Below are 101,508 nucleotides of genomic sequence, written 5' to 3' on the forward strand. Positions count from 1 at the left end.
TTCTGGATATTAAACGAGAAGGTGGTGAAACCTTGCGCTCCTTGGAGAAGTGGTAGGCTAGAAATGCAATAAAATACATAACATTTAAGGCAATGATAGTAACTAACATTCCTGATCATTTAGTCATGCACAGCTTTCACTTGCACTGTTCAGCCATGCCCCTAGCATTACACTATTGCCAGAAATTGAGATTTTTTTACAAATGAATTGTTAACACCCACAGCCAGGGAGTAGCATATTGAACTGTACAAGACTAAGGTTACCCGATAGCTGAGTTATGGAAAGCAATAAGCTCCTGGCATTCACCAGACTTAACCAATCCTGCTAATTTAACAAAACGTCTCAGAGAAACGCAAAAGCAGATTGCTGTAATTTTGAGTGCCGAGTTACATAGTGTACCAATTAACTTCCTCCAGTTACCAGAATTAGGTAGCTTGCTGTATTTTTACACATAAGCATAGACCTTGGGATCGCAGGCCATTATGACACCACCAGAATGAAATGTAGGAGAGGGAGGTAATATTTTTTTCTTACTATGAAAACAGAAATGGCCAAACAAGCAGCTTTCAGTACTTTGATTTCTCCAGCAGCTAGCTCTCACCTACTTCACCCTGTAGTCATAAACATGAATGTACTAACTAACCACATGCACATACTGTCCACAGATTTAATTACATTGTATGGGAACGTGGCTTATTTTCCAAATCCGCTTCTTACATTCAGACCTTTAAAATAATATTTTATTGAAGCACAAGTGTACATATTGCAACATGACAAAACAAAGGTGGGTTAGCACATAACACATACAAATGACTGCAGCCACAAGTATTTCTAGACTAGAATGCAACATAATTACATTATAATCTTTCCAAAAGAATAAATACGATGATGGAAAAAGAATCCCTGGCACATATTTATTGACTTGAGAGATGAAAAGAAACCATGTTTTGAAGGAATCTCTTTAACTGCCCTCTCCTGCTGGTCTATTTTGATACATTAACATTTTCAGTTCTATGGATTCAGTTCTGGATTGAACATCTAGAGAAGCTTTTCCAGTATCTAGGAGCCTTCATTCTAGTCATGTAAACAGAATAGGATGATCTCCTTGTAGAGAAGCTGCTGCTAATCCTCTCAATATAATACAGGAAGAACTACTAACTTTTGAGTCAATCAGGGTTATCTATATGTACAATGTGCAATGTATAATCCCCAAAACCTCTTTGCAGAATGTTTTAACAGCTTTACGTGTCTACATGTTTATTGGAGAATTTCTTTCCTTGCATCACTCTTTATTAATGGATGGAGATGGATGGGGGTAAGACAACAACTCTATTCAGCTCGTTAACAAAGGGCTGTGGAATCACACCTTTAGCCCGGCCCCCTTGTTGTACTTGTTCCTTCTGGCTTCGCACATGATCATAGCAAATGTGGTGGCGCAGGCTGTACTTATGCAGGCTGAAGGCAGGGCCACACAGGCGCTTTGTACTTGAATAACAACTGAACAGGGCTCTATATATGAGCTTCAATAAAGCTGAGCTGGACCTGAGCAGCTGCTTGGTCCCTCCAGAAGACCAATGATGTTCCGCCTTTTCAAATCCAATTGCTGTCTGCCATTGGGCTGGTTTGTTTTTTTAAAAAAAATACACTCTATATAAACAAACATAGATTAAACAATAGACAATATATTTTGCTACCAAAAAAGCAAGAGCCATCCATGCATTTTTCCTCTTGTAACCTAAAAGCCATTCCTGCCAGTGTCATATAGTTCCTGAATTCTTAGCTATGTAGAAAATGAAATAGTGCCAAGCATCTCAAAAGTCATTGTTTAGCCCCTGGCCTCTCTGATTTGCTTCATTCTTTTTCTTTTCTTTTCTTTTTTGGCAATGCCTGCTTGCCAAATATAACCATACCATTTATTCAGGTGAAAATCCTCACTGGTTTTCCATGGACATCCAACAGCTTACCTGTCTGCCATCATAAAAAAACAAACAAACACAGTAATTTGCTTTGTTGTTAATTTTTTTTGCTAAGGTTGATCTAGTTGAGGCAACATGTTCCTCAGCCACCCCTGTACTACATATTTGTATCTAAGTAAGTAGAGGTGCCTGCTTAACACAAACAGGAGTCAATGCAGGAGGCTTTTTAATCTTGCTTCCCCCACCTCCCTCAAATATTATATCCAGGTCATACTAATAAGGCTTGTTGGTGGCATGAGCCATTAAACGAAAGCCAGAGCAAACAGGGTACAGTGGACACTCGGGTTGCGAACGTTATCCGTGCGGGAGGCACATTTGCAACCTGCAGCGCTGCATTTGTGCACGCACGGGTCACAATTTGGCATTTCTGCACATGCGCAAAGTGCGATTTAGTGCTTCTGCGCATGCGCGAGCACCGAAACCTGGAAGTAACCTGTTCTGGTACTTCCGGGTTCGGCGCGGTGTGCAACCCAAAAACACGCAACCTGAAGCGCTTGTAACTTGAGGTATGACTGTATTTAAAAGCAGAACAAAACACAAGACCAGGCATTTCACAAATAAATAAAATATAGCAGGCTCCCACCCCCAGCTACTGCTACAGAAGCTAAAAGTCAATAATCTGATTACAGTTTTATTCTAGCTGTAGCAAGAGCTTGGAAAGATGCATTCGAGCACACGTGCCAAGTTAATGTGACTTTTAAAACAATGCACGCAATTTATCGCATTTGGATTAGTGGCACAAATACATACATATATATATATATATTGGTCAAGAAACTCTGACTTCACAGCAGCTTCTCAGTTTGTGTACACACATCCCTCAGTCCCCACCCTAAATCCCACTTGTGCCATCACTAACGTTTTAAAAGTATTTGTGTTAGAAAAGGGAATCTGATCCCAGGAGGTTAAAAACAGGCTATATATCCTATAACATTTGGAAAACGCAGGTGCTAGAGGAACTTGGTTTTTTCCTTTTCACAGACAGAAAGCAATAACTGCAGAAGAAGGAAAGGGCTCAGACAGGTGTATATTAGGAAAAAGGACCTTTTTTATTGATTTCAGGAAGCAGAAAACTTTCGCAGGGTGATGACGATCAGGGCCACAATCACAGATGTGCCCAGCAGAGCAGCGATCACTATGGCACCAATGGCTCCAGGACCCAGAGACCCTGCAGGTGACAAAGAGGAGGGGAGGGGAGGGGAAGCAGACAGGTTGAAGAGAACAGAAAAGTGCCTCTGAAAAACATGGGCAGGAAATACACAGTCTTTCCCACCACACACCTTTGCTAACAAGTACAGCACCAGGAAAACAACACTGGATTGTACTGGATCATTCTCTTAAGTAATGCCGTGTATAAAGCCCATGTGCTAGATCCCCTAAGCCAGTGGTTAGCGGGTGGGCCAATCTAGGTCAGAGGATAAGGGGCCATATACGGCTCTTCCCCCTTCTTGACGCATTTGCTGACATCATGCATACTCTCAGTTGCTGGTTGACGGAGAAAGTCTGAGACTAGAATGCTGCACTGACATTCCTTGGGGAACAGCTGCACAGGGAAGGTAAAGAAATGGCTCTGTTGTGTCATTCTTTACATCTACAGAAGAAACAGATTTGATTTTGGTTGCAAGCAGGAGTGAACAATGATCTCTAATTATACCAGGAGTTTTAAGAATTTAAGGCAGATATGCAGCAGATCACTGGGGTTGTATGTGTTTTGTTCTCTCTATTTATCAAGGATCTTACATGATTTATTCAGAAAAATCCAAAATCCTAAGTCAGGTGGGTGGGTGGGGGGTTATTGCTTTCTTTTGTCAATGTTCTGGCTTTTATCGTGCATTTTTTGGTTTTATCTTGTAATTTTTCTGCTGTGAATCGCCCCGAGATCTTTGGATGAAGGGCAATATACAGATTTAATAAATAATAATAAATAAAAGTAGTGTCAACTTTAGATTGCTTGTTTCCTTAGGCTATAGTTAAAACGAACCAGTTTGGCTGGGTTTAGATATAGTGAATAACTGTGGGTCATTTAAAGTGGCTGACCCAGAGGAAGTGAAGGAAGAACACGAGACTGAGATTTTTGCACATGAAGGATAAATTATGATCTGGCATTAAGAGTGAATGCAGCCATTATCTGACACCGGGAGTGCCAACTTGGCACCCCATGTTCTTAGGATGTCTCTTGGGCTTGCCAGTCAGAAGGTCGGCAATTCGAATCTGCGCAACAGGATGTCAGAAAAGTTCCTTCACTGACTCGGAGTGAGCTCCTGTTGCTCTGTTCCAGCTTCTGACCACCTAGTAGTTCAAAAGAATGCCAGTGCAAGTAGATAAATAGGTATTGCTGCAGCGGGAAAGTAAGCAGTGTTTTCATGCACTCTGGCACTCGTCACAGTCCTCCATGTGCCAGTAGTGGTTCAGTCACGCTGGCCACATGACTGGGCGTTTGTCTGTGGTCATGCCAAGGGAGCTGGCATTTGTCTGTGGACAAACAATGGTCTGGCTTCCTTGGTCTGAAAAGCGAGATGAATGCTACACCCCATAGTCACCTTTGACTGGACATAACTGCCCGGGGTCCTTTACCTTTTTATCTTTGGAGCAGAAAGTGAGCTTCTTAAATTCCAAAGGAAATGGAAATCTGTTTCTTTTGTATTTCTGCTTTACAGAGCAATGCAAAACTGCTAGTGGTTGTTGTTTTAGTCATCCACTGCAGTATTTCATGAGACATTTTGCTACTCTTCCAAAATCATGTTAAAATTTGTTGCATTAGAAGGAAATGGTGGTTTCCAGTACAGCCATCCCAACATAGCAAATTTTTGTGACCTCACACAGCACCCCCCCCCCCACGCGCCCAAAGCCGTGTTGTTTAGCACCCCATCTCCAATAACATGTACCGTTCCCATTATCCAGTTGGTGCAGATGGGTTGTGTCCTCTGGTTCATAATCAGAAGTGTAAGGTGGGAATCCTGGAGAGTCGGAGAAGCGGGCTGTGGTGGTGGTCTCTGAGGGCCCTCCACCCGATGGCAGCTCTGGTGGATCATTCCATAGCGTTGGGAGCGGCCCTTGGGGGTATTCTGCTAGAGCAACACACACAAAAGCCCAGTTAATCTTTTCAGACTATCTGGACCACAGCCTCTTAAATTCTGGCACTAGAGATTCAACAGGAACCCTGTTTCAAATTTTTTATTCCATTAGACTTATGCAGGCTTTATCTTTCCATAATAGTCAATTTCTGATTTTAACTATTTAATATGGATTTATGCACAATTAGTGTAAAAGAAAAAAACACCCACCAAAAAACCCTTTGATTTTTTTAAATGAATAGTGGTATATAATTAGGTTTGTAAAATAAATTAATTAATTAACACTGGGATGCTGAAAGGCTCATTAAGGCTTCCTCCTTCCCTAGGCAATAACAAGTACATCTTAATAAGTGGTAGCAAAAGAATGGGTTGCATTGCCCTCTGCTGGATAAAATCATCAGAGCTGTTCAGTTCTTCCTTGGTTCTGAGCCTTCAACCTCCAGCCACACCTAATGGTGCTTTGAAATATTCCTTCTAAACTTTACATCATCTCTGCCCAGCTTCTTTCTGTTTGCTCTGTTGACAGTTTGACCAAAATTGGCCCCAGAAGGCTTGCCATTTGAGCACAGTCAGTTACGGCAGTTCATGTGGTTTCATGCTCTACCTTTCAATTACAAAAATACGTATTAGCATGATAATCTTACCCATACATGTTGTGGGGGGAACCTTGTTGTACTTGTGTTTGCTTTTTGCTTAGGTGGAAAAATGGAGAAATAAGCATGGCAAAGCTGAAGAGGGGAGTACACAGTATTCATATACTTTAAAAATTCGAACCATCTTTTTAAGGGATAAAGGGAACCCCAAGTGGTCCATATAATGGTCGCTAGAAACCCTTAAGAACCATAAACCTAAAACGTCTTCTATCATGACATATCATGCTTTGCCCACAAACAGTTTTTAAAAGCTAGGAAAAATAAGGCTGCAATAAACAGGAAATAAGGAAATATTATTGGATAGAAGAGGGTACAGCTTCAGATAGTTGTGTTGTGTTGTTTAGGCTCAACTGTTCAATGTCTTGCATGAGTCCTTGGAAATCTACATGGAACTGGAGGGTTTGAAATACACCTTTGATTAGTGACAAATGTGTATTTCCACAGCGAGGGAGTATATTTGTCACAACTTTTTTCACTGCAAATGACTTGAGAAACTGGGCCCAGTCTTTCCATGCAAGGCCTATTTGCAATCTAGAGCCTGCTCTGATCACCTTAGCTTCTCAAGTTTAGACGATACAATACAACCAATTCTTCTTTTGGTTTTTGCTCTTGGAGGCTTCTGCCTGCTGAAGAATTTACAGATTGAAAAAAACTTGCAAATATTTTAAACATCTGGTGAGTCCAGGGAGAGGCCAAGCACTGAGCACAGTTGCAGGATTAATGGAGCCTTTGCGTTGTTGGCAATCTTCTCCCTGCCCACAATGTTAGCTTCTCACTCCCCCGGCAGTCTTTCCCTGCCAGGACTTTCACAGGCAGGACACACAGCCCTGGAACTAGGATAGACAGGAACCCAGACCCTCCCCTGACGGTGCCCCTCAGATGGCTTCTCAGGTGAGATTCCAAGAAAACTACATTTTCTTTGATGTTGCCATTCATGTCCTGTTTTTTCCCCCCTAAGCGGGCTCTGGAGGAACTCAAAAGGCCCTTTCTGTTTATATGTGGCTGGACCCAGAAGGCAGCAATCAATGCTCATTTTGTCTGAGCAGACCGAGGCAGAGGCCCCAGCAAGAACTGGAGACATTCTGCAGGGCTCTGTCAAAACCACTGGAAATGTCACACCAAACTGAAAATGTGGAGCAAAACATTCAAAGCTATCTAATCATATAAGATGATCCCCAGGCCTGAGGGGAAATATAGCTGAGGGCCAAAGGTTGCAGTAGCTTGCTTGCCAGTAGACAAAGAATATACAGAAGTTTTGTTTTTTAAAAATGAGAAAAAAATGCACAACGCTGTATAAGAAAAGTGGGATCAGGGTAAATTTCACTTCAGGCTAGTGGATAAAAAGACTTATCAGTGGTAGGACCAGTGCTATTTTTCTAGAAAAAGAGGTGCCAAAGCTCACCATTAACTTGTCCTTTGTTCTCTTAGAATGACAATGGCGCCCACCTGAGCTCCGGTTGAAAAAATAGCCCTGGGTAGGACAGTCAGTCTTCACGTGTGGAAAAGCTTCAGTCCACAGCTTTGCTTCTTGAAGACTCTCAAGTAGAGGGCTAACCGGTCAGGGTTGATAGCATAGGCTTGCATGAATTGCTGCCTTAGTGATCCTCATAAAGGGGTCATTTAGTCTGCCAACAGGACAGTCCGATTTGGTGCACCACATAGTCAATAAGTGTGAATTATACCAGTGGCATTTGGATCGTGCTGAAATTCCATCTCTAACCTACCTTGATTAGTAGGGAAAAACCTGCACACCACCGAGTATAAATAAAGCTGTGGTCTGCAACTGGCCAAACTGACAGCTACGAGTTGGCCTGCAAACTAATGCTGGCCCCTTCTAGATTGTGCCTCACACCTTAATGAAGAAACTACTGTGCACAGAGGAGACAAAAATCACAACACATGTTGTCTCGTGGATAAAGTTTCTTCACAGTTCCCCTCACAAACAAATATTAAGGTTACTGAAGCCATGTGTTGTGCAGCATCTGTAATAACGCTAGACTGAGGTGAGGAAACTGTGGTCCAAGGAGCGCATGCAGCTCTCGGTCTCATTTTGTGCGTCCCTCAGCCTAGTTCCAAAGCTCCACCCACTGCACAAGCCCCACCCACTTTGGCTCGGCCCACATCACCTATGACAGTGGTGGCGAACCTTTTAGAGACTGAGTGCCCAAACTGCAAACCAAAACCGACTTATTTATTGCAAAGTGCCCTACATTTTTGAGGGGAAACACTGCGATTCTCGCCATCTTTAAAGCCCTATATGGCCCAGGACCCTCCAACCTATGGGACCGCCTCTCCTGCTATGTCCCACGGAGGACCTTACGGTCTTCAAACAAAAACATCTTGGAGGTCCTGGGCCACAGAGAGGTTAGGCTGGCCTCAACTAGAGCCAGGGCTTTTTCGGCCGTGGCCCCGATCTGGTGGGACGCTCTGTCACAAGAGACTAGGGCTCTGCGGGACTTGACATCTTTCCGCAGGGCCAGCAAGACAGAGCTGTTCCACCAGACCTTTGGTCAGGGCGCAGTCTGACTCCCTCCTTCTGTAATCCTCATAGAGCTCTAGCCCAATGGTTGCCATTAATTTGACTCTGAATTGATTTTAGAATGAATTGGTTTCAGAATGTATTTCAATTAATTGATTGTGATTTTATGTAAACTGTGTTATTTTTACTATTGTTATTTTGTGTTATTTTTACTCAGCCACTCTGAGTCTGGCTTCAGCAGGGGAGGGCGGGATATAAATAAATTATTATTATTATTATTATTATTATTATTATTATCTCCCTCCCTCTTCCCACCTCCCGCCGGGCGCTCCCTGGCTAGCTGGCTGACTCACTCACTCACTCTTGGGCTGCTGCGAGGAGGACGGAGCAGCCCTGAGGCCAGGTGAGCAGCAGTGGCCAGGTGGAGAGGGAGAGCCCCCACCCCAGCCAGCCAGCCTAACAGCCGCGGCTGCCTGCCTATATACCTGCTCCCCGCCGGCGATCCCAGCGTGGTCTTCCCCATCTTCCTCCCTCTCTCCGGCAATGTCACCACGGCAAAGCGGTGAGGCTGGGTTGTGCCAGGCACACAGGGAGGCGGTGGGCGCAAGTGCCCTCCTAGCCCAGGCAGGTCGGGCCCACAGCAGGCAAAGGGCCTGCAGAGGATTGGAGCAGGGGGGGTTACGGCGGAAAGGAATGGGCGAGGCCTGGCTTGGAGGGGGGAGCTGGGAACTACCACGCAGTGGTGAAAAAAGTGCAGAAAAAAAATCACGAGGGTCAAATAATGATAGCTGTTATGCCCAATCAGAAACAGCCACTGCCGCAGCCAATTGAAAAACAGACTAATCATTTGTATCATATGTGATGGGAATGTAGAGAAGTTAAAAAAAATTGGGAGATGATATATAACGAATTGAAAAAAATGTTTAAAATGACATTTGTAAAGAAGCCAGAAGTGTTTTTGTTAGGGATTTTAGGACGAGACCTGCCAAGAAAAACAAAAAAAAATATTTATGTATGCAACAACAGCGGCAAGAGTCTTGTTAGCACAAGGATGGAAGAATGAAGAAATCCCAGCGAAAGAAAGAACAATGGCAAGAAAAACTGAAGAGTTATGCGGAGTTGGCAAAGTTGACATATAAATTACATGAGAAGGACAATTGTGACTTTAAGGAAGAATGGCAACTTTTTGCAAACTATCTAAAAAAACAACAAAATGATTGGACTCCTTGGCAGGTTTTGAATAAACATCCACAAATTTATTAGTAGAATATATGATAGATAAGGCAATGATATGTACAATTTTTAACATGCAGAGAATAATATGTACAGACAAATCATAGAGAGGAGCTGAGGGAAGTCCTTAGGGGGTGGGAGAGGGAGGGAAGGGGGGGAATAAAAAAAGGGGGGGAGAGAAATGTAATTGGTTATTGTGACTGATAATTTGTTTGGCTAAAATTGTTTAATAAAAATATATTTTTAAAAAAAGAAAGAAAAAAAGACCAATTGCCGAACACAATCACTGGCCAGCAGAAAAAATAAAAAAAAGTTCTGGGTTTAAGCAGTGGATGCACGCAGTAGCGTGGGGAGGACCGGGAGCACAAATGGAAAACAACAACAAAATAACAGTGCAGATGGGCCGATGGTGTGCGTGCCAGCAGTGAGGGCTCCGCGTGCCCACTCTGGCACACATGCCATAGGTTCGCCACCGCTGACCTATGACTTCAAGCATTTTGACACTGCCAAGCGGTCTAAATCTGATTACCTCAAGGATGCAGCCCTCGGGGGAGGGGAGGTGCCCTTCCCTGTGCCTTAGGCAATAATCCTCCAGCTAGTTAACAAAATTAAATCCTACCACAAATGATGTAAAATGCCTGTTAACATGGTTCTTAAAGTGAGCAATATACAGTACTCACATTTGGAAAGGTGCCATTTTTGACAACCTTGTGAAGGATCGCTTTACCTCACATGTGTCCGATTGACTGCTTTGATCTGTGGAACTGCCACTTTTGCCAGTGCCACATAATGTTTGTTCTGCACTTGCAAGGAATTAGGCCTTCAGTGTGGCAGCCCCTGCACTCTGAAACTCATGATCTGTTAATATTAGGCAGGTGTCTTCACTGTAACGCTTTCAGCGCCTGCTAAAAACCTTTTTGTTCAAGCAAACCTACCCAGGTGGCATTTTACCTTATAATGCTTTTTTTTAAAATGCTGATTTTATGTTTTGAAAATTCTTAGATAAATTTGTTTTAAACATCTGATTTTATCAGTATTTTTAATGTGTATTTTATATTGTTTTATGTAACCTGCTTAAAGGTTTTGATGATTAAATCCTGATAACACCTATGTTTTTCAAATTCTGCCATAGGTTGGGGATGAGTTCTCATTGCCAAGGAAAGACATCCAAGCTAGGTTTTCCTTAAGTAGGGTATTTGCTTGAAATATTTTCTCTGCATTATTAGAAAACTTTTGTGAAAAAACATCTGACATAGCTTCTCTCTATGTTGTATATGATCTCTCTGTGCTGTATAGAACATAACATTCACTTTAAGGATGTTCCTAGCAATATGTTTCCTTCAATCCCAGTCATATGACATGATTTGCCTTAGGATATTTACTTGCCCTGTGACTAATATATTGGCATAATTTTTGGTCATGAAGATTCATATTCTTTAATACACAACATCAACGGTCTACTTAAGCAATCAAACAGCTTTTTCTTCAAGGCTCCTGCTATCAGTTTCATTCAAGATAAACTTTAACTCACTCAGAAACAACAGGTTGGAGCTGAAGCCTCAAGTGCCTTGGCTAAAAAATCTTCACCCAAAGCAAGCAACAGCTGGTTTCAGGCAAACCAGTAGCATAAAGATGCTTGCCAGGCCACTGTTGCAGTTACCCTGAGGTACCTCAGCCTAAATTTCCCGCCTTTCCTTCCAAAGGAGCCCATGGAGGCAAAAAAGAACTGATAAAACCATTGCAGTGCAGATGTAGACTGTGCTATTGAAGAGACGGTACCTTTCTAATATTTAAGGAGAAGGAAGGAAGGATTGGAGACATAATAGAAAGATTTTAATAATCAGAAATGAGCTTTGAAAGTGGGTAAGGATTTGCTGTATCTGTTTGAGTAAAGAGGAACACAAAAAAGGGAGGCGGGAAGAAGTCAGGAAAGAAAGTTTTGCAAATATCAATTTAAAAGCTGGAATTTCTATTTTTATTTCTATTTTTTGTTGTTTTTTTCTTGATGTTTTTTATCTTCTGTAAAATATATTTTTTAAAAAAAAGGAATTCCAAAAGGTAGGTGCCACAACACTTAAGGCCTGATTCTTTACATTGTGTGGGGCAGATCTCCTGCTAAGATGCTATCTGCAGGAGGCCCTCACTTGCAGAATTCAGTGTTTGATTGGGTATGTAAGAAGTGAAATGATCTTTCATTAACCCTAGTCCCAAGCTTCATACAACAAAACCAGAACCTTGAACTTAGCCTGGTTGGCAGCCAAAGGCCAATGAAGAACCTGAGCTAAAACCTATTACTGACAAAATGTCCTTCCCTTGAGAATAAACAGCCATAGACTGAGGTTGGGGGCTTGAGATATTCATAATCCTCTCCAGAATTGTCAGCGTGTTTCATTAAATAACAATTATACCCACTTGCACAGGAAGTAGCAATCTGACTCCTCCCTTTGAGTGATTTGCCCAGTTTGCCAAAGTACTGATATCCTGCTTGCATGCTCTAATGACCAAAGGAGGGGAAAGCAGCTGGAATTATAGCAATAGTTTGCTCAAATTTGTAATGGTTGTACATTGATTTTCCTGGCTTGAAAACAAATTGGTCAGCAAATTGATTGTTAGGAGACATTTACACCCCTCAGAGCTACAATTCCCAGTGTTCCCTGGGAAGAGAGGTTATTGTTAAATCACTCTGCAAATTGTAACACTGTGAAGGAAAGAGCTGCCTCCTAACAACATTCAGCACCTTTTAAAAGCTACAGCTCCCAGAATCCTTTGGGGGAAGCCACTGTTTAAAGTGGTATCATAGTGCTTTAAATGTATGCTGTGAATGTGGCCTTTAATTTGTAGGCTTTCAAATGTAACAATGCTGTGAAATCACAGTGCTGTGAAAAGTTTTGACTTGTGATTTCTCCTATAGATCAAGCAGCTGCTGTTCAAAGCCCAAGGCCAGGCCTGTTTCCCATCTTCATCAGTTAACAACCTTTTCCAATTTGAATGCTGTGAATATAATTTTCCTTCAGCCAAAGTGCTACTAACAAGAGACAACTGCAACAAGGGACGGTCTACTTGGAGTTTAGGCAGCATGTTAACATCAGCTCTCTGATCTTAAACAACTAATCTCTTCTCTCCACCACCCCTCGCCTCACCCTGCGCTATGTGAAGTGTTGTTATTGGCATTTATAAGCACAGGATAGGAACATTGACTTTGTGCCTAAAGTCTGAAAAAATACATTTTTGTTAAAAATGGCCAAAGCCCACCAAAATATGACATTTCCAACTCAAATTGCACCCAGGAAGAAATTATTTCCCACATAATTTAAAAGTAACAGAGTGGTTGGGATAAGCAAGAACCCACACTCTTTCAAAGACTTCCTGATAAACAGGGATTGGTGTTTAATTAGAGTTGTTATAATCTCCCTTTAATTTGAAACTTGTCACAGGCCTAGAACACTGATCTAAGTTAATGTAGCTTGTCAAAGAAACTTAAACTGGGATGACAATTTAATAATGCTGGCAAAGAGATCGTGCTTGGAACAAAGTGCTAAAAGGTCCAGGTTATGCAATACATCCTCTGCTGAGAAAACACCACAGTAGTCCCCATAGTATCAGTTTCAAACCAACCATGGTACAAGTAGTCTCTGAAAATAAGGATGCCTCTGAACAAACTGACATATTTTAGTCAAAAATGGGGGCGCTGCAACATGCCAATGAATCATTTATTCCATCTTGACACATGAACAAAGGCTAAAATAAAACGTTTGAGAACACATGCTTAGAGAACCACTGTGGCTCAGAGATAGTTTATTTTCACCTCACTTCTTTCTCTGGATTAGTTATAGGCTACTTTTTAAAAATGAGGATCACTTTGCAGCAGCTCCTCTGGAGGAATCAACTCCTCTTCCAAAGCACATCCTATCTCCATAGCCACTAGTCCATCATCCATTTGTACTGGGATGAGTGAAAAAGGCAGCATGATTATTTTAACTGGGGCATTAGCAGACGCTATGACAGTGCAGAGTTGTCTCAGGCCATCTTGTCCCTGCTCTTACAAACATTAACATCCCGGAAAGCTTGAAACTAATCTCCACTGCTGTTTTGCAAGTGGCCTGATTTAAACATGACCCATACGCAGATTTCAAATCATCAGTGTTAGCCTTGGAGCGTCTCCACCCCCATCGTTCTGCCCGGACACTGAGGTCCAGAGCCGAGGGCCTTCTGGCAGTTCCCTCACTGTGAGAAGCCAAGTTACAGGGAACTAGGCAGAGGGCCTTCTCGGTAGTGGCACCCGCCCTGTGGAACTCCCTCCCACCAGATGTCAACTACCAGACATCTGAAGGCAGCCCTGTTTAGGGTACTGTATTTTAATATCTTGTTGGAAGCCGCCCAGAGTGGCTGGGGAATAAATAATAAATTATCATCATCATCATCATCATCATCATCATTATTGGTTCAAATCAAGAGATGGAAGCCTCCATCTGCAGCCGAAAAACTGGTTGATTCTATGCCGTGCATATATGAAGAAACATCTGCATGGCCTCCTGATTCCATCACTTTCATGTAGGTTTGCAGGAAAATTGAGGGGTTTTGACTGTTCTTTCCACATGGATAGTTGTGAGGGGAAGGTGGTCAGGGACTAATCCCTTGGGTTGGTTCTCAGCTACTAAAGATTTAAAACTTCAGTAGTACTTGGGGGCTGAGATCAGTATCTCCCTGCTCACTTTGGAGGTTTCTGTTGTGGAAAGCCAGAGGCGCCGGCACAGAAAAGCAGGGACCCAGAAGTGCTCTCAGAGACCAAGAGTGGGCTGTACGGACTCAGGTAGCCCCAGTGGGCATGTGGCCAGTGTGTGGATGAAAGAAGCCCTTCTTCAGAGGCACAAAGGGAAGTCTGTGATGGTACAAGCTCAAGCATGGGTCTACACAAAGCACCATGGTTGCTCTGGATGTTAAATAAACTTGTTTACAAAAAAAGGCCGGGGCTATGTATATAGCTAAGCACACAAGGGGACTGGCTGTACGCCTTTCATCATTTTGTTGGGACACATGGCAAGGAGTTTTCTTCCTGACTCGTACGTTGAAAGGCAAATTTAAAAACAACCTCCAAAAGGCACAATGGGAATAAAAATGAATCCTCTTTCCCAGGGTGTGATATCCAACACTTATGTCACTTTTAGAAAAGTTACAACCATATTATAGTATGTTCATTCACTGCCATTTTCATAAACTGAACTGGGCCGGGCTCCTCCTCCTTCAGAGGCCATCGGAACCAACCGCCTTGTGAAAGAGAAAACGTTGGGTTGGAAAGCTGTTTCTTTGTAGGTCCACAAAGACCTGTTGCAGAACTGTGAGCAGCCAACAGCAGCAAGCCTGTATGTTCTTGCCTTGTAACCGAGATCTAGTGCCCAGGTTTGCTTCTCTCTCCCCAATCCTTTTTCCTTTTGTGTCACATATTTTTAAATTGCAAGCCTTGGGGCAGAGACTGGCTCTTTTTTAGTACCCTAAAAAGAATGAGGTAAAAATGCTTTACAATTATAAGTAATAAATATTATGTTGACCTTCTAAGTCACCCTGAAAGTTGTTTAGCTTTTTAAGGACAGGATAAAAATGATTAACGTAAATTATCAAAGTAAATAAATAATGGAATTTTATCTGGGTTTCACCCATTACCTTTTTAAATGCTATTTATGTTCTAAGGCAGTTCTAAGGTAATAGGGAAATCTAAACAGTCCAATGCATTAACTGCCCTGAGATCTTTTGATGAAAGGTGGTTTGTTTGTTTGTTTGTTTGTTTGTTTGTTTGTTTGTTTGGCAAACTTATAAGGCAGAACTTTCATCCTGGATAAAAGAAAAAAGGGGCAAGTTCCTAAATGCCTGCTCATTACATCACAAATGCAATATTCAAATGATGAATGACTGAGCAATCACAGATAAAATACAACAGAGAAATTCATTATCTCCTCCAGCACAAAGCACTTCCAACGGTCAGCTCATACATACAGCTGTGAGTCAAGTGTTGAAAAATGCGGGATATCTCATTGCTGTATCTCATTGCTGGATACAGAGCTAAACCAAGAAATAAATTGCACTTTAAAGCAAAATGAAAATGCTAAAATCAATAGCAAGTCCCTTGGTCAATACTCCCAAATATTATCAGTACTGTGGAGACAAAGAAATGCAATGTTGTTGCAACCATTCTATATTTTATTGTATGAAGGGATACAGATGATGTTCCTAAAGAGGCAATGTTGTTTGTGCCAAGTCAAAGATGGGGATATCATCTCATCTTCCCTGCTGTTAATTAGCAAAATATATGTTGACTCCTTTGATGCAACCTACCAAAGACAAAGCATTGTCACAAATGCTCATGGTCAGGAATTAAGCAGCTTCGAAGCTCCAGTACTGTCAATCCAAATGCAACAAAGATAGGGTCAACATATTGATAATGGCTTTTCATTATGGCTTTGGAAACTCCATTACCATTTATATCTCCAAGTGAAACACCACAAACTTCTAACAAGCCCTGTGTAGCTTTTGTATGGCTTGTGTGTTCCATGTCTGTCTAAAATGTACTGTGAAGATCAAGTACATTCAAAGTTTGTAATGAGCAAGCTGATGGTGGAATGCTAGGCATACATGTCTACTCAGAAGTAAGTCCTATTCAATGGAACTTCCTTCCAGGTAAGGGATATAGGATTGTAGCCCATGAGCCTTGCAACATTAGAAATCCAGTTAAAGGATCTCAGGTACATTATTCTCCCACATACGGCTCTGTTTTGCCCCAGGGGTAACCAATCTGGAGACTTCCAGATATTGTTGTACTACGGCTCCCATCACCCGCAGCCAGCAAGGACAATGGTCAGATAAGACAGGAATTGTAATCAAAACCATCTTTAGGGCCACAAGTTAGCCACCGCTGTTTTATTCAGTTGTCACACGAACAGACTGCCCAGTCCAAGAGTGTTTTTTTAAAGGGATTGGGGAATTGCAGTTAGGTTACTTTTAAGCTTACAGTTTTAAAATTGTATTTTGCATAAATGTTTTTCTGACACTGAATTCCATTGGTGTTCTCAGCATTGAACAAATAGGCACACGTGGATCTTTCCAAAGGGAACACACTGATTAGGACTTGTGTACACACACTCTCTCTCAGTGTGTGTTTAATAATTAGAATTTTGTACTGATGACTCAAATTCAGCACTAAGAAAAATGATGCCCTACAGTTTATGTATGATGCAAGTGGTGTGTGATGCATCTTGTATATATGCATTTTGTAATGTTTGCCTGCTTCACGTAATTTCTTCTATGAAGCAAGGATAGGGATATACACTTGGAAAAGACACTAAAACCTGTCTTCTGGGCCACTAAATCTCTTATTCTGCCACTTGTCTACAGATTTCACCACTGCAGTATTCCTATACATTTATCTTCACAGATGGGACTAAAAACTTCCTTTTTTAAAAATCATAATTCTCATGGTGCTGAATTATATATACAATACCAAATTCCACATTTGTATGGTGCCAACACAAGAGACACAGTCCTTAAAATGATAATTTAAGCCTAAGTTTGCTGCTGACAACTCTTCAAGGTTTTAGGGCACCAATGTTTTTCCAGGTGCACACAAACTCACTGAAACCTGCTCCTCAGTCCATAAAATGCTACCCATAGCTTCTCTGTTTTGCCTAGATTTTAGATACTTCTCTTACTCAGCACTAGCAATCAATACTCTGATTGAATTCCACTTTGACTGGAGAAGGAACACAAGATGCTTGGGGGATTTGAGGGAACAAGTAAAGAGGTCAGGGCTGCAATGGTAGTTTGGAAAGAAATCCAACTTACCTGTTTCCACAAAAGGGACCAGAACTCCAGACAGTGTCAGCAGGATGAGACGAAGGACCTTGGTGTGGGGCATTGCCTCCTTCGGGAAGTGATATGCCTTTGGGAATGCTCAGACTCTCTGAAGCCTTTAATGAGGAAGCAACCTTTCCTGGAGCTAATGAAAACTTTGTCCAATTAGCTCTCAAGCCTTTTCACATGTGTATACGACACAGAGAGAATTGCAAATACTCTGCAGAGGCTCAGCTCATTCACACACACAGATTCAGACAGACCTACCTCTTCATGCCAGAAGGCAGCTCCACCCATGTTGTCTTCCACCCCCACCCCAAATTCTACCGTTGGTCCTTGGAAACCAACCCTCCCCACCAGAGCAAAGCCCACACCCTCTGGCAGTTAGCTGCAAAACCCAAAAGGCGCCAAGGACTGCACCGGGTTTCTAACAACTGGTGTACACATCTAACATCACCATATGTTAAGGACAGTGGTGAATAACAGCATTCATTAAAAATTCTAAACCCGAAGTAGACACATATTTGGATAAGCTGTAGCATACATCCTGCAAGTATTCAGTCCAACATTTAACTGGGGAATAATGATGACCACAAAACCTTCTGGGTTATCGGAAGTGTCCAACTGAACACTAACACACACTCAAGGCAAACTGAGGTGAAAACTACTGATATTTGCTGCATTTTATGAAATCCCAATTGATTTAACTCTCCTCTGATGCAGGTTTCTGTAAAGGTTTCTTCTTCGTTCAAACAACTGAACAGTTTCTTCTGCCAGAGACATGGAAAGATTTGAACAAAGACTTGAACATTTCAGAGATCACTCACTGTTGCTTTGAGATACTGATAGGCTAATGATTGCACACATTCACTTTGAAGTGAAGCACCACTGATTAAGTATTTCTTATTGAATGAACACTTAAAATATAGAGACCGGGGGGCGGGGGGACATTTCCAGAGACAAACCACTTCAGGTTGAATAGCTACAGTGCCCAGTTTACATGTGATCTCAAAGCATCCAATAGTAGTTGGGCACTTTGAAATCCTTAGCAGCAACGAACAAGTTTGTCCTAAAGTTTACATTCAAACTGCAACATAAACATCTTTGCTCAGAGCATTTTACTGGAAAAACAAGCCAACGATTCAAATGGTTTTCTTTCCCGGGGCAACTGTAGTCCCTTTTCATTTTTGAAAAAAGGGGATGGGGAAAGAGAGAGAAATCAAGAACCAATCTGCAACCACATTATAACTTTATCTGCTATAGTTGTGAAAACAATTGGTTCTAAACTGTTGTTTAGAGGTATCTTTGTAGATGGGAAACTACATCTGGCAGCTTTTAGAAAAGTCAGTATTTACTTCATTATTTATATTTACTACAAACTCATTGATATATAGAGTTCCAGCTTGTTCTTTAAAAGGCTGCCAGCCCCTTTTGAAGCAACAGTGCTATTATATTAAACCCAAATTGTGTAGTTTGTTTCATGATCAAGTATTGGATTATAATAAAAGTTGCGCACTGCAGTACAATGAAGAAGTAGTGTGACTGGGAGAATTTTTGGAAGGTGACAGATGTCTACTGTTCTTTCCATCAATCAAAACTTATTTTCTGACAGGATAATTATGTGCACTGAGCCTGTCAATCAGAATACTTTGCACTGTGTCACATATGAACTTTTGGGATGGCTTTTCTGAGCTATGCTACAAAATAGAATTTTGCAGAGACTGTGAAAACGTTTTCCATTACATCTGCATGCCAAATTAACAGGAATGTGGTTTTCCTAAATCCTGAGATTAAATAGTATCTAGTGCACCTCATTTTACTCTTATGTATTTCACAGGAATACCATTATACCTTTCCAGTGCACACAACAGTATGAAAGTACAGTGGGAACAAATAGAGCTATTAATGTAAACACAGATGGTCATTCACCAAATTATAACTTTCCATTTTGTGTATGGAGCCACTTTGGCAAGCCCGTGTTGTATTTGGTAGTCTGTATTTCCTTGTCAAATGGTCACATCTGCACTTACCATGGTATTTTAAACAAACAATTTGAAGTGATTTTTTTATCTTACCCTTTGGACATAACCACGTGGTAAGCCAGCCAACAATGCCCTGCAAAGTAGTGATGATAATCTTGCATTTCTGAACCTAATCTGAAATTCAAGGCAGCAGGGGAGTGGTAAGATTTTCCTTACCACTTGGCAGCACAGTAAGAATGCCTTGATTTATGAAGCTGTTCCCATGCACAACACTGTTGCATTAAGTTACCATTAAGCAAATCTTTAACACAGGCAGTACACTATAGATGGGCGTGCACAGACAACCATTTGCCTAGATTGTGCATATGACCAACAGTAAGCTGCACTGTCCTCTCAAATAGTAAGGAGAAACTTGTCATTCCCATTTCCACGGATTTCAGGGGCAGAAATACAGTACAATTCCAACCAACGCCATCATTGGACAAGACAATACAAAGTGTTCCAAGTGGCTACATGTACACTGGGGTTTTATATAATCTATACCCCAATTTTCTACATTAATGTGTACTCAAAGCAGCTTTTACAAGTTTTGCTTGAGAAAATGTTAAGTGACAAAACAATGCACTTAAAAAAGCCTCGTTATGCTTAAATTATTGAAAGGCAAATGGTAATCTGAAACCATTATACCTTGCCTCCCAAGTGATTTTATTCCCATTGTGGTAAATTACCACTGATTGACTCCAGACCAACGTACACCATCAGCAAACAAAATCACCACATACCCATCCTTTCTAAAATGTCAATGAATGTGACACAGACCATTCTTTTCTTCTTTTTACAGCAAAGTGATACTTCTGAAAAAGCTATTAATATATTGTGATACCATTCCATCATGTCAGAGGCTGTGCATGTGTGTGAGCAATAGCAATCCTACAAAATTGAGAGTTCAATTCCTCAATGTTGGAGACCTAGGAGGGAATCGCCTGCAATACAACTATGTGTAAAGCTCAGCTCAGCATGTTAAGGCACTTACATAAGCAGCTGACCATATTTGGTTGGTTTTAACCATGTCACTGTAGATACCCTGAAAGGAAGGGTTGCTCTGGGTGTTTAAAATCTGCTCAAATCCCATGAGAAGCTGCTCACACAAGCAACTTACAACATGTCCATGCATTTACATTACAGGATGCTTTATGTACGAAAAAGGTCTTGAAATAAGGCACATTTGTGTTCTTACCTACAATCTCCCACCCTGCTGCGAAGTTTTACTAGAATAAATTTGATTTAGCATGAATTTTAAATTCTTCTACAGCCCAAAATTATTCCTATCCAAGTAAACAAAATGTGGCTATTAGAGCAGGGCCTTGTTCTTAGGTATGGTACAAAATAAGCTACACTTCAATGGTTTTCTAAGAAATAGATGACCAAGACAGATGTTCAGTTGTAAACTTATAAATACTGGAGGGGAAGAGAAGAAAAATATACAGGTGAGATATCTAAAATGTTTTATAGGAAGCCTGACACTTAGGGGTTGATCAATTTCATTTGGTTTGGGTCACTGATCATTTCCTTCACCCCATCATCATATTTCAGTGTAATTATTTTGAAAACACAAAAGAAGCAATGAAAACTATTCTTGGAAAAATGGGAAACAAGCTGCCTATGTCTATATTTAAGAACCACACAAAATCCCCTCTGTCCCTAAAGGCCAGTGTATTCTCGGCTTGGGTTACAGAACTATTGCTTTGGTTTGCAAAAAAAAATAAAAAATGTTGGGGTTGGTATAGCACTTGCTGTTTTGTTCACAGTGGGCTTATTAATGTTTTTTTTTTTTTTACATGTTTACAGCTTAAAAAAGAACTAGCCAGGCTTAGTCCTCTTGCATAAACAACACAAGAACATGAATGGGTATGTGTCCGCAGATGAAAGAAGGGAAGAGTGAAGATTTGTCGAACATTTCCAATCTCAACTTAACTGATGTTTATTTTCACCTCTAAAATTATCAAGTAGCAAAACCACCAACATTCCTCCAAGGGTATGAAATAAAGCAGCTGCTGTCCCTCCATGTCCTGTGTACTTGATTGTTACTTGATGGAATAGGCACTGGTAGAGTTCCAGGTCAAGTTTAGCACCGGAAAGGATTGCCAAAGCTGGCTTTGACAAAAGCAAACAATGTGTGCTCAGGTATTAATACAACCAGGTTTTATTTAAGTTCTCTCTTCTTTTTTATTACCCCCATACTAGCAAGAGTTCCGAGGGAATTTAAAGTTCTGTAAACATTAACTACCCCCTTCCCCCCTTTGTAAGTTTACAAAGCAAAGGAGATCAGGAGACCAGATCTGTGACAGCACCTAGCCTCACTGAGCTACCAGATCCAAAAACTATATACAAATCTGCAGCTGTCTCTGTAAGAGTTACTGTACACGTTGGGGGTGGGGGAGAGGGGTAAGAGAGAAGAAAATCAAAAGAAATAAAATCTAAATTAATCTGATCTGGAGCAACTTCAGTTGTCTTCTTCAGGCGATGATGGCAGACCAAGGTCTTCATACAGCAGCACAACTTCCGTGGGCACATTGCAGCCCTGTGCAAGTGGGAGCGTGGAGGGTGGGGGTTTAGAACTAAGTGCAATGGCCACTTCAGACTTTTTAACATTCTGGGGTAAGGAATGGAGAAGGTGGATTACATAAATATATAAGCACAATGGATTGGAAGTAATGGGAGAGTGTACTATATAGTAAAAACCAGCACACCTCGCTTTATCCCCCTCCATGTGATATTTATAAAGAGACTCTGCCAATGCTCAGATTCCTTGCCTCATTTATTTCACTTTCAAGACGACAGCTCCCTGTTCCTTGGCGTTAATGCTGCTGCAGAACTTACAAAACTCTGAACCACCATCCCGTGTGACCAGATGAAATCTGGCTCGATTTCAGGTTCCAAAGGTAGTGTCAACTCCCACAAAAAAACCAACTGGTGAAGATACATATGGTAAAGATCCTATGCGTCTCTGAAACGAGACAAATTCACAGCAGAAGGGTCCAAAATAACTGGCCCAATCACTTTGGAGGAAGTATAATTAAAGGAGAAAATCAGCCTGAAGGAAAAGATGTGTGCCTCCTCCCACAATTTGAGTCCCCAATTGTTCAGGAAGGCTGGAGTGTGCTGAAGCATGAACTCCAGCATCTTTGACATCACTACCCAATGAAGACAGACTTGAACTCCTCCAAATTCAATGTGCTGAAGAAGGCCTGGCAGGGATGTGCATTGCCAAACCAATCCAAGCTGAATGCTGCCCACCACCACCATTCCCTGCTGTTGCCAGTTCTAGTTATGAATGCACTTCCTGGTTCGGAAGGCATCTTTTGCCCTGATGGAGCATGGAAGTCAGTATCTGCGTGGCATTTTGGTTCTGAATTACATCTGTTAACCATGAGCTCTCCACTATGATTGCACCAGTTAAATGTGACGAGAATGACAAGAGAAGGAAAGGAAGCTACCATATGTAGACCTCCAAATGGCTTTACAAATAGCTTGGGAGAAGAAATCACAGCACCGTGATTTGCACTCGGCCTCATATATGAATCTTCTTTCCCACCTATCCAGAAGAGAGAACCAGAGGCTGATAAAAATGAAGGTGGTTGTGCAATCCTGGGCAGAAAAGGGCTTGGTTGAGGCTAGAAATAGCAGCCTGAGATGATTTGATTCTGTGATCCATTTGCAAGGCAAAGATGACTGCTGCAGCAGATAGAAAAGACTCTGTCCAGCAGTGGAGAATGCATGGTTAACAGGACACAGGAAAAGCCAGGCGAGTTGCATATACTCAGTAGTCATCCAAAGTCTCTATTTCTCCCATGTTGAGCCGCTCTGAAGAGGCATTGACAGAGAAACCTGCAAAACAAGACAGACAGATTTCTTAGTGCACAGATGTGTACAGCTTATTCCCAGATCTTACATGTCTTCATAAAGTAATCCATATATATTAAAGACAATATTGAAGGCAGCACCTGCCATCAATCCAGCTATTTTTTCTAGTGCTTTCAGCTCCTGCTTTAAGGATATTTACACAATAAAAGCATGAGTGAGTAATCTTCCCAATAAACCCCCAAGTTATACACAAATATTGAAGAAATTTTCATCTTTTATAAATCTGCTAATCATTTCCTAGCAATTTGAGAAACAAGAGCAAAACGAGCAAAGGGGAGGGCTAGTAATCAAGACTAAAATAGACTGACAGGCATGCGCAAAACCTTCAACGCTTATTAGCCTGTCTTCCCCCCACATATCTGAGTGTGAATGGAACTAACTAATGATGGGGCAAGCAGAGGTAAGAGCTGGAGTGGTGATGTCCAGGCAACACCTAAATCTGGCTACAGCTAAGAGGGGAAGAAAGCACCCAGCAGCCATCCCTGATTCTGGAATCTTAGCTTTTATTTTCCCCTTCTGACTCTTGCCCCATTTATTTAATGTACCACAAAACTTGCCTAACAAGCTGGGATCTGCTCGAACCATTTTTTGTTTCTTCTTCTTTTTACCACTCTGCACTGCCTCAAAGTTGGATTGCTGGTTGTTGCTCTGATTAGTCTGAAAGACCGAATGCAGTGAACTGTGGTTCATCCCCCACACAGAATCCTGGAACACAAATAAATAACGTATTACAAGCTGGAATCATGCCTTGTGCACTCAGTAAGAGTAGAAAAATAACAATGATCCACTGTCCCAATCATAGGCAGTAGACCAGTAACATTTCTGTTTAGCACACTTGCTGATATCTCTGTTAATTACCTGAACACACCCTCACTCTCATACCCCTATTCTTACAGAAGATTTTAAGGTCAGCTGCAAATACAACACAATAGCTGTCTAATAAGCAAGGGGTGAGAAATCTTCTCTCTATGAAGAGCCTTGTCACAAGCCCCTTGGAGATGTCTTAGAGGGAGTGGTCTGATGGGGAATGGAAAGAGATTGGGAATTTGGTGCAGTATGACTCTGGGGGTGGACCCAGTGGATTGAGAAGTGGTGATGAGGACCCAGGAGATCCAAGTGGGTTGGCAGAAGAACGCCCCACTTCAGTGCCACTGGACACCCCAATGTAGAGTCTTGGCTGGTTGACGAGGGCTCTGGCACCACTGAAGAGTCATCCCTTTCAGGGGCAGTGCAGAGCAACATATTTGATGGTGAATTGGCTCAATCATCTCTGTTTCCATAAACCAAGAACATGGAGACAACTGTGCTGGCACAAACAGACTTCACACGTTCAGCCCACTTGGAGGATTGCTTGCTTGCATGCCCATTCCCAGCCTTGGTACATTGATCACACAAATGAAGGTACCTGTCCTGCTCTTCAGAAGGAGAGTTCAGGGGCATCTCAGTTGTTGGGTCTTAGTTTAAGTCTAACCATGTGTCTAGAACTCTGCTGTGCTTCCTGCCTTTGCAACTTATGTTTGGACACTGTATTGAAGTTTGGAATAAAGCCTTTAATTCCAACAACCGAGTGGAGTTTCAGCATTGCATCTCTCTCTCTCTGCCATGCCACCTCACTCCATCCCATCCCACGTTCCCTGTACTGCCCTACCTGCCCTATGCTACACTCGTTTACTAGGCAGTAAGTTTAATTGACCATAAGGGGACTTGCTTTCAAATAAATATGCTTAGGACTGCATTGTATATAAACATTAAGGCCACAATCCTAGGCAAGTAAGCTTGTCTAGGAGTGCACTGTCATAGGGATAGAGTTTTTGTTTTGATGGTTAGATAGTTGTTGTTTCTGAGGTGGTTGCCTAACATTTTGAAGTGGCCATCTGGAGCATCTGTCTGCCCTGAGAGACTGAATTTAGGTTTCATTGGAGGGATCCAAAAAGAAGAGCTAATAGCTTCTTAGCAGCCTGTTTTGTCATTCAGCCAGTGCCACTTGTTTTTCTCAGGAACACTTGAGGGCAGCTTACCTCAGCCAAACAACATGCCCCCACCCCCGCAAATTTTTGCCCAGCCTACCATGCCTAGGGAAAATCCTGCCATTTCTGGAGTTTCCCCCAACTCAGTGATATCTCTCTCTCCCCCCCCCCCCCGGGCATCCCTTGCTTTGAATCATGCTTCCAGCCAGGTACTCAGAATAGCTCCCTTCATCAGAATTCCTGGGATTCTAAAATTCAGGTCAGAACATGGGAGGGACTGGAAGAAGAAATCTATTCAGTTAAGTTGCAGTGAGAGAGAAAAGAGCATGTGAGAAAGAGACAACAGTCACAGTGATAGTACACATGGCAATCTTTCAACAGGAGTGCCCACAGCATTTCTTGGAAGGGTATTTTGTATTTTAGGATGCATCCAGTCTATGAGCCAGGAGTTCCCTGCCCCAGTTGTAAACCATTCCATAGTCAAGCTTGTCCTCGTTTCAAAACAGATTGCTAAACTCTACATCAACCAGAGAGACAGATGTGTTTTCTCTAGTAATCACAGAAATTTGCTTGCAAATATTCTCCAAAGACAGAAGCACGAACCTGTTGCTGCCGCTGTTGGTTGGCTTTTTGTTTGGCACGGCGCTCAAGAAACTGCTTGGCAAATTCCTTGGCTTCAGGGGTATCTCCAAGGTAGGCTCTGATGTAATCATGGACCTCGTATGGAGATTCTACTTCCTTCAAGAAGGACACAAATGTGGGAACTGCAGCCGGAAAGGAAGACAAATCACGAGATACTTACAAAGCCTATAGGTGCATAAGCAAAAAAAAATCCAGAGCTTTTCAATATCATACATTTCCTTACAAACTTTATGTAATACAGTATTATCTTTACCTGCAAGAAAACAGAGAGCCCTTTCTCCTTATTCACTGAGATATGGGATGAATTAATTTCCTCACTAAGACAACAGTCTCTGCTGGATTCCTAATGATCACTTCCTATTTAATCTAACTTTTTAGCAATGGTGTATGCCTTATGGTACAACTTAACAGGAAATAAAATATTAACTGTAGCATCAGCCCTGGTCTGTGTAAAATCAGGACTTTTAAATTCTCAAGAATACTGGGGATACCAAACCTTTTGCAATTTCCCCATCTTCCTTAATGCTTCTAAATACAATTTTGGACAATGTGCAGTAATGCATCACATGATAATGTGCAGCTATGATGCAGTTTCTCAGTGTGTTAGAAACTTTCACACTCCTTTTTCACTGCTTACCATCCAAGTTGTTGGCTGTGTTGAGTGCATGAAGCATTTGTTCACACCATTGAGTGAATCCATCCTGGGCTTTATTAACCCCCTGGAACAGCTTTAACAGCTTTTCTTCTTCTTCCACCTTCTTATTCTGCCTGCTTGTAACACCTATAGATTTACTAAGACAGGCAAAAAGGCAGTGTGTGAGGGAGAGACACAGGTTATCAGGAAAAAACATGCAAAGTATACAAGACTAGAAAATTCAAGCAGCTTCACAAACATTTCTGCCTTCTGTCAAAATCACAAATATGAAAGTATACTGAGATGGGAGCTAACAGAAAACAGAAGGAATGGAACCATAAGAGATCCTGGCTGCACTGATACAGCACACAGCAGGGTTTGGTGGAAAGGTTCCATCCACAAGACTCCAGAGGTTTCGGATGACAATTCCCATCTATCCCAGTCAGCAAGGCCAATGGTCAGGGATGGTGTAGCCAAGACAACTGGAGGTCACAAGGTTGGCAAAGGCTACAGAAGAATGATTTAGAGACCCTGCAACAGGCCTGAGCCTCTACAATGAATTGAAGGGAAGCTCACTGCATCCTAGTTCCTACCTGATGCTAGCATTGCTCTTGTTTTTATTGGTTGCGTTACGAGGACCAACTTCTTTGACTGCATCGTCCCAGAATCCCATGTTTGAGTTTTTTGTATCGGCATTGCTCCAAATGCTGCTGACAAGGTCTGATGCCCACTGGCTGCTAGGATTCGTGTTTAGAGAGCCCCATACTGAATTGCCAATGCTGGTGTGTAGATTAGAATGTTGCTGGAACAACAGTAACGGAGATACTGTTTATTATCACCAACAGAGGAAAAGCGATACAACAAGAGTATTATCATCATCATTATTATTATTATTAGCTGTACTCACTGTAGTGCTGCTGCGGGACCTGCTTTGCTGTTGCTGGTGCTGCTGCTGTTGCTGCTTCTGCATCTGCCTTGCCTCCTCCTGCTGTATCTCCAAGAGGGATTTTGTAGTACCGGCAGGTTTGGCAACATTTCCCCAGCCAGACAGTTTTTGTTGCTGTTGCTGCTGTTGCTGCTGCTGCTGGAGGGCTTTCATTAGTTCACGCTGCTGACGCCTTTGCTGGAAAACAGTCAATGCAGGACATTCCAGTTCTTAAATGTATACTTGATTATCTTCTACTGTTTTCCACACATTTTCCTCAAAGCTGGATAAATCTGAGTAGGTATGTGTTTCACTGAGGGTGCTGAAATTTGCCTCAGACACACTGATCAAAGTCTCTGGTCTTGGAAAGTGCACTTGGACACAAATACTTTCATATTCTGCTTGTTTTCCAGTCAAGCAAACATTACTCATAGAACAAATTACTTTTCTACCCAGCCCCTCATTTTTAAATTCCTAACTAAAACTAGATGGGCAATGAATCTAATTTTAGGCTTTACATTTAAAGAGAATCAGTAGAATTAGCATTTATATTAACTACGTTTCTATGTCTTTAACATTGTATCATTAAACCAGGCAAATCTGCAAAAAAAAAGGGGGGAGGCTAGATTATGAAAATCTCTGCTCTTTCAGTCTTGGTAATCTAAGACTATGATAATATTTGGGCAATTATAACTTGGGTTTATTAAAATGAGACATGTGGAAGCTTTTTGCCTGCTTATGCTCTCCTTCTTCTCCCTTTGTAGCACACAGCAGTTATACTCAGAAAATATTCAATTAAGCACAATTTCTACTTCATCACTGGGAAATCACAGTTACCAGGTTCAAAACCAACTAGGATTTTAACAATGCTTTGAAGTTGGCTTCAGAGCCTGCCTTGTTCTAAAACTGGTAACTGTAGTTTCGCAGCTCAGATGGTACAGGAAACTATGCTTAATTGGCAACTTCAAGGTTTAACTGCTGTGTTCCATGAAGGGAGGTGAGAATGAGCTGTGTAAAGCCTCCTAGGTACCTTGGGTTAAGCTTATTAAGTGTTTAGAAATTGTCACACTGACTCCTAGCAGTGACAAGCCACAACTGCACACAAATGAGCAAGCCATAGGCTGTCTAAAGGCAGAAAGTAGTGGGAGGTCACCAGATGAATATGTCTTTCACAATGGGTGAAAGAATATGTCTTTCATAACGGTGTAATGGCAAGGAACTTTGATTATTCTATTTCAGCAGCAACCTAAAGCCTCTTTTCCAAACTATGAATTTTACCTCTTCTCGAAGCTGCCGCTCTCTCTCTTCTTCAAGCTTCTGGATTTCTGCTAATGATAACGTCGTTTGGGACTGAGACGCCCTAGAATTTGATTGCTGACCCCATGTTGAAGAAGAAGGGAGCTGGGAGGAAAGACATACAAGAAACAGCACTTAAATTTTCTTAATGGAAAGAGTGAATACATCAGGATATATGCTGGATCAGCCACTCAAAAACATGCAAACAGTTGTTATTGTCTGCCACAAAAGCTGCTAATATACCACAATCTTTATTTTGTCTCCTTGTACTGTAGAACTGCAACCTTTTCCTGCCAGGTGTGTACCCAACCTCCAATTAATCTTTATAGTACCAACAATAGTCATAATTTATACAGCAATATAATTGTAAGATTCAAGCACCTGACTGTGCTGTGAATGAAATGGGAATTATTCAAAGGAAAGGAAATGAAGCAAGGAAAACAGCTGAGGGAAAAAGGCAGTAGTAGCATGGAGAAACAATAAAAAATGCATTTTAAAAAGTCTGATGCAGAGACCCATGCGATTCAACACCAACAGCTTCAGCCTCCATTTTTATACGGCTCATCCTCCCAGGACCTGTGTACATGGTACTGACTTCATTTTATCTTCACACCTACCTGGTGAAACAGATTAGACTGGCCCAAGTTTATCCAGTGAGTTTCATGACAGTGTGATGATTTGAATCCAGGTTTCTCTACTCCCAGTTTTATGCTCTAAATCAGGAGCGGAGAACCTTTTTACCCAATGAACCAGAACATTATTTTCCCCACCCCTGCTGGTCAACTCTGGCAGCGGGACAAGGGGCACCCACCTTTAAATCATCTGGTGCCATTATGATGTCAAGTCACTGATAGCTGAGTTGTCTTCAATTCAGTGGACAACCAGCAACACTCCTGCTAATGGTCTCAGTGAATGAGCTGAGATATAAAAGTTCAGGCAGTTGCTAAGGTACCCCAGACCAAAGTTGTTTGGGGCTTGTAAATTAACAAAAGGACCTTAAACCTGGCTCAGTAGTAGATGGGCAGCTAATGCAGATGTTTTAACAATGGTGTCACATGTTGTGGGCTATTTGCCCCCACCAACAGTCTGGCCACTGCATTCTATACCAGCTGAAGCTTCTGGAGCATGACCAAGGGCAGTCCCACATAGAGAGCATTGCCGTACAGTGGTACCTCGGGTTACATACGCTTCAGGTTACAGACCCCGTTAACCCAGAAATAGGTTAAGAACTTTGCTTCAGGATGAGAACAGAAATCGTGCTCCGGCGGCGCAGCAGCAGCAGGAGGCTCCGTTAGCTAAAGTGGTGCTTCAGGGTAAGAACAGTTTCAGGTTAAGAATGGACCTCCGGAACGAATTAAGTACTTAACCCGAGGTACAACTATAATCCAGCCTCAGGAATGCAACATGGACTACAGTAGTCAGGCTATCCTTGGTGAAGGATAGTTCCAGGTAGCACTGTGGAAGGGCTTAGCTTAAAAATGAGGCATTACTCAGGATATGTGCACCTATATACATTTTTGGTAGGGTGGCAAGTTGCTCCTCATTGTACTTTCTCAGATCTATAGGTATGGACAGAAATGCACACCCTGAGCAGGGCGAGGGGCAGGAATTATGATATGTGTCAAGGAAATCTTAATTTTTTCTGTAAATTAGAGAGATTTGCATATCTATGCTACTTTCATGTTTTAGTTATTATTTGTTATTAATTTCAACAACTTAAATATCACTTAGCACTGTAATTTCTAAGCAGTGTACAATGAGGTACACTGAGCAGTAAAGAGATAACCTGGACAAACTGGGATGTCACTGATTGAAGTTAGAGCTGCCCATCTCCTGCTTCTGGTGCCCAATTCCAAGAGCGTTAAAAGGCAGGTTCTGGCAATGGTCACGTAAATTTTAGCACAGCTAACAGAGAGCTTCTCTGCTGGCTGTGAGCTTAACTTGTGAGAGTGGGTTTATGGCAATGAGAAAAAGAGTAACATTACGAAGAATCAGTACCTTCATCTGTGCAAGTTGCTGCTGTTGTTGCTGCTGCTGCAATCGGCGTAAAGCCTCCTGCTGCTGCTGCCTCTGCCTCATAATTTCTTTCTGGCGTTGGAGTTCCAGCTCTTTACGTTTTCGTTCTTCCTCTTCATGCCTCTGTCGGGCTGCTTCTTCTTCCATGCGCAGCCGGTTTTCTTCTAGCTGACGCTTTGCCTCTGCTTCTTCACGTGCCCATTTGGCAGCCTCCTCTTCCTTCCCAGAACAGAAAAAATATGCAGAGTCTCTAAAGTGGACTAACCTAGATTAAAATGCTTCCTTTTTGTTTGTTTCAAGATACATAGGATTGCAAAGAATCCTTTGCTTCTAAGAATGCAACCTGTGCTAGAATACAACAATTTGATAAAATATAGCTTTAGAAAATGCCCCAGAACAGCCATGAAAACTCCTTGTGTGACTTTGTTTCAGAATTCCAAAACTTTAAGACCATTTTGAATTGGTAGAGTCTTAAACAAAATGAGAGGTCCCTCTGCATTGTTTGATCTAATAACGGCTCATTCACTTATGCATTATCACTTGATGTAGTCAACAAGTGAGCATACATGTGCGAACCAGCCTCTGATTCTTGCAGGTCTAAATTGCAAAATATTTCCCTTCTTTTCACCTGTTTACGAAGCAACTCTTCTCGCTGTAGTCTTTCTTCCTCTTCTCTTCTCCTCTCTTCCAGTCTCCTAAGTGCTTCTTCTTGCTGTTGCCGTTCTTCCTCTTCCCGCTGCCGTCTTAGTGCAATTTCTTGTTCCCTCTGCCGCCTTAGGGCTTCTTCCTGCACACAGAAATAAAAAGAATGAAATTAGCTAAAAGTGTGGATGTGCATTTAAATTCCTATTTATGGTATGCTGGATAGTAAGGGTCCCCTGACCTGGCTGCTCTGATTCTGACCTGAAGCCAGAGGTCTTTTAAATGAAACGACAGCAGTTGGGAATGCATAGGGACAGGGGCTGACTTCACTTTGGGGGTGCAAGTCAGCAGTGGGCAGGGTCATCCTCTTTTCTCTCTCTTTCTTTCTGCTCTCCAAATTAATACCCAACCCAGAGATTACCCAAAATCAAATTTCCCCCTTCCTGAAATTATCACCCAGGTCCTCCCCAAATTAACATCCCACCCCAAGAATACTTCTGCCTTCCTGGAAGGCAAGTCTGAGACTGCTGGTGATGTGTGTGCTTGCTTTGGAGGCTGTTAAGCCTAGAGCAGACACATGCTTGGTTGCTAAAGATAAACAGACAGAGTCCTTAAACAGTCCTTTCCCAGGTGTCTCCCCCGATTCACAAAAGTGTTCTAATACAAAAATACAATCTGCCTCCTGTTGTTGTAGGCAACTTAGAAGTAATAGGGTCCCTTCAGGGGAAAAATAGGGTTTTGATAAGCCTTGCCCTTGGCAGTAGCCAGGGGATGGTGCTGAAGATCACAGAACCATGGAGTTGCTGCAATGGCAAGAGGCCTCTTTAACTGCTCTCTTCCTGGGGGTGTAAGGCTGGGGGGGGGGGATCATGTCCTGCATTGCAGGGGTTAGACTAGATGACCCTTGGGTCCCTTCCAACTCTGCACTTCTATGAGGAAGAGCTCCTGGAACATAACATAGACCATACTTCCCCCACCTGTCCTAAATAAAATTCTTATTTATTTATGTATTTTCTTTATTATGGGCAATTTCTGCACATCCTTCAAATAAATCCCCATGGTGGCCTCCAAAATATAAACATGTATGATTGAGCTGAAAAACTGAACACACTTTGGACTTAAAAGGTGGAAGGAACAGGAAACAAACTTATCCAACTTCCTTCACGGGAAATGAGAAAATGTGTTCTCTTAAAGATACTGAAATAGTAATTTATGTATTTGAGATGTCACCTGCTTTCTGCGCGCCAGCTCCTCCTCTTCTCTTCTTTTTCTTTCTTCTTCTTGTCTCCTGATCAGCTCTTCCTGTTGCCTCCGTAGCTCCTCCTGTCTTTTCCGCTCTTCTTCTTCTCTTTTGGCCCTCAGTTCTGCTTCTCTCCTCTCCTGCTCTAGCTGAATTAAAGAAGTAACAGTAGAAGTAAAGACCTCTTCAACTAGCACATTATTCCCGCTAGTTATAATCACTCTCATCAGCGTCCTCTTCTACAGTTACCAGTTTGATTGGTCTTCCCTAATCTGTGTCCTTGTTGGTTTTTTTTTAAAAAAGCCCAATTAAGAATTAGTAAGTTGTGTCCCAATTACACTAAATCAGTACAGTATAAGGCAATTACACTAAATCAGTATAAGGAATGTCACAGTAACTCAGAAAATAAATGAAATGAAATGAAAAGCTGCAACTGGAATGGTTTCTACTGTTTCTTACCTTAGCAGTTTTGGCTTTTTCAAGCTGCTGCAACTGTTCTAGAGCTGGTCCCTGAGCTGTAGTGTCGATTGGGAGATCCCAGACACTGCTTCCTTCCCAGACTGCAAAAAGAGGGGAAATGTAGGCTATTAAGGCTAGCCAAAAAACTAGGAATTCTGTGCACCCAGGCAAATTCACTGGTAATTAAAAAATCTCACATGCACTATATGTTTTGATCGTTAAGACGGTTAAATGACCTCTTTTGTGTACCTTTGGTTTTCCCTTTTTTAGGAAGTAGGGGAGGGGAAGCCTTCTAAGGATGTGTAGCTAGGCATAAATTAAGGAGGTAGAAATGAGGGTGCTGACAGAAAGAATGAGAATGAAGAGACCACCACTGAAGGCCTCTAAGATACAGCTTTTGTCTTTTATCTGCTTTATACTTGTATCTGTACCTCTCAAAACAGCAGCATCCCAAATCATGGTTTGTGGGCTTTGATCCAGGAGCCGACCATAGTTTTCTCAAGATGTAGTTTCAGATCCTGGTTTGGCAATTATTCACAAACCATGGTTTGTAAGCGACATTCATTTGGATGTCATTTCAGGGCAGATTGTTTTGTGTCTGAATGTAGTCAATATCAAAACACTGTTTCGTACCTGTAGCTTGTGGGGCTGCTGACTGAAGCTCCCAAATTGAGCCAGTGTCTGGCACTGACACAGACCTTGTTACAGGAGTCACTATGTTCTGCTCAGCTTTCCTGGAATATAAAGAGGAAGATTCAACATGCTACATCAAAATGCTAGTTATACTTAGAGGTCACAGGGGTGTTTTCTTTTTATTTTAAAATACAATGCTTCTCTTTTTTCTCCCTCTTCTTCAGAACCAGTATTAAAGTGATATTAGGGCATAACTTCCTGACAATTCCAACATTGCTGAGCAAAATCCAGAACTCTTGAGATGCACAAAACTGTTCTTTAATACTGACCAGAATTTGAATGAAAATTTTTGCTCTGGTAAATTAACAGGCTTCAATGAAAACAAATATGAGATGATGACAAATACAACCAACATAAATGGACAAAGTGACAACAGATCTATTTCACAGTCTTAGTGACACTGACTTGAAGCAATTTTGAACAGGCATAAACAGAGTGCTATATATTCAACAACCACTATCATGAGTAGACTCTATAGGGGCCACTTTATACATTATATTCAGTGTTATATTACATGCCCTTTTGATAATGTGAAGTATGAACATGACAGTTATGTGCATGCCAACATTTCCAAAGACATGTTCTCAGGAAACCATTCATGGTAGGTGGCCTGAAGTTTACTTTCAAAGTACTAGATTTACTACTGCATAATGTGTGAAAATAGCTGAAACTTGCATTCTTACCTCATTTTAAGTGCCTGGAACTGTTGCAAAAGGAGAGCCAGCTGCTGCTGCTGCTGCGATGAGAGAGCTGCTTTTTGCTGCTGTGCCATTACCTGGGCATACTGTTGTCTGGAAAAGAGAATGGGGAAAAGTACGCTCTACTTAGTTACAGAATGACTATAACAACCCAGAAAAGAAAAGAGCTGCTAGTTCATACCACAACTGACATTCAAACACATCAGTACAAACCAGAACCCACCCACCAAAAAATAAGAAACTGCCATTTGAAGTGGCTATTCAAAACAGTGACACACAACATTTACCTAAATTATAGATTGGATCTAACTATCCCTTTGTCATATAGGATTCCCCCTTTTCATGGAAGGTTTTCACTGAATGGAGGATCATGATGGTGGGAAAGGAGTTTACTGGAGCCAACTCTCTCTACCCCACAAGCCCTCCAGGGGACACATGGGAATGGAGGGGGAAGGGGAAATAAGTGAATGTCACTTTCTTCCTTCCACTGGCAGGAGCATCCCATGAGCAAGTCTGCTCATGAAAAACTCCTGCCAGCAGAAGGTAACTGAGGTTCCAAGCCTATTATTTAAGCACTAGGCTGGCAGCCTTAAGCAACCAGGAGTTGCAGGCAGGCTGGAGGAAGAGGAATAAAGTGCTCCATCCCTTCTCTGTGCCCAGAATAGAAACCAAATAGGCTATTAACAGAAGAACACCAAAATGGAAGCCTGGATATTGTGGACCACAACTCCCACCAGTCCAGCCAGCATGGCCAATGGCCAGGGATGATGAGAGTGGTAATCCAGCACCAGGTTGGCTAGACCTGACCTACAAAAAACAAGATCCTATATTCTCAACTCCTAGCCCACATACTTGCAGTAGACATACTGCTGTCCACAGAACCAGAAAGTAATGACTGATGTATGGTAACTGTGACAAAGAGCAACTTGAATCAAGAGCTGCCACCATCTGTCAAAGCTCGTCTTTGTCATAGCCACCACTTTCCCACTGTTCCTCACACTTTCTTGCTCATTCCCTGTCCTGACCATCACGGGCAGCATGTGCCCTATACTAGCAGGCTGGTGCAAGACAAACCAAGCTATCTAGGAGAAATTTTGTGAGCCTACCTACTCCTCTTCCTTGTCACCCAGAGGGAGACTCTAGGTAAGCAGGCTGACTGCTGGAGATAAGGAGCAGCAACAATAAGTGAACTGGCGGAATTGCCGCTGAGTAGTTTAAGTTGTCTCATAATGGGTCCTCCTTCTGCTAGGTGATAGGGGCATATGCCATCAGCAGGGACAGAGGACTTTGGATGGAGTGGGTGGTGGTAGCAGTGGCTGTTGTTGTTCCTCCTCCACTCACCACTCAGGGGGAGGTATGTGGCTGGGCAGTGAGAAGAAGTAAGAGCTGCCATGTACAGGGATGTCTTGCTGTCCACTTAGTATGAAAAATTGGACTATCCTGCTCTAGATCATTTAAACAAAGCAAAATGGCCATTGACAAATATTTATATAGACCAGGGGATGCTAACCTGTGGTGCTCCAGATGCTGTTCCAACTCCCATCAACCCCAGTCAGCATGTGCAATGATCAGAGATGAAGGGAATTATCGTCCAACATCTGGAGGGCCAAAGGTTAGCCACCGCTGATGTAAACTTACTGTAACAAAAATTGCTGGTACTGGAGGTGCTGCATTTGGTACATGGCTGTGAATTCCTGTTGTCTAGTCAGTCGTTCCTGGTCCAACTCTCCCTGTGGTTGTAAACAAATCGATAGCTGAACTTGTATCAAATGTTAGGATGCATGCGCATATGTACAACTCTGATTACAGTGACCTACAACATTATGATTACGAAATACCTTTTATATTAAAAGTTGTTAAATGGAACAACATTTTTACAGATTGCTGTGTTTAGTAAAAAAAAAGTATAAAGGATTGTGTGAAGTGGAAAATAAAGGGGTGTATATAGTTAAACTGTGTCTAGGGACCATTCCTTGGCAAAGGAAACTGGAGCAAATATCCCCAGTGCATAAGATACATGCTCCTCTACCTCGAGGAAGGCCCTATGCTTTCCTACTTCACCTCTCCCAGATATGAAGAAAGAGGGAGAAGCTGTGTGCCACATGCTAAATCAAGCCACAGCGGCAGAAGCAAGGCAGGCTTGTTAGTGTGTGTGCTCCAATCCTTTGGGGTTCCTTTTACTATCTCACAGCAGAGTTACCCAGAAAGTCTTCCTGTGTCTTCACAGCGGCAGCAGTCCAGCTCTCTATCGGTGAATGCCCGTGAAGGAATAAACACCTCACCCATTCAGTTCTTCTTCAAATATTTATTTATATTACAAGTTGCATAACTTTATATCACTACTGGTCTACATAAATAAAACAGAACAATACACAGAGATTTCAATTCTCTCTGCTCCCTGCAGCAATCCAGCTAGAGAGACAGGTTCAGAGACTCTTATAGACAAAGGCAGACACTGAATCTCTCTTCCCCCAGACATGCCTAGATAAAGACACCTGTTGCTGGGGAGAATTCTCGCTGCTAAGCAGAATTGGTTCAAGGACAAATCTGATTCAAAGATCGTTTCAGATTTACCTTTGGACTACACCAACAAGTCAGGAGGACCACAACTAGTAACATGCTTGGAAAAAAGGAGTAAGGGTCAGGGGCCTCAGTAGGAGCTACCTTTTACTGATTGTGGCTTACTGTAATTTCCTTCTGCAATTTGCTATGCATAGAAAGCAGTTCAGCCAGATCCAACTGAAGCAGCATTCAAAGGCTTTTAGGTAAGTGAACCAGTAGCAATGAGGGCTTTTGCTATTTCACTGCTAGGTACAGTAAGCACTTTTCCCTTCCTGTATGGAAAGCCCATTGTATTGCGGCTCAGAGTATATGTTCAACATACAGACAGTCTCTCTAAACGTCATTGCTGCTCTGCGCCTGGTAGCACAAAAGCACACAAAACCCTAAAACTGGCATCTCTTAACTTTCTAATTTAATGTTAACTGTTTTACACATTGTCATATTTACCAAATGCAGAGGTGGTGCTGGACCGGGAGTGAAAGGAACCCTGCCCCACATTTTCATGATGTCTCCAAGTGGCTGGAAGCTCTCATCACATGCTCTTTTCACCAACAGTGACATTGTGAAATACCCGGCCTGGAACCACTCTGTCATCTCTTGGTTACTGAATGGACCTGCAAAATCATCAAGGGATGAAATCCATGAAGACAAGAGTGAAACCTCTCCTGAGTGTTGCACCCAACAGTCACAGCCCATATAGAGCCTGGTATCTGGGGGACTGCTCTATGTATGTGCCATATGTGTCTTCATCTTACTTACAGAGCTAGACATTTTCTGATGTCACCCTAAGTACATAGGCAGTGTATTGTAATTTCCCTTAATATTCCAGTGAAATAAAATAAACATAATACCAGACTAGTTTATATCTTAAGAGGAATTCCAATTTACATACCAAGCAAATACTTTCATAAAATTAAATCTTTGTTTAGAAAATGCCTTTGGGGCTCTTCAGTTACAAGAATATCTATGCAAAAAATGGAAATACCAATAAAAGGAAGAGGATTTGGGATCCCTGACTTAGAATTGTATCACCAAGCATATTTACTGTCAGGTATACAATTCTGGAGACCCATAACTAAAAACAACTGTCCAAATTGGGCTTCTTTGGAATATTCCTATGTAGCACCTTTAGAAAGATGGGTAGCACTTGGGTCTAAATACATGAATACTCAAGATGCTATTGAAACAATAAGATTAGTTTGAATGATATGGCACCACATGTCCAGAAAATATAAATTTGACCTTTTCTTCCACAACAAATGACTTTGTGGGGAAACCTGTCTTTAAAAATTGGGAAAGAAATAGTTGTATGGAAGAGGTGGATGAATTTGGGTATATTAACGTTTGAACAGCTGATAAACGAAGAGGATGAATTTTATACATATTCTGTCTTAAGAGACAAATACAGATTACCTACAAATGCTCAATGGCAATATCTTCAGATAAAAAACTTGCTAACCACCATCTACAGACCAGCAGCTTTTACAGCCAGAGAGACCCCAGAGATATTTGAAGCAAGTGATTAATTCTTACACAACAAAAGCCCGGCCATCAACATATATAATATGTCACTAGCAAACCAATTTGATATACAGGTACTGAGGGAGAAATGAAAAAAAGAATTAGAGATCTCAACTTCGACCCCAGAGTGGGAATCTGTGTTAAGTGCTATAACAAGGGTGTCTCTGGACCTTAAACTGAGGCTCAAAAAACAAAAAATAATATTTAGAATATACTGGACCCCATTACGTTTGTTTAAAAAAGGGCTATCTAAGGTATCTAACTGTTGGAGATGCAACAGGGATAATGCTTCTCTAAAACATGTTTTTTCATTGTGCTATACTGAAAGATTTTTGACAGAAGGTAACTGAAACTATCAACAGAACTATATGGAACAATCTTACATTTACAGAGCAAAATATCCCTTTGAATTATATACCCAGCACACAGAACCTTACAAAGGGACAATATGAGTGGATTCTCCATGCCCTTACCACAGCAAAAAGACTAAGACTGATGAATTAGAAAAATAAAAATGCGGCTCCCTTCTACGATTGGGTGGAAGACTTATACAAACTCGCAACATATGAACAACTTTTATATAAACGCAGACTTGCCACGGACAGATTCAATGATATTTGGAATCCATTCTTACAAATACTGTAATAGGTTAATATCTGATGGAGTGCAATAACAACTTTGTAAAGTATACAGTATACATGGATTTCCCCCCCTCCCCCCCCTTTACTTTGCCTTCTACATGGGTGGTGTTTCTTTTTCTTTTATTTATGTCTCACCCTTTTTAGTGCACATATAACTAAAAAACAACAACATTCCAGTGAAATAAAAATAAAAAGCGGTAAGGATGAAAGCTTACCCTGAATTTCTCCCTGTGGATCTTTGTAGAACCACTTTTGCATGGCCTCATGGAGTAATGGTACTGAAGTACCCTTTACTCTCTGCTCCTGAAGTTTGGCTGCTAGCCTTTCATCATCCAGGGCACTGTCCTGCAAATATGCCACCATTTTTTCTGCTTGCTGCAGCAAGAGGGGGGGGGGGGACACATTAAGAACAACTGAGGTTACTACTGCCAGGTTACACACCGTCGGTGGAATAAAGTGAAATTCAGCAGAAAGCCTTATGAATAATACCATCATGGTTGGTGGACTCAGACACAAAGGAATGAAAAAGTAAGTTTAAATAATTATGCAAAAAGATAATAAAGCTTGGCAGAACTGCTTGCTGGGAAGCAAGTCTTATTATCTGGTAAGCAGCAAGGATGGTCAGCTTCCGGAAACAGCTGAGGATATTTTTCCTTCCAACAGACTTTCCCAGATTGATAAATGAGTCTTTATCACAAGTGTCTGCATGTTGGGTTTTTAGTCTTGTTTGAAATGTCTCTGTTGCTTTTGTGTTTAACTGCTTTTCATTATTTTACGTGTAAATCACCTTGAGATGGTGGTTAATAGATTAATTGTAATAATTGTAATGATGATGTCTGTATACATCGTGGTTGGAATTTTACAAGAAATTATTGGTCTTTAGAAATTCAAGTTTCTTGCAACATGTTTAAGCAACATTCAAACTACTGGAAAACGAAGAATTGTTTCTGGAGTCATTTTCAGAATCTATGTTCAGAGTCTTTTTCAGTCTGCATTTTCACTCATTTTTTATTTGCCATTTTTACACTGAAGGGCTCCTATATAAAATCAGCAGACAGGGAAGGGCTCTGAAGATGATCATCTGTACATATCAATGCTTTACCCTTAAAACATATGTGACTGACATGCAAAAGGATTGGCCCTCTGTTCATGTGTATTTTGAAGGGGGAAATACAGTGTGTGTATATTTTGTACTTGAGTATCAGCAGCATGAGGTGACTCTCATATTCTCTACTGCGTACACACATTCTGTCACAATGCTCATGAATGAAGTCAGGTGATTATCTATTTATATTAATGTTGGAGTGTGTGTGTCCATTTTTCAACTTGATTCACTTAGTACTCACAAAGTTAACCTACTGGAGTTGCATACCACACAAATATACAAGATAGATTCAACTTAATTTTAGAAAACAGGAATTCCCCTTCTTTAATTAACAAAAATATTAATTTTCCATTTTTGTTTGAGAAGGAGATGGCAGGAACATACAGGTTGAAACTGTTTTAATGAAAATTAAGTTGATTATCTGAAGTACAGTGGTGCCCCGCAAGACGAACGCCTCGCAAAACAAAAAACTCGCAAGACGAAAGAGTTTTCCGTTTTTGAGTCGTTCCACAAGACGAATTTCCCTATGGGCTTGCTTCGCAAGAAGAAAGCCCATAGGGAAATCTCCGGGGACCTCTTTTAAATGCTGGCGGTGGGGAGCAAAGCCTTTCGCCCCCCTCCGGCCTTCAGAAGAGGTCCAGGAAGGCCGGCGGGGGGCCGAAAGGCTTTGCTCCCCACCGCCAGCATTTTAAAAGCGGTCTGGGATAGCAGGGAATTGCGCTGCGCTTTCCCACTATCCCAGACCGCTTTTAAAATGCTGGCCGTCGGGAGCAAAGACTTTCGCCCACCACCAGCCCTCAGAAGAAGTCCAGGACCTCTTCTGAAGGCCGGCGGAGGGCGAAAGTCTTTGCTCCCCCCCGCCTGCCTTCAAAAGCGGAGAAACAGCAGAGAAGTCTCCGCTGTCCCGGGGACTTTTAAAATGCTGGGGGTTGGCAGCGAACGCTTCGCTGCCGCCCGCCAGCATTTTAAGATCGCCCGGGACAGCGGAGGCTTCGCTGCCGCCCGCCAGCATTTTAAAATCGCCCCGGGACAGCGGAGGCTTCGCTGCCGCCCGCCAGCATTTTAAAATCCGCCGGGGGCTTTTAAAATGCTGGCGGTCGATAGCAAAGCCCTCCTGTCCCCGGAGCTTGCGGGGCGGGAGGTGGGGAGAAGGGCTTTTCTTCCCACCGCCAGCCTTCAGAACAGCCTTCTGAAGGCTGGCGGTGGGGAAAAAAGCCCTTGTCCCCCCCCCCCCAGCCTTCAGAAGAGGTCGGAGGACAGACTGTCCCCAGACCTGGTCTGAAGGCGGTTTCCATAGGAACGCATTGATTGATTTTCAATGCATTCCTATGGGAAACCGTGCTTCGCAAGACGAAAAACTCGCAAGACGAAAAAACTTGCGGAATGAATTAATTTCGTCTTGCGAGGCACCACTGTATTGTCAAACTGCAAAATATGTGTCATTTTTGCCCATTAATACATCAATATAGTTTTGCCCATTTTCATGATCAGTTGCAGGAAAACATTGTAAAAGCAATTAGTTGCCAGTCCTGCCCAAAACTAGTTTTCCTCTGCAGTTGCCACCTGTTGGTCTATGTGAGGGGTGTGCTAGTCTATAGTTGACTAGGTACATTAGCTCTAGGTTGCATCTTGAACTCCTGTCTCCACTTTGGGTGCATAAGCACTGCTGACTTGTAAAGGCTACTGCTATGATATTCTCAGCAACCGGTCTAAATCCCAAAGCTTTCACCCACAATCACCTGAATCAGGTAGCTGCATTTACAAGGTAAGTATACAAAATAATGTTTTCTTTCAGCCTTTGAAGCACAACAACAAAAAACAAACAAACCAGAATTCACAAAGATGCTTTACCTGTTCTAAATGTTTGAGGCCCTCTTCGTCATCAGGGTCAGCAGGAATATTACCCATCCCTGGAGCAGCTGTGACTGATGTCTGAACAGGCCTTAAGGCAGGAATTGGATTTGACTCTGGAGGAGGAAGATGAACAAGGGAAGCTGCATCTGGAGAAATCTGTGGTAAAGGCTGGACAGCAGAAATTGGATCTGGGGGTGGGGAAGAATGGACATTAAATTCCTTTAAAGGCCCTTCTTTCTACCAGAACTGTTATTATGTGATAAAATGTATAATCAGACAATAAGCAAGATGGCATGCTTTCAACAATGCTTAAACAATGTATGAATGATCAGTTCATCCTTTCCACCTTGCTTTGTCACTACAGTCTTTTATTTATTTTTTTATTTGCATACTTTGCATATACATTATGCCAAACCTGAAATATGATTACCTTCTCTGTTGGGCACTTTGGCTGATGGGATATCCTCCATTTGGTTTTCTTTATCTTCTCTTTTTTCTATTACTTCTGGAACACAGTCTTCCCTTCTTTCAAGCAGGCTTGTAGGTAATGGCTCCTGTGACTGGGATTTTGGTGGAGTACCTGACCTGGTGGATGGTGAAGATTCTTTGACTGTTTCTTCTGTTACTTCTGAAATGATTGGTAACTTTATTTAACTGAGCTGGAAGGCGGAAGCAAAATTTAAAGGATAGACTTGAGAAATCCTTCTTACCTGCTACTGCTGTATGCTCCGTCTTAACACTTTCCCTTCCATGTGTCTTATCGACTTCTTTGGCTTCTTCATTGTGACTTCCTTCTGAATCAGACCTGTCTTCCCCTTCCTCTACAGGACGGAAATCCATTTCCTGTTCCTCAGGAATTGGTTCCTTTTGAACCTTCTAAGGAAAACACACATGCAAATAACAAACTTTATACTACTGGTTATAAATAATACCGTTAATATTATGACAGGTTCACAGAAAGTTTCTCACTTTTAAGGAGAGGAATGCCCCAGATGAGTCAAAAGTCCCCATTTCTTCTTCTGCATCTTCTAAGCACCATTCAGGAAGGCTATCCCTATCATCATCCATACTGCCACTGCCACATCGCACTCTTCGATAACCCCGCTCATCATCCCGGTCTCGGAAGTCAAATTCAAACCTTCGCCGTCGCTCCATCTGTTCTCTCCAGCCTGCAGAACGAGGGCCGTCTAAGGGGGCGGGAAAGTAACTTTACAAAAGAGTCCCATAGGGCAAGAACTTGTTTGGAAGGAGAAAGGGATAGAGGAAAAGAGGATAGGGAAAAGAGAGGACAAAGTGACAGCACTTCAGAACGCCACTACAGCTTATGGTCCATCTTGAAACATGCATTTTATAAATATATCATCACTATTTCCCCTTTAAACCACTGTCTCTTTGAGCTATATTATTAATGTAAAGGACTGTACAACCCAACTCCATGCAAGTGGGCTTAAAAGAACAAAAACAATTTAACTATGAGTTAAGCCCAGGGCAGCCTCACAATCTTTCTGAATAGCAACCTCACAATCTGTTCAGCCACAGGGGGGCAGCCTTTGCTAGTAAGACCATTCTATGCGGTTCTATGAATCCAGACAAGTACCACTTTATGGGGATTACCATATTTTTATGCTTCTCTTTGAGGTCACAGGCAGCATCTATTCTACTAACTCCACCAGTCCTAAAGCATCTTCAAAACTGCTTGCCTTCACCCTCTGTCGGCTAGCTGACAATCCTCCTTTCTGGAGTTTGGAGTGTAGTTTGTAATCTGTGGTAATTAATTCTATTTATTTAATGTGCCCTTGTTTTGTATGTCACTATGGTGAAGTGGCCTGCTAGCACTATAATTCTGGGAAAGGATTTGTAGCCGATGAGCTTGTTTCTAAGGGCTGTGCAACTGTGCCCAAGCCTGCATGAGAATGAGGCAGGCAGGCACCAGCAGGTGTTGATGCACCTTTCTACAACCTGGGAGAGGTGAAGAATTTCCAAGCAAGTTGGTGTGAGCGATACTGGGGCTTGAAACGTGGTGATCTTCAAATATGGCTTGGCGTAAGCCACTTCTTTTGGCTAACTTGGTTATACTAGATACAGGATACTATTTGTCATCCTGATAGAAATGGCTATTGGAATCAAAAGTCTTGGATGTAGCTGATAGAGCATCAAGCCTGCAGAGCAAAAGGAAAGGAGTAGGGTTGCTCTGTTACCTCTGCTGAGAGGCCAGCTGCCTTTGACTCTCCCTCCGCTGTCATCTAACCACAGCCATTCTATCAGGCTAACTGTACTGTTTCCATCCCAGCAATAATTAAAAGAACTGTAACCTTTAAGAACTGGTGCCTGAGATTGCTTTCTTCTCTTCCTCTCTGTATTCCTTTTTCCTTGTGTGTCATGCCTTTCAGATGGCAAATCTGAGGGCAGGGACTGTTTTACCTACTTTGTAAGCCTCTCTGGGGGGTCTTTTGAGTTGCACAGCAGATTAACAGCTGTTAATTAATTAATTAAAGCCTCTCTCTCTCTGTACACACAGAGAAAGAGTGATACTTTGACCAACTGAGGGTTGTAGCCCAATACTGTTTTGTGTGACTTCATTTCCTCTCCTCACTTATCCAAACAGTCCTCCGTATGCTCTCCAAAATCAGGAGTTTGGGAAGTCTCTTGAGATAGGGAGGCCTCTCAAGCAGATTTTTTTTTTTTTTTTTTTTGGGGGGGGGGAGAAATATAAAGTCCTGTTGTATGTGGAAGTCTGTTCATGCAATAATGGATTCCACCTGAGACTACTGCAACGCCCACCTCTTTGATAGAGAATATTCCATTACACAAATGACAATGAGTAAGTGTTATCCTAAAACAGCTATATCTAAATTAAAGAGCAACTACAGAAAAACCCTCAGTATTCTACACAATGCAGCGTTTCTCTACACTTCCTTTAAAGTAGCAGAAATTACCCAATGATATTTCAGCCTCGGGACTTCTGTCAAAAGACAGATGGACTTATTGAGAACAAAATTTTTATTAGCTTGTTGTTCTTCATATGCTAAACAAGAAAATACTAAATGAACTGCAAGTACTTGTCCCTAAGTAAAATCTTCACATCTGATCATGTGGTGCTGGTTCAGCTGTTTCAATACTGTCAAAGTTAGACACACTGCTGCTTTATTGTGCATTTATCAGTTATGTCTGACGTCAGGAAGACACACAATGCTGTATTCTCCATGACAAACAGTTTTTCCACTTCTATACAAGTAGCTGGAAGCATATGACAGATCTTCAGCCTCATGATTCAGAGTGATCACTAAAGGAAGCTACGTTTGGTGGAAAAGAAATCAGAGCAGGTAAGAAGAGCTGCTTTTTTCTAGACGTTCTGGAAATAGTGGGTTAAACAAAACAAGCCATTTAAAAAACTAAAAACGATTTTGCCATCGTAGAACAAGCCTTTCAAATATTGTTTTAGGAAGTTTTCCTTCCAGACATTGCTGGCTTGCTGCCTCTGACCAGACTGTGCTGCACTTTTCCATATTTCCTCTCACCTGGACTATGAGGGCGCCATCTCTCACCATCCCTTCGCGAACCAGCCAGCCGCCAACCTCCATCATCATCTTCACCATTTTGCTCTTCCCTGAAGATGCGCCAGTTCTCGCTCTCAGAGCGTATAAATTCATGCTTCCTTCCTGCTACTACGGTTCCAGCATCCTCAAAGTTTGGTCTCACTGCAAGCAAATAAATATGCAAGTATGTAACAGTCATTGTGAAGGGCACCTGGAATAGAAGTCAGACCTTATGCAATTTAAGTCATAAGATGCTCAGGTGAAAGAAAACAAGAACAAATATATATTGCTTTACTTTTCTTATAATGATAAATGCTTTTCTTTAAGCTCTTCTTACAGTTTTTGTGGGCTAAAAAACAAATGAAGGATTTCAGACTTCAAAAAGGAGATTTACAAAACAGCTGTAACCATTTAAGAAAGTCAAAAGTTCAATTTGCAACAAGCGATGGAAGAGCATCTGCAAAGTTTGCATAAACAGTTAGATGCCACCTGATGTTCAATGAGAGATTGCTTTACCATAGTTCAGAGGTATCAAGACACTATTCCTGGTCACATCAAAGTTTACAATGGCACAAGCATTCTGTTGTTGTTTGTATGGGAGGTGTTCTTAAGCACTGCATAATCCAACTCAGTAAAAATGTTCTATTTATCATCTTTAAAATGTAATTCAACATGGTCTTCTATTTACCCTAGAATAGTTAAAACCTACAAGCAGAATCTCTAAAATTTACATTTGGGTCAACAGCAATAAAATAATAATGACCAGTGCCAGACGACTAGCATTAAAACCTTCATAGTCATTAATTTCAAATAACAGAGAATTAAAATAACTGTTTCATCCAAAAAAACCAATTGTCATAATGATGCTTAAAGAAATGATTGTCATTTGTGAGCAAACTAGGATAATTTTACATTCTATTCCATCACGTCCTTCCTAAAAAGTACAACCGATATTCACCCAAAGGGTAGATTTTGACTGGCAGCATGGGGGTCATAGGGTTGGGCTTTGGCCCCTCTCCTGATGACAAAGGAAGGAGGAAAAACCCTTTGGGACGTAGATGGCTCCCAATCAGTTTGTGAACTCACCAAGCTTAAACAATCATCAGAGTCTTGTAAGGAAAGCAACACAAAGGTGCCCATGTTCCCAAGGTAAACAAGGTAGCTAAAATGCTGTCAGGTAGAAGATATTGCGTCCCACAATGTGGAAAGCTTGTTGTAGGGTGCTGCGGCCAAAGGCAGTTTCAATGGAGACACAAATTCCCATCTTGTAATGCATCATGAATGCACTGGGAGACACCCATGTGGCTGTCTTACAAATGTTCACTAGAGGGACTCAACCCTGGTAGAGTGGGCAGTCAAATTTGTAGGGTGAGATACAATTCACCAAGTTGTAGGCTATAGAGGTCCTACCTAGATAAGGTGGAAGGGTTAACCTTTTTGCCCAGTGAGTTAGGGTGGAAGGAAATGATTGTCTGATCTCTTCAGTCCTGGTAATATATGCTTTAAGAGCTCATTGGACATCAAATGAGTGCCATGTCCTCTCTAATAGGTGAGAGGGGTTGGGGCAGAAGGTGGAAAGGATCAAGTTCCTGCTGAATATGGAAGTTGGAAAGTACCTTGGGGAAAAATGAGGGGTTCTTTCTAAGAACCACTTTGCGCTTGTGGAAGATACAGCTATAGACAGGGTGACCAATTCAGAGACCCATCAAGTCAAAGTTATTGATATTAGAAATACAGTGTTACCTCAGGTTAAGAACTTAATTCGTTCCGGAGGTCCGTTCTTAACCTGAAACCGTTCTTAGCCTGAGGTACCACTTTAGCTAATGGGGCCTGCCGCTGCCGCGCAATTTCTGTTCTCATCCTGAAGTAACGTTCTTAACCCAAGGTACTATTTCTGGGTTAACGGAGTCTGTAACCTGAAGCGTCTGTAGCCCGAGGTTCCACTGTAAGACCTTTCAATGTAAGACTTTGAGAAGTACTTCCTTCAGGGGCTCAAATGGAAGTTTCTGAAGGGTGGACAGCATTTTGTGAAGGTCCCAGGAAGGGAAGTGGTGGGCATCTGGGGAACACTGTAGGATTGTTCCTTGTGGGAAGCATTTCATTAGGGGGTGAGAGCTGGAAGAGGTGGTGTGTTTGAGGAAGAAACAGCTCCCGCCTGATGTTTCATCAGAGTGTTGTGTTTTAGACTTTTGCTGAGGCCATTTTGGAGGAATGCAAGAAGATCCAGTACTGTTGCTTTGCACTGCTTCAGGAAGATCTTCCATGTGGCTTTGTATATTCTTAGAGTGGCTGGATAAGCAAGAAAGCAAGATGGTGGAAAATACTGTGCTGGAAAACCAGAGATTCCAGCCTATCCGGATATGTGTTCCAATGTGAGGGTGAGGAGGTGGTGTTTCGGTGACTTCATGAGGTGGAACATTTCAACTTGGAGATCCCAGGATTTGGTGATCCCCTGCTTGTTGAGGTAGGATTTCAAGTTGGAGTTGCCCATGCGTAGGGGCACGTTTGATGTGTAGGTGTGGAGAAAAGTGCATCAGAGCCAGGTGGGCTGCTCCAGCCGGGTGTTCAGCTTCCTCTGGAGACTTTTGGGCATGGATTATCTGTCCCTCACAGTGAGACCCCAAATGTAGAGGCTGACATCTGTGGTGACCACTATGAGGTGAGGGTCATGAAAAGATGTGCCTTCTGCAAGTTTCTGCTAGATGCCCACTTCATCACTACCCACACCTTTGGTGGCATTTTGATGTGGTGATGTAGAATGTGTGTGATGGCCCACTGGTGGAGTACAAGAAACCACTGCAGAATTCTTGCATGCAATTAGAGAGGGTGCTTTGGAGCCAGGCAGACGATAGCCCTGCTTAACTCTGCATTCCAGTGGAGAAGCCATCAACATGGGATAAGATGTCTCTACCACTCTCTGGAAGCTATTTGGATCCAGGAAGTAGTGGTGGCAGATCATTCAAATTGGTCCTACAGCCCTGCAGAGGGGAAGGGTCACAGAGAAGTCTAGTTGCATCAGGAAGTGATCTGGCCATGGCATTACAGATAATATTAAGTATATGTCATAGAATAATTCCTCGCAGGGGGATTGGTTCGATAGCTGACATGTTGAGACAATGCTGTACACAATTATATATCACCTGTTACTTGACTGGATTGTTGGAGGATCAGGGATGGGAGGAACCGGTTTAGGTGTGCCAGATGTTCTATCATGTATCCATGTGATATAGTATTGAGAATGCAGTGGTCTGTAGTAATCTGACACCAAGAGTTGAAGAAGGCTTGTAGATGATCCCTGACTTGGGGCAGAGTAGCATCACTGGTTCTGCTGGTGGTTGTTTCTGTAGGTGTTGGAGGGTGATATCTTGTGTTCTGCTGCCTGGGTGGGTATCACTGCTGTTCCAGGAGGACTTCTGTCTGTAGTTTCTTCCTTGCCCCGGGGAAAGGTAGTTCTGAAAGGACTGGTTGGAAGATTGGTTGTCACCAGTATCTATGGGTCACCAGTACCTTCCGCTTATCTTTAGTTTGATCAGGATATCCTTGAGGGCATCCTCTCCAGACAGCATAAAATTGGCCCAGTCAGCAACGTTGGGCTGAATGCCACAACCCACAAATATCAGGTGGCGTGAAGTTGAAAATTAATCAGGTGCTCAATGGCTTTATTAATGTCCCTGTCTGAGAAAGAGCAGTCAGAAGGAACGATGATAGTAAAGTGGAGACAAATTTCTCGGGATTTTGTATTTCTGAAAAGGTACAGAAAGCCATAAAAAGGAGGGCAGGAAAGGGTGTGAGGCAGCCGATTAAAGGAAGGGGGGTTGTTTTCTAAGAAAATGGTGGCAAAAAGTAAAAGAAGAAAAATAACAGCTTGGTAGAAGTAAAGAAAATGGGGGCACTAGTAAAAGTGACTGTTCCAAAGAGTTTTTTCCTCCTGTTTTCATTATCAGTGGAGGAGCCTAAGCCCAACCCAATGACCCCACAATGCCAGGAGGAAATCATAGAAGGGAGGGGACAGAATATCCATAATTAAGGTTGCAGTTCTAGCAGGCTCACTAGAGAGAAAGCCACACTGAATATACTTCTGAATCTTAGGCTATTAACTCTGAAACAACACTGTTTGTCAACAGGTAACAACATATTTCAAAGCTTAAGGGTATTGAGAAGAGAAAACACAGAACTGGATGAAATAACGTTTCAAATCCAACTAAGAACAGACCCAGGTATATTACGTTCTGAAGTTATTAAAAATGAAGAAGTAAATAGTCGCTCAGTCAACATTATTACACACATACGTCAAAGTCTAAAGTATTCTAACGAGGAACGTAGCTTATACCCCTAGCATGTTCATTTCGCTTGGTTTAAGTTACTTGGCGTGGAGGTCGGTGTTTGGCCATGATTTCCCAGGATGAAAAGGAAAAAGAAAAAGATCTGTGGCTTTGCCTCAAACTAATTGACTGGACTTCCTGAGGAGAAGGAGCAGTGAAAGGGCACCTGCATTCCATGTCTGACCCCAAGCCAGCAATGGTGTTTATGGAAAAGTTCAGATACAACAAAGACATCCAGCCAACAGAGTCTACAGCTATGTAATTTGAAGTTTTAAAAGGGACTGACTTCAAAGTACTAAAGTGGTGTTCTGGAATACAATCTTCTGAGAACTTGTTTATTGAGAAATTTTTTACTAGAATAGCAAATAACAGTGTCAACAATCTTTCTATAAGACACTAAGACACACTCACTCTCTCTCACACACATTTCTATTATAAAAATAAGTTTAATTTAGTGTCCGTTTTCAGGATCCTTCAAATTGTTGGCTACATAGTTTCTAAACCAAAGTCCCTCGAGTACAAGACAGCTTACAATACTGTGAAAGAGAGAAAGAAAATCACTGTACAACCTTCAATAATGACCACACACAAAGTGACTTAAAGAATCATTGGTCATCATTTTTAGGGTACAGGCAGACTAAAACGTAATCATATTTCATTTTAGTTTTGACCATCTCTGTCTCTAAACAACTTACCAGAATTTTCCCATGCACAAATGCTTTTTCCTCCAAGAATTATGTTGTTTTCCTTACTGAAAGCTGAATTTGCACAATTGTATCCATACACATCAGTCTTCCTACCAAAATATTGCACTTCAATAGTCATGCCAACTATCCAATTCCTTTCACACAAACAAGTGCAACATTTCATGGACAGTATGTCTCACATACGTTTAAGTTTGCTCTATAGTTCTGCATATGCCACTAACCTTTACAGATATGGCAGAACAGCTTCTTACCTGCATTGTAATATTACCACTCGCCACTCCAATCTTCACCGAAAACTGCATTTCTGAGGCAGTTTAAAGGGGCGTATCAGGAACACACATACTTCTAATATATGGTGAATCCCGTTTTTATTTTAAGATGTTAGCACAGTAATAATAATAATAATTTATTATTTGTACCCCGCCCATCTGGCTGGGTTTCCCAAGCCACTCTGGGCGGCTTCCAACAAAGATTAAAAATACATTAGAAGTATAAAAGTATCTGTATATCATTATCTGTTAATGTTTCTTATAGTAAAAAGAAAAGGCACCATGCTATACTGAGTGAAAAGTGTCCCCTTGTCCCCATACCCATGAAGGTCACAAATGCATGTTTCAATTTTAAGGTGCTGTGCCTCAACATGTATTACAAAGTTCTCTGCTAATGAAATGAAGAATTAATGTTTTGTATTTTGTGGAGAGTTTTTTTAAAGAAAAAACATGAGGGAGATTTTAGTTTCTAAGTAGCATTATATTGGTCTACATTAATAATTTTCACAGCAGGTCTTCAGTACTTTTACTGCAAACAATCACAGCCTTTGTTTCTCAGATCCTCTTAGGTCTGACGTTCGATCAAAGTCCTCACATCAGCAGCTAAGGAAAAATGTGAAATGCTGAACTGCACTACAAAGCTACCCTCACAGATCATGCAAGTGATTCTGAAAGGTAGACATTATGGGCCTCTTTTCGGCTCGTTTTTATTAGCCAGCTGTTACATTTAAATCTAATTTGACACAGCATAATGTAAACATCTCTTTTTGCTCATAACCATGTTACATGCAGCAATATCCTACATAACATTATTTGACGTAATTTAAATACAATCCTATGAGCAATGCTGACTTAACAGTAGAGGCAAAATAAGAGACGCAGTAAAGTTACAGGTCTTGCATCTAAAATTAGGTTGCAACTATGTAAACTATGTAAAACTAATTAGCAACCTTGATCTCTAGGATACCGATATCCTGTGTACCACATGGTACAAAAAACCTAAAAAGAGAAAAGTGAAACAGAAAGCACACCTTCACCTCAAACTGCCTGGTTTTGGTTAAAATAAAATATCAAAGAAATTGTGAACTCTAAATAGCTACCACAAGAAAACTTGAATGGAAAACAGTCCTGAGGAATTTCATTCCTTTGAACCTCCAAGTAAAACCTTTAAGTAAGATTATGCAAACCTAAAAACTCCATCCTGATTAAGATAAAAAATGCACCCCTTTCTCCAAGTAAGTTCGTGTGGATTTCTCCACAGCTGCTAGGGTATGTGTTGGGGAAAGAAAGCTTGAACAAATCAGCATTCTTTTCCACATGACCACAGCTAATTGGCCCCCCTGCAGACTGAATGACCAATCACATCAGCTTCATATGAAAGCCAACCCCCCACATTATAAACTGTGGAATGAGACCCGTAAGCCCATTTTGAACAAACATCCTTCCAAACTAGTTGTCAAAAGATTTTTTTTCTTCCTTGGGATCACTATATACAGATACAAGATAGTTTGGTTCGTTTTCAATATCCAGGACATCCGCCTTCCTCCCTTTCCCTGCCAGGTAGATAAATACTACAATTACACTGGTAAGTACATGATGCTAACATAGCATCAGTTTTTTACATTAATATTTCCTGCTTTGTGGTTTTAGACTTTCAAAAACAAAAATGGAGTTTTGGAGGATTTAGACAGACCTGTTTTGAAAAATATCAATTGAAATACCAACTTCAAATATTGTAAGACTTTCTCAATGGAGATTGTTTTCCAAATGAATATTGCCCAGTGACAACTTCCAGAACCAATTTCCGTAAGGAACAGTTCTGTATAGGAGATCCCTGGAAGTAACTTCAGCATCTTGCATGGCTCTTTAGCTTTTAATAAAAGGCATGAAGCAGACCTTAGCTGTGCAATTCTAAAAGAGTATTTCTTCAAAAAGGTAACCATCCTGCGACCAGTCAGATATTGAAGACTGAGTGTGTACTTATTCCTGGAGATGTAGTTGCTGTTTTTAACAGTAATGTAGATGACTAGAGTTTTAAATTCAATTCCAGGTTCCAGCAATATCTCATCTTTCTATTTAAAAGTTCTGGAAAAAATATGTTATTGCTTTAACTTATATAAAACATGACTGATAGATGGTAAGTAATTTGCTAGCAATTTGTGTAGCAGTGTAAAGAAACTTCCAGTCAAATTCAATTATTTAAAAAATCATTTGAGTGATTCTTTTGATTAGACACAGAGGTTTTCTGGTTGCTCACCACAGAATATCCATTTGAATAGAAATTAAATGTTATGTCATAAAGCAAATTTACATTTTATTGGTTTCTAACCATATAAACAAACTTTTCGAACAAGTTTCTTCATTTGTCTTACACAATGTCAGTGTTTAAGAAACACCTGATTGCTACCTATATTAAGATTACTCGTTTGCCCAAAGCTATTTTATCTCCTACATATGGAAGATCCTATTTAAGGGGACAAATGATTGTTGTGAAGAATTAGGATATTTCATGCATGGTAATGTTATCTGGGGAATAGTTTTAAACTTCCAGGGAAAATTATAGTCTATTCAATGAAAAAAAAATCAGTACATAATAAAGTGTGAAAGGGATACCATTTTTATTTCACTGATACTATTCAAATATATCACATTTGTGTTTTAAATCCAAAGGCACGTGTATCAACCTATTCAGGTGTAACTTACCTTCACTTATTTCTTCACTTTGTAGCTCAGTTACACTTAACCCTTCACTATTTTTGCCAATACTCATTTTGAGGCACGAGACAAATTACAAGATCACACGCAAACTCCTGCACACTCCATGTATAGAAGTTAACAAGACTGCCGTTGGATACCTGCAATGGGGGGGGGGGGGCATTACCTGAGAGCAGCAGTGTAGCTTAGAGGTCGCCAAGGCACACACATAACTATACACCATGCTTTCAACATTTGCTACCTGCCTAATGACAGACCTGCTATATCGGCGTATGTACACACACTCAACACTTCCTGCAAGCTTTAAGAAGAGTTTGAACAGGAACCTGTTCTTGGGGAGCACTATGGCAAAACTGCATGACATCAGAAATGATGGAGGGTGGGTGGCAGTGGGCATTACCCCTTTGGTTGCTTCCTTGAAACAACTGTTACTTGCTCTAGGGCAGCCTCCCCCAACCTGGCTTCCCAGTATGCTGTTGGTTGCAGCCATGCAGCTCACCATTTGACTAGAGCAACCTTCCCCAACCTGGTGCTCTCCAGATGTTTTGGAGTACTACATCTGTCAGCCCTAGCTGGCACTGCTATGGCTGATGTGAGGGGTGGTCCAGAGCATCTAGAGGGCACAACGTTGGGGAAGTCTGCTCTAAGCAAATGGCAAACTGCTCAACTGCAATGAGCAGCACCTAACACTGTTTCTTCAGACTAGTGCAGCATGTTATCTTTTACAAATTCTAAGTGATATAATCTATGGCTTTAAACTTTTGCAAGTGAATTCAATTTCAAAGCCTTTATATTAATACTCTGTTAGAACATCTATGGAGAGAATGACTATGATATTCAACAGTAGTTTTAGAATACCTTATTCACATCAAATGGCAATATTTTCTAGAGGAATTAATGCACTATTCACTGTTACAAACAAGTACCAAAGTAAATTTTCTGAAGGAGCTGGATGTCAAAACTACTACAGATTTTATAAGCAATCTGACTTAAATTGAAAGTATCGTTATTACAATGACTATCAATTAGGAGAATATCTATCTATCATGGGATGTTAAACTTATATAACAAATATATAATTTAAAATATATACTTAAATGCTAAAGAAAGCGTATCTACTTTGCAAAAATGTAGTGTGGAAAATTTAAATACCTTTGATTATTGCTGATTTATATTGTACCCACCCTTCACCCTTAGGTCCCAGGGTGGGTTACAGTAGTAAAACAGAAATGTAATAACAATTGCCAAATATCACTTTTAAGCAATGTTTTGTTGGTATTAAGTGTCACGTGAAAAAATTTAAATGAATAGGAGAGTCCTTGAATCTTTGCATACATCTATGTCTTAACTGCTCTTATAACAAAGCAGAGAAAGCCAAAGGGACTAAAATTCTGCAACAATGAAATACATTTTTGCTCAGTTATACAAATGAATAAATATTTTCAATTTACACATTTAAACTCCATATCCAAGTGCTTGGAAAACTTGCATTTTCTATAAATGGTTTGCAGTAAGGGGAGGGGGGAGTAGTAAACGGTAGGCAACAGAGTGTATAGTTCAAAGAAAAGTGACCAGAAGCCATGAAGTTGGTGAATGCAGTCAAGTGGAACACAGAAGCTCTATGTCCATAAATATCTGATGTCTTGTATAGATACTATCAACCTGTTTTCAAACCCATCTTCATGAACTCAAGGACTAAAGCAAGGGTAGCCAACTGGGTGCCTGACCACCAGAAGTTGTTTGACTACCGCTTTAATGAAGCCTAGCCAACATAGCAAATACTTAGGGGAGATAGGAGCTGTAGACCTACTGCATCTGGAGGGCATTACATTGGTTACCACTGGACAAGAGGAGTTATTTTCTAATTGTTAATTAGAAGTTGAGATTCTCAAAAATTTTCACCAAATGCAGAAGCCTATGAACTATGTATAGAACTTGACGGGGTGTGTGTGTCTTATTTTTAGAGTAAGCAAATAAGTGGTACAGTATCCTTTAATAGGCACATATGGAAGTATAATGCTTTGCTAAGCTGAAAGTATAGTGCAGAAGTCTTTGTGAAAAAAGTTTTATTTTTAACTCACTGAGTTCTGGATACGTTTGCTGGAGATAGCATCACAGCTCTACAGCTGCACACTTGAGAAGTCATAACTCCAGGTATAGCCAATGTATTAAAGTTAGGAATACTTATATAATTCTCGCCACTATAATTTCTCCCCAGATTCAGTGATTCTAAATATTTAAACAAGGTTATAGAGAGAAAGCAATGAATTAGTAATCCACTATTCATTTGTTGATTGCTGAACTTTGTTCAAACCACTGCACACGTACAGCTTGTAGAATTTTCATTTTTTTAAAAAAACAACATTAACTTGTAGGTCTATCAATTTGCACATAAACACTTATCAATTCAAAATTAATATTAGAAATTCTCTTAAATGTCTAAAGCAGAGTATGGGGCAGAGCAAACCCACTAAACAATAACGTTAAGAAAAAGGGGAAATCCAGTCATACTTTATTCTAAGTCCTCTTTGTAGCATTTACACAACTATTGCCTTTAAGTAGTTGATTATGCCTATAAATTTATGAGCACAACATAGTTGCACTCTTGGGAAGACAGAACTCCACATGTTTCAGAACTACAAGTATCCGAACTGGTTGAAATACTCCACTATAAAGATACTGAAGTCATAGTTGATTATTTCATTGATATATCTATGAAGTAAGTGGCAGAGACAAAAGTGGAAAATTCCATGCTAGAGATTATTAGGAAAGATATTGCATATAAAATGGTCAGAATGGTCCTTTATAAATCTACACTGCAGACACATTTGAAGAACTCTACAGTTTTGGTTACCCCTTCTAAAAAAGGGTACTAGAACTAGAAAATATGCAGAACTGGGGAACAAAATGATACATAACTGAAGCACTTTTCCTGTAAAGACAAGTTAAAGCATTTTGAGATAGTAAAAACAGGACAGGGCTATTCAAAGCCATTTCCTTTAAAAACAACCAGTTCCCCAAAGCCTGTTGGAATAAAACAGTATTTGCCTGCTGGCATAAAAACAACTCCTTTCTCTAGGAAAGGAGTTCCAAAATTTCGGAGCAGCTACCAAGAAGGCCCCCTCCCATACAGTCCTTCAGATAACCTGAGCTAAGCTGTATAAGGGCTTTGTAGGTCATAAATAGGACTTTGAATTGTGCCTGGAAAAAGACTGGTGTAGCCAGTGGAGCTATTGTAACAAGTAAGGTTTATGCTCCCTGGAGTGCAGCTCTTTAGGCCTGTCAGTTTCTGAGCACTTTTCGAAAGGCAGCCCCACATAGAGCACGTTACAGTAAACTATACAGGATGTAATGAAGGTGTGTTAAGTTTATATAAAACAATGTTCCAAAACAGACAGCTCTTGCAGCTTTTGCATATGACTACCTCCTGGAAACAATAAATAAAAAGGAATGTTTGAAGAGTAACAAGTAAACTGTTTTTCTTGTCTGTGGAGGTGTATTAGCAGGATATAGTCCTTTTTCCAACTTTCCCAGTAGATAATCCTTTGAACACTAGAAGTTCCTTGTCCCTGTCTTTACCTAGTGCACTGAAATCCAAGCCCAACAAGGCAAATAGCAATTTTTGTGTGCTTCAATTGTAGTTGATCAGGTACGTAGTGGAACTCTTAGCTCAAAAGTGCATTCCGCATGGGTCAGGCAGAATATCACTATTTTAGTAATAATTATTATGCATTATTATTATTTAGATTTCTTAAACATTCTTCACTATAAAATCCCAAGGTGGGTTACAGCAATGTAAAAATACAATATTAAAATCAGTTTTACAAAATTACAAGCAAAAGAACAGGGTGGGTCCTAAAAACACCTCAGTTGTCAAAGGCCAAGGTAAAGTGGTATGCTTTCAATGTATAATGAAACCTATATAATGAAAATGTTGGATGCCAAGTTAAGGTTACTTTCATTCAGCTGTTAACAAAGATTACTATTAACAAGATTTTAAAGTCCAGAATTCTTACACAGGGCCCAATTATGCTGTTCCTTCCTTTATTTTTTTTAAATATGTTTTATTTACCATATTGCTAGTTATAAAAACAGAAACACTTAAATATGCAAAATATAAATATATAACTACCAAATCTTAAAAAATAAATTCTCACAAAAGGCAATTTAGTGCCTATGGTAGGTTTAATACTTACATCTAATACCAAGCATCACCTTCCAACAAACCATGTATAAAGTAGCATCTTTGTTTAAAAAGTTGAAACTGTCAGCATTACTATCACAGTAGGATAAAGAATCAATTCATAGGTCTGTATTTCAAAAAAATGTTATTTTTGATGCAGTCCCTACCTCCTCTAATGAGGTAGGGACATATGCAGGCAGCTTAGCAGGCTGTTACATGGCATACAAGGCATGTGTACACCTGCCACATCACAGTCACACTCAACCCTTCCACTAGATCAAAGGAGTTCACGTTATTCCTCTGGTGATTGCTCTGAGCACCACACATGCAGTGGACTGGCTTGAACCCATAAAATAAATTTGCATGTTTAGCATGACATTAGGATTGTTTGCTTTCATTTCAAAATGGTATTTTTCTCATCATTTTCTTAAGAAAAGTTCTACTTCTGACAGAGTCAAAAGTCATGTTCAAAGAGTATCTTTTAAAATTTCAAATGCCAATTTTATAATTATTTTCTACCAGGGAACAGTTCAAAATGAATACTTTGATGAACTCTAAGGTAAAGGGACCCCTAGCCACTTGCAAACTACAAGCCTCAGTTACCTGTGTTTTAATGGGCTATGTACTTTATATTGTGCTTATATTTCATTGTTAATCCTTGGCAGAAATAAAATATGACCACTTGACTTCACTAATACAATTTTCCGATACACTATCAGAACAGCCATTTTACTTGAAGTGCTCATATGACTTAACAGAATGAAATGATGGTGTGGAATTTTTCCCAAATTGAAGGGAAAAATCTCTCTTTAATAAGAGAGCTCATTTTATGCTGAAATGAAACTGAGGCACTGGTATTCAACTTAGTTTTAATCAGAGCAGACCCACTGAAATTATGACTTAGAGCCACTGATTTCAATAGGTCTACTCTGAATAAAATTTAGCTGAATACTACTTACTGTCAATATGTTTTGCTAGTACAGCATGAGGGTGAAGAGACAGAGCTGTGGATCATGGAACCCACAGATCAAAAGTTGCCTCTCCGGTGAACAAAGCTTCAGGTCCCTACAAGCAGAATTGGAATAGAAATTGTGACCTATTTTATAGCCTACAAAGACAATTACAATAATGTATGTGGAAGCCTTTTGAAAAGTCTAAATAAACCACTACCTACAGGCTAAGTATTATTACTAGCATTTTTCATTGCCTCATCAGCTTTATCAATCAGTCATGGCCTTGTTCACCAGTGCTCCCAAATCCCAATTATAGACACATCTTGCTCAATCCATGAGACTTCAACTTACTTTTGCTGTAAGTTTAAGTTTAAAATGTTTCTGTTGAGAGGATAGCAGTTTTATACTGTAGATTGCATTGTTTTTTCATTTATCACCATCATCAACAATAATAATAATTTTTACTTGTTAGTCACTTGCTACATAAAGTCTCTAATCAACTTGAGACATAGGCATGGCATAATATCAGGAACATAACAATAAAAACCATTATAATGACTCATGTGCAAGCTTAGCAAAACAGCAAAAACAGAGTGGCCAAGTACAACATATGCAGGAGATAAGCATCTGATTAGCTCTACACAATCAGTGAACTCTACTCCACATTTTGTCAAAACTGACTGATTGTAAATATCTTAGGTGCTGTAGTACTATAAAACAGTGCAACTACTTTTGATGACTGGCCCATGACTAATTTGTGTGTTTTTTATTTAACACATTTTTTATATAGCTTGATTGTAATTAATCTCAAAGAAGTTTAATACACCTCCCCCCAAGGAAGCCACCCTACACATTTGTAAAGGATATATTTCAAACAAATTTATTATCATAACTATGCCTGTAGTACGCATGTATCAAATTACAATGCAATCATTTTCACATTTTTCCTGAACGGGAATACTAATGTCTAAGTATTTGGAAAATGTGATAGCCCCCCACCAGAAGTTGTTATATCTGTATCCCATTCAGAGAGAAACGAACAACACACAATGATTGTGCAACAAGATGGACCAAATATGTTTCAATTTTACCATCAATATTAGATCAGATCTGGTGCTCTGTGACTATGTCATTCAGCAGTTACCCCAGTTTAACCTCTCTTTTCAAATATGCCAACATCCTTTCTCTCACAGTTTTCATTTCATCTAGTCTCTAGCAAATAGTGAGACACCATGATTGAATATTTTGCTTTCTTTTATGTTTGTTAATTTTAAAGCTATGGGCTTTTTCTGCTATAAGAGAAAAACTCATAAAAAGCACAGGGATTGATCTTTTATTTTCCGAGACACTCAATATTTGTAACTCCACAGGAACTCAAGCTGCCACACTACAGTATTAGAAACATGATTAAGGACACATAACAAAAGCCTCACTCCAGTTTCCCCTTTGGCAAATTGGGTTTAGAGTTGATTTTTTTTCCTCAGGACTTCTCTCGGCTTATATAATTGCATAATATTTTCCGTATTATTCTCTATCCCCTTTTTAATACAGCTTTACAACAGCAGTGGCCTGAGTATGTTCAGCAGAAGAGGCTATATCCCAGGTACCACAATTCTAGACAATAAAAATATCATGGTTGGTAGCAGTAAACATATTTAGGTAGAAAACCCCACAAGAGCTTATAATGAGGAAATTTTAATTTATTATATTTGATATGACAGCCTTCAGATGGCCACCAAAAGAATATATAGAACATTTATAATATTAATAATAGCTTTGATAGTGTGCTTTGCTTAAATATTAAACACATATTTGCTAAAGTTACAGAACACACCTCTGAATTTCAGAAAATTAAGACTTGCAGTGCTCCTTCACTATCAAACTAACCACTAGACCCACAAATAAACCTAAGAAGTCAAAAAGTTTGGCTTACATTTCTAAATTATCATCAAAAAAGGATCCAACATGAATTTTTGTAGGTAATCATTATCGTACTATGGAAGCAGTGGCAAACCTGGCTCTCCAAAGTTACTTTTCTCAGAACTGCATGTTTAAAGACCCCCTTGGCTAGCTGCAGGTAGCGTCTGGTCCACTGCCAATGTGTCAGAATCTCTAAACATCATCTGAACTACAGATAAACAAGCATCCAACAGTTTTGTTTCTTTTCATTTTCAGAAGATGAGGACAGAAGTGATAGAAGGCAACAACACCAAACCTAGTGCTCCTCTCCTGGCCCAACGATACCCAAGAATGGTCACCAAAGATGGACACAGCACACTACAAATGGATGGTGCCCACGGGAAAGGCCTGGCATACCTAAAAGATGCTTGGGGGATCCTTATGGATATGCGCTGGAGATGGATGATGCTGGTATTTTCTGCTTCTTTTGTCCTCCACTGGCTTGTCTTTGCAGTTCTCTGGTACCTACTAGCAGAAATGAATGGGGATCTGGAGATCGATCATGATTCTCCACCTGAAAACCACACTATTTGTGTAAAGTATATCACAAGCTTTACAGCTGCTTTTTCTTTCTCACTGGAGACACAGCTCACTATTGGTTACGGCACAATGTTCCCAAGTGGAGACTGTCCAAGTGCAATTGCCCTGCTTGCTATACAAATGGTACTGGGTCTGATGCTGGAGGCCTTCATCACAGGTAATTCCGTACTATTTCATAACCTAGTGCTTTTATGTTATAGTTTAAATAAGAGCTTTATCATAAAGCTACAGCAAGAAAGCAAGGATAGGGCTATGTCACTCAGCATTCTGAAAAATACTGTTCTTTGACGAGGATGTATTTCCACTTTACAGTATGAAAAGAATTATTAAATAGCAACTTGTACTAAACATCTAAATAGGTGATTCAGTTCTTCCCAAATGCATGCTTTAGTTCTAAAACCTTTTCTTACATTATTTTTAAAAGTGTGATTAGTTAGTAGAATTAGCTGCCCATACACATTTGCATAGTTTAAAGCTAACAGATGAATCCTTAGCAGCTTTACCAAGAAATGAACACCTACATAGTTCAATGAAGTATTACCATAAGTATGCTTAGGACTGCAGCGAAGGCTTTTTACTGATAGGTTTTCAATGAATATCAGAGAATTTTCAAACCCTGCTATGTTTTATTGAAAATAATTTTAAATGAGTTAATAAATAAAACTGTTCTATATTACTAAAAGAAAATTTGCTATATAATAAATGAAGCTTATAACAAAATAAACCTACTAAGAGATTACTTAGCAGACTGTTAGCCTGAAATGCTAAATCATAAAGCAGAGACTGTGGGTCTTATTTTGTCAAAAGCATATGTCATTATTCAAGTTCACAAAGATGGTGGAAAATATTTTAATGAACACCTGATTTAAAAAACATTTACTATAAAAAGTATTTTTGTGGTTTAGGAAATTAATGTGATGGACCTGAATAATGTGGGAACCATCATTAAAAATGTGAAATACTTATGCTAATAATAAATGTTGTGAACCTAATACAGTGCTACTTGCTTTCATTGTTTCCTTTCAATATACTATAAAGGGAATCAGGAAACTATAATTACATGCACAATCTACATGTAAATTCTCTTTTTATTTAGGTGCATTTGTAGCAAAAATTGCCCGTCCAAAGAATCGAGCTCTCTCCATCCGGTTCACCTATTCTGCTGTAGTGACACACAAAGAAGGAAAGCCATATCTAATGTTCCAAGTGGCCAATACTCGCCCAAGCCCACTCACCAGTGTTCGGATTTCTGCAGTTCTTTATGAAGAACAAGAAAATGGTCAGTTGCATCAAACCAGTGTGGATTTCCATCTAGACAGCATCACTTCAGAAGAGTGCCCTTTCTTTATCTTTCCTTTAACCTATTATCATCCCATAACTCCATCTAGCCCTCTAGCCATTCTTCTGCAAAGGGAGGCTCATCAACATTTTGAGCTAGTAGTCTTCCTTTCTGCCACACAAGAGGGCACTGGAGAAACATGCCAGAGGAGGACATCCTATCTTCCATCAGAGATCATATTACACCACCATTTTGCCTCCATGTTGGTTCGAGGTGCTAAAGGGGAATATCAGATCAAGATGGAGAATTTTGACAAGACAATCCCAGAACTTCCAGCTGCAGACTCTAAAAGTTCAAAGAGGACTGACATGGAGATCCGCATCAATGGGCAGCACATTGACAGCTTCCAGATCTGTGAGACTCATCTGACTGAATAGACTTTGAATGTGATGCCAGCTTGTTTTCGTTTTCAACAATTGGATTAGACTACCACACCAATGTTTTCACTTTCCTCTCTATTTTATTGTGCTCTTTTTGTTCTCTCAATATCTTTGACTTCAGAACAGTTCACAGAATAAAGAGCATAGCATCCATGTAACTGGATGAGCCACTGGCGTAACTGCACAAAAACAGAGTCAGGGACAAGAAACACTGCACAAATTATGGGAAAACAGAACTGCTACCTGCTGAATTCACTAGACTATGATTAAAACTGCACTGACCCTGAAACAAGAGACTTCCAGACTCAAGACAGCTTGTCAAAATTCTAATTAAATGACATTAAGATAAACACTGTGGCATTGTAGTAGAACTAAGAAAAAATTCACCTGAAAAGGCCAAGATCCCTCAGATCTGTTGAATCAGTCCTCTTGTGCTATACAGTTACAACAGAATATGCTGATGTCTAAACATGCTATGAAGAATGTTGCTAGTATTTTCTGTGGCAATGAAGTTGCAATCCTGCTGTGCTTGTTTATTAAGGAAAATCACAAGCATTTGCTGAAGCTTTGTTCCAGCAGCTAAGAACAAGTTCAACACCCGTAGGCACTTTCGTGATGAAAGTGAATGGCAAGAATTTTTACATGTATTAGACTTAAACATTCTATATTGGAACTATTTTCATATGGAGAAACATGCAATAAATTTAGCAGACAACAGGAATTCATCGATCTCTTTTTGCAATTCTCCTCTCAAGGATAATCAACACCTCATGTTTGCCTTGTTGCAAGTCAAAATCTAATTACTCCTGTCATCAGAAAGATCCACTGCTTCCCACATTTATTGCAGTTTCTTTCCAAAATAACCATTCAGTTAATAAAAACCGAGATAAAATGCATGACTGTGTAAAATAATTGTACAAACATGAATATAATTATGAGACATTGAACATAAGGCTCTATGCCAAGTTGAATCATGATTATTACCAGAACCAATTACAAGAACTAATGGTTGTTGTTTTTTTTAAAAAAATTAAAATGAACCAAGTTTTTAAATGGTCCAGAGGACCACGTTTATGGCTTCCTCACATTTGTTTAGCTAAGGGCACTAACTACTCTGCACTCAAAACCAAGGAAGAGCATCATCAAAATCACTAAATACTTGTATGTTCAAGGATAATTAAAAGGCTCTTCTCAGAAAACATTGCATAGGTATCAATACTTTACTTTAATACTGACTTGTGGTTATGAAGAGCCTGGCGTTTTTTAGCTCTTGAACGTGGATAAAGATATTTATATGTATATACTAGTGTGGATGTTAAGATTTGTTACCAAATCATAGAGTATTTTCTAAGAAACTCTCTCTTCTCCCAAATCTAAAAAAATGGTTTTATGCCTGATTATAAAGATTTGGATGTTGTGGTCAACTGAGACATGGTGGGGCTATGGAACAATCAGCTGGTCCCAATGGTGCTAGCTGCCAATTCACAGCTGCTAAAAGGCAACTCAAAGAACCAGCATTTTACTAACATTACTAATGTTGATGTTCTATGTAAGCCATGCTAGAGTAGTCAGCATATACGCAGATGGGAATAAGTGTATTTTTGTAACTGAATGTAAGAAAGCAGGGGGTCATGCAATCTCTGTGTTAGAAATAGTTCGTTTTTGGAACATAATCACATCATAGCACTAGACCCTTGTGATCTCTTACACTGTAAGACATACAGGGTTGTTGAAGTATTTCTTCCCTTGTCTGTGCCGAGGCTTTAATCTTTTCATTCACAGTGTACTGTAATAATGGATTAGCCCAATGCAGAGACCGGATAGTAATAGCAATCACGACCTTGGATTAATATACATTAAATTGTATTTGTACTCACTTTATTCTTTGTCCAGCATAGTCACTTAAAAAAAATTCTCTCCCTTTTACAGCATTATTAACCACACAAAGTGAAGCTTATTCGACCCCCATTCTCTAATATTTAAATTTTTGTGGGAGATCCCACAGCTTAACGTATTCCATGTGCACAATAAAACTAATGCAAAACTTCACTCAAAAACTGAACAATCCAGTCAGGATGTAATGTACTTGCAAACTTTTCTACATAAAAAATGGTGCGTTCAGTGCCATTATGGGTTTTTCCTGCCACGTTAGTCCAATTTCTGACTTATATATCAATTTAGAGGGGCAAATTATCCTAGTAAGCCAGTAGTTTTTTTTGTGCAAGGTACTGTAGGACTGATATTATACTATTGCTTCAAAAATTCAGGAAAGACAAGCTGCATATATTTAAGTACAATATACAATACAAGGTATGCAGTTCAGTTAGACCACTTCAGCACTGAGCACAATGCTAGAAATAAGCTGCCAATAGGCAGAACCTACAGCTAACCATCCATATTAAAAGCAAGCATCTTAGCTTCCAACAACCATCTGCATCCTACCTCCACTGCACTCTCTGTTGGGACACTGCTAATTGCAACAGGTATTTCTTCTACCCATAACTTACTGAAAAAGCATGAGCATAGATTGGCAATGTTCACATGTATCACTCAACCATGGCTAAACCATGGTTTAGCATTACAAACCACAGCAAGCTTCAGACTCAACTCTCCTCCTCAGGTGCAGCCATGAGAAAGAGTTCAGAAACTTTCATTTCAGATTTGGACTTCAGCTTGTTGTGGTCCAAACCTGGACAAACTGTAGTTAGTCTTAGCCATTGTTAGTGGAAACAAGCCAACTTCAAACCATGAGTTATGAAGTTGGATTGTTGCCACCAGCTTTAATTAAGACTGATCACAGTTTGTGGTTCAGATAAAATGCTAAATTGTGGTTAATAAAAACATATATGGAAGCTTCCTCCTCATGGTCATGGAAGAGGAGAAAACACAAGCCCTAGGCTTGTCATGGCTTGAACTCATACCACTAAACCATGGTTAGCTTTACAAGCCATCTCTTGACAAGTTAGAGGCCTATACAAAACCCCACAAAGTCCTACAGCTTCAGTGGGATGGACTTTGGGTATCATAATTTTGAAGATTAACCTATTTTACAGAAATGTGGAAGAAAAATTAGAAAAGGAATTGTAAATCATCTTATGCCCTGAAATGCCTTATAAAAACGATATAAATTACTTTTAGGAGCCTAAATATTAACTCATAGCTATAGAGAGAAAAATGTTACTAAGTTCAGACAGTGTCCAAGAAACAAAATGATTTAAATCTATGTATGACTGAAAGCCAGAGGAATTGGAAATATGCCTTCTAATTCTGTGTTACCAACGTCGTAAGAACTAAAATAGAACAGCACAACAAAATAACTTAGATGCTTTAAAGGGGATTCAAAGGGCATTAAAACAGATGGCGATTCATACAATTTTCAAGTTTTGATCACCATAGAAATCTGGCACTGTTACAAAATTCAGAGTATATATATTAAAAGAATCTCCTAACAAAGAACAGCAAGCTGCAGTTAAGCACTCAAATCCTATTGACTTTCAGAAAGAGTGCTTGGTGGCTATTAGTACCTTTAAAATTCCTCAGAAAAGCCAAGTTCTTTTCTTCAACTTGAGAAACCAGTTCACCAAAAACGTTAGGAAAACAACAGGCCCCTATTTCACAATACAAATGACCTAGTTCACACATAATGATAAACCATGGTTTAGCATGATGAGGATGAGCTGCAGCAAGTCTTGGGCTTGCACATTTTTATCTTCCCAAGCATGGCCACAAAGAAATGCTATGAGTAATCTATGATTAATGAAAGTAAGCAAGTTTCATAGCCCATGGTTTGAAGTTGTCTTGTATAGTTAACACTAACTTGTAGTTTGTTCAGGTTTGAATGTCACCATAAGCTATGATTAGTTTAAAACAAAAGTAAAAGCCTGAGGCTCACTCTCATAGCACTATGTAGAAAGGGTGAGGTTCCTTTCTCTTTTTTCCAGAGAACTAGGAAACAGGGGGAGGGGCAGAAAGAAGCACAGGCTATCTGCACTGTAGGTTGCCTGTATATAATAAACCAACTCCTATAGACAGCATCATTTTCTGGACTACCTGATCCAAGCCAACAAGTTGTAACTTTTATGCAATTGTGTTGGGGGAATTATGGACTAACTGGGAAGGGGTATTAGAGAATTGGTTTTTTCAAATGTTATCTTGCATTACACTGCAAAAATGCTCAGAAAGCAAACTACTTGAGACGTAACATGGCATGATCCAAAACTTTACTTTGGTCTTATCACCACTGAATGCATCCAATGGCTTGCCAGAGCAAATTTCAGCACACAATTTAGCAAGTAATTCTTAATCCCATTGACCTCATTACAGCCCAAAAATTGGCTGTGTGGCAGAGCAATCTTGTAGCATGACCAGCTCTAATGGGCATATGATTCACTATGTACCCCAGCCAACTTGAGGTCATGTGAAATGACCCTTAAAATAGCCTGCTGCTTTCAACAAGATGTGTATTATGAAAAAACACAAAAAAACCAAAGTTTTTTGGTCACTAAAAAATAAGAAAAGTTAACAAAATATAGATATCCATACCATTTAAAAAACAACAAAAAACAATCCACATACCTGGTTCTTTTCGGCCTGGTTTTTCAAACCGCCTGTCCCCCCTAAAAAGGCAAAATAGCAAATTACCAAAGCATTTGGAAACACTTAAGACAGGGAATGGATCACAATTATTTCTGTGATGTACGAATAACAAGTTGAAATAATGTTTATTAATAACATACTCTGGACAGAATATATATACAGATATAGGTATCAGAACAGGTAACAAAAGTCATTCTGAAGACAAACCTGTAAAAACGTGTGTTACTGGTGTATTTCTACTATCCATTTGCCTTAACGATCAATGTTTTGTTATTGAACTTCTTAATAATATTTGTTACTGTCAATGCATGCATCCTATTTTAGTGCATACTAATGTTCCATGAATATCAATCTATATTAGCCTGATGACACTAATTTACTTGTCTCATTTTTAAAAACCTGATCTTGATCTGTCTAGGGTAAGTTTATAAAAATATAACACATATGAGGGGAAATCCCCACTGGTTAACTAATATTTGCTTGTTGGAAAATATAGCTGATGTTTTCTCTCTTGGCATTTCAGGAAGACATCAGGAAGAATTAATTTGACCTTTTTGAGTCACAATTTGTGTTTTTCCTTATGTGGATCAATTTATTTCAACCCATTAGAATACAGTTTAGTTGTTTTATGTTCGAATCCACTGTGCTGCTTAAGATCATTCAAGTGGTGTTTGCTAGCCCAATACATTTTGACTTGCCCCCACTCTTTGAACAGTTAAATCAAGTGCCATTAACACAAACTGCTTTTGAAATTCTCCCTGGTTTCAAAAGCATTGCCTTGAAGCAGAGGCATTTGCTGTTGAGAGAAATAAGTCTAAAGTCCTCTTCTGATTACAGATCTAATTCCTTAGTTCTTTGGATACTGACCATAATCTCTTCTCTCCTAAGCAGGTTCAATTCTTCCTTATTCTCTTAGTAATTCCAGATAAGTACTAAGCTATGATGTCATGAAGGCTACCAATTTCAGATCTTTCTTAAATTCTACAAGGGATAATTATGTTTTCCGGATATTGATGATTTCCTGAATAATCAATATCATCCAATAGTGCCCTGGTTCAGTTAGCTTGTTTAAGCATTTTTATCCAGCTGTTCTTATAGAAGGCTCTGTCACTCAGTTTAGATCTTATAACTTCAAAATTTATCGAAATAGCTGGACCTCTATAGCCGTTCCATACATTGCAAGGCAAAACTAGTTTGCTATTAAACATACTTTCAAAGGGGAGTTGCTGCCAACCCTGGCTCCCCGGCAGGTGTAGTATACTCATGCTCGTTGCGAAATAGGTCAGTGCATTTGGTTGTTAACTAGAAGGTTGGTGGTTTGAGCCCACCCAGGGCAACTGTAGGCAGCATTCCTGCATTGCCAGGGGTTGGACTTGATGATCCTTAGGATCCCTTCGAACTCTACGATTCTATGAAATCTATGCTCACAAACATGGTGGCCACATCTGTGACAAGACTTCTAGAAGGACAAACTTTAGAGCAGCCAGGATTCTACCAACATAACAAGTTATCTGAGCTTCACAACAGATGCAGTCCATGGCAATGTATATGTTTATTGCATTACCTTTCCTCCCAGCTCTGGGATCTGTGCATTTCTCTGCCCCCTCCTCGTCCAAACCCACCTTCTACATCATCAAAACTTCTTTGGTAGAAACCACTTTCTCCTCTACCTCTGCCTGAAAGACAAAATATGGTTGAGATCTTATGAATTTTACCATTTTCCTTTGGAACCAACAAGACCAAAGCTGATTCTTGCACTTTGCCAAAGTGCCAATTTTCCTTCAAAGCGAGCTCTTAGGGAGACAAATTAGAAAATGCACATTGTTTGATTTTTCATAAATCATAGGTTTGTAGCAAAGCAGGTGCTGTCTTACATGACAGGTAACTACTGGGCCATGGGTGGAATCCGAACCACAGAGAACCATCAGTTGGTCCAGGGAAAGTGTTGAGTGCTCCTGGCACTTGTCCTATTATGACTGGCAATTCTATAAAACAGAATCAATAAATGATGTTTCCTCTTCCTCAGTCACCAGTAAATATTAAGAAAACAAAACTAATAAAGTGAGCAAACACTTAAACAAAACACTGACACTACCTCTTTTACATCTTACTTGTACACCATTTATTATCACTCCACTTTAGCGGAAGGACTGCAACTTTCCAGTCATATTTGTGAGCTCAGTAAGAATTTAAATTAAAAAAAAGGAAAGGAATAATCATGTGTGCACTGCTAGGCAACCACACAAGCATTCCTTCTAATTTCTGAGTTACTCCCATTTTCTGCTCCCCCACCAGCATGAACCCTGCTGGAAAGTTATGCAGTTGTCACTTCTCTTAAAAGTAGTGGCAGAAACAGCACAGGAATTACTAGCACAGGCGTATGGCCCAATGACAACACTAGCAGTACTAGACTGCCAAATACTGTTGCTACAGTAAAAGGTTTTAAGTGAGGAGCAATTTAATACAAAATACACTTTTCCCCAGCACACAATTAGGACACTCTACTTTAGGAACATTAGCAGAAAATACTACAAAACCAAATATGCACTGGGGAACATCATCAAAGTATGCTTGCAAGATTGAAAATTTAAGCATAATCACTGCTAGATTATTTCTTTTTCATATCTAAAGATCTCCTACAAAAAGGTCACAGTAAAAATGAGTAAAGAACAGCACAAGCATGGTTCTATAGGAAGCCTACAAAACTGTCATTTGCCATCATCCTTTAAATAAATGCCTGTTGGAATTTTTTTTATGCTACCCAGTTTATGTAGACAATTAAGAAAACATATTTCTGCAACAGCTAGTTGATGGTCTATTATTTAAATGCTTACATGGTTACTATTTTTATGATATAGCAGATTATAATTTTTTTATAAATAAAGAAATAAAAACAATATTATTTAAAGCAGGGATGGTTAACTTATGGGTGACATACAGCCTAGAAGAGAGATACATAACTAGTAAAATGGCCTTCCAACAAGACCCACCCAAATGTTATTTTAAAAACCTGACTGCTCCTATGCATCCCTCGCTGTGATGCCATACGGCAAAAGGCTTTTTGTGGCCTCAAGGCACTCCAAAATTTTATTTTAAAAGAAATTCCTAATTTTAACTTTTTTAAAAAACAAAACAAAATTAACCTAATAACCTTTTTTTGCAGACTGCTCCCATAGATATCCCACTGTGATACCAAAATATAAACGTTTTATTATGACATTAAAAAAAAATACTAACCACTCCAACAGGTTCCCTGCTATGATTCTGTGATGCTAAGTTTATAGCCCCCCCACTACACCCAAAATGTGTTCATTTCTATAATTACAAAAAATGACCATGAATGCTCTGAATCTCTTTACATTCTTTTAAATTATTGTCTTAAGTAGTTTTTGCTCTACACTTCTATGCTACAAATATATCTATGACCAGCTCCATGCAGTCAGTTAAATGAATTCAACTATTATGTCTACATTTCTTGCAGGTTGTTGTAACTATTTTACATCTGTTCATTCTACTACCTCACATCGCAGAGGAGGTCTAAGATGACTTTGTGGGCCATTAAGGGCTGAAATTGTTATCATTTTCCCGTTTTTGTAATATGCAGATGGCTTGATATATTCTACTTATTTATCTAGTGAACTCAAATATTTTATAGTAAGAGTTGTTATCTCAGCTCCTACCTTAAAATCCACTAAATATTGTTTTCCTTCACTAAATCCAGGAATATTGGTCAAACATTGGGAAAACAAAACACAGGATGTGTACGTATATTGAAACTTCCTTAATTTCTTTGCAGTACTGCAGCCCTTACCTTCTCTCATGCTTAGGGCCCAATTCTATCCTAGGTTCTCTCTCTTACTGGCTTACATTTATTTTTTGTAACATTTATCCCATCTTTCCTTCCAAAAAAAGAAAAGCCATGGCAGATTATAAACCCCCAACATCTTCATACGGGGTTAAGCAGTTTAATTCTAAAATGTGACAATGACACTACTTCACATTCACAAAGCCTCTCACCTCGGCCTCTAGAGGAACTTCGACCTCGAGGAGCCCCTACCACCGTTCCTCCGCCTCGTCCCATCAATCGTAGGACAGCAGCACTATTTACAGACATAGAGAAATTTCTCTGCCGAAAAGAAGAAACACGGTGAGAAAAATATTTTTAACAATACTATCATAAAATCAGACCTATCTCTCCCCCCCCCCCCCGCAAAATTCTAATGTATTATTCAGCAATTTTCAAGTCAAAATAGATAAAGCTATGTAAGTATTGCTGGTGAACTTCTGAGATCACAATTTCCTTCAATTTTCAAATATCAAAATGAGCTTTTTGCATATGAATGCTCTAGAATGTTTGAACAGTGTTTGACTCACAGTAGAATATATGTGAAAGGAAAAAGCCCATGTTCAATCTTGTAAAAAGGATCTCAGATATACAGCAGGGCTAAGAAATAATTCTGCTAAGAACTTGAAAAGTTGTTGCCAGTAAGAACAGCAAGTACTGGGTCAGATGGACCAACAATCCGACGCACTACAAGATGGCTTCACACGTTCATCATGTTTAGAATATTAATTATGCATTTGTGTATAGTGGATGTCCCTTAAGACACCAAGGAATGATTTTTCTTTTTCAGATTAAAGAAAGTGGCTTATGTTTCAAGTTATAAGAATTACACAACACAGCAAAGCACTTGATTATATGCATATTCTGATACAACATTTGTATTAGGTTCAAGCCTTGGATTAAAGTGCTCCTCCCTTCTCTCCAGCCCTGCTCCAATATGCATAAAATGAGAAGATTGGGTTCTGGTTTAAACTATCTACAGTTTGCTAGTACAGTGGTACCTTGGGTTAAGTACTTAATTTGTTCCGGAGCTCCGTTCTTAACCTGAAACTGTTCTTAACCTTTAGCTAATGGGGCCACTTTAGCTAATGGGGCCTCCTGCTGCCGCTGTGCCGCCGCTGCACAATTTCTGTTCTCATCCTGAAGCAAAGTTCTTAAACTGAGGTAATATTTCTGGGTTAGCGGAGTCTGCAACCTGAAGTGTATGTAACCTGAAGCATATGTAACCGGAGGTACCACTGTATGTTGAACTAGGAACTCTCTTAACTGATCTGTGTGTAACACAGTCCCTTATTACCTGTTGTATATGCTATTCATGAAGGGGTTTCATGGGTACAAATGTAGCAACATAAGAGGACACCTAAAAATTATTACTTGTAAATCCCATTGTGTTCAAAAGGACTTACTGTGGATTTTAATATTTATCGTTTAAATTATAATTTTCTAACGGCTTTGGATTTTGTATTTTTAATTGTGAGTCACCTTGAGCAATTATTTGGATCGGCAGGAAATAAATATATCAAATAAAGGAGAAAGTAAACAGCAATACAGAATTCAAGCATAAAACATTATGTCCTCCTGCAGTGTATTCTGCTGAAGCTTACTGTATTTGTGGGGGGTAGAAGGCAACCACTTAGCCTATAAACAGATTTTCAAAATTCAATTTCTAAAGTTTCTGATAATAATTAACTTGTAATTTCACAGCTTAAACAATGGGGGAGGGAACAATACTTTTTTGCATGTTTCAAATATGTGTTAAAAACTCCCTGGATTAACTTGCATACTTTGAATACCCTGTAAAATTCTCTCAGCCTAAGATTTCCCGAGCCATAGCAGACATACAGTGGTACCTCGGTTTAGAACTTAATTCGTTCCGGAGGTACGTTCTTAACCTGAAGCACCACTTTAGCTAATGGGGCCTCCTGCTGCTGCTGCGCCGCCGGAGCACAATTTCTGTTCTCACCCTGAAGCAAAATTCTTAACCCGAGGTACTATTTCTGGGTTAGCGGAGTCTGTAGCCTCAAGCATAAGTAACCTGAAGCGTATGAAACCCGAGGTACAACTGTATTTAGAATGAAGCATACCAATATCAATTCCAGTTGAGCATCACTCCAGGGCAACTGCTTTGTATTTGAGTGCATCTCTCTAAACCTCAAGGATCAATGAGATAACAATAGTGGAATATTCCACTTTTCCTACATTAATGAAGTATAAGGCTTACAGTGGTGACTTGGTTCTCAAATGCCAAAAATCCGGAAGTGTTCCGGTTTTCAAACTTTTTTCGGAGGCCGAATGTTCAAAGCAGCTGTCACCTATTGTTTCTGGGGCACCTGCACTAATCAGAAGCTGCACCTTGGTTTTTGAACATTTCGGAAGTCAAACAGACTCCCGGAACAGATTACGTTTGGCGCTTTTGTTTTTGCTATTTATTTTGCGTTTTTGAGGCTTTCTCAGTTAATTTGTTTTTGTGACTGTCTGGAACCCAGTTTAGCTACTGATTGATTGATTGATTGATTGATTGTGTGACTGTGGTAATGGATAAAAGCCCCCCATTCAAAAATGACTATCGTCAGTGCAGGTAACAAAATAATAATAATTTTAATTTTTAGTATCTACAATACTGTCTTATTTATTTTATAGTGCAGTACATTGATTATTGCCTGAATTTTATGCATGAATGCTCTCATTAGATAGTATAATTCATGTTAAATTGCTGTTTGAGGGGCTGTTTTTAAAAGTCTGGAACGGATTAATCCATTTTGCATTACTTTCTATGGGAAAGTGTGCCTTGGTTTTGGAACACTATGGTTTTGGAATGGACTTCTGGAACGGATTAAGTTTGAGAACCAAGATACCACTGTATAGAAATTCCCATTTTCTGTTTATTCAGAAACCAACCTGTTCTTCTTCTGTAAAAGGTACTAGTGCCAAGGGTGGTAAGGGCTCCTCCTGTAGAATAGGCAGAAACTCCTTATCAAGAAGGTCTGACGGTATCTGCAAGGGAAGAGAGAATGTAGCAAAATACATTGACCCTCAAAACATAAATGCCATGGACAATACCAATAGCCAAAAGAAAGTACAAAGCAAATAATTTTTTTTCTATTTCTTTTTCCAGGTCTCAATATCTATTCAGACATATCTGGAAACCAAAAATGTATACTAATAAAATGAATTATGGGCATAATTCTAGCAACTACTAAAAACTCCTTCAGAACCCTAAGCAACTAATGACCTTTCAAAGAAGTTTAGAGTTTTATGAGTTTAACATTTTCTCCTTGGTTTCATTAGCATAGACTTAAAACTATGAATGGATTTGCAAGCAATCAGACAGGAACATTCTTCTCCTAACTTACCTTACTATCTTTCAGGAAAAGTGCTAACATTTCTTCTCTCCCATAACGATAATCTGCTAATTTATACTTTGGCAAAGCTGGAGAAAGGGGAGGAGATGTCACACTCCCACCACTAGACAGAGCTCGCAGCCTATAGGGGAACAAATAGGGAAGAGGAAATTAAGACAACCAGTTATGTACTCTGCTGTCAGGACAACAAACCTTCAGACTACAGTGATGTCAAACAGAAATCCCTTTCTATCCTGCAGAAGTAGCTAAAGAAAGCTATTTTTATATAGCCTTAGTTGAAAATTATTCACAAAAGACTCTTAAATGCACTTCACAGTTGGGATTTTTAATTTTGTTCCATTATAACTGATGTTCTGAATTGGCTGTTGCTTAGGCCAATACATCTAAATAGGTCACCATGCCATTCACATTCCAATTACGGGTGACACATGTGCAAAGGTGGTTATCAACATACTGACATTGAAGACCTGATACCACCATTCAGCACTGTCAGACAAGTGCTGAATCCCATGTGACTCACATGGACCTGCTTTATTTTTCATTTTTTTCTAACACCTGGCACAAAGGAGCACCAAACTGAATGACTAAAGCTGTTACCAGCTGCCCTGAACACATCTGGGTCCTTCCCCTCAATCATCACTCTGTAATGCTTCATCAGGACTCTAAGGAATTCTGTACAAAGTAAGACGGCAGTGGTTCCAATCACAGTATTCCTCCTCAGATGGGCAGTGCTAAAAGGCACTGCCGCCATCTCACCACAGGTCTCTGCTATGGCTTCTCTCACTAGCGGCATTGCCACTGGTCCTCACCACTCCATTTCTCAGAGCCAGATGAACTGCCACTACTCTTGGTCCCAAGGTCAGTCTTGGTCCTTGATTCCCAGGAACAAACCTGGCCCTGGCTCTGTAATGCATATTCTGTTAATAGTCTATGACTAAATATACTGAAAAGAAAAGCCTACAGTTTGAAGAAGTTGTTGCAACATAAGTATAAGATATACAATGGCCCAGATTAAAGAACTCTATCTGCCCAGAAGGGTTTTATACTTGCTTTTCCACTAACAGCATTCCTACAGCCATGCTGCGTGGCAAATAGAAGTAAATGGACGTTTAAAAAAGCTTTGTGATACAGCATGAGAATGTCAGCTGCTCAAAGGAGAAAGTTCAACTTGGCTGGCAAAAACTCCTTGCCCATGTCTAATTAGCTTTTTTTCAGGGCCTAGTCACAGAAAGCAGTATGCTACTAAGTACTGAAGAATGTACTATACTATGATGACAAATTTGAAGATTTAAATTTATTTCCCCATTCTCTTTCTCATTCGCCATCTATTTTCATCTTCTCAAATTCCCCTCTGCCTGGTCTCTTGAAGCTACTTACTTCAGAGACCTGTTCTATACACAGGGAGGCTACTGTGAACTAGATGGGACCCTGAAGGCCTATCTACCACATACGAGCCTGTCAGAGAACTCACTGTTTAATAAAGAACTATGTATACCTACCCTTAGGGTGAAAGGTTAGTGTGAAAAGCTTTCAACAACATCTTGTAAAAGTTACAGATACTAGCTGACCATGCAGGAAGCATTCCACAGTGCATAGAAATGCTATCCTCTTCCCTTCCTTTACCAGGCTGTTTACCCTCACAGCCTGCTCTACAGTGGATTGCAGCATTAAAGCAGCAGGCCTCCATCCTGCCTGCTGCTTCTTAGCTCTTGAAGAAGGCAGGGTATAGAAGCCTGAACAAACCCAACGTGTATAAAAATCATCCCATGTATTATGTATCCCTTATTCTGATTCTGCACATGTGCCACTACACTTATTCTGAATTGGAAACCAGAATTATTGGGGATGCAGGAAAGTGATCTGTTCTGGATCCACAGCAGGCTTTCAAATAACAGTTCCATCTTTTTTTTTTTAAAGTTTCAGTGTAGTTTTCACTTCAGGTTCAGTTTGATTCTGAGTCACAACATGCATTTTCTAAGGTCTGAACTTTATTTTAGTTACCACAGTTTAATCAAACCCAAATAAAACTAATACCTTATTCAGACAACCCCCCAAAACAAGTTTTTACACTCCCTCCTCGTGAATGAATTCCCACCAGCATTTTACAGTTGTTCTAACCAGTTACCCATAATGTCTCAATTGGGCAACTATTATCAGCACCCAACACAATAAGTATTTGCATCTCAACAGCCACATTTTGATGTTATGCTAAACCCGTGAAGTGTGATGTGAACTGGCCTTTGGCAGGAGGAAGAGTTTGGTTTTGAAGTCAAATTGCTTTGCATTTTGAATCCTAAAGTGTGATTAATGTTAACTATGGCTTATTTAAACAAGCTGGATTCATAACCAATGGTTGGATGTTGGTCTACTTTAAACAAACTGTTAAGATAACTGCAGTTTCATCAGACAAGATGACAAATGAGCCATTTTTATGCAAAAAAATGGAAGCAAACATAAATGCAGCTTTATTTACATTATGTGCTTTATATTTTGACAACACCAGAATTATGTGTCAGAGATCTTCAAGGACAGAGGTTTTCAGACCAATGGTATCATAGCTGCTGTCTGTAACAGTAACCAGTGACTAAGGATTGTGATTTGTTTCTGTGTATATTGTATAAAGTGTAAATTGTAGGTAAATGTAAACCTATCTAAAATAATACTGTTGAATTAAAAGGCAGCTAAACTGAAGTCCAGCATCTGCACAGATCTGTTTCTCTTTACAAGTATTCAATAAAAGCTACTGCTAACTAGTGGAGAGCCAGCAATCAAAAAGTTACTCTGAAATATTACAAAAACTATATAATGTTAAAATCAAAGCTTATCTCATATAACTTTTCAGATTGCTGCTGCTATTTATAATTTAGGAGGATTCAAGGCACTCCAACTAGCAATTTGGGATTAACTCTCATTGGTTTGCTGCCACCATGTGGTAGCACTTTTCATGACATTTAAATAAACCACTTGTGAATAACCTTCCACTTTTATATGAACCAAGAATCTGAAAAAATAAGTACTATATAATGGATATGAAAGGTATCAAAACAATACTTTCTGAAACTCTAAAGCAGAGGTAAGGAACCTCAGCTGCAGGAGCCAGCTATAGCCCTCCAGGCCTCCATGTCTTCCCAGGACACACATGCCTTCACTTGTCCTGCTCCACACTCCCAACTGCCTTAAACTGTGATGACTCTTCTTGCTTGCTTACCTAAATGGAGGATGGGGAGATGTGCATGTAGGAACCTCTGGTTTTTGTGTGGCTGGAATGTAGCCTACCGGACAATGGCCAGACTCATCTCTATAGTTTCTAGCTGAAAGCTGCCCACAAAGTAATGTGGCCCACAGGTAGACCCCAATCCTGCTCAAAATTAATGTGCCAAAAAGTTACTAAAGATTTTTAATTAAACTAACTGCTATTCTCCATTTTGCTACCAAATGGTTTTTAATGCGCGGTTAAAAACAAAAACACACATTAAAAATTATCTATTAGACAGATAGGAAAAAAGATGAGGATTTTCATAATATAATCTATTGAACAATGCCGTGCATTTGATATATGCCCATTAAAAGTTTATATATTGTTTTTTATTGATTTGCTTCATAACTGGAATGCATTTATGGGAATCTAATGCCGAAACTACACATTAAACGTAGTTTTTCTAGGACCTGTTGCTTATAAAATAAAACCAGCTGAGGTTGCAGTCTGAAGCAGAGGGGAAATAGAACAAGAGACTTTTAACTCTTTCTACTTGTTCCATTTTCCCACCAAGAATTGGGCCTTAGCTTTTTGCAAAAAGCCCAGAATAAACTTTAAGATACTCACTGATTCAAAAGAAATAGGGGGATTTGCCCTGCCAGACTTAAGACTGTACTATGAATCGGCAGCTTTCTGCTGGTTGAAAGACTGGCTACTACTTGAAAACGCAGACATTCTGGATTTGGAAGGTTTTAATAACATGTTTGGTTGGCATGCATATATCTGGTATGGCAAGGTTAAAGTGCACAAGGGTTTTAAAAACCATATTGTCAGGAAAGCATTATATGTTTGGACTCGGTATAAGGATTTGCTGGAAAATAAAACTCCCAGGCCAGGTGGTTATCACCAATGGAGGCTAAAGAGGTGAAGAAGCTAAACACGAGAACCAACTGGCCAAAATATTCTGAGATTTTAGAAATAGAGAGTGGCGAATTTAAATTACAGAGTTTTGAGAAGATAAAGTCCAAGGTACGAGATTGGCTCCATTATTATCAAATAATGGAGGCCTTTAAACAAGACAGGAAAATTGGGTTCCAGGTGGAAAAATCGAAATTAGAAACTGAATTGTTAGAATCCAATACTAAGAACCTATCAAAGATGTATAACTTGCTGTTGAAGTGGAATACAATTGATGAAACTGTTAAATCAGCAATGGTTAGATGGGCACAGGACCTAGGACATGACATTATGTTCGCTGACTGGGAACAGTTGTGGACCACAGGTATAAAATTTACGGCTTGTAATGCCTTAAGAGAAAACATTATGAAAATGATTTATAGGTGGTACATGACCCCAGTCAAGCTTGCTAAGATTTATCATTTGCCCAATAATAAATGCTGGAAATGTAATGAGACTGAAGGTACCTTCTTTCACCTTTGGTGGACCTGCCCGAAGATTAAAGCTTTCTGGGAAATGATTTATAATGAAATTAAGAAAGTACTTAAATGTACTTTTCATAAGAAACCAGAGGCATTTCTTTTGGGTATGGTGGGCCAACTGGTGCCAAGGAGGGACAAGATCTTTTTTATGTACGCCACAACGGCAGCAAGGATTCTACTAGCAAAGTATTGGAATTCTTTCAGTGCTGGAAGAATGGCAGGCGAAAGTGATTGACTTTATGGGACTGGCAGAAATGACCGGCAGAATCCGCGACCAGGAGAAAGAAACTGTGGAGGAAGATTGGAAGAAGTTTAAAGTATATCTTAAAAATCGCTATAAAATTGAGGAGTGTTAAAGTGTGAAGGGAAAGGAAGATGTAAAATTACAGCTGTATTTATTCTTTTTCATTTATTGTGATATTGAAAAGGAGAATAAGTTTAAATATTAATTGGTTAAAAGAGTTGCTGAAAAATTGTGAAACTAGGATGCAAAAAGGGGAAGGTATGGGGAATTCCGAGAAAAGAGGCTTATGAAAAGGAGGTTAAGAAAGTTGGATCTATGTTTTCGTTTTGTGTGTGTCTGTTGTTGTATGTATTGTTTAGTGTTGCTGTGTCGATAAAATTGGAAAATCAATAAAAAATTATTTTTAAAAAAAAGAATTGTGCCTTAGATTACTTTTGCGAGGGTGTAAGAAGTCCCCCCCCCCAAAGTGGAAAATGAAACAAAGCAAAACGGTTAAGAAACCCCCTCATTAGTCTTCCACTTCACATTGCTAGTCTTCTACTTCACATTGCTACCTTCTCAGCTGTTCTAAATAAAAATAGAGAGGCATAAAATGCATAGAGGCCTCCAAGCACTTGGTGACATTCTTACTTCCAAGTAAAAGCAAGAATAGTGTTACAATGGTGAATTTACAGCAGCAGTTTTTGCTTTGTACCTTCTTTCTGACAAAAAGTCTGCTCAGCAGACTCTCCCACTGGTGGGAGGGGAAACAGGTGATTTCTGCCAATAGCCGCTTCTCTCTGCAGCCCCCTATACTGCCCTCATCTGACTTTCATTGAAAAACATTTAAGACTAGGATAGGAGGTTGGAAATTGTTTCAGAGGAGGGAGCAAGGAACATGCATTCCCAATATTACTTCCAGCTTTTCAATTCATGGTTTTCAAGAAGCAGGCATTATGTCTGCACCAGGCTAATATGCTTATTAGTAACAGAAGGATGAGAATGAATGAAAACATCCTGTTGAGCTGTGAAGTATTAATCTTTTGAATAATGTACTGTTAAGTATGCATGTTTGCACAAAAAATGCCGTTTCATTAAAAATATAGTATATGAACTATGTACACTTTTCCTGCATGAAGGTATTTTATCCACAGGTAATTTTAATACCAACAGTATTTTTACTGTAAGGAATGAAAAACTTTACTTGACTAAGCAAAGGTGATCCTCATCCATTCTTTCTTGAACATCCATACTGGATGATGAGAACAAGTCTGAAGATGCTGAATAACCACTGTGCAATCAAAGCCATGGGCAATATCTTTGTAACAATGTCTTACTTGAGTAAGGACATGTTTAACCACACTTTCAACATAGAATGTACAACACAGTGGGAAGCTCACTCCAATAACACATACACCCTGCATATCACTGTGACCCCGAAACTGCTGGTTGCAAGGAAGAGTGACAATAAGCAGCTAAAGTATTATAAGTATTTTCTGTCCGTGCTATCTCCTGATGGGAAAGGAAGTAACTAACATCTATAGCCCTCAGTGCTCCTTTTAAATATTTCTCTCCCTTAGTATCATTCTGATTTATTCTAACTGAAATGTCCTCACAAAAGGGGATTTCTTCAACATTGTGACAACAGGCTCCTGCTTCTTAATTCAAGCCAGGGATATAATTAACCAGCTGTAATTAAAAAAGCAGGGACGCGGGTGGCGCTGTGGGTTAAAGCCTCAGCGCCTAGGGCTTGCTGATCAAAAGGTCGGTGGTTCGAATCCCCGCGGCGGGGTGCGCTCCCATTGCTCGGTCCCAGCGCCTGCCAACCTAGCAGTTCGAAAGCACCCCCGGGTGCAAGTAGATAAATAGGGACCGCTTACTAGCGGGAAGGTAAACGGCGTTTCCGTGTGCTGCGCTGGCTCGCCAGATGCAGCTTTGTCACGCTGGCCACGTGACCCGGAAGTGTCTCCGGACAGCGCTGGCCCCTGGCCTCTTAAGTGAGATGGGCGCACAACCCCAGAGTCTGTCAAGACTGGCCCGTACGGGCAGGGGTACCTTTACCTTTACCTTTAATTAAAAAAGCTAGTTCAACAACTCAAATATGCTTTATCATTCACCATTTGAAGCAATGCATCTGGAAGTCAACTTTTGTCAAACTCATTAGTGAAAACTTCACAAGACACAAGTATTATAGGTAACTCACCACTCAGGCCCAAAGTTAAGCGTCTGGGTTTCTGCTGCCATTTTTTAAAAAAAGTTTTAACCTGAAAAAGAAATGTAAGAACATGAATCAGTAATCTTATATTATATCAACATATGATAAGCTAAAATTGTTCCAATCCAGACATTCCCAACTGCATCAACATTTAGAGCTGATATTTTCCCTGCTGATCAGGTGGGATAGGGAGCAGGGGGTGCCTGGAGTTATTTCGCCCCATTCAAAGGGGAAAGAGTGAGGGGCTGTGCCCTCATAGAATCAGAGTTGGAAGCGATACCAAGGGCATAGCTGTCAACTTTTCCCTTTTCTTGTGAGGATTCCTATTCGGAATAAGGGAATTTCCCTTTAAAAAAGGGAAACGTTGACAGCTATGCAAGGGTCATATATAGTCCAACCCCCTGCAATGCAGCAATCTCAGCAAAAGAATCTATGACAAAAGGCCATCCAACGTCTGCTTAAAAACCTTCAAAGGACAGTCCACCACCTTCCAAGGGAGTCTGCTCTACTCAGATATGAGAAATCCTCCTCCACTTATAGGGCAGAAGAGTTGCTAGATTCTCCCTATAGCCCTATATCCACAGCAAGTTCCTGAAACACAGCTCGAGTAATCCATGTACAGAAACCACTTTTCATACGCAGAACACCTCTCACTGGCCGAAGGCCAATCTTTCAATTTCTAATAAGCAATTAAAATTGTTATTTCAAAATAACTCTTAACAACTTCAGTAAAATCCTGTATTATTACCAGGGGTCCACAAATGTTGGCTTGCCTTACAAGTCAGATATAATTTGTGTTCACCACCCAGTGGCGTAGCGTGGGGGGTGCAGGGGGTGCCGGCCGCACCGGGCGCAACATATTGGGGGGGGGCGATTGCACTCGCAGCTCTCTGCCCCTACCTGGCTCACTCACTCTCTCTCACTGCAGTGCTGGCTGTGCGAATCCAATCCGAGCCGCCGGGTCGCCGCCCACTGTGGAGGGGGTGGGTGCCAGGCGTGCGGTGCGGAGAGAGAGCGAGAGACTACCTGGGGGAGGGACAGAGCAGTGGCCGCCCAGCGCAGCGCTGAGCGTGGGAGAGAACCACACCAGACCAGACCAGGCAGCAGCAAGAAGAAGCTGGCAGCGGCGGCAGGTTAGGGGGCGCAAATTACTTGCCTTGCCCTAGGTGCTGACAACCCACACTACGCCACTGTCACCACCTATGCACATATCATGCTGGGCTTCAGAGAAGGCAGAAGCAGCAAGTCTCTCATCATATTTCTTCTTGTTTCAAAGCTCAGCAGCATGCCATAAGAAAATCTTCTCATGATTCAGAAGATGGAAGGCGGAATGAATGATGTTATTATATTGAAGAAGGGCCCTTGGCCTTAGCAAATGGATTTGTGGAGGCTTCAATATTACAAATAATATTCCTAAATAATTATATTTAGACATTATACATGGCTAACAAAAAGCCACTCATGAGGTTGCTCGCAACAAGAAATGCCTCCAGGCAACCATAAAGCGAAAGCTATGAGACTGAAATAGAGTTCTTATTTCCTTCAAGCCATTTACATACTACAAATGACTAACATAAGAATAAGTGGGTGGGCAGTAACTTACAAGACAGACAGAATCAGTGTGATTATTTTTGCTTAAAGATAAAAGCTATGTTGTAAAAAAAGCAACTAAGGATCTTCAGAGAGCTTTGGTTTTTGTAGGAAGCAACAATGCTCTATTAAATGCTACAATTTAATACACAGTATACTTTCCTGTTTTAAGTACAAAGATTATTACAGTGGTACCTTGGGTTAAGTACTTAATTTGTTCCGGAGGTCCGTACTTAACCTGAAACTGTTCTTAACCTGAAGCACCACTTTAGCTAATGGGGCCTCCTGCTGCTGCCGCGCCGCCAGAGCACGATTTCTGTTCTCATCCTGAAGCAAAGTTCTTAACCTGAAGCACTATTTTTGGGTTAACAGAGTCTGTAACCTGAAGCGTATGTAACCTGAAGCGTATGTAACCCGAGGTACCACTGTAATCTGTTTTGCTCTCCTGACCCCTGCATATCCTGCCTAGTAAAAACCTCTGTTTCTCCATAATCCATGTGTCAGAGAAGGCTGCACATGATCTGGAGCATTGTCTGGGCGCAATGATGGACTGGATGAGGGCCAATAATCTGAATTTGAACCATGGGAAGACAAAGGCACTTTGGGTTGTTAGCTCCATGTCTAAGACTGGCCATGTGCCTGTTCTGGAGGGGGGTTGCGTTCCTCTGAAAGAACAGGCTCGGAGTTTGGGAGTGTGCTGCTAGATCCATATTTGCCACTGGAAGCTCAGGGAGCCTGGGTGCCTAGGAGTGCCTTTTACCAGCTACAGTTGTGCATATAGTGTTGTGTACCAAATGTTATGGATCTCCCTTCCAGCTGAGGTCAGACAGACCTGCTTCCTTCTGAACCTCCAGTGCCTATTGAAGGCTATTTTATTCCAGCAGGCATTTAAACTGAAATTTGATTTTATAGTTTTAACTAGTGTATCCTTGTAAAGTAGTTTAAAAACAATTGTAGTTAATTGGTATAAAATTTAAAAAAAATTTAGAATGCTTCCACATTTTGAACTTTAATTATAGAATCATAGAATTGTAAAGCTGGAAGGGATCCCGAGGGTCATCTAGTCCAACCCCCTGCAATGCAATGACTTAAACCTTGCCCAATGTGAAGAAACACATATTGGGGTAGGGTCCAGAGGAGTGTGACTGGAAGACTGCTGATGCAGTGGGGCATTCACAGAAATCCTCTCCTATAGCAGCCCCTTGAATCTCTTGAGGAATTGCTTCCAGTGGTTGAGAGATGCTGTAGAAAGCATGAAATGTGACAAAGGGGCTGCAGCAGGAGGGGGAAATCAGAAGAAATGTGGGGGCAGAAGTATGTTTTTATTTCTGCTAGGGACTCTCCGAACAGTAAATCTTTTCCTCACACAGCATGTCCACCCAATCGCAGCAACTTCAAACGATTACTGTACTTATACATATGGAAACAGTCACTACAAATCACTTGACATCTCATACTTTTCCCTTCACTTCCCCAGTCATTTTTCTTTGGTCGCATCCTTTTCAATTCATGCCTCCACCTATTTCTTTTACTCCCTGCTTTTCAGGCAACTAACCATTCTGTCCTAGTTTCTTTAACAACCCTAACTCTTGGGCATTACCCTGCCTGCCCAATAATCCTATCACAGCCACTTTTCTGGGAAGAGCATGCAGCCTATTTGTCCTTAGGCTTGGTGTCAGCTTTCCCCAGAGTTATTGCCCTATTATTAGGCCTTTCCTAAAACATCCTGTTTACTCTCTCCTCTTTTCCTCAAGTCTGTCTCTTCTACCTGTCCCTCCCTAATGTTCCCATTTCTCAGCCACTCTACTCATTTCTTTAGACACTCTACCTTGCAAAAACTTAAGAGACCATAAGCTGATCTCCTAGGATCTCTTCTCATCCAACTTCACCTGGACCTGTCTTATAATTCTTTTTGCCATTCAGACTTGTGTGAGGCTTTAATCAAAGTCAAATGGAAAACTCTTTCACAGAAGCTTGACTGCAAACATTCTATCACTGACAGTTCCGAAGGTCCGTTCTCAACCTGAAACCGTTCTTAACCTGAGGCGCACTTTCGATAATGGGCCTCCCGCTGCCACGCAACTTCCTCTGGCATCCCGGGGCAAGGTTCACTACCAGGAGCAACTACTTCTGGGTTAGCGGAGATCGTTACCCGAAGTGTTCATAAGGAGGACGGTACATAACCAGAGGTTCCACTGTATTCCCTGAGTAGAAGTGGCAACATCCATGAATATTTTATGATCTCATTATCTTCTTGAATCAATGACTGTCAGGAGTTTTACACCCTGAAACACATTTACAATATAGAAAGATGTTCCACTTCAGACAAAACATGCAATATTCAAAAGAAGAAAAAATAAGGGAAGTTAAAGAACAGTAGAGAATATATAAAATTATAAAAAAAATGTCCAGTAGCACCTTAGAGACCAACTAAGTTTGTTCTTGGTATAAGCTTTCGTGTGCATGCACACTTCTTCAGATACACTGAAACAGAAGTCACCAGACCCTATATAAGGTGTATCTGAAGAAGTGTGCATGCACACGAAAGCTTATACCAAGAACAAACTTAGTTGGTCTCTAAGGTGCTACGGGACAATTTTTTTATTTTTATATATATTTCGACTGCATCAGACCAACACAGCTACCTACCTGAGTAGAGAATATGTTTGCTCAGAAATGGAAGCTACTCTTCCACCAAACACAAAAGGCCACAACCATTCACATAAGGTCCCTCTGAAGACAAGTTGAAAGAGCCATCTTCAACTAGCTCTATCAAAAAGATATACTCCAATTTTATTACAAATCAACTACCTCAAATTGTAACTAAAGGTAAAGGTAAAGGTACCCCTGCCCATACGGGCCAGTCGTGTCCGACTCTAGGGTTGTGCGCCCATCTCACTTAAGAGGCCGGCGGCCAGCGCTGTCCGAAGACACTTCCGGGTCACGTGGCCAGCGTGACAAAGCTGCATCTGGCGAGCCAGCGCAGCACACGGAAACACCGTTTACCTTCCCGCTAGTAAGCGGTCCCTATTTATCTACTTGCACCCGGGGGTGCTTTCGAACTGCTAGGTTGGGAGGCGCTGGGACTGAACGACTGGAGCGCACCCCGCCACGGGGATTCAAACCGCCGACCATGCAATCGGCAAGTCCTAGGCGCTGAGGTTTTACCCACAGCGCCACCTGTGTCCCTAAAATTGTAACTACCTTTCCAATAATTTGTTCTTGTTTTTTATTTAAATAGAAGAACAACATATAACTACAGAAACTTGTCCAGTGGTACCTTCTTATTAAATTTCATATGCAGTACACAAGCAATAGGTTTATTTATGTATTATCAATTCAAGGAGCCTCTCCACAGAGATTCTTGTGCTGAGGGTGGAAGAGCATCTTCCATCTCATAATGGAAAAGAAACCAAATCTCACCAAAAGTGTTGAAGTGCCTTTTACCCTTCTGTGGTAAGACCGTGATCATCAGACTGAGAAATCAGTGGCTGGTTGCTGCATAGACCAAAGGCAAAAGCTACCTGAAGGCTGCTAGCTCAGTAAGAAGGCAGGGCACCATAGCTTAGCACCATGGCTGGTGAGGCAGATGCCACCACAGGACGCCTCCTGGATCTCAAGAGGTGCAGAGGAGGAGGGAGGAATTTGAGCTGGAAAGCAAAGACTCAAACAAGGCTGGATCTATCATAGTGGGGAATGCAGCAGCTGCAGCCTTTTCATCCCCCCTACCTTTGGAAGTCAGTTGCTACTTCGATCCCTCTTTTTCAGGAGAAATATCCAGGCAGTGAGAAAGTACTGCAGGATCAAGCAAGAAAGGCTCTATTACAGTAGTGGCCCAGGCCCTAGCCTGATCTCACCCTGGGGTGTCTCAACCAGGCAGGCAGGCAGGCAAAGCACAGTGCTGACTTGTGCTTGGTCAGGCTCATTTTGCGGCAGAGGATGTGCCACTGCTGAAGCCTTCACCAGTTCTTCCTCATCTTGTGCAGGGCCAGTTCACAGGCCCTCTGGGATAACTCCACTAGGAACCACTGCTATAGAAAAAAATATATTCAAATCAAATCAAAATTAAAAATGCACCATGGAACAGAAAAAGAGGCAAGAGGCTGCTGTATAATACTGGCTTTGCAAACATTCACACTAAGAAGAAAAATACATCAAAAACAGGAAGCATCCAAGGATGGTGTTTAAAGAGAAACCAAACTTACAGAAGCAAAAAGAAAAAGAAAAAAGGAATTGGTTCCTCATTTATACTCTGTGCCCAACGCATTTGGCCAAAAAAGCTTTGGCCAAGGGCTTTTTTGTTGTTGTTTTTGACCGAAACAATCTAAGTTTCTGTTGCACATAAACATTCACACCAAGCAACTAAAATGACTTCTGTATCAAGAAGGATTAATTGAAACACAGCGATTTAAATCATGATTTTTAAAGGCCAATTTAAATTAAATTTCCCATCAACATTTCTTCATATATTGCCTAAACATTGGTATAAACATGATAACTAAAACATGTACATTTACAACTAAATAGGGTATTATTTACAATATTTCTTCGTTCTTAAAACCAAGCTTTGCATCTTTTTGTCATGCTGCTTCTGTTTGCACATAACAGTAAGCCGTGGTCTAAAAAAACCCATAGCTTACCACAGACATGAGGAAACTCCAGCCTGTGGGCCAAATTAGGCCTACCACAGATCTTAATTTGACCCACTGGGCCATTTCTCCCCAACTATGCCCACCTGCCCCATAAGAATGATCATAGCAAACATACTATTATCCTTGAAATTATGAAAAGTACGTATAATTGACCAGTCAAATACTGTCAACTGATCACATACCATTTGATGCTGGACAAATACTGTCAAAATTCCTTGCAAACATGAATGTCACCATGTAAGTAGCAGCACTTTTTTGTTTCACTTCATTATGGTGTTGTTTGTTACTTACTTCCTGCCTAGAAACATAGCAAAGTTTCTCTCACAAGTCACCTGCGAAAACTATAGGCATCTTTAAACAAAATCAGGTCAGAAAGCAGACAGCAGCTGCAAAGGTGACCACTGCCTTGGATCATCTAGGACTCTATCTTGCATGCTTCAAGAACAATCTGCATATGATCTGTCCATTCTGTACAGGTTCTAGGGAGCCACTGGACTCCATTTTTTGGTAAATGTTTTATTTTTCCATGATAACTTAACAAATTTGTTTTTGCAATTATTGTAAGCTATCTATGACTAAATTTAATTTTTAACAACATTATCTGGCAATATTTGACCAAATCTTCTTTGCCTTCTTAAATACCCAGTCCTAAAGAGTTACAGGGGCAGAGGGGAGACACACACCTTGATTTTATAATACTAAAATTAAACTAATAAGCCAGAAAAGCACATTACATCATATTCTGCATATTTCCACCCTCATCGTTCAGCCCAGACACTGAGATCCAGCACCGAAGGCCTTCTGGTGGTTCCCTCACTGTGAGAAGTGAGGTTACAGGGAACCAGGCAGAGGGCCTTCTCGGTAGTGGCGCCTGCCCTGTGGAATGCCCTCCCATCAGATATCAAGGTAATAAGCAACTATCCTACTTTTAGAAGGCAGCCCTGTTTAGGGAAGTTTTTAATGTTTAATGCTGTATTGTGTTTTTAATATTCGATTGGGAGTTGCCCAGAGTGGCTGGGTAGGGTATAAATAAATTATTATTATTATTATTATTATTATTATTATTATTATTATTAACACTACTACTACAATATTTCTGAGAAGCACAAGAATAGCCTTTAAGCCCCTAAAAAGCAGCCACAAAACATATACACAAATTTATCTAGAACATTATGTGCTAACCTAAGGAAAATAATTTATTTAGGGCAAGGAGTGATACAAGCAAAAAAAACAAACCATGGCTTCATGTTCACTAGAGATCACGGGTCATTAGGGAGAAGTAAACCACAATTTTGGGCTCGGACAGAAGAACAAGTCAAGACTCCCCATAACTGTTAAATGACTTCAAAGAATTGTAATAATCCACACAAACACAAAACAGTGGTCCTTATGCATGAAAGTATCTCAAAGTTTCCAAACCAATAGTAAGCTTCTGTTCTAGCTTTCATGTTAAAAAAACAAAGTAGAACTACATAACAGAACGACATAAGCACGTGGGAGAATAGCAACCACAGTATTTCCTGGATGAGACATCCTTTATCAACCCATTTTCATCTGCCTTTACACAAAACTTCCCACTCCATAGTAGGGCAATACCTTTATTAAGAGCAACCAAAATGTCACAAAATAGTGAGTAAGCTTTCAATTCTGCAGAACTCTTCATCAGGCTATATGTTACTGAGATTGGCAGGGCCTGGGGGAGAGAGATTGAGGGAAAGTGAAAGCATGGTGGAAATCATTTGTTTGGAGGGTCACAGGGGAAATTTAAACCTGCTAATCCTCTCAAGACATTTACATTGTAGACCGCTACATTTTATCACCTTAGTTGCAATAACTTTCAGCCATCAAAGGGGAAGATCTCAAATATTTACGCTCTTACAGTGGTACCTCTGGTTACGTACCTAATTCATTCCGGAGGTCCATTCTTAACCTGAAACTGTTCTTAACTTGAAGCACCACTTTAGCTAATGGGGCCTCCCGCTGCTGCTGCCGCCACGCAATTTCTGTTCTCATCCTGAAGCAAAGTTCTTAACCCGAGGTATTATTTCTGGGTTAGCGGAGTCTGTAACCTGAAGCGTATGTAATCCAAGGTACAACTGTATTTGGGCAAATGGAGTTCCAGAATAGCCTTAGGCAATGCCTGCTCAGTGTACTGGATGCCAGAATGCAGTGTTACACAAAGGTTCAGTATTTAACTATGTTATTTAACATTTATACAAAATCACTAAATAAGATTAGTGCGAGTTTTAGAATGCACTATCATCACTACACTGGAAACATATAGAGCAGTGTGTTAACTAAGAATCCTATCTCTCTATCCAATTAAATGATTCGACGCCATGATCAAGAAGATGAGATTTAGAAGAATTAAGCTAAATCGGGCAGTGGTGGACAAGCATGATGAGCTTTTAGAGCAGTGTTTCCCAACCGGTGTTCCGCGGCACACTAGTGTGCCGCGAGACGTTGCCTCGTGTGCCGCTTGGGAAACACTGCTCTAAGCGAGAGGGGACTCTGCTCAGGCTGCATCCGCCGTGCGCGAGGGAGGCGCTTCCTCTCGTGAGGGAGGCGAGAAGAAGGGAGGCGGGGCCGAGCAGGCGGATTGGCCCAGCGGCGGCCGTGACGTCACCCTGCGCGCGGCGGCAGATTCGAAACTCCTCAGGCGCAGGCGCGGCTGGAGCAGGAAGGCCGCTCTGCTTGAGAGGAAAGAGAGGGAGCCGCCGGCTGCGGGATGAAGAACACCGTTCCGGGGAGCACCGTGAAGAAGCTGCTGAGCAAGCACAAGCCGCACTTGCCTCAGGGTCTTACTGCCCACCCGCCTCTGTTTCCTTGCTGTGCTTGCTCAAACGGAACAAAGAGCAGGGAAAGCCCCTCCCCTCCAGGCAAGCAGGCAGGAGGGGGAGAGAGAGAGAGAGCGTGCGAGCTGGCTGGCTTGGGTGAGTAGGTGAGGGAAAACTTTTGCCTTCCTTTCCTCCCTCCCCGTTATACCCCTCTCCTGCATTCTTAGCCAGCTGCTTCTCTGCACACCCCTCTCGTGCTCCTTGTCCGTTCTGTGTTTTTCCTTCCCTCCCCACTTAAAATGTGGTTTAAAAGCATGGATCCACATGGATCCTCAGGATCTTTGCATTGGGTCACCCCAAATTCACCAACAGATCACATAGCATGTCCATGGCTACAGCCTGCCCTCCAAAAATCACGCACCCACTGTTGCCTGGGGCTGCAGTGGTGCAAAAATGTGGTTACAAAACATGGATCCACATGGATCCTCAGGATCTTTGCATTGGGTCACCCCAAATTCACCATCAGATCACATAGCATGTCCATGGCTACAGCCTGCCCCCCCAAAATCACACACCCACTGTTGCCTGGGGCTGCAATGGTGCAAAAACGTGGTTACAAAACATGGATCCACAGGGATTCTCAGGATTTTTGCATTGGGTCACCCCAAATTCACCATCAGATCACATGTCTGTGGCCACAGCATGAAGCACAAAAATGATACATCATTAATATTCACTGCCCACGGCGGCAGCCAATCGGCTGCCGCAAAGGGCGGGCCCTCACAGGTTCACTGAATAAAGTATTTTATAATTTTTCATATTTCTGTTTACTTACTATTTCATAATAAAGTAATTATAAAATACTTTATTTGTGTTTATTTGATTCCTATTAAAGAGAGTTACTTTATATATAGTCAATATAGGCACAGAGTTAATTTTTTAAACATTTTCTAATGGTGGTGTGCCTCGAGATTTTTTTCATGAAACAAGTGTGCCTTTGCCCAAAAAAGGTTGGGAAACACTGTTTTAGAGAAGTTCACAACGGGGAACATGGGGTCTCAATCAATCAGGTAAACAGTCTAAAAGGAACTTGTGGAAAACACATTGGCAGCTGTGATCAGTGAGGCCCAGTGTTAGTTACATACGAACTAAAGATTCAGTCTTTGATAGCAGTTAAGCATGCTTTTGTAGCCCCAAGTCTTGAATGCTAATCTTATTATTTATTTCATAAAATTTATACTCTGCTTGATTTTTTAAAACCTCAAAGTGGCTTACAAAAAGTTAAAACAATAAAACTGAGGAAAAAATCTCAACTATACTTCAAAACATACCAACCTACTAAACCGAATTAAAATTACCTCAACTTTCTAAACATCTGGATAGCCATGTCTAAACAAGAATGCTTTTAGAAGGCACTGAAAAAACTACTGTGAAGACAACTGCTTGTTCTCAATAGGCAGGGAGTTCCAAAGTGCAGGTGCTGCCACACTAAACGATTGAGTTCTTACAAATATGGAACGGGTATTATGTGGCACCTGTAGTAGTGCCAATATGTGATCTATAATAAGTCATCCAGGTTGGACTTCTCTTAAACTTTTCAGAAGCTACTAATACCACAGCCCAGTGCCTGATGGGTGTGGGGAGAAAGAACCAGTTTTGCAGCAACTAAAGTTTGCCAGCATGTTTCTGGGCCCAATTAAGCAGGTGTCATTGGTTTGCAAAACTCTTACAGAATGGGTCTATAAACCTTGAGCACATCTCTTTTTACACATATCCCAGGGTTCACAGAAAGGATCCTATAATTGCAAGAAGAAATAAGTTAACAGCACAATAGAAAAGTGCTTGTCTGTGTTCATCCCAAGGCCCTGGAATTCCCTATGGATAAAGTACATACAAATACCCATCCATGCGTTTTTTCCCAGAAATATCTCATGTTTTGTCAGACATTAAGAGGCAGAAGTTTAACTGCTGCTGATCTTAATTATCGATGGCAATGCTAAACTGTCTGTGAATATTATTATTACTATGACTATTGTTGTTGTAGGTTATATTTGTTGGGTCATTTAAAAAGAATTTTTATGCTTTTAACACTATACACTATGCTGATCACTGAAAAATGGAAAATCAATTTAGCAAGAAGGGTCATTCCATACCAAGTGATCCAACTTCTTTACCTCATGACACCCAATTTTCTTAATATTTTGTACAATTGTTGAATGATCAAAACTAAGTTTAAATTTCAAACTTTCATTTTTTTAATCTCATCCTGTTTGTGAGTTATGAAGGTTTGAAATTTCAAAAAATTGACAATTTTGGCCTTGCCAGACTATACAAAAACCTTAAAAGCTCAGCCCATAATTGAGATATGTCAAAACTACTAACACCAATCTCTTCAGAACATCATGGGCTTTAATATGATATGTCACATGATGGGTTTACTTTATATTATAAATTTAAGTTACAAAATTAAAAATTCAAAAAAAAATGTATTATTTAACATTTCTAAAACCTACCTGCAAATTTTCATCTTGAAATCTCAATGGGATCATATTCTAAAAAAATATTTTGTACATATATGTCTGCCTTATTCAGTTCTATTTAGGATAAATGGGTCTTCTTGAGAGTAAAATATAACAGAATAAACTAGACTTCAAACTGTAATATCAGTTACTTAGGGCATTTTTAAAGGAAGTTATTCAATTAAAAGTATCTGAAAAGCTAGTAAGGCTTTTCTTTTAAAAATGTGTTCCAACGCACATCACTTGATCACTCTTAGTTTTGATCGTTCAACAAGTGTACAAAATATTAAGAAAATTGGATGACATGAGGTAAAAAAATTGGATCACTTGATATGGAATGACCCAGAAGTTCACTAAGTGAAATAAAACTACAGCAGCAGCCTCCCAGATGTGAAGTCAATAACACTTACCAGGAGAGTTGGTGTGGTCAGGGCTGCATGGGCACACACAGTGGGGAATGCCACATTGGTTCCACCAGTGCACCCACACAGCCCCAATCTCACCATCCCATCCCATCTCCCTTGCAGGCTATTGCTATAGCTCCACCTTGCTGGGCAAGCCACTCCTGAAATTCAGTAAAGAAGTAAATGTTAATTCTCTGTCCATATTATCTCAAAGTAACCTGACAAGACAAAATCCATGAAATATAATCTTCCACATGCAGTTCCTAAACACTGAAGAACTGGACATTTAAACAAACTGCCCAGCGAGCCAACCAGTCAAGTAACAGTTTCTCTGGCAAGGATAACTTCAAAATGTGGTTATTGATCTAGGCTTTTTAAAGATAAACTATAGTTAAACAAGTGCTTTTTTTTCTTAGAAAAAAGGGTGCTGGTACTCACCATGATCCCCCCTTTTCTCTCTCTCACACACACTCTCCTGTCACCCCACAATTAATTAAAGCTCCACTTTGTGCACACCCTTCTTCAACCTCCCCCCCCCACCTTGCCCAGTCCACTCTTCACACCCACCCTCCCATTTCTCCTTCTCCTCCCAGCCACCAGCCGCACCATCCACACTCACCCCTACAGCTTGCCCCACATCTAGGGGTAGAGTGTGCAAGGGGGAATGGTGCAACCTGTTGACTGAGAGCAGAAATACAATCCCAAACAAGGGCCTCCTTTCCTTGCCGCCACCTCAGCCTCCTGCTTTTCACAACCCCCTTTTAGTCATGGTTGCTTGCTTGGTCTCACCACCCTCCATTTACCTTACTGCAAGGTTGGGGGGGGGGAAAGGTGCCGGTACTGTGTACTGTTGGGTTCTCCTAGAAAAAAAGCACTGGTTAAAACTAATCATAGCTCCTGACTTGAACAGAATGGCAAATTGCATCTAGTATAAAACAAAACCAAATGCTTCTAACCTGCTCCTTGCTGCCTTACTGCTTCTTAGTACATAGTTTGGATACAAGTAGTTTCTGCTGTGTCCTGTTCTCACTAGCTTTAGGTTCAGAGGAAAAGGTTGCTAGCAGACCTCTCCTTTTGTATGTTCTTATATATGTGATTGTTGTTTTCCAGAAGAGCTCTCCTTGTAAGAATAGCCTTCTGGTATTTGAATCTGCTTGCTCAGAGGTGGGAACCTGTGGTCCTCCAGATGGTGATCGAATAGAATTATCATCATCATTGATCACTGGCTATGCTGTCTGAGGCTGACAGCCAATGTAGTCCAAAAACAGATGAAGGGCCATAGGTTCCGCATCTCTTCAGGTATCTCACAATACAGTCATACCTTGGAAGTAGAACAGAATCTGTTCTGGAAGTCTGTTCGACTTCCAAAACTTTTGGAAACTAAAGCACAGCTTCTGATTGGCTGCAGGAAGCTCCAAAAATAGTTTGGAAACCGGAACAGTCACTTCTGGGTTTGCGGCGTTTGGGAGCCAAAACATTCGAGAACTAAGCTATTCGAAAACCAAGGTACAACTGTATCGCCATGCTTGCCTCACTTTTGCTTCCCATACAGACATGTTGATGCTCATCCTTTGCATCTGGCCACAAACTTGTTTGTCTACCTGATTGGCGTTCTTGGTCCTAATTTTATTGTGCCTCTTGACCATTCTCCCTACAGCCAGTCCTGCAAAGTCTCTGTGCAACAGCTCCTGTAAGCTCATCAGCAAACACAATTATATTAATCATACTGCTATAAATAATGCAAAGGCCATTTATTAGACTAGTATTTTCTTCAGATCAGGTTATAACCACAAAGTGGCTCACTATCCTGAATAAGCTTCAGAAAACAAATCTGTCTTGCCTGTGTCTCCTTTAGTACTCTTTGCTTGGTTTATAATATCCAGTGATGGCCAGCTCCATCTTTAATGGCAATCACCTTGAATGTCCAACAGTTGAACATGGAGTAAGAAAATCTGTAAGAGCACTGTTTTTGTGGAACTTTGAAACATATTATCAGCTAAATAAAAAACCCAAGATTAACAGTGATACAGTGATTCCAGTTTTTTAAAAAAATTCAAACTGATGGGAAGTGTAGTGGAAATGGATCTCTTCTGAGATTTCTTAAGAGTCACTTAAAAAAACAACTTCAGTGACAATTACAAAAAGTAATTTTGCAAACTAGTATCCCTGGAAATAAGGTTGCAAAGATAAGACTTATCCTAGTAACCCATTTGCTAAGGACTAGTAGTAAAATATTTCTGGTCATTAAGAAATTATTCTGTTATACCATGTATTATTTTCCAACTGTAAGTAAACTAGCAATTATATGAATTGAAGTTATGTATCATTTGTTCATAACTATCTTCCAGGTTGCTTGTGGGCTTCTTACAGGCATCTGGTTGGCCACTGTGAGAAAAGAATGATGAATCAGACAGGCCTTTAGTCTGAAGCACTAGAGCTCATATTTTTATGCACAAATCTCAATACTACTTCACAGAGAGAATGAATGGTAAGAGAATATTCAAATTAACAGATTGCTATCATGCTGTCCAGAATAGTTTGTTACTTGAGAAATGACCGATATATGTTTAACCAGAGTTTCTACATCTTCTACACCCCCCTGTATTTAGTGGAAGTACGCGTCATTTCTAGTGGCCAGTATATACCTTCACTGTCTGAAATCTCAGAAGTCACCAGATATTATCAGCTTCACTTTAAACACCACTATCACCCCACAGCTTTCCCCCAAAGTACACACAACCCTCCATTTGTAAAGCCCTCGTCATGAGTGCCGGTATAATGTTCAACTAACCGGCTCATTAGGCAACAGCTGCTGGAGCCTTCCTTCCCCCTTGGCGTTGACAAGTCATGGCCATGGAGTAGGAAAGGAAAGGTCTCTTTCTACAGAACGAGTTGAAGAGGAAATGGTCGCAGGGGGAAGCACACAGGGACTGGGAATAACTGCACGTTCCTGTGTAGCTGCCAGCCAAGGAGTAAGTCAGTATCACCCGCCCACCCGGACCCAGCAGTTCCTGCCAATATGCCGCATGGAGAAGGAAAGGCCCACAGCTGTCTTGTGTCAGGTCTGAGCCAAGGCAGCTCCTGACCCCTCAGAACTTCCTGCCACCCGCCCAGGCACGGCAAACCACCCAGCAGCCCACGCCACAGCTAAGGAAGCCCGACGCCACGCTCAAGCCCGTTTTCCCTCGGCTGCCATGGGCTTCTCCGGACACGAGACATACGGGAGACCGGTGCTCGGCGAGAGGCCTAGGCGTGTTCGCGCGGAAGGGCCGCGACAGAGGGGCAGCCGCTTGGACCTGAGGGGAAAGCGGGAACTCAGCGAGGGGGTCGCGCCCGAAAGGGAGGGCGCAGGACGGCCAGGGGGTCGGTTTACCTGAGGTCGCGGACGGAGAGCCTCTCGGATCCAAAGCCAATCCTCAGCACCGACAACACAAGATGGCTGCCGCGCCGCCACGCAAGGTCATGTGACCTCGCTGCCGTGACTCCGCCCCTTTCCTTCCCCGCAGGCCGCGGACCGAGGGACCGGGAGAAGTCGCGCTCTCGAACGCGGGCGCCAACGGCGGCTCCGCGAGCGGAAGTCGCGCTCCCTCGACTCGGTCTTCTCGGAACGGCGGAGGCGCCTGAGAAAAGGGCCCGTGGTCTCACTCTGTGGTACCTACACAGGGATAGCTAGTGTCTGTGCGTGTGCCTGTTTTCTCTCACACACGGAAACGGAGTTGCTCCCTCACGCAGAGTCACTAAAACACTAATTAGAAGAACCTCGACTGTCCACAGTCGACTCTGAGGGAAGGAACCGAGCCTTGTTCTTGACAGTCCAGAAGGATCATTGGCGGGCAACGAGGAAGACACTTTCATCTGTTGTCACAGGGGTACCACCAGCGCCGTGTTTTACTTCACGACCAAACACGGGACGATGTGCGTGTGTTTGTGTCAGTGCCCAGAATGAGATGCCAACCTGCTATTTTCTTTAAAATTCCTGTGCCACTAGAGGGCATACAATGACAGGAGGAGGAGGCAGAAAAGGGGCCAGAAGCCCTCCTGCTAAATACTGTAGTCAAAGCACACTCCAGTTCAAGAAGCAGAGCGGAGCTTCCTTTCTAGGGCAAATACAGTCATTTTTGTTTATCTAAATTTATATCTTGCCCTTCTCTCAAAGGAGCACAGGGCAGCAAAGACAAAAGTGATAAAATAATACTTTTAAAAATGAAATGAGAACCATTTAAAACACCTAAACACATTTAAGAGTACCTAAATAAATGCAAAGCAACCACATTATCTGACAGCTAATAAATTTAAGGTTGCCAAGAATAGTGTCTTTCAGCCACCCAATGCCTTAAATGCTTTAAAACCCCTCCTGAAAGTTAATAATGAGGGAGAGGCACACCCACGACCAGGGAGGCCGTTCCATCAGCTGGAAGCCACTCCTGAGAAAGCCCTACCAGAGGTCAATGCTTGCGGGTGGGGTAAAGTTTCATCAGGTAAACGCAGGTGGAAAGAGTTAACCTCCTACCAACACACCCAGCATGGTGTTGATGGCGGTGAGGACCTTGTGGTTTTTGTTTTTTTTAAAGATAAACACATCTAATTATCACACATTTAAGATATTGTTTGGGATCAGGATTTTAGATGATTAATACCTAGCATAACTTGTAAAAATAAAGGCTTGATAGAAGCAGAGATGGGGTTCTTGTACAGTACATAAGTGTGAAGATGCACTATGACAAACTGGGCCTCTCATCCCATGCATGGTCTCATGTTGCAGGGGCATAGCATGGTGGGAACAGGGGGGGCTGTAGCCCCAGGTGTACAGTTTTGAGGAGGCGTCAACCAGGCATGCCAACACAGGGATCCCCATCCTGCCCTGCCTGCCATCAGGGGTCTCTGGGCCCCAAAGCCACCACACCCTTCGCCCCCTTGCTGAATGGCCACCCAGCCAGCATCGGAGAGATTCGCCCACCAAGGGTTGCATAGGATGACCAGGTTCCCCTATGCATGGGCGGTGCAGGGCAGCCTTGTGAAGCCTCTGTGCCCCACACCCACCCAGCGGTGAGGGCTGGGCACTGGCACAGCAGATTTTGTTCACCCTCTGTGCCCTGCACCTACTCCTGCCTGGTGCGCCCATCCCAGGCACCGACAAAGGACATAACGCCTCCTCTCATACACAAATCAGTATGAGGAACTGTTGGAATGACAGTGCTTCAGGCACCACTAGTATTTGAGGTAAAATTAGCCCCTACTAGAAATGGCATAGCATCTTAAAAAGCAGAGATATCACCTTGCCAACAAAGGTCCGTATAGTTAAAGCCATGGTTTTCCCAGTAGTGATGTATGGAAGTGAGAGTTGGACCATAAAGAAGGCTGAACGCTGAAGAATTGATGCTTTTGAATTATGGTGCTGGAGGAGACTCTTGAGAGTCCCATGGACTGCAAGAAGATCAAACGTATCCATTCTTAAGGAAATCAACCCTGAGTACTCACTGGAAGGCCAGATCCTGAAGCTGAGGCTCCAATACTTTGGCCACCTCATGAGAAGAGAAGATTCCCTGGAAAAGACCCTGATGTTGGGAAAGATGGAGGGCACAAGGAGAAGGGGACGACAGAGAACGAGATGGTTGGACAGTGTTCTCGAAGCTACAAACATGAGTCTGTCCAAACTGCGGGAGGCAGTGAATGACAGGAGTGCCTGGCGTGCTCTGGTCCATGGGGTCACGAAGAGTCGGACACAATTAAACGACTAAACAACAACAAAGAAATGGCAACTTTCTTTGTGTTGGCACTTAATACAGTAAGTCCATGACTTATGTGGGGGTTACATTCCAGGAATAGCACCTAAAGCCAAAATAGTGTATAGTCAAAGAACATTGGGTGCAATGGCAGGTGGAATTGCCATCCCCCCCCCCCGGACACCCACCCTCTTAAAAAAAATATTTTTGCCAAACACACATAAAGCTGATTGTGCACAAGTTAAATGTGTGCAAGTTGTGAGTGTACTGTACTGTACAGTGAAATTTTCTCTTTATTTAACTGGGTAGCACTGCTTCACCGCACACTTTATGACATCTGTGAAGGTATTTTTTAATTACACCAGGCTTTCCCAGAGTGAAGATTGCTGTTAACATACATGAGGTAGATTGTTGCTGTGCATTTGGTTTTGGTTTTCTTAAGTTTTTTTATTATGTTATATTATTTCATTTAATTATAAGCTGCTGTGCGGGCCTCATGGCTAAAAGGTGCCCTATATTACTTAGGTAATAAAAGGATTCTCCCTGATTATATGGTGAGAATTTCTCAGTACTAGGAAAAGATCCCTATGTTTCAAGCAAATTGGCAATGAGCCAGGGTCCGCAGAATCCCTGCACCTAATCTGCTCATTATACCATACTTTACTCCTTCAGTCAACACCAGTGCAATTGCCAAGTTGCCACCTCTTTAAAAGCCCATTAAAAAACTTGCCTGGTAGCATTATAGGTGTTTTCCCTTCACTACCTGGAGACCATAATTGCCTTGAAACCTTCTCATTGGTATGCCATGAGTGCAGCTCTTGGTTAAACCCATCTGCCCAACCTAGTTTTGTATCCTCTGTCAGCACACTGCTTAACTTGTGGTACCACCATAGTTTTTTATTGCTCACTGCTAAAGTCAGGAACTTGTTGAAGGAACTGTGCAGAAGTTTCAAACATAGGTAACACTTCTTAGGAGACACTCAAGGTGTCTAGTCTGAATTTACAATATATATATATTTATGTGAATTGCCCAGAGACCTCTGGGTATAGAGCGGTATATAAATTCAATAAATAATATTATTTACAGATTTCAGCGCTGTGCATTATGGAATACGCACACGTCTAAGGGAAAGCAGTGGGACAGACAGAAAACTGCTTGGACCTGTACCTAGAAAACACAGGACAAGCAGAAAACCATTCAAACCCGTGCTTTCTAGGTACAGGAAAAGCAGAAATGTGGATGGGCCCTAATTTTCATATGTCATAATACTGAACTATACTGCATAATCCTAGCAAGATGAATACTGCTGACATCAGAAGAATACTGTTCCCATGTATGCCTCTTGAGCAGGAGGGGGATTGGAGGCACCGTGTTGCGGGAGCTGTGCTCAGACAGATAGGAGCAAGACCTACCTCTCTGGATTCTTATACTGTATTTAACATTTGTGAGAGTTCTGAGTCCCTCCAGTAGGTGGTGCTTAAACAACAGGAATGTGTGTCCTTAATTTTAATTAATAGTGCAAAGCTGAAAACCCAAGAATCATTCAATTAAATGTCCTATGATTTACCCTTCATCCTGTCACTTGTAGTTTCTTTTTTCCAGTTCAAGTCCCCATAAAGGCAATTGGAAAAGGATAGGTTGTTCAGTGCTTCCTTAACTGAAATTAATTTTTTTCCTTCAAAATAAAGAAACAAGTAAAAAGTCTCTTTACAGACTGACTGCATTTGAATGATCATCTCAGTTTAAAAAGTCAGCGTGCAAAGAATAATATTGGCAATGCACACAGTGCCTTCACGTGAGCCAGCAAACAAACCAGGAAGAAAGTATTCCATTAGCTATGGATCTGATCATTGTACAGTATGATGTTTTCAGCTACTTCATTATACACCACCATTATTTGTTGTTCAGTTGATAGTTTATAAATATTCTTAAAAACAAATAAACATTTCCCTATTTCATCTAAACTAGGAAACAGGTAGTTAAAGGGCTTTGGAACAAGTCAGCCTATT

The 101,508-nt window shown here is 40.8% G+C and overlaps 3 protein-coding genes and 2 long non-coding RNA genes across 21 annotated transcripts; 2 read left to right on the forward strand and 3 right to left on the reverse strand.

Moving 5' to 3' along the window:
• Window positions 1-716: 716 nt before the first annotated feature.
• Window positions 717-17,543, reverse strand: SNORC (secondary ossification center associated regulator of chondrocyte maturation). Of its 7 annotated transcripts, XM_083741992.1 has the most exons (4): window positions 11,828-12,373; window positions 4,862-5,044; window positions 3,021-3,144; window positions 717-1,968 (listed from the first exon to the last, which is right to left on the reverse strand). In XM_083741992.1, the coding sequence occupies exons 1-3, from the start codon at window positions 11,904-11,906 to the stop codon at window positions 3,035-3,037; spliced, it is 372 nt and encodes a 123-aa protein (XP_083598118.1). In that variant the 5' UTR covers window positions 11,907-12,373; the 3' UTR covers window positions 717-1,968; window positions 3,021-3,034. The 7 variants fall into 7 exon arrangements, with proteins under 7 accessions (XP_083598118.1, XP_083598120.1, XP_083598121.1 ...); XM_083741994.1 differs by lacking the exons at window positions 717-1,968; window positions 11,828-12,373 and adding an exon at window positions 17,246-17,543 and having other exon boundaries at window positions 3,003-3,144; XM_083741995.1 differs by lacking the exons at window positions 717-1,968; window positions 11,828-12,373 and adding an exon at window positions 17,246-17,541 and having other exon boundaries at window positions 3,003-3,144; window positions 4,862-5,041.
• LOC310846030 lies at window positions 10,362-13,179 on the forward strand. The gene is made up of 2 exons (XR_014565099.1): window positions 10,362-10,602; window positions 12,327-13,179. It is a non-coding gene; the product is annotated as an uncharacterized lncRNA (long non-coding RNA).
• Window positions 17,544-21,423: 3,880 nt separating the features above from the next.
• Window positions 21,424-98,040, reverse strand: GIGYF2 (GRB10 interacting GYF protein 2). Of its 2 annotated transcripts, none has more exons than XM_083741778.1 (28): window positions 97,149-98,040; window positions 81,822-81,882; window positions 74,752-74,881; window positions 74,297-74,392; window positions 71,572-71,680; window positions 69,119-69,230; window positions 67,534-67,574; window positions 45,574-45,753; window positions 43,025-43,242; window positions 42,766-42,931; window positions 42,486-42,683; window positions 42,053-42,243; window positions 39,312-39,471; window positions 37,382-37,548; window positions 36,011-36,102; window positions 34,358-34,465; window positions 33,615-33,715; window positions 32,982-33,082; window positions 32,513-32,671; window positions 31,269-31,427; window positions 30,623-30,859; window positions 28,607-28,729; window positions 27,311-27,526; window positions 26,997-27,205; window positions 26,407-26,561; window positions 25,731-25,891; window positions 23,718-23,865; window positions 21,424-23,124 (listed from the first exon to the last, which is right to left on the reverse strand). In XM_083741778.1, exons 2-28 carry the CDS (start codon window positions 81,860-81,862, stop codon window positions 23,057-23,059), a joined length of 3,846 nt encoding a protein of 1,281 aa, XP_083597904.1. In that variant the 5' UTR covers window positions 81,863-81,882; window positions 97,149-98,040; the 3' UTR covers window positions 21,424-23,056. The 2 variants fall into 2 exon arrangements, with proteins under 2 accessions (XP_083597904.1, XP_083597903.1); XM_083741777.1 differs by having other exon boundaries at window positions 42,486-42,699; window positions 42,773-42,931; window positions 97,149-97,261.
• KCNJ13 (potassium inwardly rectifying channel subfamily J member 13) lies at window positions 44,638-65,091 on the forward strand. Of its 10 annotated transcripts, XM_083741928.1 has the most exons (5): window positions 44,643-45,378; window positions 52,386-52,474; window positions 60,292-60,343; window positions 60,916-61,396; window positions 62,336-65,091. In XM_083741928.1, the coding sequence occupies exons 4-5, from the start codon at window positions 60,919-60,921 to the stop codon at window positions 62,953-62,955; spliced, it is 1,098 nt and encodes a 365-aa protein (XP_083598054.1). In that variant the 5' UTR covers window positions 44,643-45,378; window positions 52,386-52,474; window positions 60,292-60,343; window positions 60,916-60,918; the 3' UTR covers window positions 62,956-65,091. The 10 variants fall into 10 exon arrangements, with proteins under 10 accessions (XP_083598060.1, XP_083598058.1, XP_083598054.1 ...); XM_083741934.1 differs by lacking the exon at window positions 52,386-52,474 and having other exon boundaries at window positions 44,638-45,378; window positions 60,919-61,396; XM_083741925.1 differs by lacking the exon at window positions 52,386-52,474 and having other exon boundaries at window positions 44,646-45,378.
• LOC310846041 lies at window positions 75,083-81,315 on the reverse strand. Its single transcript, XR_014565109.1, has 2 exons — window positions 80,062-81,315; window positions 75,083-78,538 (listed from the first exon to the last, which is right to left on the reverse strand). It is a non-coding gene; the product is annotated as an uncharacterized lncRNA (long non-coding RNA).
• Window positions 98,041-101,508: the final 3,468 nt, after the last annotated feature.

The sequence above is a fragment of the Podarcis gaigeae genome, assembly GCF_964106915.1.
Source record: "Podarcis gaigeae genome assembly, chromosome: 5".
NCBI lineage: Eukaryota > Metazoa > Chordata > Lepidosauria > Squamata > Lacertidae > Podarcis > Podarcis gaigeae.

What these genes read in the sequence shown, in the direction of transcription:
- SNORC (XM_083741992.1), bottom strand. Translation starts at nt 11,906, where the DNA reads ATGCAAGCAGGATATCAGTACTTTGGCAAACTGGGCAAATCACTCAAA. An exon ending in GATTGCTACTTCCTGTGCAA is followed by an intron (nt 5,045 to 11,827) that starts GTGGGTATAATT and finishes GTGTTGCTCTAG; the next exon opens with CAGAATACCCCCAAGGGCCG. An exon ending in CCAACTGGATAATGGGAACG is followed by an intron (nt 3,145 to 4,861) that starts GTACATGTTATT and finishes TGTCACCTGCAG; the next exon opens with GGTCTCTGGGTCCTGGAGCC.
- KCNJ13 (XM_083741934.1), top strand. Translation starts at nt 60,919, where the DNA reads ATGAGGACAGAAGTGATAGAAGGCAACAACACCAAACCTAGTGCTCCT. An exon ending in GCTGGAGGCCTTCATCACAG is followed by an intron (nt 61,397 to 62,335) that starts GTAATTCCGTAC and finishes CTTTTTATTTAG; the next exon opens with GTGCATTTGTAGCAAAAATT.
- GIGYF2 (XM_083741777.1), bottom strand. Translation starts at nt 81,862, where the DNA reads ATGGCAGCAGAAACCCAGACGCTTAACTTTGGGCCTGAGTG. An exon ending in TTTTCCTGAAAGATAGTAAG is followed by an intron (nt 74,393 to 74,751) that starts GTAAGTTAGGAG and finishes CTTCCCTTGCAG; the next exon opens with ATACCGTCAGACCTTCTTGA. An exon ending in TACCAGCAATTTTTGTTACA is followed by an intron (nt 34,466 to 36,010) that starts GTAAGTTTACAT and finishes TCTCTTTTCCAG; the next exon opens with ACAACAGTATGCCCAGGTAA.